General features: G+C 41.0%; 6 protein-coding genes across 7 annotated transcripts; 2 read left to right on the top strand and 4 right to left on the bottom strand.

Moving 5' to 3' along the window:
* Positions 1 to 24,369: 24,369 nt before the first annotated feature.
* Positions 24,370 to 36,970, bottom strand: gxylt1b (glucoside xylosyltransferase 1b). The gene is made up of 7 exons (XM_022222606.2): positions 36,671 to 36,970; positions 34,482 to 34,692; positions 33,492 to 33,623; positions 32,924 to 33,175; positions 32,605 to 32,728; positions 32,302 to 32,474; positions 24,370 to 26,219 (listed from the first exon to the last, which is right to left on the bottom strand). Exons 1-7 carry the CDS (start codon positions 36,862 to 36,864, stop codon positions 26,061 to 26,063), a joined length of 1,245 nt encoding a protein of 414 aa, XP_022078298.2. The 5' UTR covers positions 36,865 to 36,970; the 3' UTR covers positions 24,370 to 26,060.
* A 974-nt stretch (positions 36,971 to 37,944) lies between these two features.
* yaf2 (YY1 associated factor 2) lies at positions 37,945 to 56,505 on the bottom strand. The gene is made up of 4 exons (XM_022222594.2): positions 56,340 to 56,505; positions 55,760 to 55,885; positions 43,499 to 43,654; positions 37,945 to 43,102 (listed from the first exon to the last, which is right to left on the bottom strand). Exons 1-4 carry the CDS (start codon positions 56,363 to 56,365, stop codon positions 42,850 to 42,852), a joined length of 561 nt encoding a protein of 186 aa, XP_022078286.1. The 5' UTR covers positions 56,366 to 56,505; the 3' UTR covers positions 37,945 to 42,849.
* Positions 56,506 to 59,748: 3,243 nt separating this feature from the next.
* LOC127536732 (uncharacterized) lies at positions 59,749 to 61,702 on the top strand. The gene is made up of 2 exons (XM_051957936.1): positions 59,749 to 60,398; positions 60,687 to 61,702. Exons 1-2 carry the CDS (start codon positions 59,892 to 59,894, stop codon positions 61,146 to 61,148), a joined length of 969 nt encoding a protein of 322 aa, XP_051813896.1. The 5' UTR covers positions 59,749 to 59,891; the 3' UTR covers positions 61,149 to 61,702.
* A 1,847-nt stretch (positions 61,703 to 63,549) lies between these two features.
* Positions 63,550 to 69,049, bottom strand: zcrb1 (zinc finger CCHC-type and RNA binding motif 1). The gene is made up of 8 exons (XM_022222585.2): positions 68,917 to 69,049; positions 67,316 to 67,418; positions 67,142 to 67,170; positions 66,530 to 66,641; positions 66,339 to 66,446; positions 66,123 to 66,232; positions 64,376 to 64,451; positions 63,550 to 64,117 (listed from the first exon to the last, which is right to left on the bottom strand). Exons 2-8 carry the CDS (start codon positions 67,397 to 67,399, stop codon positions 63,965 to 63,967), a joined length of 672 nt encoding a protein of 223 aa, XP_022078277.2. The 5' UTR covers positions 67,400 to 67,418; positions 68,917 to 69,049; the 3' UTR covers positions 63,550 to 63,964.
* pphln1 (periphilin 1) lies at positions 69,041 to 91,389 on the top strand. Of its 2 annotated transcripts, XM_022222571.2 has the most exons (12): positions 69,041 to 69,117; positions 70,278 to 70,322; positions 70,701 to 70,765; positions 71,119 to 71,331; positions 72,233 to 72,294; positions 74,098 to 74,214; positions 74,702 to 74,880; positions 75,723 to 75,809; positions 77,874 to 77,909; positions 78,832 to 78,887; positions 83,561 to 83,698; positions 90,461 to 91,389. In XM_022222571.2, coding segments are annotated over exons 2-12 (1,224 nt in total). In that variant the 5' UTR covers positions 69,041 to 69,117; positions 70,278 to 70,321; the 3' UTR covers positions 90,731 to 91,389. The 2 variants fall into 2 exon arrangements, with proteins under 2 accessions (XP_022078263.1, XP_022078270.1); XM_022222578.2 differs by lacking the exon at positions 77,874 to 77,909.
* Positions 91,390 to 91,646: 257 nt separating this feature from the next.
* prickle1b (prickle homolog 1b) lies at positions 91,647 to 123,535 on the bottom strand. Its single transcript, XM_022222564.2, has 8 exons — positions 123,297 to 123,535; positions 100,921 to 101,118; positions 99,876 to 99,989; positions 97,632 to 97,769; positions 95,508 to 95,711; positions 95,216 to 95,402; positions 93,628 to 94,620; positions 91,647 to 93,534 (listed from the first exon to the last, which is right to left on the bottom strand). Exons 2-8 carry the CDS (start codon positions 101,104 to 101,106, stop codon positions 92,570 to 92,572), a joined length of 2,787 nt encoding a protein of 928 aa, XP_022078256.1. The 5' UTR covers positions 101,107 to 101,118; positions 123,297 to 123,535; the 3' UTR covers positions 91,647 to 92,569.
* Positions 123,536 to 144,179: the final 20,644 nt, after the last annotated feature.

Raw genomic sequence — 144,179 nt, 5'->3', positions numbered from 1 at the left:
ACCCAACAGGAGATAAAGATTAGCAAATTTAACATTTTCCACCAACTAAGGACCAGGCGTGAACTAACCGTGACGTCACTCGTTGGTTTCAACGCCGAGAAAATGAAGCCCGGATTTTGCTACTTCCTGGTCGCCATTTTGGATTTTTTGGAGCCAGTGACGTAAAAAGCATCAAACAGGCTGGACCGGAGAGCAACTAGGGGCAGGATCAGTCTATGGGCGGGCCAGACTGAGAGCTGAAGACTCTCTTATCCTGCCCACATTTTACCGCAGAGGCTTCTCTGCCCTAAAGGATCTGTCAATCATTCCAGACAAGACTGTCAATCAAGTATAGCCACGCCCCCTGGCTCTGCCAACTTTAACGATTTATTTAAAATTCAGTATTGATTTATTTTAAGATCGGCCACCTGATCTCTCATTTTGACCATGAAAACTAACAGGGAAAAAATCCTGAGCTGTAGAAAATCAGTCTATCAAATTTTATTTTTTCCGGTGATGAATTGGGGTCTATGGAGCAAAAGCTTTTTGGAGCCAACCCTAGCGGACAGCGTGATATTGCATGTTTTTGACACTTCCGGGTTGGCTTCATTTTTGGAGCCAGATGCTACGTCCATCTTTATATACAGTCTATGCTAAGGACTTACTTGAAAACTGAGAAGATGCACCTCAGTTGGGAAGAAGCTGCAAAAAAACAAACCAGTTCTACTTACAAACATCTACAAAGTGCCTGTTGCTGGTGTCTGTTGACAGGCCAGTATTGGCTATCTATAGTTCTTTTTCCAAATTTCTACAAGCAAAATGTTGGAGGCCTTCGGATACCATAAAAAAATACTAACAACAGACTGAGCTAGAAATGTAACGCTGAGGCTGTTGGCACTGTAGATTCCTCAGTCGATCCTTTACAAAAGCAAAATGTTTGAAGAAATTAATTGTCACAAGTTTGCAAAAATTCTGGCAACAATAACAGGTTTGTCACTACTGGCAAATATGGTTCACCTCAAGCTGCCAATAGAGCTAAACTTCTCATAACATTAGTGGCAAACAAGACAGGTTGTCGGCCACAGATATCATTTTTAGCAATAATGGTTTCTGTTTACAATCAATCTTTGGCAGCATATGTAAATTAGACCTGTGGCTAATCTGCAGTGAACTTCTGGAAGGTTTGCTGAAATATAGAATGTCCAAAGACATGGCAAACATGTTTGTTTTTTTTTCACAGTTCCCTCATTAGCATTCACAAAGGCAGGCTAGCACTGTAAATGATTGAATCCCCAAATAGTTGTTGTTGAAACTGATTAAAAACAACAAACAGATGATTGTCATAGTGTATTTATAGAGTGCCAATGGGGTTTTTTTGTAGAAGAAGGGGTTATGTAGATGTTAATACAACCATAAGCAAATAAATGGATATACCACACATATAAAATGTGTGTAATCTTCATGTTTAAATTGGGTGCACTTCTTTTGATCCTTGCATAAAAGTCTATTGACCATATGGATCAGTGGATACTGAAGTGTTTTCACCAAATTACTTCATCCTCAACAAATAGCTCCCTGAATGGCCTACTTGCAAACAGGCCCCCTAACCAAGTGTCATTAGGGCTGATGAAAGCAAATTGATTTCAGTGGCAAGAGTATTTCCAGAAGAACAAGTGGCTCCATGAGATTATCTTAAACACAGAGAGGATGCATTTCTTTCTTTCTGTTTTGGCGAAGGTGCACAGATGGTGCGCCCTTCTTCTACAGTCCCCGTGAAGCTGTGAAAAATGAACACAGGAAATGAGACAAGTCCCAGTCGAAGCAATTGATCTGGTTTCATGAGAAGCTGCACAGTGATGCTGTAGTTAAATCAATGGGGGAGCCGGTGGACCAAACAACCTCTGTAGAATCTGGTTGAAGGCTACTTAAAATTGCATTTTACAAGTCTGAGTCAAGTATATTGAATGAGCAGAACAGCAATAAAAGCTCCTTAGGATGAGCCAGATTTCCACTCTCCACAAAATGACATGATCGGATGAGGACAAATGTATATATCCCATCACTTTAGTTCTTGTGGTATTCCAGTTTGGTTCTGGATATCAAAATGTGCCCATTTATACACCCACAGTGCTGTGGCCTGAATACATTTAATGATACATGAAGAAATCTAGACCATCAGAATATGAAATTTGACATAAAATCAAATATAAAAAAGGACTGAAGAGTCTATGGCCATGTTAGCTTATCTGTGACACGTAATGAACCAGTAGATCAATTGAACTGCTTTGACTGGATGGCTTTGGGAAAACAGCTCCCCGCTGGGCTTTTCTGAAAGAGCTACGTATGTCTGACCATTTCTTTAACCTTTCAAAACCAGTGAAGCAAGATTCAAACAAACAGGCCAATGGATCATCGATGCAGTCGACCAAAATTATGATCTGGGGTTGGTCAGGTTCAGGTTCAGGTTCAGCAATGTTATGTTCCCAAAGAATGAGGTCAGCTGGCTACATGAAGAGACTGAATGACCAGGTCTTTCCATCAATGTTTTTCTTCCCTGATGGTACGGGCATATTCCGAGACGATGATGCCAGGATTCATGGGGTCACATTGTGAATGAGTGGATCAGGAAGGTTGAGACATCATTTTCCCACATGAACAGGCCTCCACAGAATCCAGACCTCAGCCCCATTGAGAATCTTTAGATAGGATCGTATGTTGTGGAGACTGGGTGGCACACAAACACGATGTATGTGTGTTACAAAAGTACACAACAAGCATCTTTACTGTCTTCATTGTTAGTTAACACATGCCTAAAACAAACTCACAGATGAATAAGAGCCATTCAGTAATTGTGCAGTTCTTATTCCAATTATTTGATTGTTTCAATTATCAATAGATCATTTGTCTATGAAAATAGCTTTTAGTTGCAGCCTTAATTCACACCCACTTCATGACACGAATGGAGCTGCTATGTGGAAGTGAGAGAAGAACCAGGGCTGTAACTTTTCCCTTAAGCTCTCACTTTCCATTCTTGGCACAACTGTTTCCCATGATGGCTGCCTTTTCAACTTCTGACAACACAGTCAAACCACTTCTGCGCCAGTATAGCTCAGCCTGAAGGCACACTGGTGCTTTGAGCTAAATATGCAAACGTCAGCAGAGATGCATGCTGATGTTTAGAGTTAAAGTTGATCACATTCATAGCGATCAACAGTGATCTTGAAAGGCAGCATTAGGAATGAAAATAGTTTTGCATTTGGCCATTATTATGGTCCTAGATGGAAATGAAAGGACTCATGAATGTCTCTACCAAATCTATCCAGTAGTTGTTGAGATATTTTACTTGAGATTTCAATCTGAAGCAAAAGCTTTAAGTTGGAATAGAAAATCCAATCAGTCCTCAATGAAAAGACCAAAATTTACTTTAGGTTTTTATGGTTTCTTTCTCTTTCATCATTTATTTCCCCAAGAATTCGTGAACAATTTCTTCAATCTTTCTTTTGTAAAACTGCCCGTCTTCATAAATAACTAAAAGCAACACACTGTAAATCCTCTAAGTAAGATGTTATGTACTGACAAGTTTGGTATCTGTTGCTGACTCCTGCCTCTGTCTTCTGAGAGTGTATTATTTATTTCATCATAAACTAACTGATGGTTGAATACTGGATCTAAGTTTTGGCAGCAAAAGAAAGACAGCGCTGTGAAAATCAATGAAAGATTCAGGCGAGCGAGGAAGTAGTTGAGGGGAAAAAAGAAAGGAAAATACAAGAAACATTGAGGAATATCAATAAAAGACGGCTTTCAACCAAAGCAGCTTACGTGACAGCATGACAGAGAAGTGTTTGCTTTGGGATCGATCACGCTAATTAACTGTTTCACACAGCGGAGCTCTGTAAATAGCAGCTGAACAACCAGTCAATAAAGACAAACTCTTCTACGTGTTGCGTCGGTCTGTCCAAAAGACTCAACAAGCGAGTGCCTGCTTCACATACTGATCGATTGACTCACTGTTATAAGAAGATTTGTCACTGAAGTCATCTCCGTTTGGCTGCATCGGCACATTTGGGTTATTGCTGGAGGAGACCTGTTCCCGATCAGAAGGAATAACAGTCCCACAAGTAATTACCATTTGGCAAAGTGAGGCTTCCTGGGACAAAAGGCAGAGCAGCATGTCGCTGCAAATGTTTAACAGACAAAAGATCACTCCTCTAGTTGGTGGGAACTTCAGGGAATCCAGTTTTAAAAGACTTCAAGTCACTGCTGATACTCTGCACAGGTAAATGGAGGTTTTACGTACATATTAGTGTAAATAGACACGGAAAACAAGTTGATATATTGAGTAATTATAAACAGAGCAGCCATGTTTAGCAGTAAGACTGAGGTTATCACTCCTGTTGGCATACTGACTCATTGATAAAAATGATGCGGCTGAATTATCGATGCCTGAAGTAACTGGTGGAACTACATTCACATACTTAAAATCTATAATCTGATACTTGAATGAACTCAAATAGCTCCCACTTGCCTTGTTCACGAGGCCCAGAGAAGCTGCTCCTCTTTAGTAGAGATAAATGTCCACCTTAATGTGACATAGTGAGTATATGCACAATAATATGGATACTGGCGGTTGGTTTATATGTTATTAAACTGTCATTAGGATAACACTTAACTTATTGCTGCAAAATGGAGACATGCTGACACTGGAGACCACAGCTTTATTCAGACGAGGGCAAGTAATTAAACTGAGATAATTCTCTAAACCTTTTGCAGGGATTGAAAATTAAAATTAACTCACTTGAAATGTCAGCCATTGCTATGTAAAACCGCAAGCGCATTAGTGGTGGAAGAAATACTACATCCTCTGTTTAAGTAGCAATGTCACTGTGACTGATATATTATTATCTATGACATTAGATTATTAACACTGAAGCATCAGTGTGTCAGCAGTATGTTACTTTGTAGCTGCTGCATGTGAAGCTAGTTTGAACTATTTTATACCTTGTTTTATATACAGGGACAAATCTGAGGGGTCATCAGATGATTCATATGAGAGGAGAGAAGAAAATGCAAAGTTCTGACACACAAATCTGTTCTCAGTTTTTGGACTTTTTCGCTAATCTTTGATTTCATTTGAAAAATCAGATAATTCAGACATTTATTGAAATGAAATCATGTGCGACGTTCAAAAGGAAAAATCACCATTTGATGAACCTCAGTGACACTTTACGTTTTGTAGGAAGTCAGAAGCCAAAAAGGTTGGAAATTACCAGTTTAATCTTTAAGGATGTGTTGCATTTTAAATGTTATAATGTGTAAAATGTTTATCTTAAACATAACATAAGCTTTCATATAAATGGAGTAGAGTATAAACTGCAATATTTTATACTGAAATGAACTGTAGTGGAAGTATAAAGTACTATAAAATGGGAAAATTGTACTTAAGTACAGTAAAGTACAATACTTGAGTAAATGTACTGAGTTACTTTCCACCATAGAGCTGGAGAAAGAAGTACAGACGAATGCTCAGTCACAAAGTAGCCATGTAAGAGTTCAAGAAATGAAAAAGTGACTGATGTAGATTTTAACATCTTAAAGCTGCAATAATGAATATTTTTATATATAGCAATGTCTTTATTAACTATGTGTAATGAGAAAGGGACTGTTTCTAATCTAAAATCCACAGAGATTTATTTCCTCACTCTCTGGTTCCTGTCTTTTTTTTTTTAGCATTTTTACATTATTTTGATTTTACTTCCTGCAGCTTCAATGTTGTGATTGACTCTCACGGCTCTTATCCGCCCAAGTTAGGCAGCTGTTTTCTACAAAAGAATCTCTAAAAACTTAAGCAAACTGTCCACCAGCATTAAACAGGACACGAAATTATCTGCAAGCTAGTGAACGCGGTGGTGCAATTATCAGATAAAGAGGCAACAGAAAACAACAAAAAGCAAGAAACATGACGCCAAATGAACGCTGATGCTGCTCCATATCAACTATTTGTGCACAAAGAAAACTAAAATTTAACAAATTATTCTATTTATTCAGAGAAAAGTTCCTTTTACATCACAAATCACAGCTTCCCTAATCTCTCTCCTCTTCTACTCAACATCACTTACTTTTAATTTTTTTCTTTCCTCTGTTGGTTGCGTCGACCAACACCAACGCTTCCCCTGCAGGCTTCTTCATAATCATGTAAACCACCCATTCTCGAGATGGAACCTCCTTAAATCTCCCTTACATTTACCTCCATGTTCTCCTCAGGGTGTTGACTCCTGCTAATAAGCAATAACCTACAGTGGAGCTAATGCTATGAATCTACCGATCCTTCATCGCTGATGGGGGAAAGACCTGAGGGGCAAAGACATGGATGTGGCTATTAAAAGTAGAGCATGGCAACACATACAAACACCAACTTGTGCACACAAACACACTCAAGGTCCCCATAGACGACTTCTATCTCTGCATGCCTCTGTTAGGTCTGAATCGCGGGGCCGTATGTCTATATTGCGTGTCAACACACAATCTAAATGCAAATAGTTAATCGTCTCTTCTGTAGCCCACAGCCTCCGAGGAATCAACGTACACTCCCCCAGTAGACATTCATGCTGTTATTAGGTTAGCGGGGAAGTGATCACAGGTACGATCAAATAATTAAACCTGCATTTTCACATCGCTGTGCCTTGCCTCCAAATAGCCAAGGGACACTTTTGCTGCATTTGTATGGAAACCTCGGTTCCAGTGCTGTTGTTCTGCACGGAGAATTGCACCTACCGCCACTGCTGCTGTCTAAGAATATTTGTGCATTAGTGTGATTTTTGTATCTATTACTGCTGCATTATTATACAAGATGAGTGGGCTGTGGGATATTAAAAAATAGTATGAATGTTGTGTGTGTAATATGCAATACTTTTGCGTTTCTTCTCATGTTGAGGGGAGAAAGCTTAATTACATTTTAATGCCAGTGTAGGCATTTAACCTTTCCTGACACCAATACATTAGCTGCTCTCCTCATTCAATATGAACACCGGGGAATAGATCCTCAGACCAATTACTGCTAGGGAGTTGAAGTTGCTCCTATATTGTGGAAAGGGGAGAAGAAGTACGCAAGGTACTGGAAGCTACATGGTAATAGGAGACATATCTGATATTAAAGGTTAATGCAGACTTAACTTGATGCTTATTTGAACACTGGACTGGGCCATGATGAATCCAACATGTAAATCTTTAATATCTTTGGTATTTTTAGATTTGTCCTGATGGTCGCATGTTGCAATTCACTTTGAATAAAAGCAAGACAGCCGTGAACTTCTGCATCATTTGATTTAGCTTTATAGTGACGATGATGCAAGTTTCTTGTTAAGTGGATTTTTTTACAACATTTTTTGGCTATTAGAGGACTGTTCTTTAGGAGGAGGGGCAGTAGTGGGGCAATTATGCAGGGGAAAAAAGGAGACCTAGATCTGGAGGAATCCCAGGTGAGGTATGAACTCCAACTAAAAGCTACAGTATTCGACTTGTGGCTTGCAGCCATTTCTTCTTTGAATAATTCCCCACTTCCTGCATTCATTATTGCCTTCATGGGGGGAAATCTAAATGCTATTGTGTCAGAAAACACAAGTGCTTCGGGCATTTGACTGCTGATGATGGGAACTGCTTTCCAAGCTGTAGTAAAAAGTCAGGGAGGCTACCTGCTCCTATTTTTTTCTAGCATTTTGGTGTGAATCCCTAAAGACTGTATAAAGTGCCGGCTTAGTTAAGGAGCAATCAGAGAGGCTGTATTAGAGTTTAATGTACTTTGAAGCTGCGGAAAAACAAACCAGATTGCTGCTGTAAAATTGCCAAGACGCTCCGCCATTAAGCTCCCCGCCGCTTTGTTTGAACAACTCATCGCATCACAAAGGAGATTAATTCACCTCAAGGCGCCAAAAGCGTCAAAAAAAAGACAAAAAAAAGGGAACCCCACCCTTTGTTGTTGTACAAGCTCTTGCAGCGCATCTGTCAAAATACATATCCTCCCCAAAGCATTCCCAGACACCTCCATCCAAGGACAAATCAATTAGCAGTGAAAGACAGGCAGATGGTTTTGAAGGATGTCAGTGCCGGTGCCTCAGGTGAGAGGCATCGGATGGCGGCGAGCAACTGTCAAGGAGGATACTTGTCTGAGTGATTCCCCCATGTCACATACAGAGAGATCTCCCCGAGAGCCACTGCCAATATCAGACACATGCTGCCACAAAGAGGCAGCTCACAGCTTTCCGTAGGACGCTAAAATCAATGCTGAGAGAGCGAGAGAAGTGTGAATATTTCATACACATATTATCAAACTGAATCGCAGATTAGCATTCCTTCAGAATTACCCCAGGTGATGGTAAAGAGGCGCGTGCATACTTCTTTTTTTTTTTGTGCACCGAAAATGGGAGATCAGACTGTGAATAATTCAAACAAAATGATAAAAGTCGAGAAAAAGAAATCTAAGTATATTGTTAATCCTGGATTTCAGCATTGAAGAGAGCGAGCTAATCTTTTTTTTTTTTTTTTTTTTGCTGATTGTATACTGAAGGACAATACATCAAATACATCACATTATGTGATTTCCCGGCGTCTTTCATTTTACCTTCCGACAGATGAGATAACAAACTAACTGAATTAGCCTGGCTGCTTATCTGCAGGTAACCAGGGCGACCGTTTGGTTTGTTAATAATTGAGGTATAGTGGAAGCAGGTACAAAGGCAGCCATTTTGGGAACCTGTGGCGGGGAATGATAGAAAACCTGGTAGCTGAGAGAAAGGCCTATCAATTAAAAAGGCCCATTTTCACCTATTCAGCCATAATTAAAGCAGACAAAGACAAGAGGATACAGTACACAATGGCAAGCATGCACAGACAAAGGGATGCAGACAAAGACAGAAGATTGGAAATCATTAATTATAAGACAAAAAGGGCAAAAAACAACACCAGCATTCAAGAAAAAACATTATTTTCAACAATTAAACTGCATTGCACTGCCTGATCCTCAGGTTTTTGCATAAGAAAATGAGGTGCCATGTAAAATGCTACACTTCTGAGATATTTCACATCCTATTTTAACATCATTCATTATCTGCTGCTGATATTTTCTCTTGTTGTTATCACAATATTTCCATCTATGCTGCATATTAATTTGGGCTGACAAGCAGCCAGCATCCAATCATGGAAATGGACTCCGCACAACTGCCAAAAAGATCCTAATGCCTGCTAATTGAGATTCATGGCTTCAAATACCAATCAGATAAAGTGATTAAGTCTTAGCTTGTCCAGATCTTTAAATCGCAGCTTCCCCTCCCAGAGCATTATCCTCTGATAGTCCATGTCTCATCATTTCATTATTAATCTTTCTTTGTTTTGGAGCGTTGTTGCTCCCTCGAGAGCTCGGGCTTGGCGCAATTAGAAGATGTAATTATTCCTCCGCAGAGCAGTAAATCTAAACAATCTATATCTGTGCTTTTGTCATGAATCAGCTTGAAGCATGTGTGTGTCAGTCACTGTGAAGTGTTTTGAGCGTTTGGTGTTTGTGTATTGTCACGGAACGTAGTGAGGAATGACAGTGAATGGCTGTGAATGGAGCCTCAAAAATGGAAAAAGATGAGAAATTCAGCTATTTGTGTACACTATGTCTTTAGTGATTTCCTGTTCATCCAATCTGTTCTAATTCATTGCTAATCCAACCTGTGCTCTTTCAACTGTGTATACAGTATAAGACTCTATAGCAGGATGGGACACAAGGATAGGAACTCTGTTTGTTGTCCAGTCTTTCTCCTGAAACTCTTTAAACTCTTTTGGTGCTGTAAAATGGAAATTTGAACATTGATTTCCATGACAACTGGGCAGCCTTCATGTGGAGCTCATGATGTGACTGGCATCTCCGGAGAAGAGACTAAATGGAGCTTGTGATGGGATTATTTTGGACTTTTTTTCAAGGTCAAACATGACCCTTAGAGCTTCAGTGAAATACTTCTCCTTACTTACTTTTAAAATGCAGTGCAGACGTGTCTTTGTATGAAGTTTTTAGCAACTGTTTCATTGACGTTTTTCTTTTTTTAAAGGAGTAGTAGTAGAAAGAGTGTTTGATAGACTGAAGAGTCTACAGCCTTACCTCTTTGTTGGTTCAGAAGGACAGATTTAAGACCATGAATAAGCCCTGACTGCTTTGTTCAGCTCACAGGTCATTGATTATGGAAATGAGAAATTACTGCTGTTGCCTGTCAATAGACAGGCAACAGATGCCTCATTTTATTACACATTTGAACACAAAAACATCGAATTTACACACAAGCACAACTGATTGTGGTCTACCAGGCTGCATTCTTGAAATAAATCAAATAAAAACACATCCAAGTACTCTGACTTTATTTTTTTAACTTCCAGTCTGCACCCGACACAGGAAAGGATTGCATTCTGTAGGTTAACATCTGGTGCTTGTGATTACCTCGTCGCTATGTTTTCCTCGTGTATGACCAGTTTTATAACTTTGACTTTTCATTGACCTTTGACTATAAGCTAATAGATCAAAAGTCATGCTGTTCCAATAATCACAACACTGAACCATCTGGGAAGCAATATGTGCAAGTTGGTAGATGGTGAAATTAGGAACAAGGAACTTCATAAAAAGCAGCTGGTTTATTCTGCAGCGCTAAAACATAACCTCACATGCTGGCTTGCCACTCAGGTGAGACAGAAGAGGAGCTAGAAACGAGTGGATGATACCATTTATAAAGTAGAAAGGCACTCAGAGAGAGCAGTACTCCTCCAAGGCTGTTCATTCCCTCATATGGCATTGTAGAAATGCAGCACTTTTTTTTTTTTTTTTTGAAATGCAGCTGGAGTTCGGCAAAATTCTTCCTGGCTTGTAAAGCTGGGAGAATAACTTGTTGTGGGGGCTTGAGGAATAGTAGAAGTAAACGCCTTCAGAACAGCTTTTGCTTAGCATCTCAAAGTTTTTAACAACCACTAAGCACATGATGGATTGATTTTGACCATATGAGACCTTTCACATTTGAAGATCTGGTGCAAAGTTCCTCAACAACTACTGGACAGCAATCACCTCAAGACAGACTGACATTGCCATCCCTAGTGCCACAGCATTAGCACATACTTTTAATTATGCTGACAAATAGTTCTTTTTTTTTATTTTTCCAACATTATAAAATTGGCCCTTTTTCTCCATTAAATCCAATTGATTTGGACTTTGCATTTCCCATAAGACATACTTCAGACCACAGAGCTACCAGGATTGCACATTTATCTCAACAATATTGTACTAGTAGAACAAGAAATGCAAGAAAAATGGCTCAAAGATGTCCTCTATATGTTGCGCAGATGGTGCATATAACGTCACCTAATAAATTCACTCAAGTTTAATACTTTCATTTGACACTGTAATGCCATTAGACACATGTCAACAAAGGAAAGGCAGCATGTATCATTCCCAGGAATGACCTTGCCCTGCAGGCTATGATCAAAATTTAAAGCTTTAATCAACATTCGCCAATATAACGGGCTGCCAGCTGAAATAGTGTTCACTTCCACAGATCTGGCACGGGTTCAAAATGGAATTAACCACTTTGAAAACACAACTTTGCTGTGACGAGCTCGAGGTAAATTATGATTAGAAATTGTCTTCGTAGTGCACACATGGATCATTTTAGTTGCCATCCGCTTTTTATTGCTCCCCAGTGAACAAAGGAACAGAGTGGTTTTTTTTTTTCTCTTTAGCTAACAGCACAGTGAGAGTAAGTAAGTCTTCCACCAGCTGCTGGGTGGGAGTTCATATGTGGATCAGTCATTTAATACAATAATCTCTAAGCCAAGATCTCTCAGTTTTCATTTTCAATTCACTATATCCATAAATACATCTCAGGCCAGCTGTGCTATTGAAGACATGAGCACGTCTTTTTGGAACCGAAACGTTAATTAAGCCATAAATTCATTCTGACCAAGGGAAAAAAAGAGCAACAGCCCATATCTGTGATGGGAGAAATGGAGTTCACCGAAAAGGGGAGGGGTCCATTCATCTCGGAGAACATTAAGCTGATGGCTGAGCTCAGTCCATCCCTGTACAGAGAGTGTTCCTTTGGATGTTAAATTAATTTCACATTTCGAGTCATTAACCTCTTAATGAATGAGTCCTCAGAACGTGGAGTCATTTCCTCGGACAGCCAGAGCAACAAGGCCGTCGATTTTACTTCACCATCAGAGCACGTACAGATTCGGATGTCATCACGCTGTGCACGACCTTGACTGCGGTGTTCGAGATGCCCGAGGCCTCTCCAGCATTCCTCTTCGATTGAGATGTTCCCCTCTCAAAAGCGCAGAATGTGTCAGTGTCTTTTCATTTTTGCTTTGTTACCCCTGCCTTCCTCCCAGTGTGTCTGAGCCCTCGACAGCCATTTCTCCCCACAAAGTGGCGGTGATCTGAGCGACAGGCCGGGTTCTGCTGCTTACACAAGCTGTCAGCGCTGAGGACTCTGTGTATTCCCAGATCAAAGTGAGGCCTGTCTGAGCAGATGAAATGCCCTTAATGTGTTCGCCTCGGCGGGAGGATCCACTGGCTGGTTCTGTCTGCCTCACTGCTGCTTGGTCATGACTTAGAAAAGAGACATTTTTTGAAGTCTCAGGAGGACCACCATCAAAATCATGAAGAAGGACGAGTCTGCTGACTGCTCTGTGTGTTAAATAAGTAATATGTGGTATTTGTTATGAATAAATATGTACTGTAAATTAATTAAAATTACAGTATGGATCATGCTTTTAACGCATGTCTATACACTGCAACAAATTTCCCTACAATTTCACCATTTTTCTACTGCTGATTACTATAAAATTGGAATACCACAATAGAATGTGACGTTTACAGTAGAATTATTGCAGCGGGGGTTGCCAGTATTTTACTGTAATTTGTGCAACTATTTCAACTGTTCATCATTGCGTATTTAATTACAGAAGTCTGCAGTGGAATATGAGGTTTACTGTTCAATGCTGTAGATGCACTAATACTGAATTTATATTGTGTTGCTGCTGTAATTAACAAACATGTACTGTAAATTAATAACAATAACAGTATCGGTCATACTTTTGTAAACATACAGTACATGTGTGCCTTTGGAATTTAGAAACATACATGTAAAAAAAACATCTTGTAAAATGACAGTAAAACACTGGCAGTTGTGGTCACCAGTATTTATACTACTGTAAGTCAGTTAAACCACGCAATACGGAAAAACCTGAATTCTACTGTAGAATGTGAAGAACTGCAGAACTGTAATTCATTTTAACAGTTAATTCCTGTATAACTGATCACAGTACAGTGGAATGTGAGGTTTACTGTTCAATATATAGCTAAAATTTCCAGTAATATACTGTATTTATACGGTGTTGGTACTGTACTTAGAATGAACCATAACTGTAATGAAGTATAAATTACAACATTTTCTTCTATTCAGTTGCATAAAGAACTACTGTTAACTGCAGAAATTTATTGTACATATCCATGTATCTATAATCATTAGGTGTCAGATTTGGGTTTAATTGTAAAATCTAAAAATGCTTTATTTTATATTAACAGATGCTTGCTGGGACAAAGTCACAAATTTAGTAACCAAATCTGCAACTCGAGATTTGATTTTTCCGTAACACTTTGTTGATTTACTCTAAAAATGAAGATATAGCATTCACACAATCACAATTTTTTTTTATCGTCAAAGGGCATTCTTCTTTTTAGCTTAAAAAAAGCGTTAATTTTACTGTATTTCGGAAAGATAGCAGACTACTGTTAGAATCTGGCTGTGTTATTATAGTAATTGACTAGAGTTTCGTAACCAAAAGGCACTTTTAGAGAATTTTGGGTGTGATGTGCACCTTGGGAAGTCATTTCTTTAGCGAAGAAACAGCAATAATTCAACAGCTAAAGCATAACTTGCAGTGAAATGTTGCACTTTTCCTCTAATGCCTGCATGAGATGTTATGTGAAGTGTCTTATTACCTCAAAACTGGTTGCAAATGATTCAATTTATCTTTCAAGTGCTAAGGATTATGATCAAATACCTGTAAAGCTAACGGCATTCCCGTACCTGAGCCATGCTTTGTCTTCCATATTAATGAGGAAATGTTAGCATGCTGCTAACCAGTTAAAATAAGACAGTGAATATGATAAACTTTGTACCTGCTGATGTTTAACATATTCACCGTGATCATGTTATCACACTGGGTTTGCATTAAGGCCGCGCTGTGCATAAGTGCAGCTTTACAGAGCGTTAGCATAGCTGTAAATTCAGTTTATTTTATTCAGTTTGCACAATGTTTCCGAGGACATATGTCCTCAGGTTTGTTTCTGGGGGAACTGAGAGGGTGTTTACAGTCTACATTCTAATTTCACGTACACATGTTGACAATCCTAACAAGTTTCCAAGTGTGAGGCTTTTATGTTTCATATTCCTGTGGTGCTCTTTAGCTGTATTTATGTGTAAATGAAGCTATCTTGGGGAGAAAATGTGGTTTGGGATCAATAAAGTTGCATCTGAATGGGTTTTTCAGGCTCAAAATGAAACTTTGTGGGTGTGACTGCACAACAGTAAGCATGATCAGTCAATGTCATGTGATTTGACATAAATTGATTGCAATTTGTTAGCATTCTTGCGCATTTGATAAACAAAAACATCTATTATTCTAGGATAAATGAAATTCTAATTCACAAATTGGGTTTAATTTTCTTTTATCTTAACTTTTGGCATTTTGGAGCTGGTATTTTTTCTTTTTGCAAGGCACCAAAAATTCCTTTATAAAGTAAAACCCCTTAAGAGCATTCAGGTTTCAGTTGTCTCAAGGATCCGTTGACAGGAAACATGACAGTCCAGGCTTGCACAGTGTTTCGGTATTGACCTTATATTCCATTTCTTCTTCTCCCTCCCTTCCTCCCACCTCGAGGCAGCACAAATCTATCTTTGAGGTAGATAATTATGAGTTTTCCTAATTATATTCTATCCTCAGTGTTCCTTCGTTAAGGATGCCTTGTTAGTCCCGTGTGATGCTATCAGTGATTGATCACACCCATCAAGCCTCATATCCTACCTTGGATCCTCTGCCCGGAACATCAGAAGCGCTAAGCTTGATAAACACCACTGATAAAGTCTGAATGTACTTGATTATGGCAAACCTGGAGCCCTGCCAGGATGTCTAACCACGAGTCGTTATGCTTTTCACTCATTGACATCATTTAGGAACCACAAAGCAGTCGGTGACAGAACATATTTGACAGCAAATCATCTTCACGCGCCACTGCTTTTACCTGGGGAAATAATAGAGCTGTAAACAGATTGAGAGACGCCGCAGCACTTAGTTTTCACTTAGTAATTCACGTCACAAATTACGATATTATTACGCTATTTGTGTTTGTGCTTTGTGGGTGTGCAAGCCCCTAATGGAAATGTTCACAATTTAACCTGTCCATCACACAACATAACGGGGAAGTAAGAGGGCTTTAATTAACAGAATAGATCCTTATCGTCATGGGAACAGATGGGATAGGGTGTTACTGATGTGCTTTGCCACCTTGAGAGGTTTGAGAATTATGTGGTGTGAAACTCGGCTCGCGAGCGCACACACACATAGATACGCGCTCGCGTGTTAAGCTTCCGTCAATTTGTAGCAGACATTTTGCTTTGTCTTAACAGAGCTTTAGAGGCTTACATGTGTGTCCAGGCAGATCGATAGGTGCTCACTATAAAATGGACCCAGGCGTAAATTAACACACCGGGGAGCTGCCACAACAAGACACCGGCACAAGACCCACCAGGGTGTAATTTGGACAAATACACCTCTGCTGCCAGAGCGAACAACAAGTAGTTGGGGGAGTGCAATTTGCTGCAATATTTTCTTATTTTAAGTCAGAAAAAGAGCTTCTTTTTTTTTTAGTGAGACGTGTCTGCACAGCAATGTAAGCTACTCCAGGCTGTAATAGAGCAAAAATACACTCAAAAAACTGCTTCCTTGCAATTATCTATTATGTGTGAAAGTATGGTTATTCATAGGTTGTCAGAATATTCAATTCATAGCATGAATGGTAGCAGTAGCTAAAACCTTTTCTCCACAAAAGCTCAAAATAAACAGATCCGGCATGTACATGTGACACTTTTTACATCAGGTTTGTAATTTAATGCACTGACACTGTCAACACCAAAACAAAACCAGTCGGGCCACAATTTACAACATCTCACTTCATGGAATTAATGCAAAGAAGGGTTTCACGTGGCATATAGCTACGACATCTTTGTTCCGAAATGTCAGCGTTACTTCTTTGCTAGCGCTCAGTGTGATCTGATAACTAATCAACAATAAGAAGAGTTAAAGCTGCGCTACTCAGTATTTTTTCATCACTATGTGCAAAGTGAATGCTTTTGCTTCGAGTGAGGAATCGCTAAGTCTTGATTACTGTTGATGCGCCTGTAAAGCTTATGTTGATGAAAATCCTGAACAGAAATCTGTGGAAGAATACCATAACGCTAGAGATGATGGTTGTGTGTCGCATGTCCCACTCCTCACCTAAAAAAAGCCAATCGTCTGCTTTGTAACAGTCGAACCATGAAACTTTCAGAAAATCGTGTTGTTTTATGGAGGCAAGTGCAGTCATGAAACTGTACGGACGCACAGAAGAAGTATGGCCTGTGGCAAAAAAACACCTTTTAAACCTTATTTTGAGACAAGATCACCAAACTTTTAAAACATTTTTAATCAGATTTGACTGGTGATTCTATACATGAAATTTTTTGTCCATTGAAATTCATTTAGGTCTTGCTAGCCTGAATAGGTAGCAGGAGGCAATACCAAGATGGCTGCCAAATAGCATGTCAAGCTGTCATATTTAGCAATATAAGTGGGATATTCCAAAGGATATGACAGCAAATATCTGGAATAATAGGCCTGAAACTATAACAAGCTTTTGGGAGCTACATTTTACAATATCGTTGTGTTGGTGGAGTATTGTGCAATTCAGATTGGGGAAAAGTTCAGTCTTGTGCGACCTACATCTTGACATTTTATAAGCAGACCAAACATACAAACGGTCAATACTGTTGTTGCACAGCAGGATAAGTCAATGTAGTATTTCCTTTTAAGATAATGTTTAGTTGTGACTCCCTATCGTTGTCTAACAGACAGAATGCTTTGGCCCACATGAACAAAATTATTGGAAGCAGGCCTAAAAATAAATAAATAAAAACGCACTTTTGGGGAAAGCAGGAAATGCATCTTGGGAAAGGTTAAACTGGCTAGCTTGAGGTTAACTGGACTTTTAATAAGCTAGAGATGTCCAATCACATAATCAATCACAGACCTTAATACAGTGACGTGTGCTTTGAATACATTGACAATGTAAACATATATAAAGTGTATAATATTTGGTGTTTTGATGAACCATTATCAAACTGGAGCTTCACTACACACAAAGTATCAACTATATTTTTGTATATACTCGATGTAAGGTTGCATAAAGTTGGTTTAAGACATTTTTATCGAGCACAGCCCTTGTGGCCAGATATATCCGCAAACTGGAGCAGCAGTTATTTCCGTATTGCGCTCAAAGCATTCTGTAATCACTCCAAATTTTCTCTTTGCCACTCTCCGCTTACTCCCTGCTCACACAGGAACACCCTCCCTACTTTGGTTTGCTCCACAACAGGGCTTAAAATGTTAACAAATTGTTTAACAACGTGGTGAAAGTGCTGCTTGTAGGCGGCAGCGGTCTCCGAGCTGCTTCGCCCTGCAGGCAAAATCTCTCAGCTCACCTCCCACTGCACGCCGCTCACACACCCCCGATGTTTAGCTGCCGTTTCACATACCATTCACATATGCGTAATTACAAAATAGGCTGATATTATGTCGCTAAGCACGGGCTCTAATAAAACGCCATCCAAAATTTCCTCTATCACTGACTATAATTAAGTGCGGCATCTTTGACAAACACACAACAGAGTCTTTGGAGCCAAAATGGGTGTGTGCGCCAACATACCTGCGTGGATACAAATATAGTAGACACACACTGACACACACTCGCATGCATACACAAATACATGCACACAGACAATAGCCTGCAACTCCCCTCCAGCCTGGCAGGTAATTGCCGTCTATGGGGGGACAGGTGCTTCTACAATAGAGTGCCAGTGTCCAGGCAGGCTCTATTCACTGCCACTGTAATTACCTAATTGAAACGCTCACAGGGGAAACAGAGAGTGTGTGAGAAGGAGAGTGTGTGTGGAGGCTTGAGAAAGGAAAAGATAAGCTTTTGGAGTACAATAAACCTTCAGATGCACACTTCGTATCACCCCACGTGCATGTATGTTTCTATAACGCAGCTTCCGTGAGGTAAAAATCACATGACCACACTCGTACGACCGCATGCACGAGGTGTTGTCTGAATAGGATCCCTCTGAGGGTAAATATTGTCAAGCTGTGATTGAAGGATGGAGTGAGGGAGGGAGCAGTAATGGGAAATCTATTGTTGTAGGATGAGGATGCGGTGGGGAGGAGGGTCAGGGCGCGTTGAGATATAAAAGCGTCGGGGTCACTCTCATTTCTGATGTCAGGCTCTCTATCTCGGCGGCCCCTCTGCTTCGGCTTTAAGTTTTATATGGGATATATAGACGGGGGAGAGCAGATGGGGTCTGTTTGCGAGTGTGATGTATGTATGCATTTCGTATGTGGACGTATTGTACGTTGTGTGCATATAAATGCGTGTGTTGGTGCTCCCATTCTGTGCAAAAAATTCACTTGGAATATTTTTTATTTGTTTGGTACAGCTTGGTACACTGAATCACACCCATAGAAAGAGTCTAACATATTAAAATAAACCATCTTTAAGAATTAGTTAGCATTTTAGGAAGTATGCCTTTTATTGTCTGTAGCTGTGGTAAATAAGTAGCTGGAGCCAGTATCTGGTTAGCTTAGCTTAGCATAAGACTGCCAACAATCCCTGTATGAAGAACTGAATGTAAGCAAACGTAAATACCTAAGCTTCACAACTGAAGTCTGTATATTGTGCTAAAATAACATTCTTGATGGCGCAGGTATGTCAAGCCTCGACACACATTTTTACATATTTGTATCGACCAAAATGTCTGTAAATGTCCAAAGATGTGCAATGGTAACATCTGAAATATTAAATGGATTGTCCGGTTAGTTTAAGAGGTCTCATCTGGTGAAGAACATCTCTTTTAGAACAGTTTTAGACAAATAAAACAATGATCTTCTATATATTGTCATCTTAAAACTGTTATTAAAAGAAAAAAAACATGCACTACAATGTCAATGTGTAGATCTAATGTCATTGTAGACCTTGTAGCTGTTTATTTCTTCACAGTTGTTACTTGGCTTTATTCTAATAGTCAAGACATTAAATGTACCCATCCAAGCAGCTACATGGTGCAAGAAAATCAAATTCATATATTTAATCACACAATTTTTAATTCTGTTACAGACATGCGGAGTTGAGCCTCGGTCTTGGGGTGGACAAAGGTCAAAACAACAACCAAAAGGATCTATTCTGTAACCAAAGTAACCAAAATGAAATGTAATTACTAACCTTCAAATCTAACAACAACAGCAGAAACCTGCTTTTGTTAGATTTAGAAACTACTTAGCTATGCTAGCTAGCTTCTAGCAACTTTTCATGCATCATGGGCCTACAGATCATGAGGAAAACTTCTAGAAACAAAGACTTCCTTGTCAGAGACTTCCTGTACTCCGTGGAGAACCATGAAGCTGTGTGCTTCTGGCCCTGCCTTTTATATTGAGCAAATACAGCCTCTCAAAACACTTGAAAACCCCACTGAACGACCAATTTTGTTGCAAGTAGCATCTTGGCAGCCTCGCTGAGTTAAAAACACAATGTTGCCATGTCGTTGTCCTTGGTCGTCCATGCTCAGCTCACGGTTCCGGCCTCGTTTCGGCTCGTATGCGGTCTAGTACAAAGCGAAGGAGCTCATCTCCCCAAGGCCAGCACAGACTCACAACACAAGCTTTGGAAATGTTCTGTTGCAATTTCTTGAACAGGAAAGAGGGACGAGGGGAAAAAAAAAAACACAGTTTGATGAGCACATTGGATATTTTTGTATTCACAGTATGGCTTTGGAAGTTTGTGTGCCCTCTGATGGATGCAGGAAAAAAGAAATCACGCATGAGAAACTGGGTCAGACACTGAGCTGGATTTCAAATGTGGATTCTTGTCGAAACGAAATGGAAAGATGGGAGTTGAGGAGTGCAAGAAGAAAGCAATAGAAAGGTGAAATGTAAGGATCGCAAAGAAAAAAGAAAATACAAAGTGGCGAGGACAAAAACAAGAAGGAAGGCCACGTCTGGCAGGCAGCCTGATATTGGTGGGAGAATCCTTGAATGCTGGCTCCCTTGACAGCAACACAATTTCTCAGCGAGCTGGACAGACATCATTTGGCTTGGCTTCATGGCATTTGCAGTGTCGAGTCTGACAAACACGCGCGGTAAATAAGCTGTGAAGTAAATAAACCAATCTGCCGAAATACCCGTCACTCTCTCTCCGTCTTCTCGGCGAGCGACCCGCTGAAGCAAATTCAGTGTCAGTGTGAGCAAAGATGTCATATTCCATCTCACTGGGCATCAAACGTACCCCGGAGTTGCACACATGTAAATAAGAGACGCAGAACATGACATCCTGTTTGTGGGGAACGCTCGGGTCCTCGTGCCGCTCTCTCTCATCTCCTGTAGCGGTGATATGTAGACCCCATTACAACATGTAAATGACCCCCTGCTGTGCAATCTTGGAATACCATATGACACACACGCTCAAATGTGCAGTGCAGAAGTTGTATAAGTGCAAGTGTGTGTGTGTGTGTGTGTGTGTGTGTGTGTGGTCAATACCATATGTACGCTAGACTTCAGCTGTCAGAATCACACAGCTACTGTCTTGTCTGTCTGTATGGAAAGCTACATCAATAAGACGCACTTCAAAGCATTACACTCACAATAAATAACACATATGAGCACAGACAAAGCTCGCAGGGCCTGTAGTGAAGTTTCTCTCTAATAAGGTGTGCTTACAAAGGGGTGTTTTAATGTAAACTATTGTTTTAATAAGGTTTAATGAATAATTGATTAATATTTTATAGGCAATTAAAAACAAACCACATTTTGACGTGAGTTTGGACTCCAATGAATAGTTTAATGCAAAATAATCATAGTGTGATGAAGACACACAAGATAATGCAGCTCTATGGAGCACTTTAGCTTCTTTCAGCTCATTGTTTTGGTTTAATGGGTGTAGCTTCATTGTTGTAGCAATAATTTAGGTTGTTTCCAGATGCAGCCGCCGGTGGTTTTCAGGGAAAAAGCCCCAGGAAATCGGCACGACCAGCACTTTCCAATAGACAGATGTGGAAGCATAGCGAGTGAACACAGCATTTAGCACATTCAGCAGCCAAAGCAGCTGATATGCAATGAAATGAGAGTGAATGTAAGAGTGGCTTATATTGGGCAGGTGACAAGAAACACAACTCCCAGAATTGTTTGTTAGTCTCAGATGCAAACTAACTTGGTTTAAGCTAGGTCACTGTTAATTATATAGCGCATTTAAAGCAACAGATATTTATCCAAAGTGCTTCCGGCAGAGAATGATTGTTATATTATGTATAATAAAGTTAAGACATAAGTTGATTTTCACCATAAGTCGGAACTCCAAAGCTGTTATGTGCAGCACAATGTCGATCAGTTCACATATTTCTGCAACTACGGTTATGGAGACAGTCATAACCTCAGATTCAAACCCAGCTCGGAAGGAAAATGTAAACAAAGCCATCTTATAGCGCCGTGTGACGATGTATTCATCCGCTCTGCTCACCAACTAGTTCCAGCGAACCAGTTCTGACGTAACACCGTACGTTAAACTGAGGACTGGCACATATTCTGTTCTGACATAACGGCGAAACTACGCAAGTCAAGGGCATCATAAACCAAGGACCTCCTGTATTATACAAATTTGCTGAACTAATGTCAACAAGAAAAGCTCAGTCCCTCTCACAGTTACATTATTTAGAAGTTTTTTACCAAGAGAGTATTCCCTTCCTGCCTTAAAGCGGCTCACATGTAGCTCCATTCCCTTCTTTATGGTTTGCTGATCTAAGTCCGTGGCTCTTTCAGCTCGAGCACACCAGCTCTCCTAAGACCCTGCTCAAACATGGACTAGTTCAGCCATACATGTTTGAAGTGGAAACTGATTCTGAAGAACATCAACTTGGAAAGCCCCACCACCCTGCTGGCTCATAGGATTGGTTCCTTGGATCTGTGACCTATGAAACCCCAGAAGTCTGAATCCTTGTTTTTGAGATGAGAAAACTTACTTTTAAGGTGGAAATACTCATACTATACAACTTGACTGCACGTTATATTCACGAGATGTTCTTCCAGCTTATTAAAAAAAACATCCTTTTTATAAATCAGAGAAAGCTCTGTAATTTTAAGAATATTACATCACAAATGACCTATAAAAAAAATTAAGGTTAGGAGTCTACAAAATTAGAAACTTCATTTTCACCCAAAAGGGGCTTTCTAAGGTTAAGAACCTACAATATTACATACCAAAATGCCTCATTATTTAAAAAATTAAGTTAGAGCCTTCAAAACAAACGATGACTGACATCAATGGAGGCAAGAAACCTCCAGAAGAATCAGGCTCTGGGGGGGCAGACATCTGCCTCGACTGGTTAGGGCGAGGGTAATGGGGTGAAAGAAAAGGATAGCTGAGAGAAACAGACAGATACAAACAAGAAAACATAAACAGTGGGCAGACTGGGGAGGTCAGTAACTGTGGATCAGAAATGTGCAGTTCCAGAGCCAGAAAACCTACACGGAGAAAGAGAGCAGAAAAGACAAAACAGGGAAAACAAAAGGCATAAAGGGAGTGTAAAGTAGAAGAGCACCAGAATATATGAGCATGTATAACAAATCAGACTTTTTTGGCCATGTCAACTCTATGGTTGTTGGTCTGTCCTGTACCTCTTTGATTCAGAAATGAAATAGAACAACATGGCTGTGGACTCCTACTGTAATGCCAGTGTGATGGTGCATCAGCGAGTTCACTGTGCTTTCATCAAATGGTGCCCATACCTGATATATGTTTGTTTCTCTGCAAACCTCTGTGTTTCTGTCTTCTTTTAATGACACTATTTTGAGGTTCAACTCTGTTTTGAGGGAAGAAACCTCCAAATAGAGCTCTGAGGCAACAAAAGTGCCCTAATTGCTGCACTGGCTATGACAGCCTTGTTCTTTTCTTTCATCAGTAACACTCTCCATCAGCCTTTTCTCTGTCCTCCCACTGTGCACTCATCTCTCCTCTTCAACATTTTGTCATGTGAAAAGGCTACAGAAAGGGAAAAAAAGACCAGCCTTACCTGGATTTCTTTTTTTTCTTTTGTCCATCACAAAAACAGACATACACACACATTTAGTTGTTCTGTTATGTCCCCATTCTCCCACTTTAAACGCTGGAGGTCACGTATTTATTTTAAATAGTTTCTCTTCCATCTGTGATAGCACAAAAGGAATAAAATCGGTGTTATTTATTACCATATAAAACATGTAGTTTCGGGAAAATGAAACCTTGGAGGATGGACGGTATTGAATTTTTCAATGTGGTGCTCAATTCAAGCCATTGTCTTGGTCTCTCGGGGGACGCGGCCTCTTACATGTTGCATTTAAGCACACAGGTCAATAAAGGTAATTGATAAGGTCTCATACAGATATACAGTGATGAATGAAGGATATTTCTGCCGCAATGAATCAAACTACCTCCAGAGCCATAAATGGGTGATTGTATGCCTCGCCTAATGGGAATAAGCATAAACTCATTCCCCCTAGTCAATGCCATACAGTGTCACAGACAGGCACCTATAGGGCTGCATTATTGGTCCATCACTTACACTTTATGAGCGCCTCCAAGCTGAGGCAGGAGTTGCGTAGCGCCTCGGGTGGCCCAGTTATAGATTATTGGCAAGTTCATTGATCTGTCCGAGGAGGTGTTAGAAACATAGCATCAATCTTCTTCAAGTTGGATCTTTAAAAGCCAACAAAGACGACTTAAAATAGAAAAATGAAGCGAGACATGTTCAACCGATCCAAATCCACAAATCATGGAACCTAAACAACATAATTCCAAAATCCTGATTTGCTTATTTTTTGGTCTACCTGAATTGATAAATGATACCTTCTCCTTCCTCAAAAACAAACATTCATTTATTTCAAAAAGTACTCTAAAGATATAGCGCTTGTCCAGGCACTGGTGGACATGTGAAAAAATGCTACCCTCTGGTGGTTAAAAGTAACACACTGCTGCGCAAACACTACAAAACTGAAATGAGCTTTAATGTAAAAACACAATGACACACAAACAACTAAACATAGTAACGTCACAGGATATCCACAGCTTTGTTTTCAACTCGTAGTGTACAAAATACATTCAGTGGTGCAAAGACCACAATTACAGAAATAAAAACAAAAACATACTTTGGCATCAGGAGGGAACTCGTAGCTTATTCACATATTCAACAGCAATTTTTCTGCACACCTTTATCACTGACAAACGTGTGCATACTTTAAAATGGAGGGAAATTTCACCAAAAGTTCATGAAAGAAGACAGTTCAAAAACATACTGCAGCGTATGAAAGCTAATTTGTGTAGCTGGATGCACTGGCATTACAATAAATGCATTGCAAAACATTATGACAAAAAAAATAACATTTTCACATGTGAACTGTACAGTATGTCAGTCTGCATCCTTACATTGAACAGAATAAATATCAAAGCTGCAGTGACTAAACAATTAGTTGTCGGCTATTAAAATTATCACCAATTATTTTGAGGTCAGTTCATCTGTTTAGGTAATTTTTTCAAATAAAAATAATCCATATTTTCTCAGTTTTAGCTTTTAAAAATGTCATATTTTCTGGTTTCTTTTCTCCTCTGATAGTAATCTGAATATCTTTATATTGTTGCTGAATATTTGAGGATGTGTTCTTGGGCTTTCGGAACCACTGAAGAGCATTTTTCACCATTTTTTTTTAGACCCAACAACTAACTGACACATTAATTAACAATGGCAATAATCATTAGTTGCAGCTCTAATAAATATTAATGCAGATAAGCAGTACTCTGATGGAGGTTTCATTTACTTAGCCACTGCTTGAATGATTAAAAATCAACCTCAGAATTCATTTATGCAACCACTTGGCCTCAACTTTGTCTAAAAACAGAAATACTGTACACACTGTTGTTGAGTGGTTTCTTAAAGCTGAGAAAGTGATCCAGTGCATTCAACTCTCAACTCTGGGCCCTGCAGAAAGTCTTGTACAGTTCAAATACAGATTTTATCTCTTTTAATAAGAGGGTTTCACGAGGTTCAATAAATTCTCCAATATGGAAAGTCAAGAGCTACTCTTCCCAACTTTGATCTTTTGCACTTTCAGTCAGTAATAGAAAGATAAAAGAAAGTGATACATGGAAGAGATTAGATGGTTGTCAGGACAAAAAAAAGCAATGAAAACATCAGAAAAAAAAACATGTATTAATCTGTAGCACAGATTTGTCTGGTAAAATTCCGTGCTCTGTTAGAAGACCAACTGGCCAATGTTACAGTAGATTTCAGTGGATTTACATCACGCTCTCATCCAGAGCAATTTACAAGAGGTGAACAGTTATTAGTCTCAGCCAGAGACAATCCCAGCTGCCTTATGGAGCTTTAACTGGAAGCTCACTGGAAGAAAAAAAATCTGAACGCTTCACTCGTTAGTTGTCCGCCACATCGAAGCGGTGTTTCATTAGTTCTGTCAGTCTGCCAGGTTACCATTTGTTTACCACGCTGTAGCTGCTGCCTTTTCTGCTTCAGTCAAACAATCCGTTCGCTTCAAAACAGACAAGTTTCAGTTCAGTGGTTTTCAAGATCAGCAGTCGGGAGTTCCATTTCTTGCTCGAGCTTATAAAACTTAGACGAAGAAGGTTCTCGTTTTGGCCTCCGTCTCATCACTGTCATTCATTTTCACCCATGTGGAGGCTTCCTATTGATGTTTGCCAGACTGTGTGTGAGCCTCTTGGTGAAGAGTGAACGGGATTTACCGCAATATGTGTGAGTCGTCCCCAACAGTTCGTTCTCTAAAGGTTCCAGCAAAGAAGTGGTTGGGTCTGTACCGAAAGCGTACTGGAATGACAAAACAATTAGATTTGGTGTTAAATTCCAAAGTCAGAAATGTCCATTTTGAAAGAAAAACATACTGGATTTCATGCATTTGTTTGCCACATTGAGACAAACGGTAAAAAGCAAAGCATTGTGCTTGGAAAATACATGTGGTTTGTGCTGAATATCAATATAAACTTATTGGCAACATTTGTAGCTCCAATGCAATGAAGGAAACTTTTATGTATCCAACTGGTTTTCATGCTCCCAGGCAGCATGAATTGCACTTTTCCATCTCTGTTTCTTCAAAAAGTTTCAAATCAAAGGGTGGTGGGAGCCTAAAGGTTTGGGGAAGTGAGCTCAGAAACTGGAGTCATGATTCCCTCGAGGACGGCTCTCTTAACCTCCCACTGTTCCGCTGGAATTGATCAGATTCCCTCAGTAAGCAAGCAAAGCGGTGCTTTGGGCAGCGTTTGGGCTTGAAAGATAGCTTTCCACAGGAAAAAAATTGCAAACTAAATCAGTAAGGCGTGCCGAAGTCTTGTGGGATTCCAAATCTGATCGGTCTGGTGGACAAAACATAAAGAGGTCCGTGTTGTTGGAGTCACTTTTATGCTATAGGCTTACCGTCCAGCGATAACTGGGGATTACTGGAGAAATTTCATGTCCTCCCAATAATGAAGGGGCCTTTACAATGCTCTGAGGAAATCAAAGGGGAATTACCATTTTTTATGCCAGCTCATTTGCTTGCAGTTGGAGTCTCTGATATTGGGTCACAAAGAGAATGGCGTTTTTACGAGCACATACTTATACACACCCGCCGGTCATAAAGTTGCATTTACAGTTGGTGTATTGATTTTGTGCGGCTGACAGGGCACTGCCGGTGCGCAGACTCCGACTCTAAACGTGCCGGTCGGTTGTAAAATTTAACTGCTGTTTCGGAGGCTTGGCTTTTTACAGCGGTGGGAGGGAGGGGATGCTTTATGACGGACGGACCGCTGTGGTCTGCTCAAGACGCAGACGGGGAGGAGTGCCGCTGTTTGTAAGAAGCTTTTCTTTGTGTGAGGATACACAGCTTGGACACTCATTTACATACTCCAGTTTAATATTAACCAATTGATTGATGACGCCAGTTTAAAGATTAACCGGGAAGGATTAACCAAAAAAAGTAAAAATCTGTAGTTTCAGCTCGACATAAATTAAATGCCCATCAGGCTTTGTCTTGCTGTGAATATTAAAGTATTTATTTGCTGATGATGGCTTGTCAGTGATATTCAGGACACTTTTACCATTCGCGACAAAGAGGGTTTGATGAAACTGGTGATCAAAATTGATGGTGCCCCCCCCTCCATACTTAACTAAGTTATATCAACGTCCTTTCAGGCAACACCTCCATAAAGTTATTTCCAACAAAACCAGGTTTCTATCTAAATAAAAGTGATAAAAGGTCACTGGGACATAAAAACTGAGGGAAAAAAAAGCTGAAATATAAGCCCAAAAGGTTTAGAAAGGGTTTGCTATGCCATGCTTGAATCAAAGTTATAATTCAATTGAGCTGAATGTTTCCCAGTTTGTCTGTTATGAAACAGACAACTTGTTTTTGGTGGGATTGGAGGTACAATTGTCACACAATCACCAACACAGATTATCCAATAGATTCTAAACAAGATTCTTTAAGTGGCGAGTCTCTTCCTTATAAGTCTCACTAACATTCAGCAGATTTCCACTTAAGGAACTTGAAGAAGGCGTGGCCTCCTAATTAGCCATTCTATTGACATTGCAGTGTAGGAAATGGAACATTAGAGGACTTGTTACATTAGCTTATCTGGCGAACTTGACATTTTTGATGGTAGTGTTGAGAGAAGACAACTGCTACTCGACGAAGACATCGAAAAAGCACAAAAAATGCTCACTGCTCATCTTAATCCAACTGCTGAAAGAACTGCACATGTAGAACCTCCTTCAAGAAGTTCTTGCACTTCTTGCAGCTGAAACACGCCTAAAGGTCTGGTCCTAACCCTGGAACACCCAACAGTGTCTTAGAAACTGTCCAGCTGCCAAGCATTACTAATCTCTCCGGACACATCTGACATGCTGCAGCAGGAAAATCACAGGTGTAAATAATCACCTTTTGGTTTCAGTGTCCTGGTTTTTCACTGTCACAATTTACAAGCCACTTTTATTGTTAATGATTCAGCTTTACTTGTATAGCACTAATTCACAGCTTATGTCATGTAAAAGCACTTCACATAGTAAGGTCACAACTTGACCCTCATGATTTTAGTATTAGTACCACCTGCTATGATAAGTGACAGGCTGTTTCAAATCCCATACTTTTCTTTTTCCTTTAAGTGCTTACTACAGCTCTGACAGCATATGTAATGAAACTGGGACACACTACTTCCTAACAGAGTTGCACTTAACCTTTGACTGTCGCAGTCTGTGGTGTGAAATGAGCTGGCATGTGGCACTCTCAGCAGTTAAAGCTCATTTAACACAAATGCACATAGGATTGAGTTTGAAAAGGGCCAGTAAATTCACATGTAGTAGGACATCATAGCATTTTTGGGATACAAAATCATACTCAGGCTTAATATATAGTATAGTAGTATGGGTACTGGAATGCACCCAGCATCTCTACACTGAAAACTCTCTAATTCCCTGTCGTTCCTCACCTGAGCTCCAACTACTGTCACCTGACTACACACCTGCGTCACATCAGCAATCTGCATCAATATATCTGGGCTCTCCAAGCAGCATTAATACTTTTGCCAGAGTGCTGCTACCTGTGCAGGCTCAGAAATGCTTTTATTTTCAGACTGCCTCCTTGTATATTATTCCTTCACATCTCACTGCCCTTTGTGAAAGTTTGCAAAATGCTGGGCTGGGAATGGTAGAGGCAAGGACAGGACTGCAAATTTGACATGTTTTGGAACATTGCTGTTGCTCCTGTCCTCTTTCAAATGAGATTCAATTCTGCTTTGTACCATTAAAAAAAAATGTAAACATGTCCTCATATCTGTGTTATATTTTAAAATTGAGGGAAAGTACACAAAACGCTCATTTGCCCTGAAATCTGCACTCCTCAGTGTGTGAATGTCCTGTTACTCCTCTTTAAATAGCCTGAAGCTGCAGATGAACAAGCCGAAACGGATGAAATTGTCTGTCCAAAGATATTAAACACACTGATGATTAATCCATACTCCTGTGTCCTCCTGGCAAACCAGATTTCACCACAAATCCATAAAAATGATCATTATTGGGGGGATGCACTGTGGAACCCATGTGTGTGGGTGCTTCTACTACAACATATCGTACAGGTACATGTGTGTCCACTGCCATAATTGATCCTGTCCTATAAAGCCAGTCTTCACCGCAGGCCATGGATACGTTATGGATGAGCCATCATCCTGATCTATGTTCAATAGGAAAGCAATGAGACTCCCAGCGTTGATGGCTTCATTAAGTAAATGCCACTCATGTCGTCAATATCATTACACTGCTGGTAAGTAACCCATAAACATCCTCATGGGGGAAATTAGCTTTCACTCCAACCTTCTGCCAATGGGTGGAGATTTGTGTTTTGCGATGCAGACAATCTGAAGTCCCCAGCACTTTCAGTCTTTAGGGTCAGCAGCTAATCCAAAATCTCATCTAGGAGGGTGTAGAAACGGGCCAGCAGAGGGGAGCAGGTGTGTCCCTGGGTTCAATGGGGTTATAAAAGAGGATCTTGCATCAGATGTTGCAGCAAATTACACCTGTAATACTTTGAAAAAGCTCACTGAAGCCTTTTCAAAACTTGGATGTACCCGAGAGACTTTTAAATGAGGAGTGGCTGCTCCTTCCCGCTCACTGATGAAAATGAAAAATGCAATTTGATGAAACTTGTGATCAAAACACGGCAGTTTCCAATGGAAGAAAAAGATGAGCTGCAATACTGAGCTTCCTCTCATCTTTCCCTTCTATCAATATTTAGTCGTATAATTGCCAGTCCTCCAGCGTGCGACTGTTTCACTTACACATCTGTCAGGTGGAATTTAACATTTTCACTGGTCACACTGGTGCTCCTGACATTTAGCAGGTCTGTCTGTGTGTGTCTCTGTGGCCTACATAGATAAAACAGAGCTCCACACTGACCAGTAACCCAGTTTAGTACTGCTGCAACTAGCTTTCCACATCTTACTTTTACACTGACAGGGACTTAAAAGATTTTATTCTGAAAGTTGAATGATAAAAAACTTTTTTTCCCTTGAGCTTGTCCAATAACATTCCTAAACTGGGCACATGCTAAACCCCTCGCCTGCGTGAGGTCTACTTGTCCATATACTATAATTTATAGATGTGACCCATGCAGGCTACAGTCAGTGCTAGCTGGGCTGCTGTACATAGAGAAGCCTCTAATCTCCACTTAGCTCAGCTCAGACAGGCATGTCACAAATTACTTTGAAAAGAGTAAATTAAGGCATTCTAATGTCAGATTTACCCAGGTTCAAACTAAATAATTTCATCTATATGGACTGTTTTCTATGAGCAGAAAAACATCAATATTGCAATTGATAATGTTCATTCATTTGGCCCAAATCATGACAATATTAAAAAAATCTATTTTCTACTGTCATCTTTGAAAGACAGAAACAACTGAATGGACTGTTTTATGCGCTGGGCAGGGAGAGAGTGACTGAGCCAGAGAGGAAGAAAATACGACTTTCAGCCACAATGGCTAGCACAGTAGCTAGCTGCAAAACAGGCTGATAGTCTTACACTCAAATGGTTGCATGTGTTGTAAAATCATGATTTCCAGAAACTTGTCTGGACTACATGTACTGCAGTAACTGAGTGGAAACTAGAGGCTTCTCTGTGCACAGATCTCTAGTAGCATCTATCAGTAGGCATTTCATTGATTAGACTGTGACTTCATCAACAACTCGGGTTCAATTTCTTCCTCTAAACCAAATGAATCCCTGCATGCACTCTGGACATGTGAAACAGAATTAAAAGTTAATTTTTAACTTGATATACATAATAAATCAGCCTACACTACACTTTGCATTTACTACAAAGACTGCAACCAAAGCATGACTGAAAACAGCACTTTTGCTGGAAGAGCATCCATGTTAAAATCCATCCATTATCTATACACCACCTAATCCTCATTAGGGTCACGGGGGGCTGGAGCCTATCCCAGCTGACTTCAGGTGAAGGCAGGGGACACACAGAGACAATCACATTCACACCTACAGATAATTTAGAATTCTCAATTAACAGCATGTTTTTGGAGTGTTGGAGGAAGCCGGCGTACCCGTTGAGAACCCACAAATGCACAGGGAGAACATGCAAACTCCATGTGCAAAAATCAAAATGTCTAAAAAAAAAAGAAAAAAAGTACAATGTCTCCAAGAAATTCATCCTGTGCTGTGACGGGGCTGTGGTCGGCAGAGCAGTCACGCTCCCCGCAGCAAATTGAAGCAGTGAAGAGCAAGATAAAAGTTTAACACTGCTTATAATACAGCCAAAGAAGAGCTTCGTTTGATTAACTTTAAGTCCCAAATCTTCCTTATGAAAAACGGATTTAAAAAAGACTTACCTGCACCTTTATTCCTTTTTACAATCATAATCTGTTAGAAACTACCAATGTGTCTGAGAACGGCTATAAAAGGGAACGCTTAGAATGGATTATTCAGCACTAAGAGGAATGTATCTAGAATGTGTGTCTGTGCAACTGGATGGAAAAAGTAAAGCACATCAAGACAACCACTGTTAATATTGAGCCCTAAATACTGTACGTTGTTAAAGCAGAAATCCCTTAAATACTGATATACAAATGCTAAAACATTCCTTTATATTTACTTGTTATATTCTAGATTTCTTCAATAAAGAAAAACACGAGTCACCAAATCACCAAGAAATACAAGGACATCAAAAGCATCAAGAGAAATGTTTGCAGCTGATACTTGAGCAGTTTCATTCAGAGCATTTTAGTTTTTAGAGCCTTGACGTATTTGTGGAGTCCATGTGTTGGTTCAACAAGCAAGGATCGAAATGACAACCCACCTATAATGTGCTGAGTATTCCAGCATCACCCACACTCTCCTGCAAACATACCAACCTTTTTAATGGCCTCGTAAACAGCCCTGAAAGCAGGCTGTTTGTAGTCGTGGTAAACCCCTCTGTTTCCATGCAATATGTAGATGCCATCCTCCTCCGCAGAGGCACAGTTACTGCCATAGATACAATGATCTGGGCGATAGTTCCACTGGCAGGGAAACTCCAGGAAGGACTCTGGGAACGGAGGAACACAAACAATTTAATCAACAAATCGATGCTACAAACTCGGTGTCCTGTACATTTGTGCAGATATCATATTCTGGTGTGTAAAAAGCGTCCTGTGTCTGGGTGTGTGCAACCTTACCAGGGTTGTAGTGGAATATTATATTGAGAAGGTCCTGGTCTCCCCAGGTTATGTTTAGTTTGTATTTTTGAAGTAGAGGCATCAGCAGCTCCTCCCAACGCAGCCCCACTGATGTCATGTCATTCTGTCAACACATGTATATACAGTCAAACACGTTGTGAACACATGTTCACACAGAACATTACGGAATTAAACTGGTTCCTTTCACAGACCTTGGGGGAAACAAACTACAGCAGCAGGAGGACATCTTGTGGCCAACACAGGTAGTGCACTAATATAGCAAACAAAACATAGAATTCTCTCTTTCAGACGTCCTTACTTTGAAGAACGTGCTCCTCATCCTTGTCATGTTCATGAGCATGACCCCTGAGTTGATGCCCGTCCTGCCGTAGAAAGGGTGACGGGCGAAGCGGTTGTACCAGGCGATGCGGGGCTCCTCGTGCTCTGGGGCCATAGCGGCCAGCTGAGATGAATTAAACTGGGATAGAAAATCCCACAGTTGGTCTACAGGCTGCAGGAAGAGGATGTCTGAGTCGACGTACACGATGGAGTCGACATCCTTTAAGATGAGCTGCAGAGGACAAACACAGATAACACTTTAAGTATTAATAATGTGGATGCTTTTCAGTGTTTTGAATGGTCCAAACATGAAGTATGTTGTATGGCTGTATAATAAAAGAGATATTTCTCAGGGTAACTCAGAATAAACTTTAATTTCACTTCATTGAAATACTTTTACCATAGAGGACAAAGGAATCTGTTAAATAATACTTATTCCAGAGTTACAGAAATGAAAACAGAGAATGTCAGAATGACGAACACGACAAACGTGTTTCCACGCTAATCATTATTATGAAAACATTTTTCTCTATATATAATGAACTCACAGGTAAGAAGAGCCTCTGAGACGCGCAGGGTTTGAAGAGTTTCTTCCACTCGGCTGCGTTCTCACTGGGAAAGCTGATGGAGTAGACCGTGTAGTTGAACCTGGAGCGAATAAAACCAGGCCACGACTCCAACTGGAACACAAAAAAGAATTAATTTGTCTCCTTTTGGACGTACAAGACAAGCCCACCATATGGAATGAGGACAGCAGGCACACACAAACACAGGCTTTCACCCCATTTTATAATTGAAGAAGTCCTAATAGTACAATGGGAAAAACGAGCTAACATGGCAGTCCTGAATATGTAATCTGTAAAAATAAAAACTAAAAGCAAGTTCAACCGTGTGAAGCCCAGAACCTGCTGGTGGGTTTGAAATTCATGTTTTCCAAACTAAACAAACTGTAAAAACAGAAAATCACCTCATTCTCAACAGTCCAACGCTCCTTTACTAATCATTTGTGGTGTCATCAGGAAACTTAACCAAATCTTAGCTTGAAATCACGATGTTTTATCAAAGTCACTTTGTTCTGCATGATTCATTTAAAAAAAAAAGGCCAAAAAGAAACCATTTGCATGAACCTGATTCTGTAAAAAAAAAAAAAAAAAACTAAAATTCTGCGCTCCACTGCAAAACTGAGAAGCAATGACTCAGCTGTGACCAACGCTGACATGACAAATACTCATTAAAACATTCATTCACTTTTCTGCTGACTGTCAGTCAGAGCAGATATGAGACAATTACAGCAACAAAACAAACATGTAAGTAGTAAAATATCAATAGTGGATGCTTGGAAAAAACATTGCACATGTCAGTCTGTTTATTTTTATTTTTGTAAAAGAAATGAAGAAATTCAATTTCTGTTTTTTTTTCTTATGTGGACTTCATATTGCAATGAACAATGAGCTCACAGTGAGTTAAAAACCACTCAGGACTTGCTTGGGGTGACGAAGATTAATAATTGAATTGTACAAGTAATATTTCCTACTAACAGCTTCCATGAAGCTGGCGTGGAGCTGATCTTCAGCAAAGATGTGCAGGTAGAGGCGTTTGATGCTGAAAAGCACGGCAGACTTGATCATGGTGAGAGTCTCCTCCAGCCTCTCCCCACAGGCCACCACGGCCAGGTGCATGGGAGGCTCAGGTCTGCTCTGAACGCTGGCACCAGCAGCCTCCATCTGACCGCGCTGACGCATGATGTACCTGAGAGAAATAGGGCACAGAGTCGGACACCTGTCATACTGGCACACGTCAACCTTTGGATGCCCAACTGTGTCGCACAATGGAAAAATACAAAGAAAATCCCCCCCAAAAATCTTTGAAAGGTTGCAAATGTTATTAGATATTTAGACTTTAAATAATAAAAGGTACAAAATCAGCAGAAAGTGATCAACTAAAACATGGCACTGATAAAAAAAGAAAAAAACATGCAGTCTGTATGTTTACACATCAAGGAGGCAGGATCCAGGGTGTGTGGTGGAAAGAAACGTCTGAAACTGAAATTTGCATGTCTAAAATCAGAGACACTGACAAATGTGGTCCAGAGTTGAAGTTATGTTTTCTAACGTCATATCACTACACAATCTACCAACGCCTGTAGTGGTACACCTGATGAAACTTTACCACACATGTTGAGGTTGATTGTTTTTATAATGCATATATTTTAAACATACAACAGTAAGCGGTTCTACATAATTCATGTACATTCCATATAAGTTGACTTGTCACAGCATGTCTGTGTGCTTTGACAAAGACCTTCATTTGTAGCATTTGTTGTGATCCCAGGCCCCAAAGAGCGTATGCCTTCAGTGTGATATCATTTTACTAAACGTTTGCAAAGTAATCACAACTGTTTTTTCTCAGTTTTGAAAATGATCGCTGAAAACATTAAGCTACCTAAGGATGTGTCTTCCACATTTCGCTACATAACAGGGCTGCAATTAACAATTAATTCATTGTCAGATAATCTGTTGGTGATTTTCATGATCATTTGACTAGTTGTTTGGTTTATAAAGTGTTATAAATGGTGAAAAATGTGGATCAGTGGTTCACAAAGCCAAGATGACAAATGTTTTCTTCTATCCACAATCCAGAGACACTCAGTTTACGGTCTTAAAAGAAGAGAGTAACTGAGCAGAACAGGAATTTTTCATGTATGAAAAGCCGAAATCAGTGAATTCAGACTTTTTTCTTGGTGACTGAAAGGTGACACCTAATCAATGAGTTATTGCAGCTCTAACAAATAATCAGTTTGATAAATAAATCCCAGACCCTTATTCTCTGAAGTCTAAAAACTCAATGTTTGACTTTGGTCTGTTTCTCCTTCTTTTTATGGTGCTTCCTTTAATTTACGTGACAGAAAAAGTTTAGATTTTAGACTTTAGGGCAGACGAGCAATCTAAAGATCCTTTTGAAACTTATTTTCTGACCTTTTCATGGACAAAAATCTTGTTTACATTCACATAAACGGTGACCTCCGAGGGATTAGAAAGCAGACCGCTGTTCTCTCAGGGACATAAACAGTCAGGTGTCAAAACAAATGTGTATCTGCCACTGCATCACACAAACATGCTGACTACACATTAGTAAAGCAACATGTTTTCACACCATTGGGTTTTGTAATGCAAATGTGCTTATGATGAAGGGCTGGTTTGGGCTGTGGGAACCCATACTGCTGTGGGTTACACTGCATCTGCTTTAGATGAGAATAAATTTAACTTTAGTGTGATTACACTGAGTTTTAGGACAACAAAATGAAGTTTAGCATCTAACCAGAAGTGCAAAGGAAGCAGGACTTTTATGCAATATGATGTAAACACAGTATATTGCAGTATACCCACTATGAACAGTCAGTAGTTTTAAACAATAATGTAAAGGTACACTTACAGGTAGTGATAACGGTATTGGATGTATGCAGTGTATGCACATAATATAAAACATGATAACTAAATAAATGGTTATCAATAATGTGAGCTAAATGTGTAGTTAACAATCTCAGCTATAGTATAACTCTGTATTAGCTGTTTGTAATGAGTTTCAGCCTTCACAGGTCCGTTCACATTCCTCTACATCACTACTGCTAATACAGAACATCCTTTACATTCATGTACATTCGCAGCTACATTTATCATATCAAATATTTCACTTTTAGTCCATTAACCACTTGTAAATCCCGTCCTACCTGTTGTACCAGTGGGTGTTTTGGGGCCCGGCTCTGTCCGCGGCCCCTCGCCGGACTCCGGGGACTCTCGGTGGGACGAAGACCCTCTTCGGTCCGACCGGCACGTCCGAGTAAACCAGTTTACTGTAAACGTACAAGCCCGATAACACGGCGAACACCGTGCACAGGGTCAGTGCACGAATGTACCGCCGCATTATGGAGTTTAAAAACGCTACTCGGAGCCAAAGTCATGACACAGAAACTACTAACATTTAACCAGAATCGCAAAAGTGGACGCCATTGTAACGCACTTCCGGTTACACTTAACAAAATAAAACCACTATAAGAGGTGAAAATGGCTCCCTCTGATGGATTTGCAAAATGCTGCAAATTTGTTTGGTATTAATCTGTTTGCTTTCATTATCTCATTTCAACTATTTCATTCTTTTAAAAAATATTTTATTACATCAGTATGTTCTACTCATTAAATAAACTATATAAAAGCAGTGTTTTTCTAAATATAAAAAAGCCCTATGCAATATTAACGTTTTCCACAGTCAGATGAATCTGTGCAATATCTTGACATTTTACATATAGATGCATTTGTACTGTATCAGCAGTACTTATGTATGTTTCTACTGATGTCCCTATGCTTTTGCACTGTCCCTTTTGCTATGACACAGCAAATTTCCTCGATGTGGGATTATGAAAACTGATGTGGTCTCATAAAACACTTTAAATCCATATTTGTTTCCCATACTTTACACAACTGAAACTGTGTACATTTCCGAATACTGTCTTGTTGTCAGTGACTGAGGAACAGAAATGACATACTATGACAGTTTGGATTTTTCACCTTTAATACGAATCAGATATTTAAAATAAATGTTTTTTGAGTGTATCCACAATCAATTCCCTGGATGTATGGGATGTAAACTGACTTGTAATGTTGACTTCTTTCTTAACAATTTTCTAATTACTTTTCTAGTCTTAGTTGCTTACTTTACCCTAATTTAGTCCATCATCTCTATGGATGAGGCACATGTGTCTGCAGCACAGAAAGCTGCATTTTCAGTACCGCAGTTGCCGAATCACATTTCTCTGACCTTTGTTCTGAACTGGATGATTATGGGATGAGCATTTAATGAAGCAAGGACAACATTTCTGAATGAGATGAGCAACAATTCGTGTGACTGTTGACTGATTGGTTTAAACATTAAAACTGTTGTGATGTGTGCAGTTGAACAGCAAACCTTGCTAGAGTGTGAGTAACAAACTACAATAGACTCAAGGCATTGCAATAAACCTTAAACTATTTAATTTTGACAGAAAGTACAATTTGGGTGGAACAAACTTTTAAAACTACAACTTTTTTATTAACAAAGTACTGTTTACATTGGTATTTTGGGTGGAATAAATATTTCAAGTCAAACACCTAATTCAAATTTTTTGAAAAGCAATGGACCTATAAGTGCGGTTCTTTAAAACCGCGGCCTCTTGTGCTGCACGCACATCGTGCTGCTTTTACACATTTTCCCTCCACCATTATTCAGGCTTTTATTTTGAAAGCGGCAGCATCTCACTTGCGGATCTCGTCTTTATCCATTGATCCTGATGCAGCTCCTGCAACAGAAGCAGGAGGTCGAGACCCTCGATGGGGGAAGGGTGGGAGCGAAACTCAAAGTTGATTCCACTCCCACTCCCCCCAGTGCCCCCGTCAGCCTCTGTCTGCAGCACCACTCAATGGGTTTCACCTCTGAAAAGGCCCATTCACTGCGGCTTTAAGTGACTAGTCGTTTTTGTTGAGGTGGCTGCATCTTACAAACAGACCTAAACTGAGATTGCGTTTTCATTAGGTGTGGGAAAACCAGTGTAGTGAGCTGACATGGGGTTGAATTAATTGGTCTCTATAGGTGACAGTCAGCATCACAACTTGTATAAGCCTGTATGGATCACTATTATGTGGGATAACACAACTATTAAGTTAAAAGTGCAGGATGATAATGTATAAATGGTAAAATGAACCTTAAATCTGAATATATTTGGAGGAAGACAGTGATTCGTATGTGTTTGCATTAGAGGAGGCTCCATTTTCATTTTGGTTACTCCAAAAAGGTACATTTTCAACAGATACTGGCAAACAACTAAAATGTAGACACTTTTGGCTGGAATAAACCTTTAAACTTGTAAATGAGTGGTTACCAAGTATTATTTGGGTGGAATCAACCATTAAAACTATATTTCACTGGACAGAGAGTAGAAATTGGGTGGAATAAATTTTTAAAATCGAAAATCATTAGTTACAAAGTACTGTTTGGGGGAACAAACTTTTAAACTGTAAGTACTTCGGCAGAAAGTAGTATTTTGAGTGGAAAAATACTTAAAACTACAAGTTGGTAGTAAGAAGTACTCTTGGTGTGTAAAAATGAGACAAATGAGTATCTTGGGTTGAAAATCACAAGTCATACTCTTAAAGGTTTGTGTCACCCAATTATTATTTTAGAACTAATAAATACTTGGACAAAATGTAGTATTTGGGGGAATAAACCTTTTAAACTATAACTCTTTGTTGAAAAGCACCATTTGAGCAGAATAAAGACATACATTTAAAAGTGCCCGAACAGAAAGTAGTATTTTGGGTGAATAATAATCTACATTTGTAAAACTGTTTAAAAAAATTGAATGGGGGATGAAATTAACCTTTAAAACTATGAGTACTCGAACAGAAAATGTACTTCAGGTGGAATAAACTTTCAAAACCACAACTCAGCTTAAAAGGTATAATCCACCCAAATAGTGTCTTCATACGTAGACAGAAATGAGTATTTTGGGTGGAATAAACCTTTAAAACCAGAAACTGATAGAAGGGTGCGTTTGGGTGGAACAAACCTTTCAAAATCAAAAGTTGAACACTTATCATCCAATTCAGTAGGTGGCGCTATCGTGACAAACGAGGGTCCTCAAGATGTGGTCCTGAAACTGCAGCCGCCTCCACTGCAGACACACAATGCTGCAGACAGCAGCAGTTACTGAGTTACTCACCAGATGGAGCTAAAACCTGCCAACAACTATAGGCACTCTACCAACAACCAGCTGAAAAAATGCAAGAATAAGAGAACATGTGTTACAGAGAAAGCAACTGATCATCGACAAAACATTTTTTTTCAGTTTGAATTTTGTAATTTTCTTATTCAGACATGTAATAAACAAGTTCACACATTTTAAAACAAATGAGCATGGCAAAGCAAAAAAAAAAAACCTATATTAATAAGTGACACTAACACATTTTAAGTGTCTTTCCGTAATCGCCACAAATAGCAAACATTTGTCCCAACAGTTCTTCCCGAGTTCACACACCTAGTCCCAGCTAGAGTGGTGAACCTGAGAGAGTACGTCTCCGACACATTAAACAATACTAACAAACTAAGAGACATCGGCTGTCCCACAATATACCAAGACCGTAATATTATCATGCCATGACAGTTTTCAGGATGTGTGCTAAAATGTAAGTAAAAATCTCGACAATAACACTTGTATGATGGATAATACAACCACGTCAAAACATTGTAGTACAATATTTTAGAAATATCTATTTAATCTGTACTTATTCTACAGGTTTTTATAAGTTATTGTGTAGTAAGGTTGATCTATAGTTGTTCTGCTGGGAGTTTAGTATGCTCTAAAAGGTCTGCCATTTTTGCTACGTCAGTTTCTGAAGTCCATCACGCTGCGAGACGTCACCTATGCAGCTCGTAAAAGTGCGTGTCCAGAAGTCAACTCTGTTTCCGGGGCTGTATCCAAAGAGGCGGGTGCAGAGGAGTATCGGCACCCTTCGGTTTTCCGCTGAGACAACCGACAGGTGCAGCCCTGTCTGTGCAGCACAGATTAAAAAGGAAAATACTGGTGTCATTTATAACTGCAGCCTCGTTACCACTTTCCATATTTCCTCAGGCATTGTGCAATTTGTTTTTAAATGTCTGAAGCTTTGCTGTGGAAAAACCTGGCTCTTGTTCAAGACAATAAAAGCATGTCAAATATAATGTAATGGAATTATCATGAAGGACGGCAGTGATTAGTAATACTGTTTGTCTACTTCATGTAGTTGTAATGCGACAAATAAAGGTTGACCAAGACTGCAATGCATTACAAGTTTGAGTATATTTTAAAGCTCCATAAAGTGATTCTAAAAAAGCAGGGGGCAGAAAAGATTTGTGATATGTTGCTGGTTTAAGGTTAGTGTAGTGGCAATGTATGCATCGAGCACACATACACCAGTCAGTCACAACTTCAAAAAACAGTGACCGGTGAGGCAACAGTCAGTTCTTGAAGCTGGCGTGTTGGAAGCAGGTAAAGTTGGCCATATTGTGATGGTTGGACAACTGGGACAGAACATCCCCAAAACAGCAGGCCTTGTGGTGTTCCTGGTATGCAGTGGTTAGTTTACTCTAAGAATGGTTCAAGAAAGGACAACCAGTGAACCTGCAACGGTCACTGATGTGTGTAGGGAGTAAAGAACTGGACTATGGAGGTGGTAACAAGTGCAAAATGGGAAGAAGGCAAAATGGCAGAGGCAGTGTGATGTTCTGGGCAACATTCTGCTGGGAAACCTTGGGTTCTGGCACTGATGTCGATGTTTCTTTGACGCCACCCTAAACATTGTTGCAAACCATGTACACCCCTTCACTGCAAGGGTATTCCCTGACGGCAGCGGCCTCTTTCGGTGGGATGTTGCTTCCAGTCGCACTGCAAAAACTCTCCAGGAATGGTTTGAGAAACACGTCATGGGATTGACTTGACCTTCAAAATCACTCTGAAAATGTGCTGTAAAGTATGTATGATTTCATGGAGGTCCAAAATTACAATTTCCAGGACTGAAAGGATCTGATGCCAAGGTCTGATACCACCGGACATCTTTTGACATTTTGGGGAGTTCATACTGTGGCACAAGGTCGACCTATAAAATATTATTAAAGCGGTTTTAATGTTGTGGTTGATTGTTGTATACTAGCAGAAGCTTTACCTTAGATTGGTGCTTCTGGTCGAATTTTGTATCCATTCATCTACCTATGATTTGATTTGCATTTAGCTAGCATCAAACAGCATCAATCTTCTGTCATTTGGACAATGGGTGGTTGATGATGAGCTTAAAACCTACATACAGCTAACAATAATGCTCTGTAAAATCATTAATTAATGGGATTCTTCCTCAAAAGAAACAACTCAATACAAGTTCGGGATAGTTACTGCACAAAATAATCACAGCCAAATCTGCAAAGTAAATGAATGTATCTGCAACTTAGCCCACTGTGGCACAAACTCAACAAACGGTGACACCAGGATTTTCCTTTAAAATCACAACATGCTTTCCTGACAGGTGCCTGTACAGGAACATAACAGTCACATTTTCACTAACCAGTCTGCTCCGAACATTATGCAAAAGCACTCAAATGGTGCCTGGAGGAGTACAGTCGCTATGCTGTTCCAAAAACAGTCACTCTACAGCAGAGGCAGTCTGGGAGCAAAAGCTTAGAGTATCGAGATCAGGAGTGAAGGTTTGCTGTCAGGTTGCAGGTTCATTGCGGGGACACTGAGCAAACAGGTGGTTCAGGTTTATAGCACATAAAGATTCCAGACAGAGGCAGAAAATTCCACATGGGGGAAGAACAGGTCACTCTGCCGGCCACTGATGATAACGGTAAGAGTAGGGCTGCACATTTCACTCAACAAAAGTATTGCTGGAAAAAAAGATGATTCATGAAGACTTGGTGCATCTGGTGGAAATCATAAAGCAAGAGGATCCAGCACTCTGTCCAAAGTTTGTCCAAAACTCTGAAGAAGTTCCTCATGAGAATAAAGCTGTCTGAGTAAATATTCTAGCAGCGAGCTTTGGACATTGTGCAGCATCCTTTTGATTACACAAAAAAAATCCAATTCAAAATAATTAAAAGGTTTCTACAGAAAAAATGTGTTTAATATTGCTTTCTTAGTCCACTGCTGTGGAAAATCTTTCAACTGATTAAACTCGCCAAATCTGATTAGTCAAAATTCCTACTGAAACTGATATCTCCAAAAGAAAAAGCCAAAAATTACAAGTTTTTAGTCATTGTTGTGCAGCTCTAAAGTAGAGGCAGGATGCTCCACTAGTGACCTGTGGACTTGCAGATGTGATGTAGGTGGAGACCGGGCGAGGAGGTTTTCACTCAGTGGGACTCTCCATTGACCGAACTCCCCTCTCCTCGGGGTGAGGAGGAGCAGGAAAGGCCCTTCTCTGTGTTTTCTGAGCTGGAGCCGTTCTCTCTGTGGTGGTCGGCCGACGACGTGGAGCTGGAGGAAGTGGCCGAGGTGGACGAGGGCTTGGCCTTCTCCTTAAAGTCCGTTATGATGACTGTCAGATCCCCAACCGTCACCTCTAGGTGCTGGGCGCTGCTCCGGTCGATGTTTTTTAATCTGGGCCTGATGAGTGGACAGAAAAAAAAGTAAAAATGAAAAGATTTGAAGATTAGAGTTGGTTGTTTTCAGGATACAAAATAGGTTTGTAAAATCCTGCATGAGATTTTGAAGTAATCAGCCCTGTAGCTGCATCAAACAAATGTAAAATAATATCTTGAATTCAATTTACCCAAAGTGAAAAGCATCTTTTCATTGCAATGACACTGAAAATCTCCCTGCTGGTGCTTTGAAATATAGTTCTGGTGTTTCCCTCTCTTTCCACTTGAAGTGCTTTATGAAATATGACAGCCTAACTCCAGGTGGCAATACAAACAGCATCTATATTTCCTAGTGTTGTTTCATGCATCCCTGTAATATCCGATTCCTGTTGATCCCTCAACCTGGTGTCAGCTTGTTTACCTCATCTTCTTGTGACTGTTCTTCTTGAGCGCTGGCTCTCTGTCGCTCTTCTCCCTCTCTACTCGCTCCTTCTTTTCCTTTTTGGGCTGCGAGGGTAACACGAACTGCTGCGTTACCTGCTGCTGAGAGACGAGCTGGGAGACGGGACGAGGCTTCCTGATCGGCGGAGAGGAGGATTGGAGGGCGAAGAGAGACATAAAGAGGGAGAGGGAGAGTGTGGCAGATTAATGAGAGAGAAATCACAGTGAACACATGGCTTCTTGCTAGCGCACCACCGTAATCAAGAGCCAATAATCACTGCCAGTGCTGGTTAGGACGGTGCTGCTGAAGTGTTCTTAACACTGGCAGCAAGTGGCAACGCGTTCGGAGTGCATTCAGAATGAAACCCAGGATTCAGCCATCTGCGAGATATGCAATACACCTGTATGGGCTTGTTTTAGCACTCACAGGGTGAACACTGACAAGATAAGCTTTGTGTTGGTGAATGCAAAGCTGCAATAGGAAGTACAAGTGTGAATACGTAATGGGTGTGTATTAAGGGTGCAACAGTGGATGTTTTTGTCCCTTACAGCTCAGTTTGATATGAACTTACTGGCCGTCTAATACTGTGTATATGCTTGTGTTCAGTTACACATATAGGATGTGTTAACTCACATTACACACTGAGTTTGAGTTTTAATCAGTGTTCCTGTGCAGCCAGAGTCTGTACTGTGCTCACACTATATGGGTCAATTCATCAAACCCAAAGTCACTGTAGTCACTGACAATTCCGATTTTTAAACACAGCCGTGTTCTCTTCGCAAAGAGTGAAAGGCAGCATGGCTTTGAGCAGTTTTTAAGCTGAAATTGCTGGTTTTAACGGTTAATTTAAGTTCTTATGAACATAATGTGCTTGTTTTAAAGCTGCATTTGGCAAAACTCTGGGAAAACTGGACTAAGTATATGAACATATAATCACCACAATTTGAAAACACAGCCTTCTGCCTGCAACCCTCCCAAGCAGTTGAATACAGGCATATGCATGTGCTTCACACATGCACGCAACACTAACTTCACAATGTTCCTATAACCATGCCTTTTAGTCATTTATTTCAATCATATCAGCTGTGATTGTGATCCCAGAGCTGTTAAATAGCTTAAATTCTATGAAAACTACAGGATGGTCCTGTGTTCTCAGCATCATGCGGGCCTGTAAAGCCTTTATTCTAAAGATGGCAGCAGCTTGTTGGTACATGAGAAGAACGGCAAGCTTGGAATGCAACTTGAGGATGTTACAATTGCCAAGTTCTCTCCATCTCTGAAATGTTTCACTGATATTGACGTGTTTTATCGCATCTATTGACAGATTCTCTTTGACAAGGCTGTGCTCCCTTCTTGGGGGGGTTGTTTGCAGTGCAGGCTCCAGTTGCTAATGCTGGAATATCAACTTTTCCAACAAGACTCCAGGCATCTGAGGCATGCAAGCACATTTTTCATTTGTAAAACAGCCAGTATAATCTTCCCAGACCTGTGATTGGCTAAAGCCTCACATCATGGGTTCGATTTTCTAAAGCCTGAGGAGGTACAGAAGTCTAGTTTCCTCTCAGACCACCTGAAAAACATGTTGAAAGGTTTTTATAAAATTCACGCCCAACAACGGCAAAATGAATACTCTCTGTAAAGCCTAAACTGATTTTTTTATTTGTAAACAGCTCAGTGTTTTCTGATTGACTATATGCAGCATCTACATTAACATTTATAGCAAGAACTATGACCAGCTGGGCACTTCACATTATTTACATTTTTTCAAGAATTAATTTTTTTGATGGAGTTATGCATTCTGTCGAACCTAATCATAATTCTAAAACCGAGACAAATTGCAAACTATGAATTTTCAGCACCATTACACCCCTAGTACATGTCGTTTTCTGCTTGTATGCTTTTCCAAAACAAGGGGCTTGAGATCCATAAAACTAAGAACGGTGATGCTCTATAAACACAGAAAGGTGATGCCGGCCTTGACCTAAACGACAGTATGTCACCATTTTTATTAAACAGCACTCCCAAGATGTGTTCCTCTTTCCTCCCAAATTTGGAAAGTCCATTTTCCGAGTACTGCAGTCCATGTTCCATTTAACTCCCACTGGAGGGTGTAGACAGCCATAAATGGTGTCACCTGCCACTTCTTTACTCGACAAGCATTCAAGCCGATTGTCCCTCAATAGCTTCCGATCCAAGGTTACTGTCAGTTGTGTTTGTGGCTTGTGTTAGGGTATAATCATACTTGTCATTATGGCTATTTAAGAACTGGCTGCTATTGTTTTAGGGCTTGCAACAGAATAATTAACCTCTAGACTGTTCCTGATGACAGACAAAAAGCCTGATGACACAATCCCATACACAGGCTTCACAAACTGCTAAACATAGACCCGATATGCAATACAGTGGAACAGTTAACCAAATGTTCCTCCTCACAGTCACATCTTCATCCTTCATGAGTGTCTGCTGTCTCAAAAATGATGCATTATGCAACTGCTTTGGCAACAGTGAGCTGTGATCGAATTTCTGTGCAGGACTCCGTGTGTGAGTGTGTATGTGTGTTTTGGGGCTGGCAAGAGCTCTAGATGAGAGGCGAGTATGTTGAAAAGGCCATCTGTTGAAACAGTCTACACATCTAGTGCCTTATTTTGCATGCGCACACAGACACAGTTACATGTATGAATGCACCAAAGCGCACCACGGCATGCAGAAACTGAGCTAAAAGTTGCATGCAAATCAACAGCGGGTCTACGTGGAGATGTATGCATGCTTTAATAAACATATGCGTTCACCAGACGACACATCCCCTGAGGTGCATTTACGCACATGCACATGGCTGCATGTGTGCGTAAATGTGCCGCATGCAGACACACACACACGGCAATGAGCAGATGAAGCACGAGGGCATAATGAGAACACAGTGTTTTCTCAGGCCTGTTTAGCAATATTTGTAATTGGAGCTAAAAAATTAACACTGAAAACATGTTTCATAATTCAGCCAGTCTCGCTCTACCAGCTTTTTATGATTTTCACATTAGATCCTTTGAACAAAGGCCACTTGGATGTCAAAAACGGGTACCATCTCGGTACCTTGCGAAATATATCTCAGAATTTATGCTAAGCACCGTACTTAAGCTCATACTACAAACCTGTACCATAGCTTCAAGTGTTCTAACCTGTGTGTGAACCCTTTCAGAAGTATTGCAATTACAAAACATTGGTTCCCAGATGCTACATGAAAAATGCCCACTTTGCTGATGTAATTATAAAAGTGTAACACAGTACAAGTACACAGTGTGCTGAACTTAACAGAATCCATCCACAGAATTAGTTTGAGCACCTGGGACAAGTGTTGTGGCGCACTGAAACACATTTTTTGCCAAAATGAACCTTGGTGGCCTATTTAGTTTAATTTAGAGGCTTCTCCCTCATTTTCTAAGAGGGAATGCATGAAGGGAAGCTGCTGGCCTGCTGTCTTGTTCTAAGGGCAAAGCTGTTGTTTAACAATTCTGGGATGACCTAAATTGGGGCCCAGCTTCAAAGAGTATTTCCCAGAGACTTTTTTTCCCTGAGTTATCACTGCCTTCACAGTACTTGCAGTGATGCTAGCAAGGGTAGAGTGAAATGCAAATGGGTCTCTTGGCCTACATAACTGTCTGATAAGGAGGAGATGTAGAGATCCTCTAATATGTCTGTCTTGTCAGCAAGATGCTGCGGAACTGCTGACACCTTTTCAAATAAAGGCAGAGGCCTCTCAAAGTCCTCTGTTCTCAATTCGAGTAATTTGCTGCTCTCCTTGACATCATTTACCTCAATCCTCCTCTAAGTAACTTAGCAGTGTCTGGTGGTCTAAATCTAGTGAGACACAAAACGGCGACCAAAGAATCGACCATCCTGCCCTGAGGACAAACCGTAAGCTCCTTTTGGTTTGTGCTGGATGAATGTAGTTAAGGATATCATTGTTGGATTATTTACTGTAACAAATGAATTACTAATGTGTCATTAATGAAGCACATAAGTGCTAGTTATAGCTGTTAAAACTGAGGCTAAAAATGATCTTTTCCTGCAAACAGGGTCAACTATCAACATATTTTGTACACCCAATCTTCCTCCACGTATTACAGTGAAGTTGATTTTCACTAATAGAGCCAGCCCAATAACCTGGGGGCGAAAGAGGAGACAGACAACCTAATATTATGGAGAGACAAAGCAGCAGGTCTAAACAGAGCTGCCTCTGTTAACCCAATCAAATGGTGTTTATCTTAGCACTTAGGCTTTCACTACTGGCCTCCCTTTGGACGCTGAGTGTGTGTCTATTGATTCCAAAAAGAATTTCTGCGCCTAATGTAACGGCCTATTCTTTCTGACATTAATACTCCGTGTTGGAACAGTTGTTCCAGTCGATATTTGCTCCACTCACGGCGTCCATTCTACAACAGCTAATGGAGTCCCACACTGGGAAATTAGGACGTTACGAGGACGGCTTAAACACACAGAATTCTATTTCCTTGAAAGGGGAGAAAAAGGAAATAATGGATATTAATCACAATGCCTTTATTTTTTCAATTTGCAGAATGCCATCAGGAAAACATTTAAAGAGCATAACTGCTCTACACAGCCAATTTATTGGTTTATAATAAAGTCTCTTTTTTGCAGTCACTCACTCCTTTTTCACAGGTTTCCTTCCAGCTCAATTCTGCCTGAATTTCATTAACTATGATCATATGATCCTTGTTAAATTTCCACAGCATAAGAGCAAGACACCGCACCATCGTCCCTCTTACATTTGATTAAACTAAACGAGCATAATTCTCACTCACAACCGCACCAGCTCACAATTTTACAGTTTAATCGCAAGTTAAAGTCAAACGTGCCTCATCCTGCAGAACGTGGAGGCTAGAAAAACACAAATGCTGCCACTGCTCCCTCACAAACACACATTTCACTGACAGGGGAACTCTGGCTGACCCCTTCTCAAATATGTCATAAACACACACACATGCACACATGCACACATGTCGTCTATCGCTATCTCACTTCTCTGCCCATTTGCACTCCTCCTCCCTCCTTCTGATGCACCCGCTGACCTCAAGCTCTCCCTCTGTTGGCCTGTGCTTTGAAAAACAGATAAAAAATTTAACGTGCCAAGAGCTGCACAGTAAAATGTTCATATGTAACAGATTCGACAGACATTTAAATTACGAGGCTGTTACTTTGCTGCCGTGGTGGACAAACAGCTGATCCTCTGCACTGCTTGCTGTGACTCCACATCATTTAAATTTAGATTTTTCAACTCCATATTCTGTGATTTGGGGCTTCACAGTGGCTCGATGGTTAGCACTGTTGCCTTGCAGCTAGAAGGTCCCTGGTTTGCGTTCCGGCCTGGGATCTTTCTGCATGGAGTTTGCATGTTCTCCCTGTGCATGTGTGGGTTTTCCCTGGGTACTGCAGCTTCCTCCCACAGTCCAAAAATATGCTGATGTTAATTGGGGTTTCTAAATTGCACGTAGGTGTGAATGTGAGTGCACTTGTTTGTCTCTATGTGTAGCCCTGTGACAGACTGACGACCTGTCCAGGGTGTCCCCTGCCTTTGCCCTATCAGCTGGGACAGACCCCAGCCTCCCTGAAACCCTAATGACGATTAAGCGGTGTATAGAGAATGGATGGATGGATGACAGATTTGACACTGCAAGCATATGTTTGAACTATTTTTTGAGTTCATAGTTTTTCCTAAAATTATACTTAATAGTGTTATCATCTCCTAAATACAAAGGTTACATTTTCAGATGTTTGACCAGTTCAAAATACAAAGATATTCAGTTTGCTATCGTTACATAAAGACCAGTCTGACTCACAAAATGTAAGCTGTGAGTATCAGCCTGCCATTGGCCATGCATTTCACGCAGCTTTCTCCTCCCCTGCCACAGCCTGCATGTTTTCAAAATCCACTTCACTATGAAAAACGGCAACAACAACTTCCAGGCTACGTGTCAAACTAAAAATCTCAAGTTTTGCTAATGATTTGGATTGTGCAGTAACGCAGCCCTGCTAGATTTTTTTCAGTTAATTAGCCGGTTTGACCACAGTTCCCAGCATACAAATGTTCCACCAAAACAACTTATTTTGAGAAACCACGAAGCCACATCCTTTGCTCAGCTCCACTCAAAACGACTGGTTTAAAGAAATGCAAAAACTTACAATTTTTCCCCCTTCGACAGCAGAACAGTTCAGCCAGACCGTTCTTAAATGCAGAACGTGTTGGTTAAGCAAGACAACAGAATGACATAATTTACATACTGAATTATAATTTACAGTTGGAAAAAAATGGCCAGTTTTCAGCTTGTGACAGGACATTTGTGGTGTCGTTTAAGGTAACTATTTTCATTGACTTATTGTGTGAGGATTTGCTCGATTAATCATTTCTTCCCTTGAGGATTTTGATCAAACAAAACCCAAAGACACTTCGCTGCCTCTAAAGTAAGACAATAAAAGACAGAAATTTAAGAAATATATCTAAGAAACTGAAACCACAAAGCCAATGTTTTCAACCAACATATGCATGAACTGATTGCTATTTTATCTCCACACAAAAGAAAGAAACTGCTCAAATTTAGCCTGATTTGGGGCGAGATGTCCACAATTAAACTGAACTGTGACAGAGCATAAGGGTCTATACAGATAGGAGAGACTAATGTAGGTTCTGGAACACGTGTCTTGCTTTGAAATGCTTCACAGGATTCATGGTCTTGGAATTTCAGGGTTCAAAAGGGCCTCTCTAGTCATGACAGAACAGCTCTGGCAATTCATTCCGGCCATTTCCTTTTTAAAGTTGCACTGGTAAATGAGCGGCATCCAAATCATATCAGTACAGAATTCTGCAGATGTTTGGACTGCTTGCTATCATTTATCGGGTACATTGTGTGATGAGCAAACAGCCCACAGGACAGCTGATGGACTGCAAATAAGCACCAGAGCGTGCTGCTATAAACAAATCTCATCTCACTGTTCTGTGATGATTGTAAGATCATTGTGAAATAGCTTATTTTATGCCCTGTTGAACACCCTCAATCCATGTGTAGGTGTGTGTGAGCGGTGTGTGTGTGTGTGTGTGTCAGATTTTCTATCAGCAGGTTGTATGCTGCTCCTGGGAGCTCCTCCAACCCGATGATTAATGTCTTTCCCTGCCTGTACATTACACACACTGTGTCCGAGTGTGTGTGTGTCTGCGCGTGTTTGTGTAGAACGGAGAGACAGATGGCTCTCCATGTCCTGTGGTTTATGACACCTTCTCCAGCCCGCTAGCCACACTATGCTACATTCTCCCCTCACACAAAGCGCCTGCCTGCACAAACACAAACACGCATGCACACACGGAGCAGTATGTCACGCATCAGTGTCGCTGCAGTAATTACAGGCTTATCACGTAGCCATAATCTTGAGCCACAGTGACGTGATAACAGCCAGCTCCATTGTCCGTGGTGTGCGCTCAGTGTTCATATGCTATGTGCACGTTAATACCAGTAACCCACACAAACTGAGCCAACTGTGTCGCTTATTAGAGGATGCAATCATTTAAAGGGGATGACAAGACATTGATTACCGATCTGTAGTCTGCTTGACATGCGTGCAACCAATCAAAAATCACAATTTGCATCAATCACTATTGCTGCAGCTCAGTTTTTTCTATGAATACCAGCTTGTAGTTACCTGTTCTGATGATCTCACCTGACACAATCGCCCTAGTATTTTTTCTAAATCAAAAAACACACACAGCAAGGACGCCTTGATGCGTTTCGTAAGACTTTCCTGAGAAGACGTGACTCAAAGTTACACACCAAAGGTGTCGCAGAGCAATGACAACCCAGCTACTTCATTATCAGCAACTTAAAGGGAGGTGTTGCTCTCTATTAGCTGCAGCTGTTTTGTGTAATCAGAGTGGGAAATGCATGATGGAAATGACAATAGTGGCCAAATGGGGGTAAACACTGGTTGTGTGGTTCTTTCTCTTCACACTTTGGCAGCTTAAAGAACCAGTCTGCTTCTGATATGAAGAAACAAAAAGACTTTACAACATGGAGACCTTAAGCTACCTCGCACGCTAATATATGCTTAATGGAGACATAATGATTGGGTATCTGGTTTTATCGCCTAACTCTTCAATAAAGTATTCAACTCTTGCAAGTATAAATATGCACCCAGGCGAAGAAATAATATATAAATAAAAGCTAATTCACATTTTGTTCTGTGCATTTCAAATAGATACATTTTTCCTCAGGAAGCACTTTTTATGTATAATTTATACATTTAAAATTATTATTCCATTGCAGTTGCGCTCATTTTTATCCATGCAGCTGTTTTGCAAGATAAATAACATTTTAATTCCTTTTTGCATTCAAAAGTGATTTTGACCCAACATCCACTGTGCGCAACTCTCAGGACTTGTGACTCACAATCCCTGTTTTATATAACCAGACAGGCCCAGCGGGTTGATCATTATCTTATGTTTATAATGGATATCGGCTGAGAGTAATCACCGGCTAGATGCACGGAGTTTTGTGCAGATGTGTCAAAAATGTCATAACCAATATCTGCAGCAGAATACTGTTTTTATTTCTTTAAGTGAAGCTGAAATAATGTGTTGAGCAGTTGGATACAGAAAATTGTGTTTTCTTTCTTCTGCATCATTGTAAACTCTGTATTTAGGGTTCTGGAGTGTTTGTGAGACAAAACAAGACATTTGAAGGTTGAACTTTCTGAAACTGATGGGCATTTTTCATAGTTGTTTCCTGAAATAAATGGTCCATGAAGAAATTAACTGTTAGACTAATAGCTAGCATGCATATTATCTTGCATTTTCACTGTTCTTTCGTTGTGTTTTTCAAATGTATCTTTACGCTACAACATGCTAGATCCCTCCAGGAAAAATTCTAAACTAGTCATACCGAAAGCTACATTTTTACACCGGGCCAACCGATTGCAGCTGAGCCAACTGTACAATTACAGCCCAGTTTCTACTGTGTGGACTGCACATGAACTGTGAGGGTGAGCTTTTGCGGAGGATGATAAAACAACATCTAAACAGCCGAATGCTGACAGGTTCCCAGCCAGCCAGAATGGCTTGTGCTTGTTTAGGTGGAGCTGACGAAGCCAGCACATCAGTCATCCTGTCACAGAGAGACGCCCTGGGTTAAGTTCAATCCCTGAGCAGAGATACAGAGGGAGATGCAGAAAGGGAGAGACAGAAAGAAGGCAAACACCAATCTTTCAGAGATAAAGGTAGAGCGAGGATGAACACAAACAAGCGAGAACTAATAGGAACATGATCGAGCTCACTGTCCTGACCTGCAGAAATATAATGCTGCCAAACAGGCTTCTGAACGCCGAGCGTTTCCCTGGTGGGTCTGACTTGTCAGAGCTCAGCTCAGTGAACAGATGCAGGTGGTTCAGACACCAGAGAAGGTCACACACTGCTCTATTATACTCAGTACAATTTGGCTAAGCACTATGTTTAGGTTCAACAGCTGTCAGCAGCACTTCACGACATGATTTTAAGCTTCTACTCCAAACACTCTGAAACATGTCTCACCATTCATTGTATACTTAAGGCATTAAGATGACACTCTAATCCAGGACAAGTCCTAATGGGTGCACTGGGAGACCTTTAGTGCCTTGCTTAAGGCTGAGTATTTAAGCTAATGTAGGAATCAAACGCATGACCTTGCACTTCACTTATCAAACATCCTCTACACAGTGACTTTTATCATCTATCACGCCTGTTTTCAAAGGCTGGGACTGAGCCCAAAGAGTTGCAGGAAGATAAAATGTCTCTCCCACTTTTCTCCGCAAAGTCTTAAAGTAATGAGACTGCATGATGTGCTGTGATCCCAAAGCTCCTCGAAGACTGCTTTAATTAAATACTTTAAGCTAGCAGCACGCAGTAGAAGAGCAACCTTATTTTTCCATATTAATCTGCGTAAATGACTGCATCAGGTTTGCAGCAAGACAGTTTTTTTTTCTAGAAATGGCGACATAGAGAGAATATTAAAACGAAGCTTTCAGTTTGTGCTTTACAAACACAGGTCCCACTTTTGTTTCTTCAAACTTGACTTCCTAGAAATACCATTTCCCGAGCTGCTGACAGAATTTGTAGAACATCAGCCGGTTCCCACTTTGTCAAACTGTCTCGCGCTTCCATTTACTCTACCTCCTCCGATAAGCGACTCCAATTCTGCTGATGTATCCCTGTCTGCAGTCAAACTCACCGCCTCAACAGCGGGCTTTCAATCAGCCTGCCGGCTTTGGGCCTCCGCAGTAGATCATCTCTCCACGTCAGGCCGTGAGATCCGCTAAAGCTTGCCTTCATAAAACATTTATCTTTATCTGCTTGACGGCTATCTACATGCAAAGACTCCTCACCCTAAATTATTTCTCTACCTCATTCTAAAATGTTCTCCAGTGCTTGCCAAAAAAGACACAGATCCTCCCGGGCCAAGTGACATTTTATGTGCTAAGTTACTGCTCTTAAAGTATGATAAGCTGATTTAAGCCACTTCCACAGAGCCCACGTCGGCTGTGACCTTCAGGCTGCTGGACACTTCCTCTCCCCACTGGACGCTCCATCCCCACGTGAAACATTAATTCATTACTGCACAGCAATAGCTCAGTCATGCTTGTTTAGCAACCAGTGAGGGAATTTGCTGTGCGCCGCATTTATATTCTGCATGTTGTTTGCCCTTTAGCACCTTCGGCTTGCTCGCTGAGAAATCCACTTGTCTGTTGTGTTTGGTCATTAACAGCTGCGACCACCTGTGTGGCCATTTTGCTGCAGTGTTAGTCCATGTTTTGGTTCACGTGTGGCCTTCTGCGAGAAAACGCACTTCTGCGGCACTGCAGTTAGGACAGCAGAAGGTTATTAACATTAAGTAAGACCTTTACATGGACACTTTCTAAATTTGTCTCAGAGTATCAGGGGACAAGTGAGGAATTTTCTCTCTTGTGTCCCGGCCAACTTCTCCCAGGAAAAAAAAAAAAAAAAAGACGTCCAGATGGGGAAGACAAAGGATGCTACTGCTTTTGGTGACATGAGGATTCAGACAGGTTCTTGGCAAAGCTGCACGCCGCTTGTTTTTACAGAAACACACTAAAGTGTCCTCAACAATCAACGCTCGGCTAAAATAAGCTGGACCCAGTGATAAAAGCACGCCTGCTCCTCAATCTCTCTGCGAGCACCCGCCGCGCACTTGAGTGTGATTATGCCCGTGTGTTTGTGTGCGCGTTTGTGTACAAATATGTATGCAGTCATGTGTAAAATTTGCATGTTGAGTGCATCTGTATGTGTGTGTGTGTGTGTGTGCGTCTGATGACAGCAGGCTGATTAAGCTGTTGCATAGTAATGAGCTATGGCTGTCTGTCTGGCAGCTGCTCTGACAACCTCTTTTCACAACTAGCCCTCCCACACACACACAGACACACACACAAAGAAACAAACACAAGTGCACAAAAAAGCACCACAATTCTGCAAAAGCATCAAAGCCGACAACTGCACTGATCCATTGTTGGTGTGGTTGAATCAAAAAGTTAATGCAGATAATTGGCTTTAAAGATGGAGATCTTGCAACAACAACACACGCTGTTTCCTACAGGCAGCTACACTTCCTCTCCGTCGCCCCCTTTTTTTCTTTTTGTTGTGTTTTCCTCCTGATAATGACTGCCACTCAGGAATAACAGTCATTTCCTGCCTCAAATCACTGATGTCAGGGGAAATATCAGCCACAGGCACAGAGGACGTGCAGTGTGCTTTAGTGTGTGTGTGTGTGTGTGTGTGTGTGTGTGCCCACCTTCCTGCTGTGTATTTGTATGCTTGAGTACCTGTATTCGAGGTCATGTGCATAGCTATAAGAGGCATCGAGCTCCCAGTGCTGCCCCTGTCTCTTACAAATATCTCCGGGGCAACCAGATGGATGTTTAAAAAGGGAGCCATCCCTCTTCCTCATTTCACTGAGGTCACTGTCAACATCAAGAACATGGAGACTAACGCACTGCTTAGAGGATGCAGATAAAATGCAGAAAACTAAAAGTAGTGTGTTTGCTTACTGTCTGACTTGTGTACAAGAAGGTGACAAATAAACAAACATCTTAATCCATTTTCAAATGAAAGAAAAAGGGGGGTGATAGTGAGTCTAACCCCCCATTTTTCGAGTCCAAAAAAGCCACCAAAAGCTAAATGTAAATCCATTTCCTTACCTTGTTGATGTCCCCTTCCTGACATCACACATCATGCACTTAAAAGCCTCCGCTGTGTTCTTGTACGTGCACACGCTGCAGTCCCAAAACCCCTCGTCGGAGGAGGGCTTCAGTTGACGCTTCGGCCTTTTAAATTAACAATAAAAAAGACATTAAACGTGAAAACAAAACATTAAAAAGAAGAGAATTAGATTTTAGAAATGAGAAAAGAGGAGGAAAGAGGGGGAAGAGCGAGTTCAGCTCTCGAATGCTATCGATAGCAAACATCTGGGTGAAGCCTACAGGATTTAGGAAATCATCTGCAAGCGCGCGCTGATCCGACACTGTAATTGGCGATGAGATTTTAACACCGACGCGCGCGCACAAACCCCCCTCTCTCCCACGCGCACACATACAAATACACACACACACACACACATATATACATAGAGAGCGAGAGAGAGGGAGAGACCGTGGAGAATTTTTTTCTCTCCCCCCGCCGAGCGCTCGCCGATGTCCGCTCCCCTCCTCCTCCTCCTTTCCTTCTTCTTCTTCCCCCTTTTAAAAGCGACAATATTTCGCACCTACATCCGGCCCTTACCTTGTGGGACTCCTCTTGTCGCCCATGCCAGACCGGGGTTTATCTGGAGGTGCTGCGACGAGCAGAAGTCTGGCTATTTTCAAATAATTTCAGCAGAGACGCGATGCGCCTGTGCCGCTCGGCTTCCAGCTGTCGTGGAAACTCCGCTTGGGAAATGGTCACGTGGCTCGTCCGCGACCAATCAGAGGACGGGTTACTTCCCGAGGCTGACATTCCTCTTGATGAATCAATGCCGCTTTCACGGACACTCTGTAAAACTACGACTGCGTTCAGAAACTGAACAGCCAGATCAGTAGGCTATCACGACAAATACGACTTGGTTGTACCTTTGTCTTCTTCTAAATCAATGAATCAATCAACCAGACTTTATTTATGCGACACTTGTTATATAAATGAAATGTACCACAATAAAATACAAAGATTACCACGCAAACATGTTATAAATCACTCAAGAACACAAAGATTGAGGAACTGAGGATGAGATAAGATGAACAAATAATAAAATAAAATATATCTAAAAATAAAATATCGTCCAAATTAATTTAAAAACTGTTAAACTGTAAAATAAAATACAAAGTGTAGTAATAAGCCATCCACTGAATAGATTAAAATATGTAAATAAGTGAATAAATACAGAAATAATCATAAAAATAAATAACTACTCAATCAAAATCCAGACAGAAAGGGTAGCTCTTTGGTTTAAAATATGACATACAGTCATTTTTAGACACAGGTTTCTCCTCTTATGAGTTACTGATTTCAGTAACTGGCACAATCTGGAATTAAAAATCACATCTAACGTTAAAGAAAGCATAGATAATTAATTTCAAGGCATCATTTAATGCAACGAATCGATTTTTTTTATGCTATTTTCCTGGGGCAGTTATCACTCATCCTGGTTATGAACTATATACTGTAATTTCCGACAGCACTTGAACGTATCAAAACCCACAGTAACTAATGTTCTGCGTCTGTGTATGTGGTGCTGCCGCTCAAATCAGATCACTGTGCCGCGAATCCTTTCAAATCTCCGCATCTTTCGCATTTTCCGCGCAGACTGCTGAAATCCCAAAGCAGTTTATGTCACGGACGCATTGAGCATCGGGGAAATCCCTGCCTTTATTTGCGTGCTGACGCAAGCGGGCATCAAAAAACCACATTTTCCAAGCGAGCAGACGAGGCAGCCAGGGGTTCCCACACCTTTTAGATCAAGGACAAGCGAACTGGATCTCTCCATTAGCTCCAGTAGAAAGGGTTTTACTGCAGGGGGAACCCAACTGCAGGACTGTAGCTCTTGGATTTCCATAGTGTCAAATTATTAAGAGCTGCTCATTACAGTTTTACTCATTGTTATGTATCTGTAAAGAAGAGGCAAACGTTGCTGCCTTTTTTGTGTAAAATGTGTAATAAATGCTCTATTTGAAAGTGTATTATACATACACATTCTTACATTATTTGTGTATCATGCTAAAATATTTTTTGTTTTTTGTTACTTAAATACAAAACCTTGTGCTCGACTACAGTCATGCAAAAAACTATTAGCCCACCCTTGTTTTCTTCAATTTCTTGTTCATTTTAATGCCTGGCACCACTAAAGGCACATTTGTTTGGCCAAATATAATGATAACTACAAAAATGGCTCATAAGAGTTTAATTTAAGAGCTGATATCAGACATTTCCCATGGTTTTCTTGATAACCAAAATCATTTAATTTCTTACATCAATAGCTACGACATTGTACTGCCAAAAACAGCACTTTTAGACATTCCATGTTTTCTTTTCTGTCTGTTTTAGTCATATGATACACACAGGAGTTAGTACTTGATTGCATAACCATTGTTTTTGATGACTGCAGCCATGCGTCTTGGCATGCTCTCCACCAGCTTCTGACATTGTTCTGCTGTCACAGCAGCCCATTCCTTTTGCACAAATTCAAACTAATTTGCTTTGTTTTGGGCTTGTGGTTCTCCATGTTGCTTTTGATTTTCCACAGGTTTTCAACTGGATTTAGATTTGGTGATTAAGCAGGCCAAGACATGGTTCCAATGTTCTGGTTCTTCATCCAGGCTTCAACTGACCTTGCCGTGTAGCAAGGGGAATTGTCTTTGTGGAAAATCCAGTCACTGGGGGCAGGAAAGAGTTTTCCAGCTGATGGAAGAAGACTGTTTTCAAGAGTGGCCTGGTTCATTGGCCCTTCACACAGTTGCATTTGCGCCGTTCCACCCAGGCTCAAACAATCCCAGATGGTCAATGATCCATTCCCATGTTTTACTGTAGGGGCAGACAGTCTGGTTTGTAGCTTCTCCAGGCTTCCTTCTAACCAGTAAGTTGACTGGAGTGGGCATCACCTGAAAATTGGATTCATCACTGACGTTAACCAGTCATCAACAGTCAATCCTTGTGATCCCCAGCAAAGAGTAACTGGCCTTTCCTCTGCCTTTCATTGATGAAGGGCTTCTTGCTGTCCTGTGTGACTTCAGACCAGCTTCAAGGAGTCTGTTTCAAACTGTCCTTGCAGAACAAGTCACATTTCTTGACAGTGCCCACTCATTTTTAAGGTCTGATGATGATTCCTGACACAGGAACGGATGAGTGCATGGTCATCTGGTATGTAGAAAGACGTTTCCTGCTGTGACCAGCAAGCAGTTTGATAGAACCAGGTTTGGCTTGTTTTTTTTCTTGGTGTAATGAACGGCTGTCTTGGAGATCTTCAGTTTTTTTATTTGCTTCCTGTCTCTCACTCATGCCAATTTCCAGCAGGGCCAAGATGGCTGCCTTTGTAGCTTAACATAATTATTTTGTTTTAGGCATTATGTGAGAGCTGACAACTTCTGAGTTGTGCTACAGCTTGAATGTAAGCAGGAAACCACTCTAGGCCTTTGCATGTGCAGTGCTGCTTATGACTAGCCTAGCTGCGCTAGACCCATGCTCTGAAGACACAAGGGTCTAGGCATGCTCAACAGGGAGGGAGGCGGGCTAAAAGGTTGTCTATCAAATCACTCGGCAGCAATTGGGTAGGTATACAACCAATCAGCGCAACGAATAGGAGCGCCAGAAATCAGAGGATGCGGTAGTTCGGTGAAGCCTTATTTATACAGTCAATGGGTGAAGCTCAAGTATATTACAGACATGTTAACAGAAAGATTATTCAGAGTCAGTGCTAATGGAGCTCAACGACTGTTGTCGTTTTTGTCGTCGACCCTGGTAGAGAATTCATTGCCGTGAGTTGTCTAGCGTGGCTAGGCTAGTTGTTTCCGGTTGTTTCTGTCAGAATCAATGGTCAGAATCGTCACGCCTCTGTCGTCACTTAGGCCTTGTCCACACGTAGCAGGGCTTTTTTAAAACCGAATATTTACCCCCCTTCGTCTAAAAAAAAAATTGTGTCCACACTACCTCGTTTATAGGAAAAATCCGCGTCCATATCAAACCGGAGATATGCGTTTATAAGCACATGCACAAACATGCCAAGCCTTTAGGTGGCAGTAGCACGCCAAATCCTGTCCAATCAGAGTGAACGTCCGTCCTTGTTGTCACTTCCGCAAAACATGAAACATGGCGCCAGGCTCGTTTGTTTGGACCGACAAGGAGTCGGAATTGCTTCTAAACGCTGTTTTGGAGTACAAAGTTAACAAGACACAGGAAAATATAGACTGGGAATCTTGTCAAAGCAAGTACGTGGACATATTGACTTTGTTTTTGGAGCAGTATCCTGCGGAGACCACAAAGGAGTTCCCTCATGTGCGGGCGGAGATAACGCGGGCTACTCTCACCACGAAAATGAAGGCTATCAGAAACAAATATCGACAGGCAGTGGATAATGGACGCAAGAGTGGATTTGGAAGAGTCGTTCTTCTTTACTTTGAGTTGTGTGAACAGATATGGGGAGGCTCCCCCGCCACAACTACAATGCCTTCTGGGATCGAAACCAATGACTTGGACAACTCTATTCCCTCGCCCAGTACATCGTCCTCATCAAACATGGAGCCGAGTGAGGCTGCGTCTGACACCGAGCAGGAGAGCAGTGCACCCGCGGTCAAACAAAGGCGAGAGCTGCTTGAGGTATGTACTCAAAATATTTTACATTGTATAACGATAAATGCAAATGATTCAGCGCAATTATATAACAAATATGTGACCTGAATAAGTGAGAGACTCAAGAGTACTTAAAGAAATTGCAATTTTATTAATAACTTTTTTTTTGTCACTGTAAACATCAGATATATTTCAGTGCCAAGATAAATAGAATAGTAATTGCCATTGTATTATTTAAACCCAGTATAATGATACTGTTTGCAATGCATTTTTTAATTGTAATGTCATGTTTTTTATTTTACTTTTGTTATAAAGGCTAAACTGAGGGGACACAAGCACGACCGTCTGAAGAGGAAGCTGCCTGCTGAGACACAGTGGCTACATGCATTAGAGGAGGATCAACGAGTCAAGAAAAAACTGGTGGACTTGTTAGAGTCATCTGAAAAACAAGCTGCGGACAATTTTGCAAAAATGACCAACACTCTGAACATGCTCACTACATCCATTGCTGAGGGTTTTTCTCTTTTAAGACAAGTCATGCAGCCTCCTTCTGCACAACCTTCCCACTACATGCCTTATGAAGGAAGAGGGCAATATTACACTCACACACCATCTATGCAATCAACCCACACAAATCAAGCCTTTCACACATTCACAAACAACTCATCCTCTGTCCGAGGAACACCAAATAATATAGCAAACCCCACCAGCACTCCTGCAGAGAGCACAGGGCTCACAGGGTTTTCATACACACAAGCTCTTTTCAGTGATGATTAAATAAGTCTTTACAGTTTTTCAAGTTCAGTCCCTTTTGGACATGTATCATTTGTTTACAGATAAGTTTGCACTTGTGTTCTAAGGTCATTTGTTTACATGAATGGTGTTTGATGTAGAAAAAAGAACTGCATATTACTTGCACTAAGGTCATTCAGAAGGCCTCTTTATTTTTCAAGGTTTTGGATGTACTTTTTTCATTTTGAGATGCATATTGCACTTTTGCATGTTCAGTGACAAGCACAATATGTTTTGTCAAGTAAGATGAATAAAAAAAGCGAAGACATGTCTATGTGCAGTAAATACAGCAAACATATGAACATACATTTTGGGTGCAATGTTTCAACATTAACCAGAACAATGTATAAAATGGTGCTTAATATTGGAGATATCTTAAGCTCAGAAATGACATAGTAGCAAAGAACAAATGTGAGGCACTTGAGAACTTTCCAATACTAGTACTACTACTTTATGCCTTAAAGTAAAAATGCAAAAGTGTTTGTTTTTTTTTTTTATCTGCACTTTTACTCTTGCAATAAAAAGTCATTGATCCACGACTGCTGTAATTGTCTCTTATGGATCAAGATATTGTGTAAGAACTCTTCTGACCCTTTTTCCCTCGTTGGTTAAACTGTTTAATCTAATGTCTGGTTCTGATTCTGGCTGGTTGTCTTTATCATGCTGAATGGCTTCTGTAACACGATTGTCATCCACTGAGTCTTTAGAGGCCTCGCAGTAATTATGCAGCACAAAGCATGCATAGATAACAAAAGGCAGTTCATGTACATTGATGTCCATTGGTCTTTTCAAAGCTCCAAATCGCGCCTTTAATCGTCCGAAGGCACATTCGATAACCATGCGCGCTCTGCATAAAGAAAGTCCAAAATACTGCTCCTGTACTGTGCTCCCACCATTTGCGTATTCCTTCATTAAATACGGCAGTAAGGGATAGGCGGGATCTCCCAAAATGTAAACAGGGATAGGTGCTTCGCTGTCAACAATTTGCTTTGGACAAGGGGGGATTATTCCTCTTTTGAAGAAGTCATTTATAGCCGAATTTGCGAAAACACGCGCGTCGTGAACGCTTCCCGGCCACTTTACCACCACGTCCATGAAGCAGTATTTATAGTCACAAGTAGCCTGAATGTTCAATGAATGATGTCCTTTCCTATTCATATAATCCGTGGAATTGGATGATGGTTGCTTTAAACCCACATGTGTACCATCCACGGCACCGAGGCATTGAGGGAGGCCATGCACTTGTTCAAAACTGTCCACAAGTGAATGCACTGCCCTTTCAGTTTTTGGCAGCTTTATGTACAGAGGTCCCAAGTGTTCGGTTATAGCTTTGCACACCTCCCTGATGATCTTTGAGACAACTTGCTTTGACAAACCAAACGCATTTGCGGTTTTTCGTAGTCTTCCTTCGTCCGCTAAATAATATAGCGTGCACGCCACTTTTTTGACAACATCCACAGGTGACCGCATGACTGTAGTCTGCCCCTCAATGTGAGGACGTAAAAGCTCCGACAAAGACAGAAGCGAGGCCCGTGACATGCGGAAGTTTTTACGCCATTCCTCCGGGAGGACGACTTCCATCTCAAAGTTCTCCCACCAGCTCGCAGTGCGTCCTGGCATGACCCAAAACCGGCGTCGTGCACGAGAAATATGCCTTGGACGTATGATAGTTGTCTGGCGGAGGAGAGCAGACCTTAATATGCTCCTTCGCCTTTGGTTCTCCACGGCAAGCATTAGTTGAGCTTGCAAAAAGATACAAGTAAAAAGCGCCTGAACAATGGCAATCACCAGCAGACTTTTTAAGGCATCCATGCTGTTTCTCATGAAAACAAAGTCGCGTGTGTATGACGTCAGCGCATTGTTGTCGCGCAGGTGGTGAGGCTGCGGACCCTAAAACTCCGGTTATTGATGTCCACACTACTCCGCTGCTCCGGAGATATCCGCAAAAGCACACTTTGACCGGAGTTTTTAGAAAGCTTCGGTTTTGATGAAAAAAATCCCCGGGGACGTGTGGATGATAGGGCAAAACGGAGGAAAAAAGCCACCGTTTGCAAGATACCCTGCTACGTGTGGACATGGCCTTAGTTACGCCCACCTTCTGACTCTACACTTCATGGTGATTGGTCCGGCCATTTTTAGGAGCATTCAACCTCGAGCCTTATGGAGGGTAACTAGACCCACCCTGGCAGAGAATTAAATTTGTTGCCGTGGATTGTCTAGCGCGGCTAGGCTAGCTTATGACATGAAATGGCTTCTTATATATCCTGGGAATACAATGAAGCTTAAGCATGTCAAAGACAACAAAGTATTATGGAATCAGCTGCATTTTTTGCCGTTTTCATTGTATTCTTCAGGTAATATACCTTGAGTTGTACCACACTCAAGATTTGTTTTGTTACTAAGAAATATTTTATTGACTGATATAACAAGAAACAGAACACGGCAGCAGATTTAACCCAAGAACTATTATATATCCATCCATAACTGAACTGCTTTATTATACAGGGTTGAGTCACTGGGTGAAAATTAGGGTAACAAAAAGAGATTAACAACTATGGATACTCACGGCTGATTTAGAATCTCCAGTTTAGCTTCTGTGCATGTCTCTGGAGTGTGGAAGTGAGCCGGAAAATGTGAAGGAAACCCAGGAACAACATGAAATATGAAAACTCCTTGCAGACCAGCAGGTTCAAAACCAGAACTCTGTTGTCCAGAATCCTTTTTTTTTTTATAAGCATAGAAACTTAAAAACTAAATCCATATTCATGAAATAGTCTCGTTGCTGTAGTCCATGTGCATTATTAGTCACTAAGCTCCTCCTCATCACTGAAGTAAGCGCTCTTTTTGATCCTTGGTTTCCTGGAGTCTGTTGACGTTGAAGCATGAGCATGGTCCTCTTTGGAGGAAACCGCTCGTTTCTTTTGTTTATTCTCTTCTTCCTCGATACGGGCTTGCTGAATGGTAATAAAATGACAGACAAAACATTAAATGAGTGATAAAGCTCCAAGTTTCCACAGCCTTGACTGACGAAAGCGTTTCCTTTATATCACATCTTTTCTCTGCTTGTTTTGAGTCATTATGTTACACTTGAAAGGATGTTGCAAGAGATTTCAGTCGATCTTTTTAAAATAGAATTTGTGACTCATAATGCAACACTTTGAATTGGAAATATCCACGATGAGTATATTTGCTGCTTCACTCTGCTCGCTTACCTGAAAAGCTATGGCTTGGCTCAGACTATCTAAGGCTGGGTCTTCTCCTTCTTCTTCACTTTCTTCCTCCTCCTCACTAAAAAAGAAAAAAAAGTACAGTAGATGTACTCTGACACAGTCTCTTCCACAATATTTCATTAAATTACGAGAGGATTTGTTTGAGAAAGCATGGGGACCCTTTATTACTTTGTGAAATCCCTAAATTTCATTTTTCATTTCATTTTTTAAGAAACACAACATTTCCTTTCACTGTTTTGCAGACTATGTCCAGATTTATTTAACAATTAGACCAAAAATTGCAGGTTATCTTAGCCATTACTAAACTGTCTAGAGGATCTAAAATCATGGTTGGACATTAATTTTTGTTGTCTCAACAAAACAGAGATTGTTGTTTTTAGCGATCCAGATCTAGTTGACTCTGGGGGTGGTCTTGGCCCTCTGGAAATGTATAACCAACCCTCCTCAAAAAAATCTGGGTGTGATTTTTGACAGTGCCAGGTCCTTTCAGTTGAGGCTGTTGGCCAAAGTAAAGCCCCATCTCTCCCACAACAGCTTCGAGAGTCATATATGCCTTTATCACATCTAGGCTAGACTACTGTAAATCTCTGTATATCGGTCTTGATCAAACGACTGTTTGTCGGCTCCAGCTGGTACAAAATGGTGCTGTCCGACTTCTAATAGGGACAAAGCCTCACTCCACTGGCTTCCTGTCTGCTTCAGAATTGTTTTTAAGATGTTAAATGGGTTGGCAACTTCCTATTTTTCTGAACTTTTACATGCCTATGCTCCAGTTTAACTGCTGAGGTTTGCCAATCAGATGGTCCTTAAAGTTCCCAGATCCAGACTCAGAAACTGAGGTGACCGAGCCTTTTCTGTGGCTGCACCCAGTTTGTGGAACAGCTTACATGTTCAAATTAGAACCGCTCGGTGCCTACTGAAGACACATATGTACACTTTGGCTTTTAACTGTAGTTTAATGCTGACACCTTGATATAGGACACTGTTTATCTTGCTGTATTTTTCCTCACAGACTATGTCTTGTTTTCTGTTTTGAACTGTAAGGTACTTTGGTCAACCTTGGTTGTTGTTGTTTTTTTATTTTTTTAAATGTGCTATATAAACAAAGTTGACTTGACAGATGACAGTGATGAGGTGAAATAAATATTTGTGATGTAGACCTAGTAAAATTGCCAGGAAAGGAATGACAAGACCGCCTACTGTTCTGTATAAAGTACTGGTTTTTTTTATGTGTATGTGCCATATATGCATAACTTAGTAAGTCTTCTATTGTATATTACAACACATATGCTACCGTTCAAAAGTTTGGGGTCACTCAGAAATGTTCTTATTTTTTGAGAGAAAAGCAGTGTTTTTTTCAATGAAGATAACATGAAATGAATGATCTATTCAGTCCAGACATTATTAATGTGGTAAATGCTGCAGGAAATGGCAGATTTTTAATGGAATATCTCCATAGGGGTACAGAGGAACATTTCCAGCAACCATCACTCCTGTCTTCTAATGTTACATTGTGTTAGCTAATGGTGTTGAAAGGCTAATTGATGATTAGAAAACCCTTGTGCAATTATGCCAGCACATGAACAAAAGTGTGAGTTTTCATGGAAAACATGAAATTGTCTGGTGACCCCAAACGTTTGAACGGTAATGTATGTGTACATGCATGCAAAAACTGTTAACAAATATATTGTTTAAAAAAACTGAACAAAATCTGCCTTAAAATACGTACACATGCTCTGGTTGTTGAGCCTTTCTCTTCTTTTTCTTTTCTTTCTTCTTCGGAGGTTCCCTCTCGCCCAGCATGTTTTTGGGACATGCGTAGCTCAGGTGTCCTGTATCCTGAGATGTTTCATGAAAAATGAATTAAGAAAATGCACAAATTACAGTTGTAATTAAAAAAAAAAAACCCTTTGACTCTAGCAGGACAAAACAAATATGCACTGACCCCACATTCGTAGCATTTCGACTTGTCGGTGTAGTTCCGTCTTCTTATGAACTCAGTCGCTCGCCCATTATCTATGGCGATGCTGGCTTTTACTCTCCTGCCAAACAACTAGGAAACAAATGCATTTCAAATTTAAAGCACTTTATTTCATACGCTTTTTGACAAGGAAGCGAAACACCACACAGATTCACCTGTTTGTTGTTTATTGCTCTAGTACAGTTATGAGCTGATTCTCTGTCCAGGAAGAGAACAAACGCCACCCCTTTACTCTGGCGAGTGTCTTTATCCTTGACAATTGTAACCCTGAAATAAATACAATAGTTAATAACAGGTATACTTAAAAAAACAAACACACAAAAAACTTAAGCAGTAAGATTACGTTATATAAGTGACTTCCTGTGGGTTATGACACCTTGACTACTTTGTTATATTGCTTTAAGACAAATACAATAACAATTCATATTAAAAACAATTATTGAAGAGCAATTATTTACTTGATTAATTGATGAGTTGCTTGCTAAATAAATCGTCAGAAAATGGTGGAAAATTTTGAGCATAACATCTTTAAATGTCTTGTTTTATCCATAAGCCAAATATATTAAGTTCACTACAATAAAAAAGTACAGAAACCTGAAAACATTCAATTTTAAGAGGCTGGCATCAGAGAATTTAGACCTTTGTTTCCTTAAAAATTACTCAAACTGCTGATTCGATGATCAAAATAACAGATGATTAATTAATCAGTGCATAGCTAACTGAGTCTCTGATAAATCACTGCAGCTCTAGGAGGAGCCATTACTTACTTTACAACTTTTCCATATTTGGTGAAGAGCTGAAATGACACAAAGTGAAATGTTTCAACAAGGCTATGGAGAAAATTGTGGAAGTTGACTCTTATTTATATTTTAGTTCAACAAAAGGATATCTGGGATATTTTACAACAACAATAAACACGTATCATCAATTAAATGAACTACCTTGTGCAGGTCATTGTTGGTCAGAGAGAATGGCAGGTTCGACACGTATACGGTGCTTTTGCTTGGTGCCAAACCCCCACTCATAGTGGATGCATAGGACACACTGTAAGACAAAATAAAACACCCACATGAGCCCACTGTTTAATCCATTCAGACCACTATTGCAATCAACTGTTGTGTTATACACTGCTGAAGTCTTTGTTATTAGACCTGTGCTTTGTAGATAAGTTAAGACATGTTGTAAAAAAACAATTTCCTGAGCAATTTGTAGTGCTCAGTTCCTTTAGGTTTCAGTTAAATCTTTAACTGCTCTGTATGTTTTGTATATTTAAGAGATTTAAAAAAAAAAAAAAAAAACAGTTTCCATATGACTGTGGCCGTTGCAATTTCCAGTTAGATGCTTAATGATGAGCGTCGAAATGGGTTTGTGTGCCCCAGTCTTATTCTGCCCATCAGGCACTCTTGTCTCCCGCTTTTCCCCTGTGGCCTCCCCTCTCTAACCTCTTGTTGAATCTAATGTAAATGTCTTTCTTTATTATTCCTGTCTCATAGCCTTTTCCACTGTGCCTTAATTCTGCTCTATATGGAAACTTTTGCCTCTGTCTTTCTTATTGCTAGTGCAGCTTCTTGTTGGTTTCCATCTAATCTATTTTTCAGCATCCACAAACTCCTCTTCCCAGATGTCCACATTGTACCAATAAAACTGTGTATAACAACTTCTAGTTTAATAATTCTATATAAAAATTTCACAATGAAGCTTATGCTCAAGCTCAATAAGTAAGGTCTGTTCTGTTCACTGCATTATTCTCTCGATCACTTCAGTTTTCCTACGCTGTCGCCACTCTCCCTCAATTATCTATCTGCCTGTGTTCTGGGAGTCAACCAGCTTGTAGACTCCATTCTTTGAATATATAGCAATTCTGTCACTCTTCCTTCCAGGCCATTGAACATGGAACCCTCTTCCTCCTCTAACATGCCCAGATGTTCAGGCGGCCACCATCAGACATCTGCCAATTCTGCTCTACCACCAGCAGCATCTAGACTCCAGTGTCATCCTGTCCTTTTCTTCGTAGCTTTAATCGGATCTCTTCTTATTGAAATGCCATAAAAATGACCTGGCTGCATCAAGATGCATGCTTCAGACTAATCAAAGCTGCACTTGAGGGTGACCAAAGCAGTAGGTTTGATCTTCTCTATCCATTGCAGGACTGGCAAGATACCTAACATTTCAACTGCACAGGCAGGTAGATGATCTGTAATTCTCTTACTCACTCTAGGAAATAAAATGACCAAATTTTTCACATTCTCTGGATTTCTGGCCCATCTGTAAATGTATGTATGTTATCTCTATGTTCACAGAAGATTCTAGATGCGTATTGACTTGAATGAATACGGTTAAACATTGAGGAATCATTAGCTTGCTAAGGCAGTAGCCATGGTGGAACAATAAAACAAAGAAATCGTTCCCAGTTGCTTATTTACATCTCATATGATCATAGAGGCATAGCTTAAAAAACAGCTACGTAGCTAGCTTGATAACTGAACCTTTAGACATTTTAATGTTACTTTAAGCAAGCAAATGTACTCTTTAAACGACTCACCGGCACAGCTCCCAGCGTTGAAATACTACTTAAATTTACTTAAAACTACAGAAATCTGTGAAAACGTATTTGCAACTAATAATTAGCAAACAAGCGCCATGTCTGTAGGTCGCATGCTGGTGACGTATGCGCGTCTGCCGTAAATACATTAGCAGTGAGCCATATAGCTACCGGGAAAGGCTAAGCTAACCACAGAGGAGGGTGAGATTGTTTCGCTATTTTTGCATTAGATAGATTATCTTTACTTTTATTTTGGATACGTTTAACATCTAGGAGGCCGTTATCCGCCGCCTCCATTTATTTGTGATTTTTACGCGGCAGTGTCGATTAGCTAACTTGCCTCCAGATTAAATAAACGTGAGGCTATTTCTTTCATAAACGGTTGCTGGGTAATTAGCCTTGCTAGCAGTCAGTTTTAAATGCACCTACTTTAGTTATTAGTATATTTATCAGCTTGGGGAATGTTGCAATGTTTCGTTACTGTAACGGGGTTGTGCTATCTAACGTGTGCTGTGTTGAATAAGATGTTGCTGGCCAGTTGTAGTCACTCGTAACGCGTGAGCAGCTTAGTCTGCAGAAAGTATTTTTAGCCGGTGATGTGCCAAAACGTGATGCAAACCACTGGGAGCAGTTATCCTTATGTCTCTAAATTGTTTAACTTACTCTGTGCCCTAGGTTATAATCAATCTAGTAGTTTATACCGGTTGAAATTGCCAGTGCAACACGTGTGATCTAGTTTGCCATTTGCCGCAGTCTCTACATTGAGACCGAAATGGTAATAATGCACCAAAATGTCTTATTTCATTCGTGAGGGTTATATGTTAAAGACTATAACCTGCAGGGTGATTTTCAAAAGACATCACTCCTTTTATTTTAGGCATAAAGCCCATCTGTAAATCTTGTTCATTACACTCCGTTTACTAAATATAAGCAAGGATAAACTGAATACATGTAAGCCAAAACAGCAGAAATGATACAGTATTCTTGCCTGTAATCATTAACGTGACGTCTGATTACTCTATAAAGCACAAACGTAGCTTTGGTCACAATTATTGAGTTACAATAAAGGTTAAAGTTTCACAAAAATATGACTTTACTGTCACCACAAATACACAGTTACATGTATTTGCATTTTGTGACTGTCTGACTCAGATAAAAGCAGATGGAGATTTGTATGAACTGAATCGGTTTTTGGCACAACACCTGTGGGCTCAATGACTGAATTACACTTTTAACTGTCCATGCTATTTTTTTTCTTATTTTATGCTGTGTTGCACCTGTGGGAAAATGAGAGAGAGACATTTCCACATAACATGTGTGATGATTTTTTTTTTTTACGCTTCATTAAAATCTCTTCACAGATTGTTTTGAAGATCTTATTTTCTCAGAAGCCCTTAAGTCAAAAAGTAAGTTATTCACCTCTGTTTCTTAACTGTGCATTGGTTTATGAGTAGTTTAGGGATTTTTGAAGTGAGCAAATCAGGAGCATGTATCACACAATCTTTCAAGTGGCATATGGAAGAACCGGGACACTTTAAAGCTTTTCATGTGATGCAAAAGTACTTTTACCAAAGCAGACTTTGAGCCTGCACCAGACCGAGATCCACACTGAATAGCTTCACATTAGAAAATCACAAAATTGTGTGGTTGTATTGTTGTCATCAAATTAAGTCTAGACTATACATTTTATGTTCTGTCCTATCTAGCGATTGTGTTTCATTGGCATACTGCTGCTCAAAGGAGTGAGCAGCACTGTCACTAACAGTGTGTTTCACTCTTTGCAGTGACATACAGAAGAGATAGGAGTTTACGAGAGGTGTATGAGGAACGCTTTTTGCCAGAAAGACCGGTGAGTTTGTACAAAGTGAATTCAGTCTGTTTTCTCTTCTTGATATCTCTTTTGACTTTGTTGCATTTTCTTCGATGGTGCAAGTAGCAGGACTACATTTCACATGACTGTCTTTCCTTATCTCCAAGCAAATACTAGTAGGCAAAGAATTATTTGGAGTAAGAATAATGCAATTATTTAAGAATTTTATTTCCAACACCAGCTGTCATAGTCTTGAGCCAACAGGTTTTTAAGCTATGGCTCATTTCAGCGTCTTTTTTTTGTAAATTTTACACAAAAAAATCACTCCAAGAATATTTTAAAACCACATTCAAGTAAAACAATTGATTCATGATATGTATCTATGTGAATAGGGTCCGTACCCGCGGGCAGGTGGAGGTGTGGAGAGGAGAGGCCCCTTTGGAAGGCCAGAGGACGACTACAGCCGCGGCGGCTACGAATATGAAGGAGGTCCTCGCTTTTACCCAAACGGAGGCGGCCCTCGAGGTTACCATGAAGACCAGAGGGGCTATGCTGACAGCCTTCATTTCCCTGGTGAAAGGAGAGGCATTCCACCTTCAAGGAGGGTGAGAGTGGGAACGTCATAGTGAAATTTGCTGTTTAACTTAATACAGTCCTATCAATGAACTGCATTAGTGGGATAAAAGTCGTGCATGGAAAGTTAAACAAAAATAGATCGGGTTTTTACATTGAACAATCTGAATTAATTAATATAAACTGCAGCAAAGTGGTTTTGCATTGACTATAGTGCAAAAAGTCTTTTTTTTTTAAAGAGTGTTCAGATATTTCAGCATCATGTAATCTATTTAGTTAAATGTGCACATGTCAGTAGCTCTCTGAGTTCTCTGTCATTGAAAGCTCAAGTTAAAGCCCTTGTATTTGACCATTGTCATTTATCATATGAGGTACTATTGTGGTCTGCACAGTGCGTAGTGGTTAGCACTTTCACCTTGCAGCAAGAAGATCCCTGGTTCAAATCCTGGGGTGGGCCTGGGATCTTTCTGCATGGAGTTTGCATGTTCTCCCTGTGCATGCGTGGGTTTTCTCCGGGTACTCTCACAGTCCAAAAATATGCTGAGGTTAATTGATTACTCTAAATTGCCCGTGGGTGTGAGTGTGATTGTTTGTCTGTATATGAAGCCCTGCGACAGACTGGCGACCTGTCCAGGGTGTCCCCTGCCTTCGCCCAAGTCAGCTGGGATAGGCTCCAGCACCCCCCGCGACCCTAGTGAGGATAAAGTGGTGTATAGAGGATGGATGGATGGTACTATTGCAAAATTTGTGTCCTATTAAGTTAGGATATATGGAAGTTAAACAAGTTTTTAAGTCAAAACTGTTGGTAATTCAAGACAGAACTTAATCCCAAAGATTCTGTCCTCTACGATTGAACAAATTGCATGAAGAAGAAGAGACCAGAAGGATAACCTAAATGGATTTTATCTTCTGTATATTTTCTTTATTGTGTAGGAGGACTACCCTTACAGAGGACCCAGGGAAGACCAACACCAAGGGCGGCCTATGGAGTTTAGGTAAACTGCTTCTGTTTGTCTGAGAAAAAAAAAAAGCAAATATTCTTTTTCCAGAAAGCAAATCTTGTCTCTCGGGCTCTACTTCATACTTCATAAATTGGGTGCTTTCATTTTGAACAGCAGGGGACAGTTTTTTTCTTTGCACTTCTGTTATGAACAAGTCGTCTGTCTTTAATCCCTATGGTCAGGCTGAGGGCAGGGCTCTGCAGGAGTCGGCCTCCTTTCTCAGTATGCGTTTGTACCGTTTGTTTGCATAGCAGCAATCATAAATCATGGTGTGTTTCTGACCCATATTGGCCTGTCCCAGCTTACTCACATGGCTTGACGTCTCTGCTGGGCTCCACAATGTTAGTTTAGCCAACTATTAGAAAGCAATGTTTGCTCAACAGTGTCCATGTTTGGGCAGAATAGCTACGAATTTCAGGTGACAGCTTTACATTATTCACTTGAAATGCTTTGGTCTGATTCAACTCTGTTATCTTCTTAAAGTGTGGTATTGCATAATGAGACATAGTGTAGTTTGTTAATAGGGAAAGACACTACAAACTAACAGGGATGACATCAACAGTCATTATTTTAATTGTATGTAATGCTGGTCTTTTAAGGAAAGCATCATGTCATGTTTCTAATGTCCTTCAAGCTGAAATCTATGCTTTTTGAAAGTCGTATATAGTGTGGTGGAAAACAGTAAAACTGCTGCATTTGTAGCATTGTTATTGAGAATGCTGATCAGGTTTGCAAGTCTGACTTTTCCCTTTTCAGTTCGATGGATAAAACGACAACAAGCTAAGATGAAGTGACACAACCTGCATGTCTTTGTTATATTTGAGTGTCTACTTTGTGAACAATTGAAGAATTGTATTCTCTGTAAATGCCCCCCAGCAGTGAAAACTGGAGCTAGAGCAGCAGATAATATATTATTATTATGTGCTCTTTATACTGTAGCAGAATTTTGAAGAGAAGGCCAGACGTAAATTATACTTACTGGATTCAACACTTAACAGGCAGGCGTGAATACAAGGCTTCTATTCAAACCCAACATTTCAGGTTGTGAAAGGGCAGTGAGGTCAGTTTTGGACTGTTAATAGTTGGGTTTGGTGTGGGCCGAGCTCAGTGGGGAAGTACAGAAAGAGGCAGAGATCTCAAAGTCTCCTCAAAAAATACTAAGGCAGCTTTATTTGTATGGCACATTTCATACACTAGGAAATGTAAGGGCCTTCACAACACACTATAAACAGTAAAGTACACAGATTTGAAATAAACTACATGATATACTATTTACAATTTGCAAATAAAAATGGCATAAGTGTAGACATGAGTTGTGTAGCTCAAACAGTTATCTGTAATTGAGTGAAAACTACATTGCAGTCATATTAGGTGTTTATTTTTTCCATTTATGAACATTTTGCTATTGGGAAGCTGCTAAAGATGTATATGACAAATTTAACATTCTTTAACATTCTTTGATCATAAGCACTTTTCATACTGTGGGCTTCTAAGAAATATTTAAAGCGTTAGTATAATCTGTTACCTCTGTTTGTGGTAGCATTTGAGAGAACAGCAGTGTTACCTTCCTATCATTTTTCTCCTCCTTTTAATATAAATACATTTTAGAAATAAGAAGCTCTTAGTCTTACGATGCTGTGTCTGTCGAACCTGGAAATTAATTTGAAGGTCGGCATCATGTGGCTGTTGCCTGAATTCAAACTCATTATATTTACTTAGAGGTGTGTTGTGCCGAATTGTGTGTTTTGATATGGTGTGTATTTGCAACAACAAATATGTGTGTTTTTACCACCTCAGCGCTCGTGCACCGCCTCCTCACAACGTGCGAGGCCAGGGCATTTATCCAGCACCCAGATCGCTCCCAGAGGGTGGAGAGGACACGCTAGTCCAGGCCATCCTGAACCTGGACAGAGGGTACGAGTGAATACATACTGTACTGTATATGCAGCTTATTCATCACAGACAGATGAGGCCGTAGTCAAACTGGTTAGAATGGACATCCGCTGATATAAGCACATAGAAGAGGAGCGACAGTATTCGTCAGTTCTGTCAATTCAAATGGTGCCTCTGTTTAAACATCTCAGCCTGTGTAGTTAGCTTCAGACTGCATGTTCTGTTTAATGGCCTTAAATGCTAGATGGCAGCATTGTGCTGTTACCATATACATAGAGAAGAGAGAGCACATTTTACATCTATGCTAGCACTGTTTCTACTTATGACTATATTTTTAGGACATATTTTTCTACTCATATTTATATTTTTAGTTCACATTTTGTACTTATGTTTATCTATGTATTTTGTGCTGCTTATATTTCTTAACATTGAATGGGAGCAACTGTAGCACAAGCAATTTCCCCTCGAGGATGAAGAAAGTACAATTACGACCCCGTCTCTGTTCCAGGGAGGACAGAGACCACTACAGGAGAAAGGCCGGTCCATTTCCTCCCCTCCGAGATCGTTCCCCCGGTCGCCGTGACGTGCCCCGTTCTCCTCACAGTCGGTCCGGTTCCAGCGTGAGCAGCAGAGGATACTCACCAGACAGGGCCAAGAACCTGCCTTTTCCCACACAGCAAAGCAAGAGTAAGTAGAGGTCCTAGTTTCCCCTCTCCCCTAATGAAATGTGCAGTAAAACTTTACCGAGACAGATTTTTTTTTTTTTTTTTTTCCTAAAACCAATTGGCATTGGAACATTTTCACACAACAAATTAGTCTTTTTAAAGATTTGTGGATTTGGACAGTTAGCAGAAAATTAGTTTTTAAATATTTTAATACAGATTGACGTTAAAGTCATTCATGTAAATCATTTGCGGATTGATATGAGGATTTTAAGTGGCATAAATATAGCATTTTTGGTGATTTTGTTTATTGGATTGGTAGTTGGACATCAACCACCGTATCTCCAGCAGACATTTTTCCCTATTTTCTAAAAGGGATAGGCTAACTGATGGTGGAAATAACTGTCACAACAGACCTACAGTGAGGTAAACCAAGTTTCTCTGCAATATAAAATCGAATTAATCATTATTTCTGGCCTCAATGGTACAACCAAATCTGTTTTACATTGCAGTGCAGAGTGGTAGAACTCGCTCATTTAACAGTAATGACGCAGAACATTTACAGTAACTGCCTCCAGTTGCAAATTTTAGACATGACTCATTTGTTGCCTGAAGCTCACAAAGAGGGCTTCCACCCACTGAGAGAAGCATCAGTCATTTGAAAAGCAGCACTTTGTACTAATGTTCCAAAGCACAGAGGGAAAAAGATGATTTGAAAAAGATGAAGTGTCTCTCAGTTTTACTTAATAGACCAGGCCCATATATGTGTTTTCTTTTTCTTTCTTTTTTTGTAGATCTCTTTTTATTTTACCTGCTTCATGTATGGCTTTATGCAGTCTGAAAATGACTGATAATCTGGCTTTTCAGGTGTGGACGGTCCAGAGGGTCACGCAAGTGTTACTGAGCACCTCTGGGGGGCGCTCTATCCTCAGCAGAGTGGACATGACACTATGGGTCTGTACATTGAGCCAAGCGAACAGGCTCTGGCTTGGGTGACAAACGGATTCGTTGTTCCTCACTTGCATCCTTGTCATGTCAGAAAAATGTTCGAATGCACTGTTGTGTCATGAGAAGGACGTAAGGAAGGAGGACAGGATGAGTGAAAGGACTTTAGGTTTTAGGGTTTTAGCTGTCTGAACCTCAGGCTGTTTCTGCCGGCTTTTTGTTTCTGAGACATTTTGTATTCACTGTGGACTCATTTTTCACTGCAGTATAAAGTCCAACATCTCTGGAAACAGAAGATGGCTAGAAGTAGAGAGAACTGGCTGAGTGGGTGACCCATAAACAGTGGCTGTAGTCCCCAACGCAGCCGTCATGGGTTCAAATCCAGCCCATGGTCTTTCCCTCACTCACTCTTCTACCCATGTTTCCTGTCTCTCTCCACTGTCCTATATAATAGAAGACAAAAAGGCAAAAAAATAAGAGAGAACTCAATATGTCATTTTTAATTTATGTCCATATTTGCCTCCTTTCTGCACTGTGTACACTACTGTTCAAAACTGTTGGGGTCACCTTGACAATTTGTTTTCCATGAAAACTCACACTTTTATTCATGTGCTAACATAACAGCACAAGGGTTTTCTAATCATCAATGAGCCTTTAAACACCATTAGCTAACACAATGTAGCATTAGAACACAGTGATGGTTGCTGGAAATGTTCCTCTGTACCCCTATGGAGATATTCCATTAAAAAATTCCAGCTAGAAATAGTCATTACAACCTTAACAATGTCTAGACTGTATATTAGATTATTAGATTAATTAATTTAATGTTACCTTCATTTTTAAAAAATGCTTTCTTTCAAAATAAGGACATTTCTAAGTGACTCCAAACTGTTGAACATTAGTGTGTACACAGTCTGCAGTTCAGCTGAAATGTCTCTGAATTATTTTTATCACCTCACTGTTGGTCACAGCTGAGAAGTCACAAATGACTTATCAGTTTTGTCATTTTGATCAAATATCACTATTTTAAGCTTCCTGCTACCTTCATTGTGCAAACAGCACATCATATCACGGATGAATTATTCAAGTACTGTCAGAAAATTGATAATCCAATGTTTTTTTTTACAGATTCTGGCTCAGATAAGCGGTGTCATTTTGGTCTCTTTTTTTTAGAGAACACATGCTGTTCAAACCCATCGGCAGGTTTTGGGGTTCAGACGGTTAAACCAAATGTGAGATTCAACCTAGTTTTCACAGAAAGCAGTTTAAAAACAAAGGCATGTACAATAAACTCAAAAGTCCTTTGTGATGCTGATGTTTTTCACCCAAATCTAGAGTGAATTGCGTTCTGATTTTTTTTTTCTTCATTAGAAACTTGTGGGGTTTCTTACATGCCATTTCCGCTACCTGCTGTTGAGATACATTAGCACTTTCAACGGTTCTGAAGAGCATGTCAAATGTGTTCACAATTTCTGTCAAGATCCAATGAGCGCACATATTGTTCTCATTTCAGATGTGATTTTAATGTGCGTCACACTGGAATGCACCCATCTTTGGAAATACAGTTTGTCAGCTCTGGAATTAACAGTTTTGACAAAGAGTCAGAGCAGAGAATTTTACGATCAATAGCAAACAAGATTTAATAATGTATGCATGTTGCATCTCAGATTTAGTTCCTAAATTAATTGAACCGTAAAATACACAAGTGCAAAAGTATCTCCTTGTTTACTGCATGATGTTTCGGCTTTTTTTTCTCTAACCATTCAAACTTCCCTGTTTCCTCCTGGTTTTTCTTCTTTCTCCTTTTGAGATCTACTGCCACCTCATTGCTGTTCATCTCCCTCTTAAATTTCCATTTTTAATGATACTTCTCCATCATTATTTAGCATTTAGGGTATATTAGAATAGCAAGTAGGCTTGAACTTGTGTTGGTAGTGTTTCAATGCATGGATTAAACTTCTTAAAAGCAGAATGATTACAGTAGTTGTTTATTAGTGAGGCAGTAGGGTAGTGAGAGACTGTAGTTATTGTGATGTGCACAGCCAGTGACCCTACGGTTTGGTCTTCTTACAGGGTATGAAGAGACTTATTCTCAGAGCAGGATGGTTGGTAAGTACAGTTCAGTATAGTTAATGCAGACAGAATGGAAATGATACACCAAATGCATACAGGCAGTGGGCTTTTTCTTGTTTGCTGAGGAAATGGACAGCTTTACTTCTACATGCCATTGTCCATGGTATAAGCTCTGTAACACGCCTCGCAATATGATTTTCCACTGCAAATGAATGAGAAGCAAGAGGAAAGCAGAGGATTTGTTTCAGAAATATGAAAAGGTTACAATCGTTAAACGTAACCTCTCTCCCAGTCTGGGTAACCCGAGAGAGACAGGGAGCGTTTCTAATGTGTCCAGCAGCCAACCCTCCTCCCCGTGCTGTCTGCCACTTTGTCAGGCCTCATAAAGATGCCACCAAGTCGTGTGTGGAAGTGGAGGGAAAGGGTGTAGGATGTCTGATGGATATTCCTGAAGCCAAAGCTTACACTCTGGAGTGTTTTTGTTTCATTTCGAGGTGCCCAGAGTTCAGGTTTGTTGGTAGAGTTGATTACAAAGCCTTGGATGGTGCTTTCAGTCTGTGGCAGGGCCGCTAGAAAAACAGTCAGTAGAAGAACAAATGGAAAGCGAGTGACTGGAGAGGAGATGGTGTCCGCAATGAATGTGTTACGGTGAATTCATCCACTGGAGTTTTGGGGTACAATTACGAACCATCTGTTTCTTGATTGTTCCAGATGTTCTAGCTTAGGAACCTGTTTGGATCCTGGAACCAAACTTAGCACCTTTACCAATCACCTTAAGCACATACATGCTTGCTTTCCAGACCTACTAATTATTTTTTTTCCGTGCTTCCCAATGTTTTTCCCTCTTTGCTGGTCATCACCATTTTCGTGTTTGAAATCTTTTTTCTCAAAATTATTTTCTCATAAGTCTCACTCCATTTTTTTTTTTTGTCTCTTTTTTAAAAAAAAAAATGTGTAGAAAAAATCCCTGGCCTGTCAAGAGAAGGCTCCCCGCACAGTGCAGTATCAACCAAGGTGAGCTCAAGCACCACACTGCAACATGTGTTAGTTTTATGCTTAAATTTGACTTCAGATTTACTTAAAGAACCAAGAACATTAAAAAGCCTTTGCTTTTTTTAAATAAATATGTGGGTTTTGTCAGAATGTATTAATGCGACGGTGCATTCCCGGACATACTCTGAACTATTTTCCTATTTATTTTATACCATGGAGTCTGGCTGTGTCACTGTATAGCAGTATGCATCTGGAACTTCTTGAATTCTGTCCTTCTAATATGTGTTTAGTACCACTGAAGTATGTTAATGGCTTTTAAAGTGGTCCTCATGCAGAGCATAAAAGCCATCAGGCCTGTGCTTTGTTTACCTGCCATATAAGCAGACTTCAGTCACAGGAGCTTGTAATGGTAAAGGGAAAAGGGCTCAAGTGTCATCAGTGTTTCCAAAGAAGTACTTTTACTTTTCCATGTAGATATCTTCTGACTGTTAAGCAAATAATAGTTTGTTTTGCTGATATCATCCATTTCCAACTATGCTGAGGAGTGTAAATAGAATCAGATGTGATTAGTCACAGTGCGTCTGGCAGTGGCCACCCAGAAGTGAAGAGGCTAAGTCAGTAGCCCAAGTCACAACTTTATCACAGGATCTTAACCGCAAAGCCAGGAGAAGTCCCTGTGGAGCTCACTGGGATGTGTTTACACCGTTTACAATGAACAATCGCTTCCTTTTTACCGTTGAGGAGTATGTCTGTGTTTGGGAGCTGCGAGTGTCTGGGGCTCGTCGCCGGTCAGTGGTCTTGTGACTGTGAGAACTCGATGTGCAGCATTGGACTCACAGGCAAAGTCTTGACCTGACTGCCAAGAGTCGTAACGTCTCATATCCGGCATTCACGTCATGCATGACGAATGATGAAATACGAAGTGAAGTAGCTGCATTTCTGGTCAAAATTGAGTTAAGACGAGAATCTGCCTTTTTTTTTTTTTAAACATGGCTTTTGTAGCTAAAGTCTGTGGAAGCTGACATCGGGCTCTGGGTCACAAAGTAAAAACAGACTCTCAGCAACAGAGCTACACAGCAAACACACACGTAATAAGTAAAAGCTGGTAAGACGGTCATGACTAGCTTTAGCTAAATCTACTTGGTTTCCCCTCACTGCTTTGATGAATTTACATCTGTTTTATTTATTGCTATTCTACAAAACTAAATGAGTAGCAAAAATCCAGTCATGATTCAGCAAAACCACTTAACTCCAGAGCTAGTTAGTTAACTTAGCCACCAAGCAGCAACTGGTACCAAGCACCACGTCCTAATGGAAAACCTCAGAAACCGAGTAGAGTTGAGCCAAGTAGGTGCTCGTGGAAAGTTCAGTTCTTACTACTTCTTGTCATGGTTGTGCTGTTTCCATAGAGGTGCAGGACTTTATATTGCAGTGAAAAATGAACCCACAACAAGTAAAACGGAGGCAAAAAACCCTCAAAACGCCTAGAAAGTACTTAGGGATCAGAGGGTTAATAGCAGATACGTACATTAAGCAAAACCAAAGATACGCTGTATTCCTATTTATAACTGTGTGTTGTAGATAATCAAAGTTTATTTAAAGTTTGCTCTTAAACAAACTAGATCCACACTACTTCCTCTTGCACTCAGTGAAGATTATCATGAAACAGTGCAGTATCAGCATCGTGCTATGTATGGTGTGTGTCAAATTTTTGCTCAGTCTGAAAACATTAACCCTTTTTTCCTCAACTGCACTGCTTTTGAAGTTGCTCCCCTAAAATGCCGATAGTGAAACTGAGAGTTACTGACGTGGGACAGACAAACATTTATGACTTGTAACATTTTTACAGGGAAGGCTTAAACTCACTTTGATCAAAAAAGCCTATAAAACTTAATCTTCAAATGCCGCGTTAATGTCAGCGTAGTTTTAGGGCCGTGTTGTGGTTTCTCTGAAGCAGTTTCGACCACCAAGTGTTTCTGTACGATCTGAAAGGCCCCAGTAGAAGGCAGAGTGAAAAGTTGGCTCTTATAATGACAAGGGGCGAAGAGATATTGTTTAACAACCGGGATGAGAGCGCACATTTGCAGACAAACTCTCCATGGAGGCATTGATGGTGATGCATTGGCGTCATAAAAACATGAGAAGTGCCACAAATAGCCGAGTCAGAAATGACAAAGGAGAAATTACAAGCTGTAGCATGTAAACATATTTTTTTGCCTCCCTTTCTAATGTGCATTTTTGTAAGAAACACCCGCCGCCACCCAATCAACTGCTGTGATGAAAGTTCTGCTAAGTGCCCCACCCCTCCGCTCGCACACCGCCGCTGTGTTTGATCTAGCCTGTGGTGCATTGTTGTTCTCTGTTCTCGGGGCACAAACCCATAACCTCGGCTAAGATGAAAGGCCTGCGCTGTGCCCCCAGTAAAGCCTGCACTAATGGCCCCGGTCACTGCCTGCTGCGGGGATTCAACAAACACGCACGCAGGCTTTCTGGAGCCATCCCAGATGCAAGAGACCGAAAACAGGGCACCTAAAGAGTGGCTCCATCTCTGGCTGAGATCCAGGGTGGCCTAGTGGGTGGAGGCAGGTCCTGGAGCTGAAAAGGTCACCAGGAGGTTCAATGTCTGCTCTTACATTATTAACATTTTATGAAGCAAGATAGCAATAGAAGCGATCTGGGCCAAGTTATAAACCTGTTGTAGGAGGTCTTCCAGTGACTGAGATATTTTTAGCAATGCTAGCGATGTAGGATAGTTTGTTCATCCACTACTTTGCACACTTCATGGTGATCCATTCAGTAGCTGTTGAGTCGAACATTTAAGATTCATACCGAAAGAAACTTTTGGACTTTGGTGATCCCCTGTTTCTCTGTCCAGCACTACCAACAGGTTGACACTTTTACTTGTCCTGTGAAATAGCTCAGCATCTACTTGGACTGGAACAAAATTTTGTACAAACCATCAAATCTAGGACAGACACTTGTGTTTTCGTCAAGATGCTAAATGTAGTTACCCATTTTTTTTCTCCAGGGCCATCATCAGGTCAGACTTTTACTTTAACTATGCGGCTTTTGACCAAACTAACAGCATCAGCCTCAGCTGTACTTCTAGTTTAGTGCTAATTAAGGTGTAAAGCTAAGAGCGTAAAGCATCAAATTAAATGTTACAGTGACTAAATGGAATCATCATGAACAGCATGTTACTTCCATCATTTTGTCTCACCATAGCTCATCATAGATTTGTCAAATGTGTGGACTTGCTCTGAAGTGATTTCCTCCAGATTTGAAAGTAGCACTGCTAGCTAACGGGAACAAAGCTGCTGTTGTTAAATTGATGCCGGCACAAACATAAGATATTGGCCACAGAGCCGACTAGTTCTTAAACACTGATTTTTCACTCATTGCTGCTCGGAAAGATTGCTATGTTTCTCGTCTAAGCCATATTTCTGTGTTTTTTGGGAACATTGTTGCACAAATGCTCTAAAAAATGCTTGTGATCATGGATCCTGAGGTTGCGACCCTAGAACTTTTATCTTTCCTCCCATTATGTCTGGGAAGTTTTCAAAAAATGCACCAAAAAATAACAGTAATCATTTATTAAAACACTGTAAGTCAAAATCTGCAGCAGTCCTGTCTTAAAATAAGAAGAAACATTTCTTTGAGTGCAATAACATCATTTATTCATTATTCCTAGAGCATTACAAAGAGATCGTCCACACCCCTGGACTGACATCATTTCAATTTAGTCCAGTTTGCAGAAAATATACCCGCCAAGCTTTGTATGAAGAGCCGAACATCCCTTCCAGGTTGAGTTGTGTCCAGTGAGTTGAAATGAAAGACTCAGACAGCGATGGTTTTTTTATACTGAGGCCAAGAAGGCTGACAAACGCGATCTTTCATACATGCACAAGCGTATACGTGGGACTTCTCCCGAGCGTAGCTTCAGGGAGGGAATAGGAAGGAGAACTAATTGGATGATGCTTCATGAGTTGTGCTTTTTATTATTTTAGACCTCACTCGGCTTTGCGACGTACCTTCTCCTGTAATTTCTTTTCTCAGTCATCTGGGGATGAAATGTGACTTAGTCCGTGGCCTGTTTCCTTTAATGTAGTGAGTGGACTTTAGTCATGGCTGGGCAATTTTGTTTCTTGGCCTTCAAGCGCAAATAGTATCAGGAAATGAGCAAAAGAAATTAAGCAGTGATCCAAGTTGGCCTGATTTCTCCCCTTTGCTCTCTCTTTTGGCTTCTGCAGTAATACTTGTGGGGGCTGAGTTTCCAGTCTGCCCATTAGATGGCTAATCACGGCTGGTCTGGCTGTGCTTCCTATTCTCTGAAGATACTGTCTATACATCTAAGCTTCAGCCTTTACTATGCCTCGCCACCCACATCTTTCCTGTATAGTTACGCAGGCAGTAGGTCAAAGCAAAGGGCTGACTATATGACCTACATCCTTTTCTGTCATTTTTTGTTCCCTTTATCATGTAATTACTAGCATTATACCATATCTGTCAGAGTAGTGGATGTACGCTTTTTCAAATCTTTATAAATGTTTTTAGAATTGGGACTCCTGTGGTAATGTAGCTTGCTTGATTTATAAGCTGTTTTCCTTTATCTTATGCTGTTTGCATTTAAAAGCAACATTTTTCTTAATTTCCTTTAAAGCAGTGACTCTCCTCTCCTTCTAATCCACCTTTAGGAGGAGAACCATCCCCCAGAAAGTGAAAAAGAAGAGCCAGCTGTAGCTCCTGTCGTGGAAGAAAGCCAAAAATCTACAGACAGCTCTCAAGAGCGACGAGCCCTGGCCATCGCAGCCAAAGCCCAGGAGATAGAAAAGGTACTTTACAGACACGTCACATCTTGCATTTACATTTAACTCGCTCTCCAAGTTGAAAATGAATTCCCAAGTAACAGTTATTTTTTTCATTTTTGTTATATTACCATCCTTAAAATCTAATTCACATCTTGGCTTGATGTGCTTCAGTGTTCATGCATACATCTTTCACTTATGCAGCTTTCTTGTACTTCAGCCAAAGTATAAAAGATGATGCATCACTGTTGTGGAGATAGCTTCTATAGGCCTATTTAAAGGAAATATAGAGCTATTTTAAAGATTCAGTGGCCCTCAGTTGTTGCTTTGGAAAATCTCTGCTTTCACAATTCTCTCATTAAAAGCTGGTAATTTGTCAGACTTTTCTATAAATGTCAAAAAGCGCATACTGAACACTTGGCATATGTTTCCATACATGTGGTGGCATTGGGTTCTCTGACTCACACACATGGGTACTTTTACTGGATAGGCATTTCTAAAGCAGTCACCTATTATGCTCTTAACAAGGCAGGAAATTAACTTCTCTGCCCTCAAGTTGCAGCGGTTGGTACGTCCTACAATTTCACCGCCGAGCTTCACTGTTAACAGTCACATAACAGTTTTAAGTGTAGCGAGGGAAGCAGATTTACCAGCATTTTCCTGCTGGCTCTTCCTAATCTCCCACACAAGGTTCAAACATCACAACTCTCCCTCGGTGTTTGACTCATCCTTATAAATGTTCACACATAACCTGCACATGGGGAACATTCAAATAATGCACATGCTACAGGAACATATAAACTAAGGCAGCAGCTAAGTAGGGCTTAAACACGGTATAGGATTGCACATTCAATAAAGTTAGAGGTCGACCGCTTAACAGGGCTGAAAGCACCCCGGGCTCGAGGTTCCAGCTCTGCTCGGTTATCTAATGAAGGCCATTCCTGCACCAGTGAGCGCCACCGCTGGTTTACTGAGACCATTAAACCTGAGCTAGCTCTGCCCCGGAGCAGGCGCTGCGCTCTCACATGGAGCTGCGCCACAGAGCCTATAGGCCGTTATAACACTGCTGCTGACGCTGCAGCTTCTGGCCTGTTTTATAGCCTGTCTTGTTCTCCCCCATCTGTGTCTCCTCTCATTCATTTCATAAAGCCAAACTCTATTACGTTTAAGCCGTGTGAGCTTTATTTCATTGTCAGTGCAGACACATTTTGGAAAAGATTACCAAGATCCATGTCAGGAATCTGTAGGTGCTTTATTACAGACTGATGCTCGCTTGCTGTCGTCAGTATACTCGTCTGCTGTCTTTAAATGCAGTCAAGACGTTACTGTCTGCAAGGAGAATAACAGTTTAAAATGAAAATGAGGAAAGCACAATGTATTCCATTTTCACAGGGATATGAAGTTTCAGGCTTTCTTTCTAGATTTTCTGATTCTTAGATAGTCATCCATTTGTACTGACATTTTCAGCTTTTCCCTTCTCTTGTCTCATTTTTCGAGCCTTTGTGATATCCAGATCATGTGCATGAATCTCGTTTGTGATTTGGCAGCTCTCGTTCTCTTCTTTCATGAGAGGCTCGACTGTTTAGTCATGATCCCGAGGCCAGAAAATAAGTAATTGAATCATTTTTTCCCCTCGATTTTTGTTCCTTCATAAAAGAAAGATCATGGAATGAAAAAGAAAGCAGCGTATTTTTAACCATCTGAACCACAAAAACCTGCTGGCCGCTTTGAAAGGCATGTTGTGTTTTAAAAGTTGCCAAGATTACGCCATCTATCAGAGCCAGAAACTGTGCAGACAGATAGCCTCATTGGATTTTTTTAACTTGCAGAAGGCCCTTGAACTTATCACGTGTCACTTTCAGTTTCACTGGGAAATTTCACATCCAAATTTTAGCTTACATGTGCCACGGTTTTTCAAAATCACATTTTGTCTCATTTTAAATTTGTCAGAAATAAGCCATTATTTTTCTAATCAGATCCTTTGAGCAAATTGGAAGCAAAAATTCAGGGACTTTTAGGCTGAGCTGGGCTGAACTGCAGGCAGTGTTTACACAGCAGATATAAGACATGCATGTGCACAAATTAAAGTACGAGTAGTGAAATATCTATAATGGTAACATTTTTTCCAGTATTTCTGGCATTGGTTGGCACTTGGAAGAATGCTGTACATGTTGTTTCCAGGTTTTTTCATTATAGTAAAAGAATAGTAAAAAGTTTAGCTTCTGTTTCTCTTTCTTTTCTATTGATGTTTAGCTGTATTTTGCTGCACAAAAAGACAAGTTTCAATTCTCTCTAATTCTAGCCATAGTTATGCTGTTTCCATAGAGGTACAGGATTTATATATAGCAGTGAAAAATGAGCCAACAGAGGAAAAAATAAAAGTTCCCTCGAAACCTGCTTGGGGTTCAGAGGGTTAAAATACCACAGTTGCATAAAGTCTATTATTTGTTCATAATCATTTTTAATCCTTTAGGGTTTTGCAAACAGAAATCAAAACCCTAAGAGAGCGGCTTTCACATGACGTTATTTACCCTCCAAAGTGGCCCACATACCAACCAGCCGCTGGAAAAGTTCTGTGCGCTTGTCAGGTGGCTGGTATTAATTTCCCATCACGCCCAGAACACACAGCTAAACGTACTTAAGTTAACCGTTCTTTTTTCCGTCTGAAACAACAAAGGCACTTTCACACGCGCTCCGTTGAAGTCGCAGCGGTGTTCCTGTTGCGCTCATGTTTAGACGCTTGACAAGTGTCAGCCAGATGTTTGGCTTTCTGCGCCCAATCTGGTCTAGCCATCTCCTCTGTGCACACCGACACAAACACTCACAAACCAGTAGTCCCCTCGAAAGCTCACCAACTGTCTCTACACTCCTCTCAGACCGCAGGCTGAACTTTCCATCATCGCGCAGACGTCGTGCTGGGCAGCGTTATACCAGGGGCCTCCACCAGTGTTTGTACGGCTAAGTGAAGTTGGTCTGTTGAAATTCAACCTGAACCCGTCCTCGTTGTTGGAGTTGACTTTGGCTGCAGTACAGACTAACTGGTTGCAGTGAGTGACACGGCATGAGAGGCAATAAAGGGTATTATGTTTTGCTCCTCATAGCCCAGGCTGTGATACAAAGGGAGTTTTATTTCATTTGTTGAGGAACCTAAATATATTTGGCCGCAAGATAGAAAGCCAGACAGTTCCAGCCTCTTGAGGGTTTTTTTAGGTACAGAGATGGCAGAACTGGACTGAGGCCCCGATTCCTCTTATTCCTGTTCTGTTTCTCTCATTTGTGAAGCCGGGCAGTCTCACACAGTCACTCTTAATCTTTCACCATGACAAAATACACAGCCCCGTTCTATACACACTCCTCCAGCAGCCTATAGGAAGCGAGGTTAAAAGAAGAATTTGTTCTGCGAGGGTAAACACAGACGAACCCTGAAACAGATGCCCTTATTCCCCGACAACCCCACCCAATGTCAAGAACCGGTCCTTTCCTTCCTGATTGGATAACAAGGGGGATTTCAGGAAGTACATTTTCAGCACATTGTTTTTAGGAACGACTTTTCCTGTATTCATAGACGCTGTTGTCTGCACGCTGATTGGATACTTCCTCAGAAAAATCTGTTTCACTCACTGTCACTTGTCAGCTGTTAAATGAGACGTTAATTAAGAAAAGAAAAAGAAAAGGACAATGTCTTGGTACTATATTCAGTGTAGTGGAGAGATTAGCCATCAGGACTCTCCCTTTTTTGACAGATTACTTGCGTAACATCTTCTGCTCGATCCTTTATTGTCCATGAGGAATGTATGGAAACGCCCAGAGGAGACAGTGTGGTCGTTTTGCGTCAGCGCTTTGTCCTAGGACTGTTTGTATTCTCATGTTCGCCACAAACTTCCTGTAAAATAATTTATTGTATTGCCTTTCTTGGCTGTTTTTTTAAATCACTAGACACCCGCACCAGCACTTTGTAAATCCCTCAGTGTGTCTGTGTTGAAAGTCGACTCTAAATTTTTCAAAGTGGTCATTTACGTTGCGCAAGTGAAACTCGGAAGCTGTCTGGGTTGGTAAAGACTTTAATCAGGTGTAAATGGGTTGGTATGAAATATCTGTAAGGCCATATAATCAAAAACAACCAATTATGTAAAATGCAGCAAAGAATTAAGCAATCTGTGTGTCTGAAAGGCTGTTCATGCTATTAACTATGAGTGGAAAATGCTTTTACTTATCTCCTGTCCTCGCCTGCAGTTTAGTCCGATTCAACTAAAAAAAAGTCTGGAAGTTTTTTTTTTTTCTTTTTCCGGTTAAAGCAAATGGTATATTTTTGGCAAATTTTTATATGACATGATAAAGGGGACTCCCCACACGCTGTCTAATTTGCAATCCTAAATTTATTGATGCAGCGTTTCGCTATTAGAGCACATCCATTTTGCCTGATGGATGTGCTCTTCACTCTCCTACACGCCTGCCTCGAGTAATAGATGTGCAAAGAGTTCCCTTGAGTTGAAATTATTAAATGAAGGCATGTAGAATAAAGTCATTTTTTATGAAATACCATGATTTCAAACTGAGATTTAGTCATTTTTCTGATGCATAGGATAACCTACGGACTGTTGAAAAGTCAAACATTCACAAATTCTTTCTGTTTTTATAGTTTCTGGTTCAAAATAATGGGGTAAGTTTTCAAAAGACAACATGCCTTGCAAACCCACTGGCAGATTTGTAATTCATAGATTCTGGCCAAACTAACCTAAACCAAGTGATTTGGTAATCTATTCTGTGCTGCTGGCATTACATTTTGTAATTTAGTGTAGTATTTTTTGTGAAACATAATTTGAAATTTTGCCAGTTTACATTATTATAAAACTACATTTTGATCAGTTGTCAGGTCAGATCTGTCATCCATATCCTATGACTTCTTTTACTCTTCAATCTAATGTTAAAACATATCCTGTATTAACGAGCTGACATCTGCCAGTACACGTTTTGTGTCAGTAGCAATTTGTAACCCTAATATACTAGTTTATGGAATACGTTTGTCTTTATGCAAAGTGTAGCTCTTACACTACATCAGAGGTGTTTTATTATTATTTTTTAATCCTTATTTTTGAAAGTTACGATGTGTTATTTAAAGTCCATTAACCCTGTTTGACAGCAAATCTTTATTTGTAATCTCTCTTCTCCATGCTTCCTTTCCTTTCGAGGAACGTTGTGAAAATCTATAAATAAGCCAGTGAGTACAAACCCCCTGAGGTACAGAAGCCGCTGTTAGTATCCGGTCAGTGACTGAAATGCACCTTTGCCTCGTTTTACACGTTTACATGCTCATATGCACATGTGTACTGTGTACACGTACACATCCACATATAACCCTCGTCACTGGAAGTGTCCTTACATCAGCCTACGGCATGTGGATCTAGCGTCACAAGAAGCAGCATCATTGGGTTAATTCTCTTCCATTTAGTCATGGGAGTTGACTAAGATACAGAAGACGTGGATAGACTGACTAGAGAAGTAAATGTCACAAAGTAGAGGAGGGAGAAAATGGAGACGAGGGTGACGTCTCTGAGAAAGACAGGTGAGGTTTTTTTTCTCTTCATTCAGAAAAGATCTTTGTGTGTGAACGTACACAAGCCTCTGAACATTTCCCATGAAACAGCAAATAAAGAAACATAAAAGCACAAACAGTGATATCAGGAATTAAAGTTACACTTCAGCAGTGGCAAACTCCTGCATCTAAACTCACAAACCTACACAAAGTGTTGAAAAATGTTGTATATGTGGGAATCCAGAGTATGCTGGACATGCAGAGTAGAGCTGCAGCAATTCATCCATTTACTATCAATTACTATGTTCATTGCCAACTGTTTTGATAATTGATTAATTAGATTGAATATCTTTTTCAAGGTAGAAAAGCTTAAATTCTGATTCCAGCTTCTTATTCTAGATTTTTTTCCTGGTTCCCTAAGTCCTCTGTGATAGTAAACTGAATATCTTCGATTTGTTAACAGAGCAAAACACTTGAGGATGTCATCTTGCGTTACCCATTTCATCATTTTCTGCCAGTTTAGAGACCAAACTACTCAGCGATCAACAGTGGGAATAATCATTGGTTGCAACCCTGTTGTAGAGCTATTCCCTCTCTTTTGAAATGCAAACCAGCTCTGAGGTGTTATCAGTTGAGCTGACCGGTGTTTTCCCCTTCTGGAATTTCATTGTCAGCTCATGTGAAGTGTCATGAGTTGGAAAAAAAATCTCTGCTTTGGTATTTTGCAAATCAAACCACTCTGTGTGGAAGCAACGAGCTCCCTCCATTGTTTTCGGAGACATTTGAGGCTGCGTGTGAAATGGCAGCTCCCAAACAAGATTCCAGCACCTCTTCCTCATTGTCCCTCTAACACCTGTTACAAGCCTCTGAGCCACCACTGAATTGAGGGTTTATTGCTTCTTGGGCTGTCTTGTCCTATATAAAGTCCCCCTATTAAACTTGAGAGGAGAAGTGTTTATCTTTTGACACTACATGATGTGTGTTAACACCACAGTGATCAGCTCAGGCGCTGGAGTATTTACACCTAGGCGACAGGTAGAGCAGGAAGGAAGGAAACTGCTAATCATCCTGTCAGTTCAGAGCTTGTCTCTCTCAGCTTCTGACACTTTACTGGTCAGCTCTTTTCAGACCCAAGTCTGCATACAAATACATGTAACTGTGTGTCCTGACAGTGTTTTGAAAGCAGAGTTTTCTTGGACCTATAGATACTACTTTTTCTTTTAAAAAAAAGAAACAACATTCCGATCGTCTTTCAGGTGTACCGTCAGGACTGTGAGACATTTGGAATGGTGGTGAAGATGCTGGTGGCCAAAGATCCCAACTTGGAGAAACAGCTGCAGGTTCCCCTAAGGGAGAACCTTGGGGAGATCCGTGAGCGTTGCCTGGAGGACCTCAAACACTTCATCGACGAGCTGGACGAGGTGGTTCGGCAGGAGCCGTCCGCTTGCGACTCAGCCAACCCTTCAACATCCCTGACGGGTCATAAACTTTCAAAATCAGGCATCAACCACAGCTCATCCTACTGATGCACTGACATGATCTGCGCCTTTAGTGTGAGACTGAGCATGGTGGGATTAACTGTTTGGATTTTGGACTGCCAGGCTGAACCCCTAAATAGCACAGTATCATGGACAGAGGATGCATCATGTGGAGGAATGGACAGTGTTATTTTTGAACAAACCATTTTTACCTTAAAGTTCTCTGTTGTTTGAAAGTAATCGTGAAACGTTCCTCAAAATTCTGTCATGTTGTCCCATACAAAGCATATTTTTTTTATTTAAAATGACGGTAGTCTCACAATGTTGTGGAAATGGATCACATGGGGTTTATAATTTAACCTTTTCAGATGAAGATACATTGTTGAGAACAGACTGTTAGTTCTCCAGCATGATCACACGTTTTGTAGTATTTCCAAATGTGTAAATTCTTACTTTGTAGCAGTCAGGCATATGACTCGGTGCTGCTAAATTTACAACAGTTCAACGTTCTTGTATAAATTTGTACTGTCTAGAAATGCCAGTTGAGTTCATTTTCTTTGTGTCGTCTCATTTCTCTTTTCAAACTTTATGTTTAGAGTGCCCAAACTTTTCCTTTGGGACCTTGTTATGTTGGGTTATTTTGAATGATAAAATGATGGAAATTAAAAACACTCTTGCTTAAAAAATTAAAGACATGCCATCTTCAACTTTATGTCTTTTGAAAATCAGTTTAGGTTTTACTTGCTTAGCCATTCACAATAAAATACAATATGACCAAACTTTTGCATGCCACTGTAAATCCCAATCGTAAAAGATTTCAGCCTTTGAAAAAAACAATGAAAAACCAAAAATCCAACTTAGTATTTGGTAAATCATTGTCACCTTTATACCTATCTTTCAATCTGAGATTTTTAAAATGTGTCATTTGAAGACAAAGTGTTCAAACTCAGAAACAGAGCAATCGTTTTTGAAGCTTTGGAGAAAAATATTTATTCCAAGCATCTTTACATCACAAAGCATTTTGCTGGTTATGTCAGAGCAATAGTAGCTGGGCTTGACTGCCAGTCAGTTTATAATTTGTACACCAACATTGAGTATTGTGGAATATATAATGCGGCAGATGTTTTTGGATAACATGGCACTTGACTGTTAATGCACCTTCTTTGTTGTTTCACATAAAATATTACTGAGGTCTGCTTACTAACACAACTGTTATCCTTTAATCATACACTTCAAACGAAACAAGTCTTTAAACCGTGGATATAAAAATACCGGTATTAAAATCTTAACTTAGTATATACATTTTCATTTTGTACTATTACGCTTTAAATAATTATTTGGTTAGTTCCTATTTTCTACTTTAATTACCAACCTCTGTGTACAATAGCATTGCCATTTTAATGCTCACAAAGATACTGCTGCAAAACTTTTAACTGAAAATAAACCGTTTTTAAAAATGAAGTGGCAAAAGCTGAAATGAAATAACAAGCTTAATGTCTCCACTGTCAACTGTACATAATTTCGGTCTGCATTGTCTAAAGAAAGGCTTCTGATGTTATTGGTTCATGCATCTTATTAGTGCTAAAATATGGCCGACCCAGATTCTAAGCCAACTTTGCACACACGCAAAATGTGATTTTTTTTTATGACTATGTTGCACAATTGCAGTGTTCTCTTTTCTCATTCTGCCTGAGCAGCTAAAATTCAAAATTTCTTTTTTCAGTAGATTTTGGCTTGAAATATGATATGCATCTTGATGTTTGGCCATGCACGATCTGTCAGTGCTGCCTTCCTAAACCCAGATGTAAAATATCATGCAGTATAATCAGAATATCTTGACTATTGCTTAGTGTAGTGCAGATTATAATGTAAATACATGCCACACTGTTAAGAAATAATACAGTTTTTGGAGCGGTGACTCTTCCGGCGACCAGTCTGTGAGCAATGGCTCTGGGGAGACAGGGCTGTGACCCTTGTTGGGTAGTCCTCTGCATAGTAGCGCCCAGCAGGTCGAGGCTGAGGGATTGGCTGGCCCAGGAAAAAGCCCTCCTCCTCAGAGTCCGATGATGAAGAAGAGCAAGTGGAGCACCAGTCATCCTCATCTCTGTAGATACCCATGAAATGCTCAACCCGGGGGTCACTTTGGGTTGCGCTCCGTAGCATATAATCAGATCGGGTATGGGAGTAGGCCAGCGGCAGCCTGTGTGGGGGGTGCTGTAGGAGCATAGCACCACATGGCGGGTTTACCAAACCCTGTTGTTGGGGCTCATATGGCCGCTGTGCTTTCTCCAAAGGCACCATGTGAAGGGCGTTATCCGAGCGGGTTTTGCGGCTCCTGTGGTGCCGTCCTGGCCGGCGGTGGTGCTGCTTGCTGCGCCCATGGTGGCTTGTCGGCCGGGTTCTTTCTCTTCCAATTTCCTCTGGGCAGTATGCCCTCCTCTGAGGCTTCTCACTCATGGGATGCTTTCTCATATTGACCTCATACCTATCATTATAGCCATTGTCCACAGTGTCTTCTGAGAACTTGACCACCTGAGGAGGCCTGGACTGGGACTTGCTCCTCCTCAAAGCTGGAGCATGAACAAAGGAGGGAGTGATGGCTTCTGAATGAGGAGACAGTGAAAGAATTCCCCCTTGTGTGCCTCCCCTCATTGCAAGTGTCACCTCCTCCTCTGCTTCCTCGTCTCCCTTGCCCATGTTGACATTGAGAGAGTTGGCACTGTGATGAAGATGAGACGAATTATATGTTCCCATGTTGCTCATCTTTTCAAGGTCGTCCGGCACTGAGGGATCCTGCAAAGCCAGGGTGTAGACTACTGGTCTATCCCGACCATCTCCTTCCACTGATGCACCTAAAGAGGATGAACAGGAAATTTCTGTTTTGAAAATGTTTCTAATGTTTGAAGAAGTGATAACTGAATCAATGCAACCATAGCTCTTCTTACCAGTGATATTTGAAAGTGCCAGGGAGTCCATGGAGTCTCCAACACCCTTCTCAACCTTCCTCAGCTCATCAGCGATACATTCCAAGGAGTCTTCATACCACTGCCTGGTGTCTGACCAGAAGGCTTGTCTTCCTGCCACAGTCTGGTCCTGATCTTGGTCCATTTCCAGCTCTTGGATCTTCCTGGCACTGGCAGGACCTGGATGACTCCCATAGGCTGAGTCTCCAAGACCATCCTGCGACTGAGCCCAGTACATTTCAGGCAGGTGCTTCTTGCTCATCAATCCAGGGCTCAGGCTGTTGGCTCGGGATTGATTGGAAGTCTGACTCTGGGTGGGACTGGCAGGGGTGGGAGAGGAAGCAGTGATCCCCATAGATGTAGGATCAGGCTTTAGCCAGGGATCACTAATTAGCCTGTTTCTGTCACTGGTCGGACTGGGAGATTTTACAGATGGCTGCTGAAGTTGGTTTAGCATGCCATGATCACCAAACTTGAGCAGGAGCTGAGTCATATAGTCCTCGTGCTGAGCCCACTCCTCTGGATCCTCCTCTCCTCCACCATCCTGCTCCTCCCGCTCCCTCCAAAACCTCTCCTCCTCCAGGCCAAGACGGGCCAGCTTACGCCCAACAATATCAATGTCACCATCTGCGTCTCCTTCATTCTCGCCATCCCCAAACTTGTGCTCAAACGAGGGGACAGTGGGAGGAGGATTAAACAGCTGAGACTGTCTCCACTGTTCAGCAGGTCTGCTGCTTTTCCCCATGCGGACGCTGCGGCGCGATTCACGTGAACGGGCAGACTGGAACGCAGAATCAGACGAATCTGATGCATGAATGTCTTCTCCCTGGCTGCAGGCCTTCGAGCAGTAGATGCGGCCTTGCTTGGGTAGGAAGGGACAGCCTAGCAAGGATGTCTTACACTGGGCACAGCAGAAGCACTGGTCAGTGGCATGCCAGTGTACACCTTCATAGGTCATCTGGGCATGGTCAACACCTAAATACAAAACAGAGCATCATCACTATACATGTGGGTGTAGAACCTGGGTGTATTTATTTGCTACTCGTGTTAAACAGCCACAAAATTAAAAGCACTGATGGAAGAATGATCTGCCGGGAAAGCTTTGGTTCTAGTATTCACTTGGGTGTTCCTTTGACACACACCAAGCACTTATAATATTAAAGGTGCTCCCAATGGCCTCTCCAAGCAGGACGATGCACCTCACCACATGCAAAAACGCCTCAGGAATGGCTTCAGGAACACGAGAGAAAGCCTAAGGTGTTGCCCCTGCCTTCTCTAGATCCCAACCTGGCTGCGCATCCATGGGACATGACCAAACCATAGGACCCAAAGGATCCATTGCCAACATCCCTGTGCAGGACACCACAAGACACCTGCAGAAGTTTATGTGTCCATGGGTTACCAATGGACACATAAACCAATGGGTTACAACTATTTTGGTGACACCCGGGGGACTGCGCGATATTGGGCAGGTGGTTTCAATGTTATAGCTGATCTGTGTATATAAACTTGATCTTGATTTGAAACAAATAATATGTCATTTTTCTTATGCCTCACAAATGCAACTTACCAATGTTTTCCCCACAGGCCTCGCAGTATTCTGCATACAGTGACTCAAAGCAGCCACAGCAGTAGGGTCGTCCATCTTTCATGATGTACCGCTGCCCTCCAAGCATTGCCTCACACTCAAAACAGGCAAAGTGCTTCATGTGCCAGTGACGACCTTCTGCTTCAGTGCACTCATCTGCAAAGATGATCTAAAGGGAAATACACATACCGCTGTTAGTTCCTTGGTGCTTGATGGATTTGATAATGACACTGAACTTGTCGAGGAGGGTAGTCTTACTATTTCTGCCACTTACCTCATCACAAGAAGAGCATCGTGGTTTGAGAAGCTCAGCATGGTGTCTTCCGCAGAGAATCTTGCCATTTTGGTAGAAATAGATCAAATCCACCAGCAGTTCTTGACATGTGGTGCACACAAAGCATGCTGGGTGCCAGCAGGGACTCGGTCCTGCTCTGGACGCGAAGATTGCCATCTCCCCTCCATTAATGCCTCTGCAACACTGACAAACACAAACAACAAATAATTCATGAGATTTCATTTTTTTTAAAAGTTTGCAATAAAGACTGAAGGTTAGTAAATAATCTAGCTTTAGAATATCACTATGGAGATGAATACAGGAACAAATGGCTTTTGGAAAAAAGGTGTGCGATACAGTTGATGCCTGTGACCCATCAGAAATGCAGCATAAAAAAAGGGAGATTATGGAGATAACTATTCAAAATATATCATGTATCTGCTGGTGTTTCATTCACATGATGCTAAAAAAACAAGGCCGCACAACAGGTGATCATACTGTACATGCCAGAGGAATATAATCCTTTTAAAACACATCAGTGAACCCTGCTATGATGACAGTCATTACAAAAATGTAACCTTTCCAGGGTAACAAAAACCGAATGCTAAAAATATGAACACATTGCAGCTATGGTGACACCACCCAGTGTTTTCCTGGGGAGAAGTCTTTGTCTAAACATGATGAATATTGGTTAATTTCGAAGCCATAAATGTACCTGAATCTAACCGACCAAGCATATCTGCTTTACCAGCATGCTGAAACTGAAAATTCCTAATGGGCTTCCTCTGCATTTCAGTCGGTGGCTGTTTTGCTTAAGTATAAAACCATCAATTAATCATTGGATGTTGCTGAAAAATTGTGCACTGTTTCAGTCCTGTAATCTTAAACAGAAAACGCCAGCCTTGGTCCTGAGTCGAAAGATCGTATGACTCCACAGAGATCGTCGGAGCGTGTCTGAACGTGCAGTCTTTATATAGCAAAGCAGAGTTATGAGGCTCCCATGAGCAGCACTGGGATAGCATGCCCAGCTGTTAACCATTATTACCCGGGTGGACAGACAGGGGCCTTGGATACAGGGGTGTTGTGTGTCCCTGAGAGTCAAGGCACCGGGAAACTGGAGCCTGACAAACTGTGTGTGAACATGTGTGGGCGGACGTGATTGCGTGTGTGTACATCCGAACGTCTTTATGATATATCCTTGAATACATGAGCGAGTCACTGACACTGGGTTGTGTTTGCAGAGCTTTTACCAACACACATGCATGTCCAGCGTGTCCAACAATGTGTGTGTCTCCGCTAGCGATCCCGTGTATGTGACCTCGCATCCATGTGTCAGCATCTGTGTTTGAGTGGTGACAGACTTCATCTGCCTGTTCAAGGGGGGAGGAATTAGCATGCTTGCACTTCATCTGCTCGTCATGGCAGAGGATGTGGTTAGCTCACTTGTCGGGGCTCAATTCGGCGGAAGCCACAAAACACTAATATTTATGTTTGTTTGCACTGAAAGGAAGTTTTTCAGAAATATGATCAAGGGGAGCTGGAATGCCGCTGGATGTTTTGTTTAATCAACTTTATGAAAGAAGTCAGCTTTCAGGATTGCTTGTTCATAGCATAGAATGTCAAAATGGAGCCGAGGTGTCCAAATTCTCAGAAGAATCTCATCTGAAAAAAACTCTTTGCTGTGGACATATATGGAAAAAAAGATTTCCAATTTTCCACACAGTCTTAAAACCAGCTGCATGTACCAACCAGAGTTACATCTAAGTATTCCAGTCAGTAAATGTGACATTATTTTGCACATACTCTTTGGAAAACTCTGGATTTTAAGGCTCAGGAATCACTTATTAACCTGTACCCATTTTTGCAGCCTGTCATGCTGCGATGTAGATGGGTAGCAGGAAATTGGCTCAATTCCTCACGAGGAACTGGCTTCTCCGCTCGGCTTAAACATGAGCCACCCAATTTCCCCGTTTCCTCTCTCAGCCTAATGAGGAAGTTTATGTCAGTGATTAAAACCGCTATATTAGGCAATCAGGGTCGTGCCTCGGGCTGCCGTGCTTTGGGATGGGACGGTGGCTGATATAAATAACTCAAGGGTTGGTTGTGGCTTGTTGTGGCACCTACATTTTCACAGCGGGTGTGTTGCAGAGCTCGCGGGAGAATCTTGGGTGTTCCTCTTCCGAGTGCCTCCCTTTTTCTTTGGGTGCTGAACATGTGGAGCTCCCTCTTTTCCTCTTCAGTTAAAGAGTGGCAATACCGCACCTGTAGATTAAAAAAAAAAAAAAGTTGGGTGAGGAAAAGAACAAAAAAAGTCAATTAATGGCTAAAAAAAAGAGGAAGTTAAGTGGAGAAGGCAAAAATAGCTCTGCAAAAGACCACCAGCCATTACCGCTGATGGTTCGGCTTTCATCTTTTGCATGCGACTTTGAGGGAAAACTATCACACAAAGTCCATATATGGCTGGAAAAGGGGTTTAATTAAAGCTAATTCCCTCCTCAAGGCTGCGTTGAAAGGATGGCGTGAGTGATACACAAACCCTTCCTCTGTGTTTAGAGATGATGATGAAGGTTCAGATAAAAGACCAAGACTGTCCTAACAAGCAGTTCAGTTGTTCTCTAAACAACAGTAAACGATGCCGTTGTGCGATCTCTCTCACGTACACACACATGCACGCACACAATTGCTGTCTTTCCTTTTCATCCGCGCAGCACAGCGCTTATCCCTCCTAACCACAGTTACGCATGGAATCCTACCGGCAGTTTGCTTCCTCAACCACCAGGTCTGCTAACAAACATCATAAAAGCAGCCCAGTCAAACAGTGTGTTTGTGTGTGTTGAGTGCACCTATTGTGTATCTCCCATGTGTGTGTACAGAGAGACCACCTCTGTCCCTGTGGTGATAACCCTCCGTCATATCTGCTAATGTAAACTCTATTAACACAGATGTGAAAGGAGTGCTGGTTTACACACCATAAAGCTATTATAGAGAAGACACAGGCATGTGCTTTACTGGCTTTACTGTCACAGGCTCTTTTTTTTTGTTGGGGTCGAGGGAATGTGGCTATTGTTTTAGCTTTACTAGAAAGACTCGCAAGATTGTGTAGGCTTTGCTCAGCTGCTTGAGTTTAGTTAGGGTTTTGGGTGCAATTAAACAGCTTTCTCTCGCAGTTGAAATCAGATACCAAGACGAAAATGATGTTATTTTTTGCGTTTACCTCGAAAAATGTAAAATTCTTAAAGGATTAAATGTTGTCTTGTCTATTTATCTATCTATTAGCTATACCTGCTTTGTCTTAAAGATTGTCCTGGGGGACTGGAATCTATCCTAGCCTGCTAATGTCTCAATTAGTTTTGGTTTAACTGTGGGAGACGTGTTGCCAACTATCACTCGTGGTTGTTATTTAGGAAAAGTTCAGCTTTGGTATCGTCAAGACTACTACTTACACTAGATTTGCAATTTTTACCAAATATTCTGTTGTTTAAATGGCAGCCATTTGCCTTCAGGACTTCAAACTATCAGATCATAAATAAGTAAACAGGAGCACTTTACAAACTTTCTTATTCAACATGAACCAAGCAAAAGTGTGACTGCTTATAACACTTTTAGGACAATGCTCGGTGAATACCCTACACATCTTAGAGGTCTAGCTTATTTCATTTTCAAAAGGGATGACCATAAAAAGCTGGAAAAAGTTAGCAAGCAGCTGAGGAGGACTTACGCACAAAGCAAAAATAATTAGATTAAAAAAACATTCCACTCTGAACAACTGTGGAGCCGCCAATGACTCAGCTGAACTGCAGGCAGTGTTTATACAGTGGGGACAGAAGACAAGTATAGAAACAAATTAAATATGTATGACGTTAAACATCTATTGTGTGTGAAGCCACCATTTTTTCCAGTATTGGTAACATGTGCTCTTGGGGGAAAAAAATTCAATTTTGTAAAGAAATTCAATTTTAGTTGTTTGTTTCTTCTTTTTTTAGGATTCATAACAACACAACTGTGTTCCACAGCACAAAAGACTTTACTGAGTTCTCTCTACTTGTGTTCATTGTTGTACTGTTTCCATAAAGGTGCAGGACTTTATATTGCAGTGAAAAAGGAGACCACACTGACAAAAAAATGTGCCAGGAGCAGAAATCGTTGAGCCTTAGCGGGCTAAAGCATGTGGAATAGTGTGTTAAATAATGCCTTATTCAGTTCTTGTTGTGGTTTTGTTATTATTGCAATACTAGTGTTAGTAAAAATAAAAGTAATAAATGATTTTTCACATATGAATGAAAGCAGGAGCTCCTATTTGTGTCCCTCTCTGTAGCAGACTGTTCTATCACTCTCCCACACCCTGTCATTGTCTCTTATTATCTCTACCTCGTTGTCATGTGGCGGCAGCTGGTAAAGGAGCTGTCGGATCCTGTGCTTCTCTCCCGGACTGTTGACGTACGGCACCTTGTCCTCCGGCAGGCAGGAAAAATACATCTGGACCTGGAGATGATGGAGATACGTGAATGAACTTTAGACAGACAGGAAAAAAAGTGAAATCTTTTCTCTTTTTTTTGTTCACCTGCTTCGAGAGGAAATGGGGGAGGATATAAGTGGAGAATGACTGCACACACAGCAATGACACTGTGGGCCAAACATGTCAATCTCTATGCAGTCAGAGGCGCCTGACTGTGAAATCTCTCCGCACACAGCAAGACAGCGAGGGACTGTAAATGTTAATGTTTGCCTGGGTTCATTTCCACTGACAGGAGGAAAGGAAATAAATGTTTGTTGGGGTGGAGTTGCATGAAAGAAAATGAAGGAAAACATGCAAGGAAGCAATATTTTGTGACTGATATGACATGTATATTTTAAATATTTGAAAAATAATAATCTGGAGCCAGATGTTGGGCTTCAACTTGTAGTCTGCTACTAGGGCACAGAGAGCAGAATGGGTGCATTTACCTGTAGCACATGCTGCTAGAGTACAGGTTTATTCTACAAAAGTCCACCTGTGACTACAAATTGCAGCTTTATCCACATGTTGCTTTACATGTTAGCCATTCCCACACTAATAGAAATGGGAATGCATGAATAATTGTTTGTTGGGGTGGAGGAAAGCATGCAAGGAAGCAGTATTTTCATGTGTATATACAGCATGTGCACTTTAAATACAGACTTTCAGGGGGAAAAAAATAAAAATCTGGAGCCAGATGTTAAGCTTCAGCTTGTCTGCTAATCCGCTAGAATGGCATAGAGAGCAGAATGTGTGCACATTTAACCTTGTTTGAACTGCTGTTAGAATACAAGCTTATACTACGAAATTCCACTTTTGAAAACAAACTGCTGCTTTGTCCATGTTTACATTTCTGCCTTTTCCACACAGACACAAATGGAAGTGTGTATCTTCTCAAATGGTGAAAAAAACTCCTACCTGCTCAGGTCTGAGTCCCGGCGGCACCCATGCGTACTCCTCCAATGCACATCCAGAGTCGTCGTCGGAGGTGGAGCTCCTCTGGAAGCCCACCGACATCTTCCCCATCTTCCCCCCAGTGCGAGCCTCCATCTCTGGGCCTCGAGGTAAAGGTCGCTCCCCTCTGTCACTGCGCTCCAGGTTCATCGCACACGGGCGCTGCCAAAAACACAAAAAAGAGGGAGGATTTAGGAATCACATTTACAGAGCCTGCCTTTCATTTTACATTTCATCCCTCCGCCTCTGCTTCTGGTGTTTTTTACTTAATTACACATAAATCTCCGGCTTTTAAGTTCTTGACACTGATTGTTCGAGATAGTGCTGATGCAGGGCTTTTATTTGCACTTCTAGTAAATACCTCTGCATTTTGCAACTGGATTTGATCGCTGTTTCTTCTTGTTTCTTTGCTTTTATCTTCTCAGAGGTTTACTTAATGGCTAGAAAAAGTATGAGGAAGAGCTGAGGACAAACAGAGAAGAAAGGACAAGGTTTATCCTTCCCAATCCAAAACCTCTTGACTCATAAAAGAATAACTAATACCTAATTTTCCATCCCATTAGTGGACTCTGTCATACTTCCTCCGTTTATACTTTGCAAAATCGTGCCTGATAAAGTGCTTAAAACACCGCTCGGCCACCTTCAAAGGATACTTGATTCAAACTTGGGGGGATATATAGTGGAAAATCATACCAGGCTTTTTCCAATATGGTGCACTACATGACATATTGAGCAGTATTTTTTGCTATAAAGGGTTAAAAAAAAGTCTGTATTTTCCTATTAAATCCCATTGCATGGACACATTTGTGCATTTATTTGATGTGCGTCAGTGTAAAGTCATACATATTAAAGACCTTGTTGGGATAATTTCCAGTGAACGGAGGTACACCGAGTGCTTTTAAACAGCCCCTTTAAAGCAGGACTGTAACACTCTGACATAACGTGACGCAACAGAAATTTCCAGCTGTTGCCTGCAAAACATCTGTTGCTCTCGCTGTCAAGGCCCAAAAGCTGTGAAACACGTCTTAGCAGGCTAAATAGGGGATTTACATCCATGTGCGGGAAATCGCCACTGCCCACAGAACGCATTAACAGGAATATGCGCCAAAATGAACCGCGTGTAGTGATAAATCTTACAAACGACATGATTTGCAAAAACCATCTCCACTCATGCCAGCTTTTTTTCTTCGCCTTTACAAGCTGATAAGAGCTGGATGGGTACATGAATGAGTGATTAATCAGTCTTGTCGTTGTGTGTGTCTCCCGCCTTCAGCAGTAGCCTCCTTATCTCAGCGGCTGTGTTCTTCAGAGCCCTCTCAAAGCCTGATAACAAAGCTTTGGTCTCAAGGTGTTGAAAAAGCCACTCCTGACCGGGTCCTGCTCTGCTCTGCTCTGCTCTGTGTCTTTGACATGCAAATCTGGACCTGAATGGAGCTTATTTGGGTAAAAACAGGCTGGAACTTCATACTGGTCCTCCAAACTGTATGCAATTTTGATCTCAAGGACATTCGAGTCTTGATAGCTTCTACTGACCTGTAATTATGCATGCTAACTGTGACTGGAGAGCAGTCAGGAGAAATGCTCATTGCAGGTGATAGACAGTTACTTAGGGGATGTCCAAAAACTACTGAGCTGAGCGGGGAGCTGAATTATCTATGACCTGCTTAAAAAAACAGTGCTGTTCCCAGGGTTATTTACAGAAGAGTTGTTCTTTTTGCAACTTTTATCACTCCAAAAAATCAAGATAAATATTTTGGAATTGCAAAACTATCAGTCAAAGCTGAATATCTGACAGTAGTGGACAGTAAAACTACCAAAAAGTGAGCCCTACACCGCAATATAAAGTCTTGTACCTTTATGGAAACAGCACAACCATAACTAGAAGGGAAGAGAACTCAAAAAATGACAAAAGTGACAAAGCGGCGACATCTGAGAATAGATCAGCAAGTATCTAGTGAAGAGAAAACAGCCTAGATAAGTGCCACAAAACAAGTTCAAGTGTGATATTAAGACCATGATGTCTCCAGGCAGTGCAGCTGTAGTGGGTTCTGGAGCCATAAAGGATTTTTCACATGAATAAAAGCAGGAGCTCCCATAGTAGGTCTTGCAAGAGCTGGGTTTTTAGTCTTTTCTTAAAGACTGAGATTGACCAGAGTTTGGTAACTCGTACCACCACTGGCGAACCACAAAAGAGAAGGGTCTAGCTACCGGCCCTGTTGAGGTGGTTGTATCAGGAGCCTTTTGTTGGCCGAGCGTAGTGAGCTTGAGGGAATGTGGACCTGAATGAGAGAGTTCAGGTAGCTGGGAGCTGTTTTCATTGTGGTTCTGACTGCAAGTGTCAGAGTTTTTATTTGGGTGCCTCTTCAGATCAAAATTTGTTGGCTTACCATTTATTTTCATCCTTCTTAGAGGAGCCTTACATGTTTTGGATCCTCAAAAGAATGATATTCTACTTTGTGCCCCCTTCAAAGGTCAAAGATCTGCTGCAACTGAACTCACAATGCAAAGTCGAGAGGTGATGTCAGCCACTCTGGGCCTCCAGTGCTTTACCATGTAGTCAAACCTCAGGAACAAGACTGGGGAAATATTAGCATCCCCCCAGTTAGCATACAGTTGAATCAAGCACAGGGCTTCAAAACACTGACTTTACAGATTAGAAATGCTGTTACAAGTTGAACCGCAGCTCTTATCATGGGAAAAAAGGGTGTTAGAACGTTGCTTTGTTCTTCAGTGACTAATCTATCAGGTTTTATGGTGGGATAGATAATGTTATCACTCAGAAGCTTTTCTTTACCTGTTCTACTTTGTCTCATCTAACCGAGTTAAGACCAGTCAGTGCTGCAATTAGACAGAGGCATTTTTCCTTTCATGATATTTTTGTGCCACTATATGGAAGCCTCAATGGTAGTTTGACAAAGTTGTGGAATAAGGGGCCTTTAAATCAATACTACTGACTTAATATTGGGGATTTTTTTGTTCCCTTCATCTGTCTACCTTTCTTCTCTACCGTAAGTTACAAGGAATAAGGTGACTGTGGATTCCTGAGCCAACATACACAGCAACTCACATTTCACCATGTCACCTCTTGGCAACAACACAATGGCTGTCTTTGTGAAAAACAAAAACAAAATGTCCACCTATTCCTCCTCCAGACGTGCACCTCGCTGCAGACGTGACAGGAGGAGGTTAAAGAGTTTTTTTCCCTTTTTTTGAAAAACACGTTTAAAGCGTCACAACATCAGCTCTGTGTAAACAGGAGGCCAGATGTAGCAGAGCTGGATTAACCATGTGGGCCTTCCCCTGCTTAACTGGCACTTTCCTTCAGCTTCGCAGAGGAATTAGTTAGTGAAATCTGTTGTTTTTTTTAAATGAACAAAACCCCGCAGGCAAACTAATTTAGCAAGAGCTTTATCAGATTGTGCCAAAGCGTATCATATTCTCCAAAGATATTAAAATATCAAACTGGTGCACAGCTCGGGTTACCTGCAGATGATTTAATAGGCAGATCTGGTGACACCACATAAAAAAATTAATAATTTTCCTGACAGAACCACTCATGACACTCAATCAATGCTGTACAGGTTTTAAAAAGCAGCAATTTTTGCTAATTTTACAGTTTCTGGCTCTGACAAATAGTGTTATTTTAGTGTTTTTTAAAAAAAAAATATATAACATAAATTTCAAACCAGGTTTTGAAGCTCAACAAGTTAATAATTTGGTGTCTCTTAAAGTCAAAAAATAGTGTGTTTGTTTACCATTTATTTTCATCCTTCAAAGAGCGCAATATATTACAGACCCTATAAAGAATTATTTTCCTCCTTCTGCCCCCTTTAAAGGTCAAAGATCAACTGAACTCACCATGCAAACTCTGTATATGAAGGCTTTATTTTTTTAAAAAGCACTATAAAGTCTATTTTTCCCAAATGTCAAGGGATTTGCTTTAAGAAAACTATTAAAATTGTGGAGTTCAAAGGCTGAGGTCATTGCTCTTTGGCTGCTGAAGAGTGTTATTCTAAGGCCAAATGGGTGTCAGGGGGTGCACAGGAGACTTAACACAGCTGGAGTGAGACCACCTGCACAGACACACTCAGGACTGTACACACTAGATGCAAGAGATATACACAAACACCCCGGAATATAATAGAGACTACAGACATACAAGATCACCCCAGATTGCGGTAACTTCTGCAAGCATTTCAGTCAACAAAAATCTGACAAGTTTGAGGCTCTGTCTTCTTCTTACCTCCAGGAAAAGCATCTCCCTCTTATTCCACCTTTGCATAAAGCTCTCATTCACTTCGCACAGCTCTGGCTACATGTCTGCAGCATGGAGCTCAGCGGATCCACTCTAATCAGATCCAGATCACTCAGGAAGTACCCCCCCCCCTCCAACCACCACCAACCCAACCAGCGTCCCAGCTTTAGAAAAGTCTCAAAGAGTGAACAACGCGTGCAACTCAGCAATCCAAAGGTTTTAAAGTCCAAAACAGCAAGGCCAAGGGGGTGACGTCTCTATCTGGAGTGGCTCTGATCCCAGCCAGAGTATCTGCTCTTTGGGGGCAGCCGAGCCTTGTCAGCCCCTCCCTCATTCCTCCCCTCCACAGCAAATCGCCTGCCACTGCACTTCAATCACACGTCTCAGAGTCAACACCACCAACCCCTCCTCTTCTATCTCCTCACCCCTTCCTCCACCAGGGTGACACCAAACCCTCCACCTCCCCCCCAAAAAACTTGGCTGCAGGATTCCTGAGAGCCAGATGACATGTCCACTCTCTTTCCTCACTCTTTGTCTTTTTCTTTCCCAAATGTTTTTGTTCTGCAAGCCAGACAAGCTGCTCTCTTTTATGCTGCCAGACTCAATTTGCTTTTTTAACTTACAGAGGAAATGTTTGCCATAAAAGTGGGAAAAAAAGCAGGCAATACTTTACTTTTGTCACATGTTATTTCCCCTCCGAGGTAAAATTCCTATTTTTACTGCTCTCGCTGTCATTAAAGGGTCCCTGGGGTCGTCCGGTCTGATGCATCTTGTGTCATTTACTCTAATAATGTCACATTAATTTGTACTCGGCGGCTGATTAGATCACGGGTGGTTAATGTGTTCCCGGCACAGCTGCTCCATTATCTCAGCAGCAAGAATTGATCATTTGCACACAGATCCGGGGAAAGTTGGACTACTTAAGCTGCTCCCAACATGAATTCTATTTAATAAAAATGAGTTTTCACTTTAATTGCACAAAGTGATAGTACTTTTAAACTGACTTTGGTAAACCTAAACTCAGTTTTAGCCACTAGGGGCAGCAGAAACAAGCTGTAAACTCATGTTTGGGTGCAACTTGTGAATATAAACCGCATATTTACTCTACTTTTTGTTCTGTTTTTGGTCTCAGGCCCCCTTTGAGAAAGAAATCTGCTAGAAAACCAAAATATTAAGCTGAATGACTACTAAAGCTCAGTAAAGCTGAGAAAAATAGCAACCAGAAAACCAACACTTTATGATGAAAGATGTTTTAAAGCTCAGTAAAGCTGTTGCTGACTGCTTTCAGTACTCATGTGATTCACTATTTCAATTAACTTTAAGTCCTTTTTTGCCAATATATCTCAACCTGTGCTAAGTTAGAGTACTTAAACTACTCCTACATAAATTGTACTGGATAAAAATGAGTGTTTACTCAAAGCTGATGCCAATGATGATACTTGTGAACCATCCATCCATTCTCTATACACCGCTTTATCCTCATTAGGGTCATGGGGGGTGCTGGAGCCTGTCCCAGCTGACTGGGGCGAAGACAGGGGACACCCTGGACAGGTCGCCAGTCTACTTGTGAACCAACATTGGCAAAGTTAAACCTGTAATTGGTCAGTTTTGGCCACTAGGGGAAGCAAAAACAAGCTGTAAACACATGTTCGAGTGCAACTTGTGAATGTAAACCCAATATTTGCACTGTTTTAGCTTTGTTTTTGGTCTCAACCACCCTATGAGAAAAACAGAAACCAGAAAACCAAAACATCAAGCTGAAAAATGTGTAAAAGCTCAAGAAAGTTAAGATTTTCACTGTGACTGACCACTCTTACATAAAAATACTCATGTAATTGGCTATTTAAATTAAAATATTGATTATCGGAACTTTAGGTCTTTGTTTTCCAAAATACTACCACCTGTGTCGTCTTTGTGTTGAAGGTATTGACTCGTCCCTCGTGTCTTGTTGGTGTTCCTCTGGTTAAATTTTGACCATGTTTCCTCTCAAGTGAGCCTCATCCATCTCAGGAAATTCTCACGGATCTGTCTACTCGCTGACAGCGCCACCTCCCCCTTTCCTATTTTGGAAATCTGAATGAGCGAGAGGAGAGGGGTCCCCTGTCCTCATCTCTCACTTCAGCCAATCACAATGACGGCATTGTCGGAGAACACTTCACTTCAGGAAACAATCCCGCAGTGAGACACTTTGTTCCGAAAAGAGATCTGTGAAAAATAGGTGATCCTTAAGATGTGAAAAGTTGCAGAAGAACAATCTGCATACAAAACAAATCCACTGGATGCTGCCTTGGGGGAAGTTTGATGTGATTATTTGGACAAGCTCTGCACCATCTGTCATTGTGAAAGGCTGAAAAGCAGTGATGGCTTCATTTAAAGAGTCAAAAATGACAAATGAGTTTGCTCAATTGTCCAGCAGACAAAGACACCCTCTCCTCTGACAACCCCACGAAGTTGCTGGCGGAGAGGGCAGCAGAACTGTTTGTCACATGCCAGATTACCTGTTACAAATGAGAAATGACTCAGTTAGCTAATTAGCTTAGGAGACTGAGATAGAGAATGAGATTCTCTGTGTGCTTAGAGATGGAACTGTCTATGTGCTTTGCCAACATGGCCTTCTTTCCTGGCATACCAATGCATATTTGAAAATGGAGAGAGGAGACAGAGGAGCTTGGCAGTCCAGTCAGAGGGTGAACCTTTCAGAAAAAGCTCTCAAGTTTTCCAGGGGTCTTGGCACCGCTCTGCAAAAGCCACTTTGTGTTTAACCCTCAGAAAAGATGTGCATTAAGTTTCCTGAGATATTTATCTGGATATGCATTTCAAAAGCTCTGCAAATCTTATTTCAGGTGGTTGGAATCGAGAGGAAAGGCTCTATTTTTGTGACAGACAAGTACTTAATTCGGATAATGAAAACAACCAATGAGCGGGTGAGGAATGCCTCTGTGTGAATAGAGGACGGGTCTGAGGATGAGTGGCTTTATCCCAGACAATAGGCAGATATCTGCCTTTCAGACTAGACCTGGGCTTGTGGCCAGAGACCTACGGTTCTTTAGAAAATACAAGAGGACAGTTGACCTTGCCGTCTCCTCTGATTCCTCCAAGAAGAGAAAAGAGGGTGCGATGGAGCAAAAAGTGTCTGAAATTTGTTTTAATGGAGTCCTACTGTTAAAGTTGTGGTTTGTTTATCTATTATAGCTAAAGCACATACTGGATTAAGACGCTTTATCTCCATTGCTTGTATTCCTTTCTTTGGAGTTTTGAACTTGTAGAATCTTGACTTAGTAGACATCTAAAGCACCAGAACTTTGTCACAAAGAGATAAAGAAGCAGAGCGTTGTTGCCTGAAAAACACAATTATCCTGCTGCTTTCTTGCTTCACAATACGTTTTTAATGAGTCTTAGCCATTATATGGCAAAGATGTCATGTATCAGCACTCTACAAAGCCACTGGACACATGTGCTGAATAGATGATGCCCTGATTTCATTCAGATGTCCAAGGCTGATGAGCAGGATCCCACTAATGGAAGGTTTATGCAGTGACCTTTGACCCGAGCGCTTAGTGGATGTGCATAAATCCCAGGGATTTCTTTAAATTGGACCTTTTTAAGTGTTGGAAAAACAACAAGTACTCTGTGCTATTTTGATCTGTGTCACTTATCGCAGGCAGCTGTACAAGATGGAACTTATGCCAGATTTATTCTACAACAGAGAGACTTTTTTTTCTGTTTTTGAATTCTTCAGCAAACCCTTGGCTAATATCCAGTGTGAAATAAAAGGACACTATTGGCTCAAAATATCAGTGCAAGCCTAAATTCAGTCAAGTCAGAAGCAATTTGGACAGAAACCTTTTGATCACGTCTCTCAAAGGACTTTCTTGAGCAGAGTTTCCTTTCCTTGGCAAAAGCTTTGGACAGGGGTTCAGACAAGATCTTCTGGCCTTTTCTATACTTGAAACTCAAGACCAAGTCTAGACTACACACTGACTGCACACACACACACACACACACACACACATACATACATGGCACACTTACTGCTTCTGACTGCTCATTTTATCTACCTATCAGCTCGACTTGTAAATTGGCCTTTTTTAACCTTTATTGTGGAGGGAAGGTTTACAAAGCAAACATGCTCTTTTCCAGCAGAGTTGTGGCCTATTTTCATTTATAACAGTCATTCACACCTGGACTCTGCATGCAGCGTTTCATCCCCAGGAAGCAAGAAAAAGGTTTAAGTGGGTCCTTTAGAATGCAAATATCAGGAGGGGAAACGTCCCTTTGGGTTTTTGGAAAAAGAAACCAACAAGGACAGTAACGTGTCTGGACTTGTTGCGGGACAGTTTGTCGTAGAATCCAAACAGAGCGTGAAGACCATTCCTGATGTTAAAGTAGCGTTAAGTACAACTGCATGATGAAATATATGAGATTGTACAAACAGTTCTGAAGGATTAACTCCAACATGGTGTGTTTAGGGCAAGAACTCATTACAAAAGCTATTGTCTTCAGCTGTGCTTCCCTCCCCGTGTGTTCTCCATCAGCTAATGCAGCTCACCTGGGCCTTGAAGACTATAAAAACTGGCATGTGCATTCAATCTGTTTGGTTCTTCTACCTACTTGGGCATCAACACATGCACTCCCTGCTCCCACGTTTGCTGACTTCACTTCCCCACTCTTGTTTTGTTTTAATTCAGTTTTAATAGATTTTGTGTCACTTTCTTTGAGCCAGTTTGTGACACGGTGCTGGTTGGAAGGGGAAAGAAAAGGAGTCTTAATGAAGCTGTAGTTGGGCAGAAATGCGCCTCACAAATCACTTCTGAAGTGGCAGCAGTTGTCAAATTGTTGGTTTTCAGAAATTATGGACCCACAAAGTGCCTGGCAAATCTTCAAACTTTCGCCTTGAGCAAAACATCCAACTGCTTTCTACCTGGTGAATGCAACAATAAAAGTCCTGATAAAGTTCCTAGCACAACAAGGAACCATGCAGAGCCAAAACTAACAAGCCCAGACAAACAAACCCATTTGTGAGTTTTCAGTTGAGATCCATCTTGTGCAGTTGAGAACATTTCTGTTAAAGCTGTAGGAGTTGGTTTATAGCCAAAGGATGTTATGGGTAGAGATGTTTAACTTGATTTATGTTTCTATGGACTTTTGAACTTGCAGGATCTTGACTTCTCAGCAGACATCTTGAGGACTGCAACTTTGTCACAAAAAGATGAAGAAGCAGGGCATGGTTGCCTGATAAACACAATTATTCCACAGCTTTCGTGCTTCACAATACATTTTTAAAGAGTCTTGGCCATTACAAATCAAATTCTGTGAATTTCCGGGTCAGAACTGTCCCCTGGGATGCACAGTCCAGTACCTTTCTGCTTTTATATGCTTCTATGTCCCTCTGTCACGTGGCTTAATTTAATTAGACGTCAATATATAGACACAAAAACCCACAAGGCAAATCCCTACATTCATTTTATTTGGAAAAAATAAGGCCACATCTCTATCTAGATCTATTGTTGATTCTAATAAGCCAAAGGCACAATGGCTGACAAACCAGTTTACACACAAATCTGATTCACATAAAGACCCCAGTTCCACGTCTCCATTCACATCCATTACGATTCCACCATTTAGCCCCATTCAGACCTATTCACGCTGACAGACGCCTCTCAGCACCCTTTCACACCAGGAAATGGATCTTTAGCCCTCGCTAACAAGCCCCACCAGCCCGACTCGCCACCGCACATCAGGCCTCGCTCTGTGGTCTCTCGCCAGATCAGTGTTAATATTCCTCAGCCGAGTGTGATTTAAGTTTCTGGTCATAAAACCCTCGACTGAGATTTGCTAACCGCTACAGGGTGTCACCTACACACCTCTGGGACAATAGAGGGAGCAGTAAAAGGGCTATAAATTGCAGGAAATTGTCAACTATGGTGGGAGTTTTTGTAGGTAGCTTCAGTTTAGATCTTTCTTGGTGACTTTACGAAGTTGAATCTGAATAGGGGAAATACATTTTGGAACTATTTCTGGGGGTTTTGTGTTGCCTGGTTTGTTTTTCTACCACTTGTGCCTTTTCATTTAGTCTCCAATTGTTCAAAACTGGAACACCACCTCCATAAAATTGGTGTCAATTCAGTATTAATATTTGGGGTTTACACTTGAATGAATTTGGCGATTACCAAGACCTGTATGTAGTGCCTTTTTCCAGTTAAATTGCATGATTAATGACCAAATGCCTGCAAAACACTACAATACCCATTATCCTTTGCTATATATAGTGCTAACTGATAGTATGCTAAGCTATGATGGAGAACCATGGTAAACATCACACCTATTTAACATGAAAGGGTTAGTATTGTCAGTGGGAGCGCACTGGCTTGTTAGATATTAGCATTTAGCTTTAATTAAATGTGCCTTGAAACTTGTTTATTTTGAATTGACACCAAGTAATTTATAATGGAAAAGGTAAAACATGACTGTAATTTTTGCTATCTTTAACCCCTGTTCTACTCAGATCAGCGGGATTAAGTGCTCAATACACTTTCATTGTGACAGAAAACCTTTGCAAATCGTATCTGCAGTCCCTGTTTGTCCTTCCTCACGAGATCAATAAACCTATTTGGCTTTGCTTTGAGTTTAGAAACCAGAGCTGACTTCATTCACCAGTCAATGCGCACCAGGTGCTTTTAAATATACTATTCATTCTCTTCCAAAACGGTCGGTCTCGTATAGGATAAATCGCTGCAAAAATGAAAATAATCACTGCTTCAATACGGCTACTGTTCAGCCTTACGTTTGTATCTGTCAATCTTGATTGTGCCTTCGCTTCGGCCATATATCCCTGCATATGTAGCCAATTATTCTAACATTCAAGTGGATTTTCTGTAAATCCCTAAACTGCTCACAGGCTGATTAGAGTATGCTGAGGAATTATACTATTTCAGGGCTAAATGGGGTTGTCCAAAACAGTAGAGAGGCTTCTCCCCGGTATTATTGCCACCATTTTTCATGATTTGACAGAGGCTGAAGTTAAACTGTTTAATACGTGCCATTACCTGAATCAAACTGCATACAAATCCAAGATGTCCCTGCAGGCTATAATATCTTGCCAAGCCAAAGTATCCTCTTGGATACAGACAGTGCATTAGACTACTGAGGGCTTATGTATTTCTAGGTTGCAACAAGGGGTGCAGAATTAGTTTATTTTACAGAATCTGGTTCAAGCAAATGCTTAATTTGGGTGAATGTGACATAGAATAAAGAGGTTTTGGTGAAATATCGTAATCTTAAGCTGAAATTTGGTTGCTTTTTTCCCTATTGAAAAGCATATCTCAGAAGAGTAGCTCAAAAACACTTGGAAATTTAAGAATCACACAATGTCTTTTTCTGTTTTTAACGTTTAGTTGTTGCTAAATGGTGTTCAGATTTACGAAAACATAGGGTTCCGTGGGTAAATGAACGCATTGTAATACTTTTAGCAAACAGTCTGCTTCTAAAAACAACAATTTGTCAACTGATTTTGAAGCTTGTTGTCATCAAAATTAATTTTATTAGCAGAAATTTTCCCTCGACTGCTTCTATGGTGCACATACAGGTCATACTTCAACTCACTCACACTCCTCTTTCTGCCCCATTTATACTTGCATACAGTCTGTCTGAAAAATTTATTGAATTCTTCACTTCTTTGGCCACATTTTCCAGACAACATAGGTGAGACTCAGCTGCTTTGCCATCAAATAATGACTTGAGCTAAACAGGCAGCTACTGTATGTTAAATTGAGTCACTTTCAAATCACCTTGTAGCAAATTTGCATGAATTAAGAGTGCTTTTACACTCACTTACCACTTCAGCGAGGAACTTGAGCACAAATGAGAAGCACTATCACAAAACTGTGATACCTATTAGGAAACAATAGAGACGTATTCTCATTACTGCGCTGTGTGTGTGGCAGAGAAGAGAGACTGCCTCCTATTCGCCTCTAATTTGATATTGCTAAGTGATGCATTCCTTCTTTAATAAAAGCCAGAGGACATCTTAAGCAGCACTTTGAAAGGAGCGTGTCTGTGTGGGGTTTGAAGCATCTTAATAAAATTTCCAAGCTGCGTTCCTTGAATACAAACTGAGTCTGAAGAGAAAGAATGGGCAGATATTTATACCTGCAACAAAGTCAAGTTGGTGACTGATGATAAAAATGAAAAATGTCAAGAACCAGACAGTCTGGTTCCTGCTGATGAGGAAAAATGTGCTTGGAACTGTTTGTTACAAAGCCTGCAAACTGTAATTTTCCAATAAAGACAAATAGTTAAACAATTCAGCTGCTCTTTTAACAAAAAGCCACAAATAAACTGCCGACACATTCAAGGCAGCGGGCTTACAAAATGAGATAAGAAACCAGTTTATCCTGCTCTCGTTGACAGAGGAATAAGTGACACACTCCAGCTGCACTGGTTAGAGCTAAACTTGTTTTTTATTTTTACTGGCTTCGCTGCTACTCTGACTGAACTGAGAATGAAGCCCTTCTGTCACTTAGTATCCATTTGACTGATTTACAGCGTGTCACATGTTCCAGCCAAAAGAAACAGATAAGTCGGGGCTGTTAATGAGCTGTGCCACTCAAAGTAGATGCGAGAAATTCCCTGTGGAAAAACACATCCATTAAAATAACTAAAAAAAAAAAGACGCATGTGTAGAAACGTGGGATCTGACGACATATAGTGCAAGACGAGTAGCAGCGTTGCATCACATTTGGGACGGGAAAGCTGTTGCGTATATGTGCGTGTAGATGTATGTGTGCGTTGTGTGAATCCTCCCATGAATTTTGTATAAGAGATAGATGTAGGCCAGGGATTGGGGTTGTGTACACACAGGTTTAATGACAGGACCCTGGAGGGATGGCACATCAGTCAAGCGGAACACACACACACACACACAATCCTGCTGTGCATTACACAACCAGCACCCTCACTTTTCCCATAATCTAGCACTGGAAGCACAACAAATGCTGGGAAAAGACGGGTCTGACCAAGTTTCGCAGCTCCAGGCACTCGGTCTGCAGTTTGGCCTACATGGGACTGGCACAGTTCTCAAGCCTGCACAGTGTCATAAAAGGGTGTGTGTGTGTGTGTGTGTGTGTGTGTGTGTGTGTGTGTGTGTGTGTGTGTGTGTGTGTGTGTGTGTGTGTGTGTGTGTGTGTGTGTGTGTGTGTGTGTGTGTGTGTGTGTGTGTGTGTGTGTGTGTGTGTGTGTGTGTGTGTGTGTGTGTGTGAGAAACCATATAGCCTAACACATTCCCAAAGCAAGACGGACTTTTTTTGAACGCAGATAGATAACAAAACAGCTGAGTGATATCAGCTGAGCTCAACATTTTGGGTTTGGATGCCACGAGGGCGCCAGATATCGAGGCTATGTGCTACATGACGGTGGCTTTGAGCTCAGTGCTTAAATAAACCCACTATCACAGGGGAAAGTGGCGTGACTGGGCCATTTTTGTGGGCTGTTTGCCTCCCTCCTCTCCCAGGAACTGTGGTTGGATTTGGCCAAAGCAGCCGCTGTTGGCATTCCACACTGACCCTCTAGTAGCGGGCCTGAGGTTCATGGGTAAACAGTCGATCCGTTTGGTGTAATTTCAGAGCCCGTCTCACCCTCTGCCTGTCTCCCTTCCAAACACCACCCCTCCATATCCTCAGTTGGCCTCTCTGTTAATTCAGACCTACCTGACAGTTCTGACTAAAACCTTCAGGGTTTACTATCGGTCCCGCTCGGCGACGGGCTTTTCTCTCTAAACACACACTGAAGACTAATCTGCAACAGATGGGAGACGAACCGGGGAGGAAGTAGTATAAAAGGATATACAGCATATTTGTAGCCCTCTGAACCAAACGATAGGGTTTCAGAGACGTTCCAAGTAAAGCCCGAGGAGGGTTGTAATGATGTGCGCAGCGGCAGCTCCCAGGGGCTTAACAGCACGTATTACTGGAAGATATAAGCTGTCCATCTGCAACCAGATGTCTGAAAGGCCCTGAGGGGGCTCTCTCACTCTGTAGCAGACACATGAAAAGTTTTGGGTAAATAAAAACACATGCAAACGCGCAAATGTGCACTAATACATACATCTGCGCTCACATAAACAAGGCCCCACATGCTGCATTTCACGGGTGGCTGGTTGGAGATAATGAAGGCCTTAGCCCCTGGTTTACTGTCTGGTTTTTGAGGTCATTTGTGTAAACACAAAAGACATTTATTTACCACCTCATTAATGCAAGTGGCAATTTAAGCTCCCTTTCACAGGCAAAAGAGAAAAAAAGAAACGGATGGATCCCAGTACATGGAAACCCAGACAACAGTCAAATCACTGTTTGTATTGGTTTTGCAGCGAGCGCCTGGAAAGCCCCAAGCTTTCATCAGCTAACCACTGCGGGCGAATATCTGTTACATTCTCCATCTCTTAAGAGGTGAAATTGTCATAGCTGAATGATGCCCCACCGCCTGATTACGTGCTACAGAGCGCAAAGGCAGTTAAAGTAGGTCTGCATTTATAAGAAAGAAAGACAGACTTCTCTTTAAGGGGCAGGTTCCATCTAGAAATACCTTGCATGACTTATGCATGAACACATTTCATTTAAACCTGCAAAAAACATTACTTGCGGCCACTTTGGGAGAACAGAAAGAAGCCAAGAACCTCATGCTGATATGTTGTTAAAGATGATGTATAGCTGTTAGATACAAAGCAACACTAGCATTCAGCTTTAGCTTTGGCTTCCACCAACTCTTAAGCATGATGTTTAGCTCTTTAACTGCTAACCGCTCTACTATGTTCTAAGATAGTTGCTAACTTGGCCATTTGGTGGCGGCCTCATAGCGTAAACTGGATTTTAAGCGCTTTATTTTGAAAATGTCTGGCTGTTGTGGCCCATGAGACTGATGAGAATGAACCACAACAATGAAGTTGTAAGCTAAAAACTAAAAAATGTACTAAATATAACATTTCATAGAGCTGCGACAAAGTCTAAGTGATTCTCTTTGGGTTTGACCCCATTCACAGTACATTAAATATATTGATTCTGGCAGCTTTAAACACTATTTAATCCTGAAAACTAGTCTCCAAGTGAACAGCAAATGTGCAGCTTTCGGTGAATGTGGCAAAACGCCTTTAATTTTCTCCACCCTCACTTATACTGTGCTTATCACAACTGGCCATTTCCTGACTCCTGGTGGCATCAGATTGGATGCAGCCATTTCCCCTCTGAATGAATTAAGAGGCTGGTATTCCTCTGAGATGATGTGCGGCAACTTGGAGATACAGTGACAGATTGGACATCTCCCCGGAGACTTCTGCAGCCACAGGCGACCACCCAACGCAGTGTTAAACCTGCACAGTGGAACTTTTTGTCTCCACCTTCTGGCATTGAGAGAAAGTTATTTGTTTCGACTGTATTCCTGAAAAGCATCAGAAACTTTTCTTTTCCTAGTTGTTTCTGCCATAGGATCCATTATACTCCTAGTTGCTGTAGCTTCCTATTGGGATTTAGCAGTTGATGTAAAATGTATCACTGCTGGTGCACTAGCATAGAAATGGGACCACAGAAACCAGATATAAAATTCCAATATATTGCAAAATACAGGCTTAATCAGTACTATGTTAACTCATTTGGCTTGGATATACTGGATGTTCATTTATATGTAAAAGTCCTGATGTCTAACTTTATGTAAATGTCTCATCATAGATGTGACCTGAATCTGTCTGACTACCTCATCTGCTCCTGTTTACTGAAGCAGATTGATTAGCTCATAGATTCGCCAGAACATCCTGTGCCATCCGAGACTTCCTGCAAATTGAAAGTCAGGTGAAATTGTAAAATAATCGGGAAGTGAGCACGTAGATAGAAATGCAGAGAAGGGAGGAAAAGGAGCAGACTGTCCCTGATTAGGCCTGAGTGGAGACGTTCAGTTCAGGAGTTCGCTTTCGCCTCAGGGACGCAACGACTGGCACATGAGACCGATTTAAGAAGGGAAGTAAAGAAGCTGAGCCATGTTCCTTGATGTAGGGACCTAAACTGATCCCAGAATGACAAATGAAAAGTTTTCTCTAGTGTTGATTTTGGAATATTACTGAAAAGTCACAATCATGTTGGGTTTTCTGACAGCTCAGGCCATCAATTTTAGAGGAAATAGTGGCTCCATGGTGGCTTTTTGTATATTTTTTACTATATAATACTTAAATTTGAAGCCACATTGTCACTGTTGAATCTAAAAGGTGTTACCCCAAAGTTAGCCAGATTGCATGTAAAGCATTTTTGAGAAATCCAGTGGATTTAGAAAGACTACTCCTCCAGTTGAAGTGAAAACTTGAAACCAGTCTGTGCAACATGATCACCAACATTGAAATCAGGCGTTTCTTTCACGTGACAACAGAGATATTATGATGTATCACCCAACAACTTAGAATCTGTTATGGAGACCTTTTATGTGTTTTTTTTTCCTAATCAAAAACAAAAACTGAAAGCTATCATTTGTGCGCTGCCTCAGGGTGGTCATTTGACTGGGAATAATTACGTGGTTGTTGCAGAGCGATCTTGTCTTCCTATATGAGAATCTGCTTCGGTCTATACTGTTTACCTTCACTTGAGCTTTAAAGCCTTTTAATTATTATCATCTAATAATCATCACCTTTAATGTCTCCACAACTACAGCGGCTGGCGACTGGGAGCGTCTGGGCAGGTGTGTGTGTGTGCGCGAGTGGCTTTAATCATCATCAAATAGAGCTGTGTGTATAGGTAATTAAGGTGGTGCCAAATCGACTCTCACTCGCAGGCACGAGTCAGGAACTCTCAACAACACCTCAGCTTTGCATCACTTAGCAAGCGCTGCGGGCAACTTTATTCCGGCTCGGCTACAAGTTTTGACACAGATTTGAGCGCAACTCCCTCCAAGAGTCCATTACTCAGTGTCTGATATTCTTCTAAGCCCTGGATTACTTTCCCTCCCCACAAGCTGACCATAATACCAGGCTTGTGGAGCCAATGCGGCCTGCAGGGTTTGGTCTGAAACCACTCAATGAGCACAAGGATCACGATTAGTGTTTGTAGATCAAGGACTGCCGACCAAAACTGATGCCTGACAGGGTTTTCAATCCCATGTAGTCGAAAAGCAAAACTATATGAATGTAGGGTTACAACCAATGATTATTTTAACAACTACATAGTCTCTTGACCCGCTCTTTAAAATGTCAGAAATGGTAAAAAGTCCAAAAAGCTCATTACCATTGCTTACAACCCCTTGTGACATTTTGTATGAACTACGTTTTTTTTTAAAAACAGGTAACAGAAATCCTTGTATTTGAGGAGTTTAAATTAGGGATTTGGGGCATTTAATTTCTTAATCCTCAACATGGGTCCGGAGATACCCATTTTCCATTGAATATGGGTCACTTTTGACCCATTTTGTGCATCAGTTGATAAATGACATACATGTGGAACCTTCCAATGCGCAAATGGCACTACTTTAAAAAAATGTGAAAGTACCATGCATGTCATTGACTAAATCCCTAAAAACCCATGTGTGTGTGCCAAAAATGATATTTTAAAGTTTTTTTCCATGCAAATTGTTAATGTTAATGTCTTAAAAGGACCTACATGTGTCTGCATCACTGCTTTCTCTAGAATGTGCAGATATATGAACTTATTACTTCCGTCTCCATCCGCCCCTCCAAACCTTCCTGCAGCTCTCTCCATCTCACCTATAACAATGATTAAACACTGTAAAGCCAATCTGTGATACATAATGGCAAATTGTAACATTGGAGTAATTGAGCGACACTTTTTGTTTGAACCGGAGACTGATTCTGAAGCAGGATAATGGTACAGAAAGATCCACCCTGCAAGCATACAGAATCCTTAGGGTTGTTATGTATAAATCTCAAAGTTTTGAATCAATGTTTCTGATCACTGATTCACTGGAAATGCTCAGCTGTTTTATGGGCTGCTTTTTTCACCCATGATATATCTTCTAGCATATTAAAAAAAACACCATATTGACAAGTTAAAGTAAAAAGCTTCATTTTTGGCTGCAAGGGATCTTTAAAATTGGTTAGCTTCCATGTAAAATTCAAAATATTATCTTATAGGCCTATTATTTAAAACAAAAGTCAGTTCAGTCTCTCCAGTTCAGTAATTGGCTTTTCACTGTTTGGCCCTTCACACACTTTACACAACTAGAGGGGATGGCTGCTTGGCAAGCATAAGTGTGTATATAGATATCTATGTGTGACTGACTGTATGTGTATGTGTGTGAGGGTGTGTTTTCTGAGGTTTGGAATGATTTACACAACCCCACACTCAATTAATTCCAGTATGACAGAACAAACTTGCCTGTGTGTACACATGTTGGTCTTGGGTATTAGGCTGACAGAGCCGTACAGACAGAACAGTGTTGACACACTAATAGATGGAAGTCGCGCACACACAGATACACACATAAAAACACACAAACCCTTCACATTTGTGCTTGTGTTTCTTATTAGTAATAATGCCAATGTGAGCTCCAAGCAAAACCCTGGTCGGGACACAAGATGTGTGTGAATGCTGCACGACCCCCCTGAAGCCAGTAGCAAACCATCCTCCAGGCACACTCCATTACATACACCATCTGTATTTATAGCTTTATGCACTGTAAATATAAGAACCTGCACTTAAAGCCACCATTAAAAACTTTTAGAACTTTTCTTTGCAACTTTCTGGACTGAATTTCTTCTGTCTGAAACCAAAAAAAAGGGCAAAACAACACATCCTGAGCTCCTCACACAGCTTTACTGCTGTGATCAGATGAGGTATTTTAGCCGAGGAGTCGATGGCTCTAAATCCAGAACACCCTTTGGTCGCTGAGCAAAAAGGTTTTCCAGGAGACTGTCCAATAATATCAAAACAATCTCCAGGCTGGATTTCCTCTCTGGCACTGAACCCCACACTGGAGAATGAGAATCTGGGTTGCATATGAGATAAATAAAGAACTGTAAGATGAGGTTTTGTGCTTCTAATGGAGACACACTAGTCTGAAAAATGAATCTGTCAGTATAGAAATGGTCGACAAGTCTGCAGTGCTTTCGTACAAGTGACGCAACAAAATGTCAATGCATAAATAATCCATTCACTTCTGCTGCCAAAGCCAGACACAGAATGTCATCCTCTGTCTTTTATTGAAACCTGAAAGGTCATCTCCTTCAGATCTGAATCACATCCTCCCATCTGATTCACATCCTCCTCAGCCAGAAAATTTTCCTCCTCTCCCCGCTTCACTGCGACACATTTAAACAAAATCAACCTTTTCACCCTGACTGCCATTTGTCAAACTTGTATCAAACTTCACCATTACAGCAACCTCACTCGGTGGATGTAGATTTTACGTGAGTTTCTCTTTCCCTTCTCAATCTGTAAGATACCATTTAAAAAGTCCTCTTCACTAATATGGGACACAACAACAACCTCCAAGCACCAATCTACCACAATGACAATTTCAAGTTTTGCCAAAGGTTTGGATCAGTCAACAAAGCAGTCCTGTTGTTTTTTTCTTTAATAATAGTTCTTCCTTCCCTGCGTCCAAAAATTCCACCAAAACCATCCCCTCATCACTATTTTCAATGAACACCATTGATGCATTCTGTTTTTAGCCTCACCCAAGACATTTGTAGTTGGTTTAATGAAATACAAGCAGACCAGAGCTTTTTTCCCTCCTTCTCTATAGCAGATTGATAATGAGTTGCAGTCAAACCATTCTACACAGTACCGGGGTAGCACTAAAGAATGGTCCCAAAACTGTATTTTTTAGGCAAATTTGCTTTTTTTGACAATGCTTGAGATGATTGTGATTGGTTTAAATGCATACAAGCTCACCAGAACTCTTGTTTTCTGTGCTCTAGCAGACTGAGGTGTAATCAGACCATTCTACACAGTGCTGTGTTAGTGGTAGAGAATGGTCTGGCTACACTAACATTAAGGACACAAAGGCCTCTAATTGCATTGATTTCTGCAAATTTGCTTCCTTGACAACAACAACACTTAAGATGACAAGATTATAATTGGTGTAAAAAAAAATACATGTATGCTAGAACTTTATTTCCCTTCCTATAGCAGGCTGATATCGAGGTGTAGTCAGACCATTCTACACAGCAACGTGCTAGTGCTAGAGAATGCTGTAGCTGTGAGGCAACCATTACAGACCGAAAGGCCTCTGACTGTGTTGATGCTAGCACAAAAATTCTTCTGTCCAGAGCTTAAAATATGTCCCAAAGACTCACTTACAGCTATATTTTGTTTAAATGATACAAAAACCAAAAGCAAAACGTTGGGGTTTAATGGTTTGTCCATCGCACCATTTCTTTACAGGTGGCCTGCCAAAGATGGTGGTCATGGTGACAACAAGACTTCCTCACACTTCTATAGATCAAATAAACACAATATGACTTGTTGATGAGCTTTATAATCACTGAAGAGAGCCAGGCCAGCTGTTCTTCCCACTTCTAGAGGTGTATACTAACAAGCTGCCTCCTCTCTCTGCATATTTAGAAGAGCAGTTCCCCAAAAAACTACTCGGACAAATATCCTGTCCAGCATCCATTGGTAGCAATCAGTGTCGAGTCCCATAGCAGGCAGTAGTCAAATCAAGCATACCGATCGTTTCAGCTACTGCCTGACTTGACTCTCCCATGTGGTCCGAATGGGTGACCAATTAACAGCAGCTTAACTTCTGAGTCCAAACACCTATCCACCTCTCTCTCTCTCCCTCACACACACACAGACAGACACATGCAAGGACACATAAGCAGGGACACACACGCACAGGAGAACCACACATACATGCACGCTCACAGTCATACCCAGTAACACACATCCACAGGCCCTCAGTACCACACACAGACAAGGGCGCACACACAGATACATACTCATTAACAAAGGCTTAGCATTGCAGAGTGTATACCCCCAGCAAAGTGTAGCACAGTCTGGCTGACTGGCCTCCCACAGAGGGGGAATACACCTCAGTCACCTGATCCTCTGCTGCTCTGATCCCGGCTCAGAGGAAGTTAACAGGAAGCCTTCATTGGACAGAGAGCTCTGCTATGGGGCAACTGTGCTTCAAAATACCTTTAAAAAAAAAGTTCAATTTAAGCCACAGAGCTGATAAAAGCCATTTTTCTACGTATGGTTTCTTGTATAAAATGCAAAATAATACCTCAAATGATGTCTGCTGTTTTAACTGCAGCATCTTTTACAAATCTCTCCCACCACTAGGTGCCACCACTGGCTTCATTACAGAGCAAGTCCACCTTAACACGTCACTATAGCGCTCACATTCACTATCAATCCAGTATTCTATCAGTTTTGTGTCTATCCTTTGTGGATTTTCAGTTTTTAAAAAAAGAATAAAAATGAAATAAATGGCACTAAAATTCTTCAAAGATGTTGCATCTATGTTACATTTAGATTAAAAGTGTGACTAAACATGAGGAAGAAAAGTCTTCATCGCTAACTTACTCATGTTCTGTGTGGTTGAAGTGATGTGGCTTCACTTTGTAATGTTTCTGTGGATTTGGCCTGTGGTCTGTCAACACTGATATGGTTCTGAGGAGTTAAGAGACAGCGTCTGAATTCCTTAAAGGAGAAAAAAAAAGAGGGGGAAAGAGCAGACAGGCCGAGAGAGAAAGCCAGAGATCCCACCTGAGTGACAAGCAACAGCTGAGTCCACACATCTGGAAACTAAAACGCAACCCTCCATTAAGTGCGTCTTTACGCACACACGTTCCAAGTAAGAATCCCCCCTTAACTCAGCCCCAGACTCATTTTTCTCTCTTCTGCTTCAGGAAAAATATGTCAGAACCTCCTCAACTAAACTCCTTTCTTCTTGCTTTTAGTGTTAAGTACTAGAGAGACAAATCATCTCTTGATCTTGTTGGTGCGTAATAGTTTCCAAAAGATGAGCGAAACAAGGCTTTTTAGACTTATTGAAAACGCATCAATGCAAAAAGAAAGGTGTGCACCTCTTCAGAAAAAAAAAATCCTGCTGAAGTTAAAGGAACAAAATAACGATTCCCGAATCAAAAACTCACCTCTAAGAAGCAACAACTCTGTGCAGGGGCGAGTTGAATATTCCGTTTATCGAGATATAGTCACGACTGTGGAGGCATCCGGGCTGACTGCAAGCGATAAACACCACTCAGTGCCGTCTGGAGTCCTGAATCAGCTCAGTGATGGAGTCTTTCAGTGCATGATCATGCATAGACGGAGAGAGAGAGGTGACGCTCACCAGGGCTGAGCGCTGCGCAGCTCTGGCACCAAGTTAAAGCGTCCAGAAATGACATTAGCGCTGCACCGCGCCTATTGGCTTAAACATGGAGCCCCCCCCCTCCTCCTTTCTCCCTCCTCCACACACTCGTCTCACTCTGTTTCTCACTTAGAGGCAGAAAACATCCCTTATACTTCAGCCATGAGTTTATGGATATGCTATGGAAGTAAAAAGTTTTAAAACTGAAAAACTACAACGTTTCCATTCGACTCTAAGTGCTAGAAAGTACCACCAGGTCACTATAAATTCATTAAATGAATACCTCAGATAGTTACTGCAAGTACCCAAAGGTATATGAATTTGACAAGGAATCTCTGACTGTATGGACTACTTCCCAGAGACCCTTCCTTCTGATTTATGAAGGTTATAAAGGTGGTGATGTGTTTGCCTGACAGTCTGTGGCATGTGTGACGGACTGTATCACGTGATCCACACACGCACCAGGCAGCAGCCTCCTGAAACTCAAAACTGGCAGTTGGTCATCACGTCTGGAGCTGTTATGTACAGTATAGCATGTTATTCCAAGCCTGCAGTGGAAGCTTGTATGTCCAGCGGCTCGGTGATCCAAAGTGGCGTCATTTATTTGCAGATTTAATGAGCCATTAATCAAAAGTCAAGTCAACTAGTGTCAGGAGATCCCCGTCTGTTTTCTTGGAAAGTGAACTTGACAGCTTCAGTAAAAGGCATCTGGACTTCAGGACTTCAGAACTCTCTCTTGGATGAGAAGTAAAACGTCCCCAGAACCAAAAAGAGAAGTCTGGTTGCCTCCTACTGAAACTCCTATCATTGCAATGGAGGACTGATAATCTACACAGATATATTGTAAAGGGATGAAAGGTGTTATCTCCCAGTGCTCAGCTGTCGTGTTTCAGTGGTTAATTTATGGGTTTTACTCAGGTGGGAGTGTGTAGGTGTATGATAATAAAGTAATGCAGGGCTCAGTGTTCTGCACATATAAATAATCTGAAATAGCTTCCTTCCACTGTTACTGTTGGAAGATGTCAACATCTTCAGCACCTCAAGAAATGATTTTTGGAATTCTTGGAAAGTTTCTCTTACATTCACAACTTTGGGAATATACAGGTGTTGCTGGCTGAGAGCTCAGTCAAAACAAGACGAACTGTGTTTCCATTATCAGGCACATTAGTCAAAACTGAGGTCAAGATAATTTGGCCAAATTCATGTTGCTCTCTGTCTAATAACTGTGGCAGCTTGAGCTCTCAGCTTGGCTTACGTGTTGCTAATGTCCTTTTAAACAACTGATAAAGTCTTGATTGTTTTCCAGCGGGTTGGTGGTGGTATTTTTTCTGCCTGTTCTAACAGAAGAGCAACAGGTAAACTGTTAACTACTGGACCTTAAACCTGATGTGTAGAACCTCATACTGCACTGATCATCCACAACATTAAAACCGCCTGCCTAACATTACTGATTTGCGCCACCAAAACAGCTGTGGTCCATCTGGTCACGGGCTGGTGGTGTCTGATACCAGGATGGTGGCAGCTGATCATGACTGTCCTGTGGGTGCCCCCATGAGCTGGCCTTGTTCTGGCTCATCACATAAATGCTTGGTTGGACTGGGATTTACATAGTTTGAAAGCCAGATCAACTAATTTTTGCTCTTGGTCGGGTTCCTCGAGATGATCCCGAACAGTTTTGGGTGGAATTTGGTCTGGAACATGTGAAAGCAACCTCTCCAAGAATGTCAAGACCCAGTTTTCCAGCTGAGAATTGCACTGTGCACTGTAGAACCTGTTTAACTGTTTTACTTGTAAAATTTACTGTTCTTTTACAGATTTCCCTTTTTTTTGTTAAATTACAGATACAAACAAGTAAAACCACAGAAAAAGAAAACTATTTACTTACATGCTTTATATAACAATGTTTACATCAAAAATAGCTGTAAAATGACACTTTTTGACTCTATTAAAAGCAGCAAAATATCATTATTTTTCAGATATTTGCTGTTATTTGAATGAAAACTTGTGCATATTAAAGACAGATTGTTCTGCTTCTGGTAAAACACAGATAATATCTAGAAAAAATCACAGTGAAATATATTAATTTACTTGTTAAAAATAAAAAAGGCCCAACCTTTGCATGATATCCACATCAAAATCAATATTTTTACAAATAGTAACTCATTCTTATGTAATGTTTTACTGTATTTAGCTCTGCGAAAAATGTCATTATTTTACAGATTTTTGGAATTATTCTCACTTTTTTTAAACAATTTTTGAGCATTATGATATTCCACCACTTTTAATATATTTTTCTGGCACCCTTGCTTTAATTTTTTTTTACATTTTTTTTTTTTTTACAATAAAATTTGATCTTTAATACCATTGGATTCATCTGTCTGTCGTTTTAATGTTGTGGATGATTGGCGTATACTAAAACGTAATCAATAGCTGTATAATAAGATGTTTTGGATAAAAATGTAACAATCACCGTAATAAACACCAAGATCAGTCACAGTTTCATGAAATAAAATGATGCAAAATGATCTGATTCATGCTGCTGATTAGGTTAGGATTTAACATTTGACACTCTTTTGGACGCAGAGATGCTTAAATGTCAAATACTAAATGGCTTCAAACACAACAGCCTGATTTGTGCGGCTCAGCATTTGGGCTGAAGTTTGGGCCTCAGCTGTGGCGTCGGGGGAGTGAGGCTGTTTGAATGTTCCTGAAGCTGGCAGTGGGACAGACAGCGCAGGTCTAACAGTATAGCTTATTGTCCCTGCCAGCCAGTCAGCCGGCCCACACAGCGAGGGACCCGAGGACGCCCTCGTTCACCCTGCTGGCTGCTGCTCTGACAGTCAGTTGTATTTACAACTTCCATTTCATTTTTTAGACCTGGGGAATTACAGTGATTGCTGCTGTAAGAAAAAAAAAGCATTTACAGCGCATTAGAAATGAAAACGAGGCCACAGATTTCTTCTACTTGTATCTTGAATGTTGCAGAAAATAATTACATTTTTCCATTGTTGCACTCAAATCACCTGAAGTGCGTCACATTATAGAGACACACACAGCTCTTGAACTTTTTGTAGGGGAAATCTGATCATCTTCTGTGTCCTGATTGCTCTCTTTCCACCTGTTCAACCCTGCCTCAGTGCAGAATAGAGCCGCTCTCTGTGCTTTTGCCTCGGCTCTTTGTGCTCGCACACAGACATCTGTAACATTAAGCCTATTTACAGCAGGCAGAGAGAGAAAGGGAGAGCTAGAGAGGGAGAAAGGGGTATAAAAGGTAAGCCTATAGGCCTACACATGCAGCCAGAGAGGAAGCGAGGATCAGTGCAGTGTGGAGAGCACAAAGGGGGCCTCTGGGTCACTAAATCCTGCCCCTGTCACCTTCTGGTGTGTGGAAACGCAGCACGGCCGATGAAAGTGTCAGAGCCAGACGCAGCCAGTTGTACGTCTCTGATCCCGTCTTTTCTCCTCGTCCATTCTTCTCCTTTCTTTTATGGAACGCTGCTTTGAAAACAATCCAGATTGATGTGGGACTGCGCACTTTGTGACGGCAGCTTGGGTGTCATGAGCGATGAATGGCTGCGTGAAGGGGTTATCTTCCCTATCGGCATATCTGCTTTTCAGTAAAAAGACACCTTATCTGAGCCAGGCCGGGCTCATCTGTCATGCAGCGGCCTGGTTAGTTATCCCAGCTATTTGCAGGGGGAAATGTTGTGATTTTTAGCTTCTTTTGTCGTGTTTGGTGATGGATTTAAAAAGGGAAATGTGGCAGTTTATCCAAAGTAATTCAGCACTGCTCTGAAAAGTGATATCTAGTCATTACTCGTGAACGTGACTAATGAATTTCTGCGTTCAGGCGACATTTAACCCTGTGAAACGGCGTCAAAAATGAGCTGGCTCGTGCCTGGGTTATGACCTGCTGGGAAAACCTACAAATAGACCCAAGTCACGCGCTGTAAATCCACATTTTTGGCTCTTAAAATTCTGGATATTGGCTCAAATTATGTAGCTATGGGATCATTAAGCAATACGCACCAAAAAAGAAAATGAGTTTCCTTTCCTGGTCGTGACCCACTGGCCCCCTCTTTCTGTGACCCTGTGTAACCCAGCTTCAAAAACTCCAGCCCCCTTTTGTGAGAGTGAGGTAAGTGTTTCCAGATTTGGCCTAAAGGAAAACTGTCAATCAGGCTGTGGGAATTTACTTTTCTAAGGCCTAAGCCATCACCAAAGCATCATCTGGAGGAGACGGTGAACAGGAATGTCAACTGAATCCTTCTCGATCTTTGCTTTTTTTTGACTAAATGCCAAAAAATGCGATCAAGAAGAAGCTTTGTCTTCCCTAATATTGTAATAACTCACACACACAATATATTTCACAATGGCTCCAAGCATGTCTGGTCAGTTACTGTCACTCGCATTTATCTCCTTCCAGTCTGCGTTTCTTTCTCCCCTGTTATTTGTCTATCTGCCTGTGTCATCTCTGTTGTTGCCAGAGGCAGAATTTGGGCTGAGGAGGATTCACTGTTGTCACTGTGCTGTCATCAGAAGCTTCAGTTCACTCAAGTCAGGGAGGATTCAGTTACTGTAGTGCCTGTGAGTCTCTTTGGGAAATATGTTGTGTATTTACCGGCAGGAATGGGTTGTTTTTTTCTGAGTAGGGGAAAAGAATTTTGTGTTTTCAAAGGGGTTATAGCCGTCATGTAGAACAGAAAAGTGTTGCTTGTAAAACAATGGTGTGATCAACCATGTGAAGCCACTTTTAAAGGCTTTACTGTGTTCCAAAGAGGTTGGAAATAAATCTTCTTTTTATTTGTATGGATTCTTAAAAGAAGAACGAATTTGCAGATCAAAGGCTGAGCTGAACACCAACACACCGACACACCGACACACTCCCACGGTTGGTGCATCAGCTGCTAGCTGGCCTTCAGCTAACACACAGTTTTTACACTGGCTGCTTGGAGAGAATAAACACAAGGTCAGAGTCAAATTCTTGTGAGTGACATTAAAGCGAAAAAAACTCTTTTACTTTCTGTCTTTCTGAAGGGTACCAGTACATCTCAGTCTGCACAACTGCACAGTCAAAATTTCTGCATTCTGGGTTGAAATCCAGCCTGACTGAGACTTTGTCATACAGTTTGTTTTATCCCTTGAAGAAATAGCTTGACCTTTACTCGTGTCTATAAACTGCAGTGGATCAGCTCAGAGCAGCAAACTGATGTGAGTCTACAGTTGAATTACAGTGTGCCGGCTTTATTCTTTGCCTTTTGTACAGAGGAAACATAATAATTAGTGAGTGAATGGATGTAGCTTGGGTGGTAGAACAGGTTGTCCCCTAATTACAAGGTTGACAGTTCAACCCCTGGCATTTCCACACACTTAAGTGTATTTGGGCAAGACAATGAAATGTTGATCAAAAAGTTCTGGGACTGCAGACATGCCTGCAGTAACTGTTGCTAGCTAGAATGTCACTGTGTTATTAACAGCAGGACCTGTGGTACAAGATGCATCAGGACAGGATTGTACCGATTGCATGCTCATTGTTTCCTTTAATATTCACATGGTTGTGCACCAGGAATGAGTCCCCCAGGGTTGGGCTGTCTAGGCAGAGTTCTACTGTAACATCCCAAGGTGTTTGAAGGAGAACATTCGACGCACATGAACACTCCAGTGCACTGTGTACCTAGCACAGGTTTTTTGACTACAGCAACACGTTCAGTGCTCCCTAACCTGCCCTAATTGCCAAAATTGGCCCCATGTCAATTTCTTCTTCCTCCAAAATGCAATTTGAGTTGAAGTGTTGCTGCAGTTTAACAGATTTTGCATTCATGGCAGACGGTGCTTAATGTATTTACATAAAAAATGTGCATAACACACATCCTGAAATTGATAAAGTAGTGTCATGTGACATTCTGACTCAAGACAGTCAGATCCAACACTCATGTCAGACAAAGAAAATATACAAGGAGCAATTATTACACAATATGGCAGATTGGGCTGCAGCACCAGGTCAGTGAATATTCCTGGGTTGTACTGAGAACAGTGGGAGAACATAGAAAATTGTAAATTCTCCAGGATTTCTGGAGGCTACGTCAATGAAAAACATGTCCAGATCAAAGCTCCTCAGAAGTCCAGCAGCCACTGCTACTATCAATTTCAACTCTGTGAATGGTGAATTATAAAAGTTTGCATGGCCAAGAATCTCCTCGCCTTGTAGATTCTTTCCTCATCCCAGACTTTTGTTTGAAGCACTACTTTATTCTCTGGCACATTTGCCAACAATCCATGTGGACCCTTGTAGATCTGGATAGATGGTAACATTTAAGCACCCTTGTGAATTTGTAAAGCATGTATTCGCCTTTACCTCTTGCACATGTACACCATGCACAGTCCTGGAACTTTTTAAGCAACATTTGTGTATTGTAAAGCACTTTATTAAACTTTGCTGTGGTAAAAATGCACTATGTATGGGTTACCAATGTCAGTTTAGAAGTCTTGTGGGTAGATTTCGTGACCAATACCAAAAAGCCTTCATATTTATTTACCCCTTTTTCTGGCCCTTATACTCAAGTAACTGGCGGCTAGCACGGGGCTCATATTTACTGGAGATGAAAGGGGTATCTCCCCATTTAACTGCTTCTACAAATAAAAAGAAAAGAGCTACTGTTAAAACATATTAAGTAGATTAATACTTTTGGCAGAGCAATGCAGTGTGTAGCATGTTTTACAGTGATTGGCATATTCACAGGGTTGCTTAGGCTAACACCACTGACAATCGTGTTCATGCCTCAGCCCTACCTACATGTTCAACATAACTGATTTTAAAGAGGAGTGCATAACTCAGAGTGACAAGTGGACCTTGGAGGGTGAGATGTGGTCTGACACCAGAGAAGCTTAGCCGACTAATTCAACTAATTCAGGTATTTTTATGAGAGGAAAGAATCTGAGGGAATGGAGTGGAACACAACCTTTCCTCATTTCTGGAATTCCTGCCACCTCTGAGTGGTAATTGTTGAATGAAGTAAATCAACACTTGGTGCCCCCCTGCTGGGAATCACATACAGGTACACACAGTTTCCTGACTCTGTGTGTGTGTTTTAGTACAGGTGTGTGACAGCTAGTGCGTGCTCTGGTTAAATGTTAATCTCATTAAGGGGATGTGTTGTTCATAGCTCAAGGCACATCTAGTCCCTCCACACACACACACACAAACACACAAACTGCCCTAATTAGGCTAAGAATACACATCACATCCGGCACGCTACCTCCAACCTGTGCAGGACCTCCAGCAGTTAAGCTACCATAGCTGGCATACCTTAGCACTTTGTCAGACACTTGAACCCCTCAGAGCTGCTGTTCAACTCTCGAGTCTTTGACCATATTAGGCTGGGAGGTTGTTAAGCCCAAATCAAGTGGCTGGAAGTCGCCACATCGCTGACTTCTGCTTCCTGCTGTGTCCCCTCATCTCCTGAACACAATTACTGGACATGACAGCCGTAGCCCGGCCAAGAGATCCACACTTGACTTGCAGAAAGGATTGAATGGCAACCCTGAAGGAAGTTTGCAAATGGGGACTACATCAAATATGTCATGATGTTTGCAACATTTTATTGTGAAGAAGTGATTTCATGGCAAAGCATTGGTAAATCCTAAACTTGTAAAACCCTGAACAACAAGTTAAAATGGTGATCTAACAGGATTAAAGACATTAAAACTCTGGCTTTAGGCTTAACATACTTCATGAGTCAGCCATAGCTCAATGATCAAATTGACTTTCATTAGTTGATTGCTTTGACACATCTACTGTGGTGATAGAACAGACAGCCAGAATCCTGATAGCTACTAAAGAGAGCTTCCAAAGCATCTTCACACTGGGAATTTTGCTGCAGTTTCAAATGACCTGCAGGCAATGTAATCTCACGTTATATTTTATAGCGCATAATATCCGAGTTGGACCTCACTGTCATTCTGCCATAGAGGTTGATAATCAGAAAAGAAATGCTATGGCTTGTTTATATTCCATCAAACCAATCACCGTCATCCAGGGTGGGGCTAAGGGAAGGATGTGGCTTCAGTGTTCCTTCAAAATAGTGACGGGTTGAATTGTTGTGGTGGAACATTTATACACAGGAAAACAAGCACTGAAATTAAACGAGATAAAAGTGTAAGCCAAGTGATAACATGGGAAAATTAAGAGTAAGTGGTGACTTGTGCCTGTGTCCTACATCCGATGAGTCAGACTACAGTCAATGAGGTGCTGTTAATACAGGAGGCCCACTGAGAACCTCATTATTGAAAACATACTGTTGTGAAAATACAGTGAAAACCAACTTTTTGCCAAAATGCAAGCACAATTTTTGACCAACAGCATGACCTTCCTCATCCTCATCTACAGTGCAACACCTGATGGTTTCTCTGGAGTGGAGTTTCCCCCACAAGGTTGTACTGTAAGAGGGTGAAATCCCAAACTCAACAACAGCAGTTGTGGTTTGTCCTGCAAATCAAGATTAAAGACTGGATCCTCTTGGTGGATTGTTGCAGCACTGATTTCAAGTGACTGTTAATGAGAGTTCAGTAGAATTAAAAGATGAAGCACATACTGTATGTTAAGCACAAATACACAAACACAATTACATGAATGCAACTTGAAATATAAATTCCAGAAATTCCATTTATTATCAGGATAAGTTCCAAAAGTGTTGACAATTTTTATTATACTGACGATGCAAATAATCACACAAGAAATCCACACTAGGCTAAGCAATGTCAATCATCAACTGTTTCAGATTGCATTGTGGCTGCGACATTATCAATACATTTTCAAGTAAATTTTAATTTACAGTTTTGTTGGTCATTTTTTCACCCTTATGGTGCTATTAATACATCTGTGTTGCCCCGTTGCCTGAATCAGGTCTGTGACCATATGTAGGATGATCTAAACACTCACTCTACTCTCCAGTTTCAGATCTTAAAGAGATTACTTCACTCTTTGAGTTAATACTAAACCTCTTCTATATGACATTGTCTAATCTTTAAGCCTTCGGTGACCTGAAGACCACCGTACATGATGACTTCTGCAGAGCAGGAAAAGAAGCTGGGATCTTTAAGTTGGTTGTGTCTTAAAGCTGGAACTTGTAAATGTCGTACTGCTGGGTTAAGCGGATTCTCTTCGTCATTATTGGTTTTATGCGAGTGGAAATTGAATCAATGAGTTGGATAAAGAAAACCAACAATGACAGATTGCTTTAAACGATGCATACATCTGGATTGCCAATGTAATTAGTCATTTGGGAATAAAACACTTTTGATTTCAGCTGAAATTGAAGTAGATCAACAATAGTGAAGCACAGATATGTCAGCTATAAATAAAGACAAATGCACACCTAACAGACTGAGAAGAGGTGGCCTCTCTGGTATTTTCAGTCTAATAAAGGAAGTACAGTACAAATGTGCACGACACAGAATCACCACTTTTTAACATTTGTCGGCTAGATGAGAAAAGTTTAACTTTATGCCAGTGTTTGGTGCATGTACGAGCGAAGGTTTTACAAACTTGTGCACAAAAAAGTAGTTCAAATAGTGAACCAGCCTGCCTCTTCTTCCTCCCTCTGCTCCAGGCTCTGGCCTCAGGGAGGAAGTGTGTGACAGCACATAGCTCCTGGGCCATACTGAGGAATTTCTCACAAACACACACACATGTACACACACAAAATCCAGTGGATATGTCAGCCAAGGGCAAGACAGGAGATCAGAGGGAGGAAGGAAAGCAGAGAAGGAGAGGAGGATGAGGGATCATGGAGAGGAAAGCAAAGGAGAGGAGTAAAGAGACCTCGGGTTGCACTCTCGACTTGGGAGGCCAAGAGGAACAAATGTCTTTGACAGTCCAGAAATGAATTTTCCTGTCGCTGTTACAACTGTAGCCAAATACGTCAAAGCCTCCCAGCATCCCCAGACCACAGCCCGTCAAAGACAGATAAAATATTAAGAAAAAGATTTCTTTTGAAAATTTCTTCTTGAAGGTTCCTTAAAGCTGCTGTCCGGAGTTTCCGTTTGTTTTCAATTTATGTATCATTGTTTAACAAAGCTTAAATGTGTTAGTCTAGTTCGATACTATAATATAATGTTAGTATGACGCGATATGAAAATTTATTCCTGAGCTCCGCCTTCCTCTCATAGACCCCCATGTTATTCCAAAAAGCGCCGGTCGCTGCCGACCAATCAAGTTCGAGCTTCAGCTTTGTCATGCTGTCAATCAACGGTTACGCGCACAGCCAGCAAGCCCATGCAGAGGTGGGCGAGCTACGCACTACGCAACCGCGAGCACATTTGTTTTGCTTGTGGAGGAGAGAGCATCAGGGATCAGCAACTTCCAGAAAAGTTACCAATCCCACGGCTTGTCAGGCCAAGAGACTGCAGGACGTTTTTTGGCTCGGGGTGCTCGCGTCGCTCCCCGACCACGGCCTCCATAGCCCGCCTGACGACTTCGTTTAGATGCCCGACCTCTGGAGGAAGATGTTGGGGCGTCTGGGACATACTGTTCGTCAGAGGAGTCATGCAATTCTGAACTCTAGATAGAAATAAATAAACAATGTAACACATATACACGCGTAAATGCACTAAGTTTGATAAACGTCATCGAGAGGGATACACGAGTGTAATCACATATTGAAACTTTACTCGTTCGTCCTAGCAGATTCATGTTATTTTGATATTAGGACAAGTTAGACTCAATGCAGAATTCTAACGTAATTCATTTATTATTTACTAAATGTACTAAATGTAGAGGAGTGGAAAACAGCAAAACAGGCAAGATGCTGCAGCACTCCGGGCACTCCTGTCAGGTACTGCGCGCGTGCACAAATAAAGGGGCGAAATCAGAGGGAGGGAGGGTGGGACCAACAGTGTTTTGGGAGACGCTGCGATTCAAACTCCGGACAGCAGCTTTAACTGAGGTGTCAAAGGAGATTCTGTGTCCAAACTGCAGTGTAAAATAATGAACAAGGTATCATTTTGTTGCCCATCAAAGACTTGCATAGAATGCACATTTTTATGCCATCAGGTTTATTGCTTGAAATCTTTGGATTTGTTCCAATATCCATAGGAAAAGAGTGTCCCAGTGTGTCCCACGTCATAGTATACATAGACATGTAGTATGCCAAAACTACATGCTGTCGGATTTTACTGTGTGCAAGACATCATTCTTTTCTGGCCATTCTGATGATTCTGTGCACAGTTACATCACATACGTTGCGGTGTCTCACGTGAATATAAACAAGTTTGGACACACTAAGAGAGCACAGACACATATTAGCAAACTCCAAGGATGAAAGTTTAAGGCATAATATTTTGACAAAGTCGTCTTTCCCTGTTGTATACATACTGCATGAAACACTACATACTTTGTGAGGGAAGCTGTAGCATGTCCTTAGTCAAAAGAAGTGCATGCAGTTTGGACTGTAGTATTAATTTGTCTCTGCCTACCAAGAAAAGGTCAGCGTTTTTGGGAAATGCGAGGATTCTTCAAAAAGTTTTTGGTCTGACCTGGACATAAGCGGTCTAAGTCCCATTTTGGGGCATAATTGTAAACTATAAATGCTTATATCATCATCTACAATAAGTCAAGTCTTTTAAGCAATCAAAGAAAAACGGAGAGGAATGCTTGAAGGTGGTGTTACCTTACTCACTTGTCCTGCATCATCTGACTTTTGTCTCCATGAACAAACTGAAATCCCTCCTGCATGGTCACCATTTTCAGATAGATGATGAGGTCATGCATGCTATTGAGGAGAATCTGGAGGCTCAGGATGTGACATTCTTGGTGGTCCAAGTGGTTTGAAGTTAAAGCAGATGATGTTGAAAAACAATGCAAGAACAATCTTTCTCTTGTGATGTTTCCTGGGGAGGAAGAGAACTTTTTGAAGAACCCTTGTAAGTTTGTCCTTGTTTTTTTTTTTCTGTTAATGTTACATGTGAAAATCAATACTACCTTCTGTACACTAAACAGAAACCTACAGCTAGCAACTTCTTGGATGACTGTGACACAAAGACTCATCTTCATGCTAAGCTAACCTTAGCCTTAACCGTCTTAGATGTAGCATTGCATTATAAATATATAATGCTGCTTGATCTAAAGCAGTCAGAAGTATTAACTTTTTTGCATTTGTAACATGAGAACAATCTATTTTTCAAGCTTGTCTCATATCACCCTCTGCACATAAACCCAGAGGCTTTAGAGGTGAGAACCTGGCTCAGATAGGCCAATGAAACTCCATGAAACCCAATGAGAAACACATGTTATGCACATGCACAGTCTCTGTGATGTACGAAACAAACGCTCCAACCCGCACACACTCACAAGAACTCACGGCAGTGTTGTGTTTCAGATGATATATGCACACAGTGTATATACACGGGGCACAATCAGCAATCTGGCCCTCAGCACACATGATATATACAGTGATGATGCAATGCTGCGTTCCATGCGTCAAACTACACCCAGCAAAATGTGTACAGCCTTAACTAATGCTCGCCGCCCTGTCCAGGACAAAAACGGTCTCCCACAGGCTCAAGAAAGAAAACAAGTGCAGATTTTGGCCCGATAATGCAGTCATTATTTTCTTTGAGAGGAAACAAAACACTTTCTGGCAACAAAAACAACAATTTCACAGAGCCCTGCACCAAATCACACTAATTTAATATGCATGGTTTTGGGGGTCAATGAGTTGGTTTGATGCATCTTTTTCTACAATATAGCCGTTGCTCACCAGTTAAAAATTACTCTCCTGAAATTGTCATCTGTTCCAAATCTTTTGAAAAATATTTGCATATTTGATATCAGTTGTTTGATGCCAGCAAGTGGTGTTTAGAACTCAGTGGTTTGAGACAAATCCTCAGAGTTGGTCTGTTTCGGCTGCCAGAGAAGGCGCAGTTATAAGACACAATCCAGATAAAGAAAAAAAAACATTTTATAGTGCACTAATTTGTTTCATCAGCACCATCACATTAACAAAAGGGAGAATCATTTTTCCAAGTTCCATTAATCTTTAAAACAATAAGCTCTAAATAGATAAGCCCAAAACCAGATGTACTCGCAGTTGCTTTCTGTCATACGGCTGCTTTAAATTTGACTTGGGACAAGTTCAAAAGTACTTTAACTGTTCACACTTGGCAGGAAACTGCATCTTGGCAGGAGCTTTGAATACAAAAAAAAGTGTATCTTACAAGACACAATTACAATGTGCTGTTGTCCAGATTTGTATTGTGGATTTAAGTCAGACATCTTCACGTTTCCTCTCATTTGAACAATTTGGAAAGATTGGCCATAGTCCACTTTCTGAATTAGCCGTGTTCCCAGTCTCTAAAAGCAGAAGCATGAAAATCTGATTACCTGCAATGCAGACTCACTCCAAACTACATTTTTCCACAACACATACTTGGGATGGAGAACTTTCACTGTGGAGACTGGAATTGAAAGTCTCTTTATGGGAAGTCTTTTGTTTTTGTTTACAGCATTAATCTACATGGTTAGGTTTAGACACTAAAACTACTTGGTTAGGTTTAGGAAAAGATCATGACTTGAGTCAAAATATACGCAATCAAATGCTTTTCAGTTGCTTTTAACTTTTATTTTTAGTTGCTGATCATGGTCTGAGTTAAAGTACACTAAAGCAAAAGTTTTTCATTTGCTGTTTTCTGTCACAGTTTTCTATCATTTTCAGTCACTGTTGGCCTTTGTCTATGCTACAAATTGGCTTGGTTAAGCTCAAGCACCAAAATGTCTTGGCTAGATTTTGGAGCCTGGCCTGAAAATATATTGAGGCAAATGCCTTTTCACTGGTTGCTTCTTTTCAGTTTTAGTCACTGTTTCTTTTTCTTTACATTAGAGTTCTACATAGTTAAGTTTTTCCACTAAAACTACTTCGTTAGGTTCAGGAAACTAGACTGGGTTAAAATTTGAACATACAAACAACCTTCAGTTGATGTTCACTTTTGTACATAGTTACAATTTCCTATCATTTCCATTGGCTGTTTACTTTTGTTTACGCTACAAACGTACTTGGTTACGTTAGCAACCAAAACTGCTTAGTTATATCCAGCTAAAGGTCTTGACTTGAGTTAAAATACACTTGTGCAAACACTTTTCAGTTGCTGTTTTCTGCCATTATCAGTCACTACTTCCTCTTGTGCAATACTACAGAGCCACTTGATCACATTTAGGCACCAACCTTACTTACCATTTGGTAAAGATTGTGGCTTGGGTTGAAATCAACTCGGTCTCCATACAATTACATGTGCGTAGTATCTCTTCCATTTTCTGGGTGACAAATCCTACACTATCCAGTATGTGATTGGTTAACTGAAAAGGAACACAGTGAAGCAATAAAATACATGGAAATGTTATGTTGATCTGAAACATGTTTGTGACATGTTATAACAAATACAATCCAGCAGAAAACATGTATTCCTCAAAATGAGTTTAGTTTTATAGCTACATTTTTTTGTGTAGACTGGGTTGGTTAAAATACGCAAATGCTAAACGCAAAGCTACAGTCGCTTTCTACATTACTATGGGGAGGAGTCCCTTAACAACAAATAGCACTTCAAGAAGTATAGAGACTAACATTCTCTGTGTTGTCCACCATTTAGACAGTTTTAGTGCTAAACGTGCTACAGAGAAAAAGGGACCTTTCAGACAGACAGACAGGCACTTAAGAATCTTGCAATGTAAAACATCTCCACTCCACTGTATGTTCCATCATTCAGGTGGTAAGGGTTGAATTAATCCATTCAGCATGTGTTGTGTCTTTGGGTGTGGATGTGTGTTGGTGTGTATATGTTGAAGGACTCTAGAGGTTCATCTGTGCAACACGTGCCAGGGAAGTTCTGTCAACACCTCTGTGAAGAGTGGTGGAGAGAGGGAAGGGAAGGCAGATGGAGCAATATCAGGGGAGGGCAGAGCTATAAAAAGAGAAGAAAAGAAGGAGAGGGATATTAGTGATAGCATGGGAGGGGAAGGATCTGAGAAAGCGCTCCCTGTTGGGTTTATCCGCCTCTGATAGACATTTTGGCTCGTATCCACCAAACATGCCTCCTATGTGCCTGGTCCATCTATCATTCTGTCTCTAACACTTTCTCCCCCAACTCTTGTCCTCCCGGAAGTATTGAAAGCAACACTGAGTCAAGTCCAGGCACCGTAATCATTTTATGTGCCAAGTACAATAAATGGACATGAATTTGTTTTGGTAGTCATTCTGCAACTATAGAGACGATGACGAGTGATCAGCAGAGATGATTACGCTTAAAAGTTATAATACACTATTAATCTTGTTGTGAAATAAATATTCCAATACCTCAACAAAGTTCAGCTAAGTTTAACTAAAAATAATATTGTAATTTTAGTTTCCTGTTCTTTGTGTTTCTATTGTTTTCCTCCCTTTTGTCTCTTGCTTGTCCTGGATTGTCCTCTCTGTGTGTCTGTAACTGGGTGTGGCCACCTGTTCCTCTTAACAGGAAATCACATAAAACATCTGAAAATCATCTGCTAATCATCAACAGTACTTCAAGGCCCCACATGGTGAAAATCCAGATCCACCAAACTTGATAGTCTCCCTGTTTTACAAGCAAGTAAGAATTTTACTGAGGCACTACTTTCCAAAAGATGAACCAATAGTTGTGTAATTCAAGCTTTGTATAATCCTGCCCCCTCTGCTCCCAGTTGATCCTTCCAGTCCACCATGTTTATTTGCTTTCCGGAGCTGCTTCTGCTAACTCCAGAATGTCTCAGCTGCAAGCAAAACACACCAAATGTTCGGCATTGGGCTGCAAGAGTGAACACAAGAGTCTTCATGTACTCCCAGCATCTAAGAAATTGAAGATGCTTGGCATTTTTGATTGCAATGTCCTTAAAAGAATCAGAATAGCGTGAGTGTTAGCATGTTTTGTGGCTAATGTTGCTAGCATTACCATTAGCTTCGATGGTATGCCCACAGGTCAGAGCTCTGTGGAAACTGTAAAGCTGGGGACATTCACAGATGGTGGAAACTTTAGGAGTGAGTTGAAACCAATAAGCAAGGCATGGATGGGTTAGTGTGTTTTCATATTACCCATAGTGCTTCAGTTTACACCCGTTTACTTCTCTCCTGCTCTCTGTGCTCAGATATTAAGCAATTCAGTAAAGCTGAATTCCCAATGAAGCTGTTCTCTTTTACATGTTGTTGTCAGAGTCCAGTCTGTGTCAATAAACTACTGATTACACATGAGTTAAAAGCAATAAATGTGTTGTGAATTCAGTAATATTTCCATGTGAAGTGATTACTCAGACAAGTTAGAAGCAATAGAAGGCCTTGGTCTCATCCTTGTCTATGTTGGTCGGCATGTGATCCACTGTTTTGTTCCACGCTGTCAATCACATACACATAGAGAGTTTTCTTCCTGAAGTGGGTGTGGACAGCAGCGGCTCAGCTGTTTTAAAAGCAACAGACACTGAAACTGTCCATTAAGAACAGGACCTGATGTAGACTTAAACAGTCATGGCAAATAGACACAATCTCAGGACATGTAACACAGACTTTCTAAAAAAAAATCGGCACAGTATGGGACCTTTAAACCACAACTCATTGCTCCATAGATCATTCTACCTGCTCCTGTAGTATTATCCTAATAGTAGTATTTATTTCCTAGTTTTTCTTTCAGTCTAATTTACAACTTTGTTGTGCTTCAGGTTCCAATCTCCTCTAGTTGTACTCTTGCTAGCTTGTTCCTACTACCAACCACAGATGATACATTCACATCCTCTTTCTCAAAACACCCCCTCAGTCATCTACTCATCCACACACCACGCATCAAGCACCACACACTTCAAGGTTCCCACGCCATCCACTCACCAGCAACAGCCTCCTCTTCTCCTGATTCCCACTGCTGGTGTTCCTCTCCGTGACAAAGACTGTCAATAAAACCTGTTAAACAGCGCAGCCCAGTCACTGCACTTGGGCCCAGAAAAACCATTAGTCATAGCAGAGATGGATTATTCAGATCTACAGCGTGCTATTTCAAAACCAGCTCACACATTATCTCACCAAAGTTTCGCACGTCAATAACATTCACAGCTCCACTTTCGGTGAACTAATAACAAGTCAAGCAGAGAAAGCGAACAACACGAACGTCCCAAACAGTAATTACCAGCTGAAGAAGTGCAGGCTTATCCTAATGAGCTGTGGCTAATGGTAAAGTGTGTCAGCGGTGTAACGTTACACCTGCCTGAGCTCTCCTGGGGCTGCTGCTGGGGTAGAATAACACACTCACAGGTGGGCTCAGGTGAGAGGAGGAGAAGTGAGAGACACTGAACTATTAGGAATGCTGTTTTTCCCACTGTGCATCACCTGAATAACAATTTGTTGGTAAAGATGTTGTTTTACAACCTTGTTTTTTCAGCACACCGAGTTTACAATAATGTCTAAGGGAATAATTTCATCTTCCTCAGCCTCGACGTAAATTTTTGAACACAGTGAAATGGTACAGGGGAGTCTGTCTCACCATTTGTCCTTAATTTCTGACTTATTGGCCAGCTCTGAAATCACTGTAGCATCTAAAGGGGTATTTCTCAATGCCTATGGGGATTTTTTTCCCCAGATGATGAGATTTTGTACAGAATTTCTTCATTTGTGATAAATCTGCTCCCTGTACCTGATCTGTGCTGCCTCTCAACATGCTACGTTAGAGTCCGATTAGGCATAAAGTCACCAGAGCGGTGCCTTGCTGTGCTCTTACCCAACAGGTTGCCTGAATGCTGGAGATGGGAAATCACATCTCTGCATCATTAATAGGGGCTCCTAATGCAGATCCACGTGAAGGTTGACGTATACATGCAGGCACATAGACGCAAACATTGTTTACGCATGTGGCACACCACCATAGATTTCTGCAACCGAGCACACCGTCAGCATCTCCGAAAATATGCAAACAAAGTGATGACCGGGAGGCTCGGTGCCGCCTGCCAATGAGGTTATTTGTTTGGCTGATTGTGCTTCCAATTTTTCCAAGAGACTATGTTGTTTGACAGCACTAAAACCTGGTGTTAGAGCGAGTTTGAATGCTGAAGTGAGCACAAATGAAGAACAAATAAATAAAGAGACGAGAGAGAAATATACAAACAGAGAAAAGACAGAGAGTGGGAGAGGGAAAACTCATCAGAACCGATGATGATTCCAAATCGGTGAAGCCTCTGCATCTGTAATGCACCTGGTTTCTTCCACGTCTGGACCTCTGTGGTGTGTATATAGTGTGTGTCTGTGTGTGTGTGTGTGTGTGTTGCGATGACATGCCATGGCTCCTTGCTGTGTTCTTGCTATCTATGACTCACCATCGCTGCCGCACCAGGCTGCTGCCTTGGCATCACACACACTCAGCCACCATGGCAGCCAACTCCCACAGAGCCTGTGTGTGTGTGTGTGTGTGTGTGTGTGTGTGTGTGTGTGTGTGTGTGTGTGTGTGTGTGTGTGTGTGTGTGTGTGTGTGTGTGTGTGTGTGTGTGTGTGTGTGTGTGTGTGTGTGTGTGTGTGTGTGTGTGTGTGTTGTGAGTGAGAAAGAATGAAATGAAAGGGAAAGAAAAAGAATTTACACTGAGATGAAGGACGAGAACTGACAACGAATGTATTTTTGCTCACATCTTCCACTTTAGCAAAGGTGCTTTTTCAGGAACCTTTTAAGCCGTTTGAAGGAACATAACCATCTGCGCGCAGCAGCAGGGAAGACAGGAATTGAGATTAAATCTGCTGCTGAGATCAATGAGTCCCCAAGGACCGAAGCCATCAGAAGATGCCCCTGTGGATAAACTCTTAATTTCCCCCCAAATGCTCCTGCACCTCCTGCTTTATGTCTAAATTTGGTTTATTTTCTTGAGATAATTGATGAATTTTTAAATGTTTTTTGACTCGAAATGACTGCAAAATATGCTAGAATACAAAAAAAACTAAACAGGACGAAGGCATGCACGGAGTAATTCTGGGACTGTGATTTTATGCAACACAGAAATGTGCCAGTGCTCACATATGCAGTGTTAACCATCCTCCCCTTTGATTTATTTTTGCAAATTTTCCATATCTCAATTTATCCCGAAACCCTTGGGTTTATTGTTATATAAAAGAACAGCTTGAAGCACAGCTTGAAAAAAAACAGAGGCCGGAGATGGTCCAGTGCAGCAGCAGCAGGACTTAATGATTAATTTACCAACAGATGACAAGCCTACAGGATATACACAGATTACATAAGGTTAGAGATCCCTCTGTCTACTCGTAGTGTTAATGATGAACTGGTGTTGTCTGCACCTAATTGGCTGCTTTGTACTCGCAGTGTGTGCATGTGAGTGTCAAGTGCAGAATCGCTGCAGTTTCATATGCTGGCAGCTAAGCAGCACACATGTGGGGAGAAAGCGTCATATTAGCATTTCAGCGTGACCGTGCTGCATAAATTCCCACTTTGCAGATGAGGGTTTGCAAAGACGCCATTGGGTTTTTATCCATGATGCAGGTGGCCTCAAAAAACAGAAAAATAAACACAAGGTGCTATTATATGGGAGAAAAGTGACACAGAAATTAGCTTTGAGCCTAATACATATTTTATTGTACATTGAGGTTTAGTTTAATTTGCTGCTTCTGCCCCTGCAAAAAGGAGGCAGTTGCAAAGACATACATGCACAAAAGATGGCATACATAGTAAATGTCTCCAAAATGACATCTGTAATATAAAGCATAGTTTTAGCTGAATTAATAAGTCAATAAAGTCTATATAGGTATAATTATGCTAGTTTATGTTAAGCTAAATGGTAACAACAGCACGCTAACATGCTCAAAAGGGCTATTTAAATACTCAGGTTTAGCATGTAGCCTGTGCTATGCTTGAAGGTTCATTTAACATGTTAGCTTTGTTATTGCACAGCTTTATGACACAACATTTTCTTACACAAAAGCTAGAAAACAATGATTAATGTCGAACTAACACTGGACAAATGACAGTTTTGAGATGATAATGGGACAGCCAAATGAATGTCTCCACTAAATTTCTTTGCAATACATCAAAGGGCTATTGAGACGCTTCACTAAAAAGCACCAACCTGCTGGTGCTGCTAAAGGAACATTAGGGGATCTGGGGAACATGCATGTCTCTTCAAAGAAATCTATGCAGTTGTTGTTCATATATGGATCAACTGGTATTTCTGCTAAAAATACCCATTTTGAACTAGTCTGAGTTCTCTTTTAACTCGAAGTAATCAATACAGCAGAAGCACAAAGAGATACAGGCAGTTCTAACGATGCAAAATAACAATTTATTACAGTAAATAAACATGATGGACTAAACAAGATGATACACAAAATCATTTCAAACTGGCTTTCTCTCTTTTCTCTTGATCAATGATCAATCAGTGTAGCTGAATACACAAATAGCAACCACAAGCTGCCACATGCAGGAGAGCACGCTCAGGGCGATTGGCAATAATGAACAAATGAATCAGATCCACCATATTAAACACAGTTGCATCACATGAGTTTTAAAGTGAACCATTGTGCGTTTTCATGCTGTCTGTAAAGTACTGCATGTATGATGGGCTCAGGCATAAAAAGCACAGCATCAGTGGGCCAAAGCTTGAATACTGGATGAAATGGATAGTGGTGCACAAGGTAAA

This window comes from Acanthochromis polyacanthus, chromosome 1 (genome assembly GCF_021347895.1).
Source record: "Acanthochromis polyacanthus isolate Apoly-LR-REF ecotype Palm Island chromosome 1, KAUST_Apoly_ChrSc, whole genome shotgun sequence".
NCBI lineage: Eukaryota > Metazoa > Chordata > Actinopteri > Pomacentridae > Acanthochromis > Acanthochromis polyacanthus.
This window is presented reverse-complemented; position numbering and strand designations above follow the sequence as displayed.

Excerpts from the sequence above, each read along its gene's own strand:
- gxylt1b (XM_022222606.2), bottom strand. The coding sequence starts at position 36,864 with ATGCGGCGGTACATTCGTGCACTGACCCTGTGCACGGTGTTCGCCGTG. Across the intron at positions 33,176-33,491 it reads CTCAGAGGCTCTTCTTACCT|CTCATCTTAAAGGATGTCGA; the intron begins GTGAGTTCATTA and ends TGTCCTCTGCAG. Across the intron at positions 32,729-32,923 it reads TGAGGAGCACGTTCTTCAAA|AATGACATGACATCAGTGGG; the intron begins GTAAGGACGTCT and ends ATGTGTTGACAG.
- yaf2 (XM_022222594.2), bottom strand. The coding sequence starts at position 56,365 with ATGGGCGACAAGAGGAGTCCCACAAG. Across the intron at positions 55,886-56,339 it reads GACAAGAGGAGTCCCACAAG|GCCGAAGCGTCAACTGAAGC; the intron begins GTAAGGGCCGGA and ends TTAATTTAAAAG. Across the intron at positions 43,655-55,759 it reads AGGAAGGGGACATCAACAAG|GAAGCCTCGTCCCGTCTCCC; the intron begins GTAAGGAAATGG and ends TCCGCCGATCAG.
- LOC127536732 (XM_051957936.1), top strand. The coding sequence starts at position 59,892 with ATGGCGCCAGGCTCGTTTGTTTGGACCGACAAGGAGTCGGAATTGCTT. Across the intron at positions 60,399-60,686 it reads AAAGGCGAGAGCTGCTTGAG|GCTAAACTGAGGGGACACAA; the intron begins GTATGTACTCAA and ends TTTGTTATAAAG.
- zcrb1 (XM_022222585.2), bottom strand. The coding sequence starts at position 67,399 with ATGAGTGGGGGTTTGGCACCAAGCAAAAGCACCGTATACGTGTCGAAC. Across the intron at positions 64,452-66,122 it reads GCTCAACAACCAGAGCATGT|TGAGGAGGAGGAAGAAAGTG; the intron begins GTACGTATTTTA and ends TTTCTTTTTTAG. Across the intron at positions 64,118-64,375 it reads GCCAAGCCATAGCTTTTCAG|CAAGCCCGTATCGAGGAAGA; the intron begins GTAAGCGAGCAG and ends ATTACCATTCAG.
- pphln1 (XM_022222571.2), top strand. Across the intron at positions 74,881-75,722 it reads TCCCACACAGCAAAGCAAGA|GTGTGGACGGTCCAGAGGGT; the intron begins GTAAGTAGAGGT and ends CTGGCTTTTCAG. Across the intron at positions 77,910-78,831 it reads TTCTCAGAGCAGGATGGTTG|AAAAAATCCCTGGCCTGTCA; the intron begins GTAAGTACAGTT and ends AAAAATGTGTAG.
- prickle1b (XM_022222564.2), bottom strand. The coding sequence starts at position 101,106 with ATGAACCTGGAGCGCAGTGACAGAGGGGAGCGACCTTTACCTCGAGGC. Across the intron at positions 95,403-95,507 it reads GATGCTCTTCTTGTGATGAG|ATCATCTTTGCAGATGAGTG; the intron begins GTAAGTGGCAGA and ends ATTTCCCTTTAG. Across the intron at positions 94,621-95,215 it reads GGCCTGTGGGGAAAACATTG|GTGTTGACCATGCCCAGATG; the intron begins GTAAGTTGCATT and ends TTTTGTATTTAG.